This window comes from Pezoporus wallicus, unplaced genomic scaffold (assembly GCF_028554395.1).
Source record: "Pezoporus wallicus isolate ANWC-B61680 ecotype Strahan unplaced genomic scaffold, APGP_CSIRO_Pwel_v1 contig_4161, whole genome shotgun sequence".
Lineage (NCBI taxonomy): Eukaryota > Metazoa > Chordata > Aves > Psittaciformes > Psittacidae > Pezoporus > Pezoporus wallicus.
The window spans coordinates 393,739-515,634 of NW_026639584.1; the positions used below are offsets into that span (position 1 = coordinate 393,739).

Genomic DNA, 121,896 nt, shown 5'->3' on the forward strand with positions numbered 1-121,896 from the left:
CACTGTGCTCCTACAGCTGCATGAAGCCCTGTGCTGATGGGGTGTAGCTGTGGGACTTCATCATCAGGCACTTTGTGCTCGGACTCAACCTTCTGGCACAGATTTGAGCAGCCGTTGCGCCACTGCTGCTTGTAGTTGCAAACACTGCAAACCTTTGCAACCTTCTTGCCATTATACTACTTCTGTTTCTCCTTTTTCCCCCCTTCTGCTACTCTGTGTGTGTAATTGACTGCAACGTTTACAGCTGCTTTGTCCTCACAGCTTAGATATTCAGGAGGGAGGAAGGATTCTTCTTTCTGGCACTCTAGCCAGTTTCCTTAATAAGAGAAACTACTGGGGAAGGCTCCATATCCTAGTTCTGCAAACCCTTTCAAGTTATGGATGGGCCCAAGGCTTCAGACACTGAATTCTCCCCAGCAGTCCTAGTCCTGAAGACTCGAAGCAGCTTCCTCTTTGGTCAGCCGAGGCCACTGAAGTGGACAGAAGGGTATAAGCAGCAACTGATCTGTCAAGTGAGGGAGCTTGGAGCAGTGTGGCCTGGGCATGAAGGTGAGGAAGGAGCCTGGTGCAGCCTCAGGAGCGGGTCAGAGGCAGTGCTGTGGGTGCCCAGCCCGCCCCACACTTGATGCGCATGGAGCACTGGCAGGTTTGGGCAGCAAAACAAAGCATGTTGAGCTGTTACTAAAGGGGAACCGGGCAGCTCCAGCCCCAAATGCTGTGCTTTCAGGAGGAGAGCAGTGTTGGGATCCCAGCTCTGCTGTGGCTGTTCCCAGGGAGGACAGCAGGGCCGGTGCAGGCTGTGGAGCTTTGAGTGGTTGTGCCAATGGAGCTCTTCCTCAAGCAGCCAAGCGATGCAGTTGGGTGTAGCTCTGGGCCCTATTCTGTTGTTTAGTTTGGGGATTTTCCCTTTGTCACAGGCAGGCAGTGGCAGGCCAAGGTACACTTAGATGGTGTGAGGAACACGTTCACATTCACAGCATGTGAACAAACCCTCCTGAGCCTGTCTGTGCCGTCTTGCTGTGCGTGTCTCAGGTGTGGAGCTTCATTCTGTCACAGCATAACCCGGCTCCTGTCCTGCCTGGGGGTTTGGTACAGGCAGGAGCACTCGGCTGTGCATCTCCTGAGAGCACTCTCCTTTGCAAAACTTGATTGCAGGCAACTTCTGTCCTGAATTTCCCTCTGCTGGGCTCTTGTCCAAAGTGATCCCCTGCATAAAACTACAGTCGGAAAAAGAGCAGGAATCCTCCAGCAGCAAGTGACTGGGGTATTCCAGGTGAGGAATATTCCAGGAGAGGAAACAGCCTGAGGTGAAACAGTTTAAAACCCATCCTCTGGGGATGCTTTTCCTGCTACCTCCCTGGCACTGCAGCTGGATGTTCCTGCAGCAGAGCCCGTGCTGCTGCTTCCAGTTGCCTGCCTCTTGGCTTGTAGTGCTGGCAGGGCAAAGGTGATGGATCATCGTCGTAGCCTGCAGGGTCCTGAGGCACTGGCCAGGTTTAATTCTGCAATGAGTTATTTTCCCTGTCCTAGTTTCAATTCGTCCGTCATAGGTGTTCTTTATTCTTTAATGTGCTGGTCTTAGCTCCTCCTTTATAAGCTGAATTACTGAACTGGGGAGGGAGAAGTGAACTCGGGTGATGTGTGTCCTGCTGGGAACAGGTTTGCTGTGAAAAGCTGCCAGGAAGGCAGGAGATGCAGCAATGGGACTATTACCTCTGGTGACAGGTTGGATGGGGCTTGGAGCAAGCTGCTCTAGTGGAAGGAGTCCCTGCCCATGGCAGGGGGTTGGAAATGGATGAGGTCTAAGGTCTCCCAATGCAACCCAGTGTGGGATTCTGTGATCCTATGCGCCCTGTCCCGAGCAGTTAACTGCTGCTGTCCCACCGCTGGGAAGGTGCCTGCCAGCCCTGGGAGAAAGGTGTTTGGGGGTTGTTGCACGCTGTCATTTTCCATGTAGGCCAGTGCTACTCTCAGGAGGCCCACAGCCCCAGCAGTGCTGGGGTCAATGACTGCTCTGTGTAGGATAGCAGCTAAGGAAAGCTTTGCGTGCGTTCTTTGGAGGGGCAAAAGGTGGCTGAGGGCTGCTTGTGCTGCTTCCACCTGCACACACCCCCTCATGGTGACTTCTGCAGGTGGGAGGAGGGCAGGGCAGGGCCCAGCCTCCTCTGAAGGTCATGATAACATCAGTGACACGGGTGGATGGAGGACTGGGATGGCAGACCCCAGGGTCACAGCTCCCACTTGCCTTCAGTAGGGAACAGAAGGCTGAGGTCTCAACCAGGAGCAGCGCATCTCCACCTGCCTCCAGAGGCTTCTTTTCCTTTCCTAACTGCATTTGCTTCCATTGTGCCACGTCTGAGGAGCATGCTGGGGAGTACAGGGACCTGCTGTGGGGCCTGTGCAGCAGGAGATGCTCAGCTTCCCTTGGGATTGCAGTGCTGCATAGGAGCAAAGTGAGGTGGAGTCTCCCCTTCTGCACCAGCCAGCACATTGCAAGGGCACGGCTCCTTTCTCCTTTCAGCAGCGTATTGGAAAAGTTCTCTCTAATTCAGTGGCTCTGCCCCATCGCTGCTCTCTGCTCCTTCCTCCTTCCCATGGAGCTGTGCTGCTGTCAGAGACCAGCGCTGCTCACATCCGTGTCAGCCAGCACCAGGAGAGCTGGGGGAACCCACAGCATCTGTCACATTGGGGATGACGGAGCTGGAAGTGCCAGAGCAAAGTGGGTGCCTTGGGCTGGGGGGCAAGAACAGGGATGGATGCTCAGTGACTGTTCTTTGGACTGGGTTTAAACCATGACAAATGGAAAGGGCAGGATTGTAGGGAAGCGCCTGCCCATCTGCATACACGGTCCCTGTCTTATCAGGCACAGAAACTTGCATCTCAGCAGATCATCTCTAAAGCCAGGCATAATCCACTGTCTTGCTGTTCTGAGGAGGATTATAAAGGGCTATGTAGGACCAGATGCACATGTAAAAGCACCTGAAAGGGTTGGAGTTGATCCTTGCTCAACCCTAAAGAGAAACAGGATTTAAATCCAAGCTGGTAGTTCAGAAATCCACAGCATCTCCCCAGCATGACATTATATTGATATTAAAACCCAGTTTCAGGCTGAGTCCCAGAGCAGTCTCTGCTCAGGTGCCCCACGCCCAGCTCCCTGCAGTGCTGCTTTATTGGGATGGGGAGCAGAGAGGCAGCACAGGAGGAAGAGGAGGCTGCAGCGGGCTGGGGCTATGGCAGCAGTTGGTGTCCTGGAAGCTTGGTCCCCCCACAGCACAGCACAGAGGCCAGGCTGCCCCTGGCAGGGCAGGGGGGGTGGCAAAGGCCAGAGCTGGCACATCCGAGGGAGCAGATGTTGGCTGGAGAGATGCCACAACCCCCCCAGCATCCGGCTGTTGGTGCCTGCTCAGCATCACCAGGAGAGCATCACCGGGGAGGGGGCAGCAGGGAAGGAGCTTCCCTGCTACCACTTCATAAAAGTGCAATTCCCAGCACGAACAGAGGCTGGGGGTAACTGGATGGAGCAGCCGTGTGGAGAAGGACTTGGGGGTGTTGGTGAATGAGAAGCTCCCCATGACCGGGCTTCAGTGTGCGCTTGAGCCCAGAACCCCTCCACGTGCTGGGCTGCACCCCCAGAGCGTGAGCAGCAGTCGAGGGAGGGGATTCTCCCCCTGTACTGTGTTCTGGGGAGACCCCCCCTGCAGTCCTGATCCAGCTCTGGGGCAACAGCACAAGAGGGACGTGGAGCTGTTGGAGAGAGTCCAGAGGAGGCCATGGAGATGCTGCGAGGGCTGGAGCAGCTCTGCTCTGGAGCCAGGCTGAGAGAGCTGGGCTGGGTCAGCCTGGACAAGAGAAGGCTCCTGAAGGGGAGACCTCAGAGCAGCTCCAGTGCCTAAAGGGGCTGCAGGAAACCTGGAGAGGGGCTTTGGACAAGGGCCTGTAGGGACAGGCCAAGGGGAATGGCTTTAACCTGCCAGAGGGGAGACTGAGATGAGCTCTTAGGCAGAAGCTCTTCCCTGTGAGGATGCTGAGGCGCTGACACAGGGTGCCCAGAGAAGCTGTGGCTGCCCCATCCCTGGCAGTGTTCAAGGCCAGGTTGGACACAGCGGCTTGGAGCAAGCTGCTCTAGTGGAAGGTGTCCCTGCCCGTGGCAGGGGTTGGAGCTGGGTGAGCTTTAAGGTCCCTTCCACCCCACCCCATTCTATGTTTCTATAACACCAGGCCGCCCGGTCCTTACCGCCCTGGCGCACCGCAGGGCTGTGGGACCACAATTCCCCCACCAGCCGCCACCCCTCGGCTCTCTGGGCCCTGCCCCAGCCTCTCCTCAGCCCCGCTCCCCTTCCCGGGCAGTCACCGTTTGTTTCACCGGCGCCTCCCAAGCAGCGCCCGGAGCTCAGAGCCCCAGCCCGGCCGCGGTGAGACCGGCGCAGAGGCGGCATTCCCGGGGCCAGGAGAAGCGCGGCACAGCCTCGCGGCTCCCCGTCCTTCCACCGCCCATCTCCCCTGCCGAGCCCGCTGCCCGGCTCCGCTCCCTCCCACCGCGGGTGACCGCGGGCCGGGCCACGGAAGGATAGCCCCGGCCGGTGACGGGGCGGCTGCAGCCCCACGGGAGCAACGCTCGGGTGGCCCCGGGGACATCGTCCGGCCCCGAGGGGGGGGCCTGGTCCCGGGTGAGCGGCGGGGCCTGCGCCGTCTCAGGGGGCGGCCGCTGCCGGGGAGGGGGGCGAGCACCGCGGCGCGGGGCGGTGGGTAAGCGGGGTCGCCCGCCCCAGGGACGGTGCGGGGAGGGTCCCGGCCGGAGCGGGAACAGCAGTGAGGGCTCTGCCGCCCGGCACCGGGCCCGCCGGCGCGGGCTGTGAGGGAGAGGGTGAGGAGCAGCCCCGGCCCGGCGGCCCCTTCCCGGGCCCCGGTGCCCTTTTGTCTGGCCGCGTGGTAGAGCGGCCGGGTCCCTGCGGCCGTGGAGGGCCTTGGGTTTGGAGAGGAGAGCGGGCTGAGAGCGCGGCGAGGAGGGCCGCAGGGGGGGCTGTGTCCCCCGGGACAGCGGGGAGGGCTGAGTCGCAGAAAGGAAGCGTAACCGACTTTCCCGCACGGGAAGCGGGCAGCGCCTGCCCTTGTGCTCCCTGCTGGCCCCCGCCTGGTTTGGGTTCATCAGCTGTCTCCCTTCCACCCTCTGTGGCTGCCTCTGCCGGGTGTTCTGGGTGGCTGTCCCGGCCCTGCCGGGCTGGGAGAGGGGACGCGAGGCCCGCTGCCCAGCTCCACGTAGTGTCCGGCCTCTCCATGGCCCCTGGCTGCCTCGTGCCAGCTGGCACCGGGGACCGGCAGATTCCAGCTGGAGTAGACGGCTCCTCTACCCTGTGCAGGCGTGGGCTCCTCCCAGGGGACCCGCTGGCTCCGGAGGAGGGGGTGTGGGGTTGCAGTTACTGTGTTCCTTCTCTTACCAACACATACTTGATCTCCCCCCCCCGCCCCCCACTTCACCTTCCAGTGAAAGAAGTGCTTAGCTCCATTTCCCTGAAAGCAGGCTCTCCTGAAGTTTGGATAGTGCTAAATTTAAGGGCTCTAATTCCTCTTCTGTCGTCCTTGCACTTTGATTTCTCTTTTTTTCCCCACCAGAAGTAACACTGCTGGATGTTCTGACAGCCTGCCCCATGCCAAAGGTGACATGGTGCCTGCATCTGGTAACTCAGCAGTGGCCTGTTGTATGGGTTGGGAAGCCCCTCGGGCTTGAGTACTTGTAAGAACTGTAGGTTCTGGAGTTGTAAAATAGCAAAGAAAGTGGGTGTCTCAGTATACAGGGCAATAAAATCAAACTGAAGGGTGAGTGCGTGGCTCTGTTTCCATAGGCTCATCTGAACCGGTGTTAATTGGGCTGGGGCATTGCTCTGGGGGTACCCACAAGGCTGGTTGCCTTTGGACAGCTCACATAAGCTGAGCTGCTGTCTTATTCTTCCCTTAGTACTGGTGCTTGTTCTGGTGTGTAGAGTGGGCATGGGGAGTTGTTTAGCTGAAAAGTAACCAAGGAAGTGGGGGAGAACCTAAGCTACAGGTGCCCCATAGTGTTATTTAATATGTTGTATGAGGGATGGGGGTGTGGGAGAAGGGAATGGGGAGCCTGGGCTGTCCTTCTGCAGCAGAGTGGACTTTGACTGCCCAAGTTGACCATTCAGCTGTGCTTTTAAAGTGTTGACAGCATGTGTTGTACCCTTGGGGAGGTCCTAGCAAGCATGGGAGCATGTGAATGACTTTTGACATGAAGTTAAAGGCCTTGGGGAGCTATGGGTGTCCATTGCAGCTTGTGAAAACACCTAGTGGCTCCTGTAACAGCAGTGGGGGAGGCCAGGGTGTGTTTTGGAAGTGTACGGTTAGTATTTTGGCTTTCCCTGATTCAAAATGTGGTGACATAAGTGTGTCTAGCTTCACTGGCAACTCTTGTGGTGTTTGGAATAGGTGAATGTTGCAGAGAACAAGACTACAACCGGTATTGGAGTGATCCAGGGTGAGGTGAGGCAAGGGACTGGCTTGGAGCAGGTGGCTGTTATAGGGGTAGCACCTTCTTGGGGACATAGCCTTGGAGTCTTTCCTCTTCCCTGCTAGTGGCCCCTGGCACATCTCTTCTTCATGTAAAGGTGCTGCAAGCACAAGAAAATGTATGGAGGTTTAGCTGAGCCCTTTGAATCCAACGTATGCCCTAGATGTTGTGATACTGCTGTTCTTTAACGTTTGAGCTAGCTGCTAATCCACCACCTGATGAAGGCTGCTGATGGCAGCAATCTTTGTAGAAGCAAGGTTATGTGTAAATGGGTGTTGTGCTAAAATTATCCTGGTCTGTTTGGGCCCAGTTAAGGGAAGAGATGCTGCAACTTTTGCCACCAGAGGCGTTAGACTCCCCGGCACAAGAGGTGTGAGGTAGTGAAACAGGCTTTTCCGGCCTTTGGGAGAGTCGCTTCCTCTTCCTGTGGAGTAGGAAGACCTGTTCTGGGGTGGGTTAGGGGGCAAAGTCTTTAAATAGGGTGATGTGGAGGGCCAGAGACTCCTTGGTGTCTCCACCTTCCCTTACTCATGTACTCCTAATGGTGACCCAGCAGCAGTGTCCCAGTTTCATGTGCTGGTTGTTCCTGCAGCGGATCAAAGGGACGGGAAATGGAGGAAGCTGGAGCTAGATGTTCAGTTCGTGTGTGGCTGTTGGGGCACCTCTGCTGTTAGCCAGGTATTTGGGTAAAATCTCAATGAAATCTTGCAGAATGTTACCAGAATGTTAAGTGAGCATGAGAGCAAGGAGATGCTTTTATTGTGCCTGGGACACATCAGCTAAGTGGTAGTATTTGGTCAGAAAACCAAGGTGGAAGATTAGAGCTTCAGCATTACCAGAAGCTGATGAGCTTGAGGCCAGCAAGGGTAATGTTAAGGTAATAGTGTAGCAGGAATGTCCTGTGTTATTTCTCCAGGCTGGCTTTCTCACTGATCTCTGGATAGCAAGAATCGGGCAAATCAAAACAAAAGTAGTGTTTAAAAACCCCTAACCCACCTCAAAACCCTCTCTCTGCTTGGCAAGGAGTAGAAGGAGCTTTTGTCTGTATTGTGCTTCCTAAACCAGAACTATCTGTTACTCTCTTCCTAGCTCTTCCAAAGCTGAGTCGCAAGCTGCGATACTTTACACAGTTAATGAGTTGATCTTTCTGATGTGGTGTGAAGGGACGGGGGGTAGCTGGTATCAGCAGAGTGTGTGTGACTGAGAGCAGCTGGGGGGCCTGAGTTCTGTGCTGTAGGCAATTAACCTTTCTAGCCAGAAGAAGATGAGGTTTAAAGGCTGGTGGTGAGTCCTTGTGGGAAGTCTAGCCTTGTCACTCATCTCTGGTGGCTGGGAGTGCTCAGGCTTTCATCGGGCATCTCTGCTTCTCTCCCACAAAGGGATTCTGCTTTCAGTCCCCGCTTAGGTTTTGTAACAAACAGCTTTGGTGGAAGTCTGTGCCCTCCAGAAGGTGCAGCAGTGGCTTTGCATGTGGCTGTTGCAGCAGCTCAAGTAGAAGTGGTATTAGTCCTCTGTTTTTCCCTTATCCTCTGTCTCTGTGATTTTCTGCTGTTGCTTAATGCAGTTTTCCAGTGTCAGTGTTAAACTGACAATCAGTCTTTGTTCCTTTTGGTCTTAGCAGTTCTGAATAGTTCGTGGGGCTATGGTCAGTTTTTTCTGCTAATCTAAGCTGTAAATGCTTGGCAAAATCAAGCATCAGCAGCAACTGGCAGTTTCCTTGCAGGCTTAGGCCTGCAATGGGGCCAGATTTGAATCGCATTTGGAAAACTTCTCAAACTCTTAGGGATAGGGGCTTTCTTGCTGCAAACAGCTCTGCTTGGGAATAGTTTGCTACCACTTCCTCTGGCCAGTTGGACTTCCTGACCCTGAGGGAGAGCATAGCAGGTGCTGGTGCAGGGTGTGGAGCTGCATTATAATGGTAAAACCTTCAGGAACCTGCTCCCTTGAGACACCTCTCCTGCCTTGAGCTTGCTCTGTTCAGAGCAGTAGCCTTTATTAGTTGTTTTACTGAAACAGGGAGAGAGGAGGCAGAGAGAATGGTGTCTTTGAAGGCTCTGTCTGCAGCAACCACTAAGATTGACAAATGTAGTGTGTGGAAGAACTTTTTTCCAAACTATTTTGGAAGGTGGGGAAACAGGTCATATGTAGGCTTCAGCTAACTCTGAACCAGTGACTTACTGTGGTTGTAACTGGAAGAAATGGCTCAAAGCAGGAGAATGGAGAGATGGTAAGAGAAGGGGACATCTTGGTGTTTCCAGAGCCATGGGAAGGCAAAGTGATGCCATTTCTTGCTAGGATTTGGATTCTGCCAAGTTGAGATTTCCATCTGTATATGGGAGAAACCAGAAGTGAGAAAAGTAAGTCACCAGAGAGTAGTGAGGCCTGAAAGTGTATGGGAATTCCTGCAAAGTGAAATGTAGGCTAATTCTGCTTGAGGGTGGAAAAGCTGACCTGTTTTCTCAGCTTGTGTTGCAGAACACATCACTTGCAGCTGGGTTCTCGTGGAGCCCATCTGGAGCCTTGTTGGGCCTGGTGGATGAGCCCAACTTTGGAATTAGTCTGAGGTTGCTGCTGTTTCCCAGCCTTATGTGGCAGGGACGGGAGGAGGCTGCTGGGGTGACGGTGGATGGGAGGCTGCACATCTCTGTACCTACTTCTGAGCTGTCCTGGGGTGGTGCTGCTTTTATGGCCAGGCCAGTTGACAAGGCTGGGTGAGACCTGTTTGGGCAACCTGGTGCTTCTAGAGAACAAGATAGTCTTGTCTGTTCTACTGTTACAATGGTGGGTCTTTCCAAAAGTGACCTGAAAGCCCACCTGCTTGTGAGTTAGTGCTGCAGCAGCACTAGCTGCTGGGATGCATTTAGGGTATATCTATGGTCAGCTGCAAGTATGAGTTTGCCTTGTTCCTGATTCCTTTTGAACAAAGTGCTTGGGACCTGGTGGTGCTGGGATTATGTGGTGGTGTATTTCTCACCTGAATCAGGCAGTGCAATACTTTGTTACTCCTACAGCAGAGCTGCATCTGCAGGTCTTTGTTGTGGATGGCTTGTTCTGCTGATAGCAGGTGCTGTACAACTTCATCGCACTCAAGTTGCAACTCTGCTGGAATACCTGTTGAACAGTTGAGTCTGCTACAATAGTTGCTGCTTAAATTCTTCTACTGCACCATATATGCATATAAGATACAGTATACCATATATAGTGGTGTACTGTATCTTAGGAGTGTAACAACATCACCATGTCTAGGCAAGTACCAGTAAAGCTAAGTCTTTAAATGATGTCATACATCAGGAGGAGGATTTTGTGTGCTGTGGCTGGTTTCTGGCTACACTGCCAGAGGTGTGTCAGTTCAGAGGCTCCCTCCCCTGTTCCCAGGCTGCAGCAGATCTCTTTCCCTACCTTCGTTATTGGGATCTGTTCGTCATTGTGGCTGTGCCTTGGGTCTGGGCTCTGGGAAACAGTTTAACCGTTGATACAGGATCTGTTTCTGCAGAGCTGAAGCTTTCACCTTAGGACGTGGAGTATGGAGACCTTGAACCGGGCCTGGGTGAGCTGGTCGATCCCTGAAGGGCAGTGCTGTGGCAAGGTACTACTTGGCTTTCCAACTTGTGCTGTGTTCATTAGGTTACAGTGCTGATATGTCATGCTAGTGCCTGTTGTGGGGTAGACTTGAGGATCTCTCCACAGCAAGCTCATGTCTCCAGTGGAGGTACCTTTCCTAGAAGTCTTCTGCTTCAGCTGGAATCTAGGTTGGACCAGCCTTGGGAAAGTCCAGCCTTTCAGTCTGTGGAGAACATAAGCCAGATGTGGGGCAGGAACTGCAAGAGGAGTGTCTGTGGGGTGGCACATGGATTTTTTATCTTTACTGATATCTTTCTGCTTTGGCTTTATGAGCTGTCATTGAAGTATGGAGTGTTTAGGGAAGAGGTTATGATTTAAGTTCTTACCTAAGCTGAATTACTTCCTTGAAGTTGTGCTTTCTCAGCCTGCTTGTGTCAAGTGTAGTTTCTGAAGAAGATCATGTTTCTGTTACAGAAGTAAAGGCTGCAGTATTAATACTGTTTTGCTTCTGGTAGTGAGAGGAGATGGAGACATTTGCAGAGAGGTTGAATAGGAATAATCCGGGGCAGAAGTGATAGCTGAGGCCTCTGTGGCAGGTAACCATGTAGGATATACTGCAGCTCTTGAAGCACAGTTTCCCTGCTCTGTTTGAGTCTCTTCAGGCTGCCAGTCTCTGTAGTGTTGGGGTTAGAAGCTGGGTATGGGTTTCTTGTGATCAGAGCTGATGAGGCTCCTTGGGACTAAGGCAGTGTCTCCTAAGAGCTTGTGTTCTGGTGGTGTTGAGGGGGTTGGTCAGAGAAAGCTGCTCTTCCTGTGCCAGATAAGAATGCAGCTGAAACTGGGGAGAATGTCCAAAGGGTTGTTGACATCCTGCTGGTTGCCTGTGCCTAATCGTTGTAAAATGCTTCCTGGGCTTTCTCATCTGCTTGCTCTACCTGTTGCTGTATAATTCAGAAGGAACAATTGGGAAGTGCTGTTGGAGAGTACACACCAGCAAGTGGCAGAAAATGACCTCATCTGGGAGAATGGTTACGTGTGAGACAAGAACTCTAGGAAGTGTTTTATAGCCCTTGGTAGCCTGGTACCCTCCTTTACAACTGTGTGAATCATTAGTGAACAGTGTGATTCATACACACCTCATCATTCACATAGAGCTAATGAATGAGCCCCTGACTGCTGAAGAGAAATGACGTGGCAAGAGATGGGAATGGGCACCTCGAAAGAGGACAGACTTTTTTTGGCTTTGTGGCAGCTCCATTTCTCCCTGCCTTTTATCAGCCCATTCCCATGTAGCTCGGAGGCATTAACATCTTAACAAGCAAATCTGGATCTGTTGCTGCAGTCCCTCGGTGTACATCTTGTACCCAACTGACCCATTAGCATAATGCAACAAGTCTTTCAAACTTGGAGCATGGATAATTGAGGAGAGAGAGCAGGGGAACTGTGGCAAAATCAAGCCTCCCAGTGAGTCACAAATGGCTGAAGTGCAGAAATGTCTGTTCCACTTACCAGTAATTGGGCATCCGGGCTTTCTGCATGAGGTCAGATGCAGCCAATAAGGCCTGTTCAAAACATGCCTATGCAATTAGGTTTTGTGATGTGTTGCCTTTGATCCAAGGATTTCAGAGGGGCATTGATTCACCCTCCCTGTGGGGTGTGCAGTAGCCGCTTATGGTGATTCGGTGCTCTTTGGTAATACGGGATGAAGTCAGGATCTGCTCCTAGAGCTCCAGAACTGAGCTGGGATCTGGGTGCTGGTGGTTGCCTGAGCAGCAGCCACAGTGTCAGAGCTGGCTCCAGTTGGGGACAGGAGAAGGTTTGGAGCATGGAGCTGCTTACATTGACCTGTGTGCAGGTAGTACATAGTAGACCATTGGGCTCACTGTTACCTGTGCAGCCTTCAGACACGTGATACCTGGCCAAATTCTCTGCTATGTGGAGGAATTAGAGGTCTGTGACCTGATTCTTCCACCTCCTTTCTGTCCCTAGGGAGTGATGCATGCTGAGCTCAGGAGGCAGGTCCTGGCAGCAGGCCAGTGACTGCTCATGGGGGGAAGCACTACCTTGCCTGACCCTTGGTGAGACACTAGCCAGTCTTGCCCCTGCTCCTTTGCTGAAGCAGCCATTTGCTGCCTCCCTGTGGGAAGCTTTCCCTTGCTGCTGAAGCAGTGGGTGCACTGAGGAAAGCAGGGTCACTTCTGTTTTCCAGCGTGGCTTGTGGCTTGGTGCTTCTCTCCCTAGCCCGCATTTGATAAGATTGCTTGGCATCTCAGGCCTTTTTCCTCTTTGAGACAGTCAGTGGGTTAGGGTAAGAGGGCACAATACTGTTTCAGGGCAGTCTTAATGTCTGTGTTCAAGCCTTTTCTGGTTACACAAAGTGGTTTTTCTATCTGACCTGCCAGCATTACAGGACAATGATATGCAAGATTCCTGCCTAGGGCTCTGGGACAGCACTCCAATGGGAGAGCTTGGCACTCTGTGAGCCATGGTGGCAATAGCTGCATGGCCTCATGCTGTGCAGCTAAGTGATTCTCCTTTGTCCAGGGTAGAAGAGGCATCCAGAGACTGATGGATTAGCTATCTGGGGTGTTTCTTTGACTTAGGGGAGGGGGGGCTGGCTCTCTCCAATCAATGTTTATGCTGAAAAGTACTCTTGAGGAAAGAATTACTTGCTCTCTTGGCTCTCTGATCCTCCCATCATATCTGCTCTGCCCCCATCTCTGCCCATTGTGCCTTTTCTCTGCTTCTGAGGCAGCACTGGATCCAGAGAGGTCATCTCTGCCCTACTGCTGCTTGTGAACTGGTCTCTTCTGTATCTTCATACTCTTCTTTGGATGACCTGGAAACCTTTGAGGAACAACTTGTACTGATGTCGCCTTTCAGTAGATGACCCAGTGTTCCGGTGTATGCTGCTGTGAAATGCAGAATGCCTCTGATGTGGAGATTGTGAGGTTCCTCCTGAAATGATGCTGCAAAAAGTACTGCCAATGGCATGGCTTTCAGCTCGACTTCACATGAAACTTCTAAGGAGCTAATGGTAGGTCCCACTGTCAGCTACCCGCTGCTGTGTGCTCTGTCTAGGTATCCATGCAGCAGTCTTCAAGCCCAGCGTCTGAACAGGGAGTGGGTTTTCATCTCTTTAGGTTGGAGACATCATACAGATCTCAAGCAGCGATTAGATTGAGGCATGTTGGTTGTGTTTGTTGCAAAGTGTTCAGAAGATGTTCTCACAGGCAATGCAGTCTTCGGGTAAGCTTCCAGATGACCTTGCCTCTGAAGACTGAAGAGATCCCAGACTCCTAAGATTGCCTCTGCTCCGTCCTAGCAGGCTGACAGGATTTCCAGGACAAGTTAATGTAGCTTTTGCATCTTCTGTTGTCTCTCTAGATCTGGCGTCTCAAGTGGACTTGAGCCACTTCCTATTTGACAAAGGCTTTGTCTTATTAAAAGGCATGGTGTCTTTAAAGGGCACAGCTGTGACCTGTGTGTGAACTTCACAGCCATAATTTGTAAGTTGTAAGAGCATATGCACAGAACTTCTCCACAGCAGGGTCAACACTGTTGCATACAGGACTCGTGTGTGAACGGACTGTCTAATGGCCTGCGTTTTGTAAGAGAACCCAAACCAGCAATCTTGTGCTTGCCTGTACCAAAGGACACTTTGTATACACTTCATTCAACATCTCTGCTCAGTCACAGGATCAAAACCCTGTCAAATATTCCTTTACTTACATCACTGCTTGTGTGAACTGTGCTCTTGACTTAGTCCTTCACACTGTGTGCATACTTGTTCGGAAGTAGCTCTCTTGGACCTGTGGGATTCGTCTGGTGAAGTTCTGTCTTGGATTACATAGATAATACTGGCGTCTGTCTTGCATCTGGCTGTGGGTGTGTCAGTGATGGAACTGTCTTGCCATGGTATAACATCAGAAGTCTTGGTGGTCCAGGGAGCTTGGGCTCCTTGGTACATGGGATGCCTGCTCAGTAATCCACAGTTCTCTTGGATGGAGACCAACAGACGTTACCTTGGGAAGGTAACATTGCTTGAAGTGGTATGTGGCAACAGCTGTTTCATAGAAAGCTTCCTAGCTGTGGTATGTGGTTAAGATCTGATTATCTGGAAGCTGTTTTCTCCATGCCTTTGCCAGTCTCTGGCAGTCCCATGTAGGCCTTGTCCTGGGGAAAGCAGGATGCTGATGGAGCTAGTACCCTGTAAAAAAACAAAGCTCCTTCTGAGTCATAGAGAATGACTGACCTTCCTTGCTTGTGTATCACTGCATTACACAGTGTGCTATTAGTGTAAAATGTTTCATTGTGGAACAACTACAGCTCAGCTGCTGTTCGTCAGGTCTCCTCTGATACCACAGGATAGGCCAGTAACTGCTATTTATATAGCATGTCTGTGAAGTTAACGCTCTCCCTTGCCAGCACATATCCCACATTCCAGGAGACAGGTTGAGTGACTGTTTCTCCCCAGCCTTCCGGTTGGGATTGCTCTGGTGCCAACTTGAGGGGAGCTACAGTCAGTGCTTGCTGGTTTTTGTGTGGTATGCATGTAGCCACTTCACTGACGTAACACGGTGTAAGATAGTCAGAGTCTTTTAGGAAGTCACTAGGCCAGTTTCTAGTTTCATCTGAAAGCTGAAGGTCTAAGGGTCTGCTCAGCTGTTCCTCCTGATGGGCGGGAGAGGAGAAACCAAATCCCTGTAGGTGAAGATGGCCACCCACAACAGGCGGCTCAACTGCCAGCTGTAATGAAAACCATCATGGGGTGTATGTGGCAGCTGATTTCCAGCGTGATACACTGCTTGCTTTCTGCACTTGCCTTCTGTTGTGGTGGCTTCCTCATGCTGAACCAGCAAGTGCACAGTGGGCACTGCTCCTGGTGCCAGAGGTGGCTGGGGACTTGGAGCAGCAATCCAGCTGGTGTAAGTGTCTTCAGTGAAATCCGTGCTCTTGTGCTTGGAAGGAACCCAGCAGTTCTCTTAGTCTGCAATGCCACAGCTGTCATAAGGCACTTGAGACGCTGTCTGATGATACCTCTTAGGCAAGTACAGCAAGGTCCTGCAGGGAGAATGGAGCTGCTGGATGCTGTATGTAGGAACACTGGCGAAACATTTACCTTGGGGATTTTGGGGCTAGGTTAGTGATGATTCAGCACCGCACACACTGCCACTCGCTGTGATAACTTGATAACATTTGCTCTTAAGCCTCTCTGTGGCTGGGATAGCTGTTTCTTTTTGTACAGTTGTCTGAAATTCAAGCTGTAGTGACACTGAGGTTTTAATACTAGAACAGGCTGTGTCCTATCCACAAATCTCGGTTTCCTCAAGTACGCTTGGCTTTGCTTCCTCCTTTCCCCCAAACAGGTCCCTGGCAGGTTGTAGGAGTAAAGCTGGAGTCTTGATTATTGTCCTCTATCCTAGAGATAGCTAATATTGGTACCTTTCAGGCCACACTAAATCTGAGCTAATTGCTGCTTACTGGCAGGGCTGGTAGAGTGTGTGTACCCAGCCAGTGGGGTGGTTTTACCTTCCCAGAGGTTGGCACTTACTTGCCCCATTGTTCCTTTATAATGCATGGACAGATGCCCTTAGTGCCTTAAATGGTTTTCTCCTCTGCAGTCCCTTGTTCATTGGCACATGTTGTGCTGTCCTGTGGTTGGGGATGCTGGTTTCTTACAAAAGCAAACGTCTCTTTCTTACAGGGAGCATTCTGGGTCTTGATGTGCATACTTGGATTACAGTAGCAGCTATTTGGCTGCTGTGCAGGCACTCCTTAGACCAGAATAGGGACAGCAACTGTCTCTAGCTGCTTCAAACTTCCTGGCTTGGTTCAGTCTGAAGGCATTAGCTTCCAGCTGATCTCATATAATTTGTCTTGGGTGTACTAAAACTGGAGGGGGGGGGGGCACGGACACACCTCTTAGCAATGCTGCAGTTTGAAGTGGGGATCCTGCTGAGCAGAACATAATCTGGAGTGCTTCAGGTCTGTCCTTCCTGCAGGAGAGCTGGGGGTGATACAAGGAAGAATGCGTGTTCGATCCAGAGCTGCCAGTGTGAGCACTGTCCTTAATCCAGATTGATTATTTAATTGTTCACTGTAACAATTCTGTAATGAAGTTCTGTCTGGCAGTGTGCTCACCAGGGGATTTGTGGTTGCAATGGTCTGCCAGGCAGCAAATGTCCCATGTGCTTCATGCACAGCAGAGCCTGTTGGTTTTACAGGTCTGCTTCTTGGACTGGCCCCTTTTGGCAGGCCGCAGTCAGCATGATTTCCCCTACTTCCTTCTCAGAGTAAATGTGCTCTAGAACTGTGTCTTTGAGCAGCAGCTTTCTTAGAAACTCTTGCCTACGTTTTGTGTCATTATGGTGAATTTAGCAAATGGAACCACAACGGGTTTTTTAGACCCTGCCATCCTGCAGGAAGGTCACATGCAGGTACCAGCTTGCTTTGAGAGGGGAAAACTTCTGTACCAGGTTAACAAGGTCTCAGTGGTGCATGAGGGAGTTCTGCAGCCATCCTGGTCACTGGTGTGCCGGTGTGCTTCAGCTGGTGACTTGCTGCTCTCGGCCTCTTTGGCACATGATCTGATTTAGTGATCAGGTCCTGACAGGGTCCTTGTTTAAGGAAGGGGGAGATGAGCAGGGGGGATGCTGACCGTTACCTTCAGTTAGCTGGCTGCCTAATGAACTGCTTGGTTGGGTGGATTAGCTGTACCCAGCAGGCAGCAGCAGCAGTATACTGGCAGGGGCTGCTTCCCCTGGGCACATGGGTGAGGAGCTGGTGACTCCTTGTGCTCCAGTCTGGGGATGCTGTGAGGTGCTCAAGCTGTGTGCCTGTTGTTCTGTTGGATTTTGTAGGAATCAGTTAGTGCCCGAAATAGCTTTGGCTGAGCAAATAGTGGCAAAAATATGTCAAATCCAAGAAGTGCACTTGATGTTGGTAATGGAAGGTGCTTTTGGATAGAAATCCAGGCTGGAATTTGTGGAAGGGTTGCACCAAGTACTGTGCTCTCTTAAACTAGTTTGAGATTTACATGAGGGAGAATGCATCATCTGAGAGACCCATTTCTTTCCTTTGCAGTAAGGAATCACAAGAGCTTGTGAAGTGCACTGTGTTACCTTGGGTAGGTTGCTTTGGGCAGGGTGTTCCTGAGGAACAGTGATTTGCCTGACCCACGTGACTGCCTTAGAGATAAGAACCTGCGTGTAATATAAATAATCCCCAGTTGCAATGGCCCTGTGAAGGTGTGGGGTTGGTGCAGTCCAGTTCACAACACACTGGCCAGCAGCTCTGGTGTTTCTGGGGCAGTGGAACATAACATGAGGCCAGGGGCTGGGATCTGAGGGGTGGCTTGCGTTTGAAAACTGAAGGTGGGTAGCTTACTGAAGAACTGGCCTTGGGAGGGAGGGCACGCTCCTTGCTGTTACCCTAGCTCACTGCCTGCTCTTTGCCCTCTGTCCTCAATACAGGGAAAACTGCATTAAATCTCTTTCCTATCAGGCAAGCCATGCAGCGCCCAAGGGGCATAACAGTCCCATCTGCCACATCTGGATGCTCTCGGCTTGTGCAGCAAGTTAGGTGTGGTGTGCAGAGCTTTCCAGTCTCTGGGAAGTCAGAGAATCTCCTCTTTCAGAGAAAGAAATGAACTCAAGAGTGTTACTTTCAGAAAAGTCGGGAAGAGTTGCTTTCATTCGGATCAGGCTCTTACTCAAAGGAGCCTGCTGGGAATGATAGGCCATTAGATCTCCCCTAAGGCTTGTACCATTCACTGGGGTAGCAAGCTGCTTTAATTGAGTGGTATATGGAGTATTCTTGGCTGGTGTGACCTGGAAGTCTGAGAGCTGTCAGCGTGGCTCAAAGCTCTTTCTGGGAATAATGCCTGCAAGTGTCTCTTCTTGACTTTCTTGATGAGTGTGTATGGGGATCTTGGATATTAAAACCAATTAGTTGTCTTTAAGGTCAGAGACTTATTTGACCTAGCAGCATCTGTTTCAACTTGGCCTGAATTGAAGATCTTTGGAAGAGGGCTGTACAACTTCTGTAAAGAGGCTAATGAAGTGATGCTTTTTAAAGCACTTCCCTGCTGTCTCTGTAGCCCAAACATTTCAGGCAGGATGCTAGAGCATGACAATCTGAAGCAGCAGCAGGCAGGTTCTCTGTTAGTCTTCTACTGTAAGAAATGTAAAATGGCAAAACCTAGCAAACTCCCCCCCTCCTTTTTCAATGGCTGAAAAGCACTTGGGTTCTCTGACACAGAATCCTGAGTAGAGGTTTTTCCACAGAGCTTAGCTGGTTTGCCCTTGAGAGGGCTAGAGGACACGATGAGATACTTGATTTTTGTGCCATTACTCTAAGGTGAAATATTAGGTCTGGGTTAAATTTGAGACAATGCAGAAGCAGCAACTTCAGACATCTGGGATACTTCAATGGCAAATGGCAGGTACCTGCTGGAAGGCAGATAGGAAATTTCCTGGTTTTTCATGTTGGCCTTGGATGGATTTGAACCACGAGGCTGCTTTGGGGATTAAGTTCTCTGCAGGATCCACCCAAAAGCCATAGGAAAAACGAGTGTCAAACTTACTTTTTCATTTAATTTAAGCCTGTGCTGTGATTTGTGGGGTCTTATCTCCTGACTCTGTGCCTGGGGCTGGTGCTTAAAGCACACTTTATTTAAAGCAGCTGCCAGAGCTGGTCAGGTTCTCTGTAAAGCAAAGTGCTGGTGGGAAGGTAGAAAAGACTAACTGCTACAAAAGGATCCTTCTAGTTTGGTTTTCTCTATTAATCTGAGCAGAGCAAAGTGTTAAATCAGCACTGGGGCTGGCTGGTGCTTCAGCTGTCTGAGAACAAATGGAATGGACTTCAAAACATTCTTTAAGTATGTGGCTGCATTGTTTTAAATAATCTCTGCTGGGGACAGCTTCCATGCCTTTAGCTTGCAGCCCTTAGCCTCAACATCCATGCTTTTTCTTTTCACAGAGTAGTATCCCAGGTTAAATGAGCAGCTTTTGGAGGACTTGCTTGGTAGTGACGAACCTGAACACTTGTTTATGGAGTCAAATCCTTCTGAAGAGCCTGGTTTTGTTTTCTCTCCCGTTACTGTCCATCAGAAGGGGAATGACACGCGTAACAGTGGAGCGAAGCATCCTTGGGGGAGGGAGGCAAGACAACTGCGTGCATGGAATATGGTATGAATACAGTTGTTGCTTGGGCTGGTGGCTGCTCACAACCCCTCTCTTTTCCTTTCTCAGCAATGGTACCAGCATGATATCGTTGATCATTCCCCCCAAAGACCAGATTTCACGAGTGGCTAAAATGTTAGCGGATGAGTTCGGCACCGCCTCCAACATCAAGTCTCGAGTGAATCGCCTTTCAGTACTGGGAGCCATTACATCTGTACAGCAAAGACTGAAACTCTATAACAAAGGTAACTTCTAGCTTGTATGGATGCTGGCAATCTTCCCTTACTTGGAAGCAGCCTTAAATTCCTGCATTGTGCAGTTTTCTGCTAATCAGATCTCTTGGCCTCTGCTGCTCTCTTTGCACTGATAATCCAGGTACGTTGCCCATGGATGGCTATTTCAGGGTGGCCCTTCGAACTGGAATAGGGAGATGGTCCTTGTCTCTAATAAGCAGGCTCATGATTCTGTCCTTAGCAGTTAAACTTGGCCAGCTTTAAGAGCTATTCCACAATAGTTCATTTGCCTTAAACTAGTGGTTTTCCATCAAGCAGAAACTTATGTATGTCTTCTGCATGGCACGTGCAGCTACCACCAGAAACAGACCCAGGCAATCTATAATGATTGCTGGGAAAGTGTTCATTGTCACTGTTTTTACACTTGCAAGTGGCCTTCATTGAGATGTTCTGTCTGTAAATCACTGTATAAGAACTAGGAAAGCTTCACAGGGCTATCCAGCCTTTTCCAGGCTTCCATGAGCTTGCAAGCTCATGGATTTAACAGCCAGGTACATGTTCTTGCAGCTCTGTTGCAAGTCTTTCCCTCAGTGTTACCTTTAGTTTCCTACAGCTCTTCAGCATATGTGCACTGAATTAGTTTGTTTTCCACTGTAGAGATCTGGGAGGGAAAGAGGTGGAGGAAATGGAAAGTAGAGAATTTGGGAGCCTCCATTCCAGCTGTGCCTTAAGTTTTAAGGCCTAGCAGTTTTTGATGGGTGCAGTTTGCAGCATTTCTTAGTGATTGAAAATTGCATTATGTCCTTTGTAGTACCTCCAAATGGTCTGGTTGTTTACTGTGGAACAATTGTGACAGAAGAAGGAAAAGAGAAGAAAGTCAACATTGACTTTGAACCTTTCAAACCAATCAATACGTCGTTGTATTTGTGTGACAACAAATTCCACACAGAGGTAAGAAGTCCCCTGTTACCTGCTGGGTTTGAAGTAGTCAGGCTGCTTTGCTAGACTCACTGGAACACTCCTTGATGTGCAGAATCCACAGCCTGTAGAGCAGCAGGCTTTAGTTAAGGCATCCTTTAGTGTGAGGTGTCCCTGCCCATGGCAGGGGGGTTGGAACTTGATGATCTTAAGGTCCTTTCCAACCCTAACTATTCTATGATTCATCCTGCTGGTGAAGCCACCAGCTCCTGCTACAGCTGACTATGGTCCAGTTAGTAACTGCTGAGTTTGTGTAACCCACAGACATGAGCTTTTCTCTATAACTAGAGGCAGGGTTTTTTTTTCTTAACCTAAGAGGCCATAGATTTTATTCCAAGCCAGGCCTTAAAAGTAATACCAAGATAATATTAGTGTTACCAGTCCTGATACCAGATGTTAACTGAGACCCTTGATGGAGAACTGGCCTGTGCCTCATCTACTTGGGGTAAAGTGGGATTATTTTTATTGAACATCAGCTTATCTTAGTTAAATGAAGGTTTGAGGCATATTTAACGTAATGAGGATTACACTGGTCTTGACTGTGTGAAGACAGTTTGTTGCATCTGTTCTGACTCTGTTGGCAGTTGCAGAGTCTCTATCTGTAGTAGGTGACTGACTGCCTTTCATGTCCATGGGTTCACCATGATAAATGTGTGGACTGAGACTTAACTGCCTGTCATCAAACCTGTATGACATGGACTTGACAGGCCCTTCACTGATGTAGTTCTGCTTGTTTGTTTGGGTTTTTGGAGATCTGATCTGTGACTGGGTTTCAAAGGGTAGAAGTTCAGGAAGGAAAGATGTGCTTGTTGCACAGGTGAGGTACATCCCTATTATTCTGTCTCCCCACCACGGATGAAATCCCAACGCATCTGTGACCTACCAGCAATAACAGAACTGTGCACAGGTAAAGCTTTTGAGTCCTGCCAAGCCCACATGTCCGTAGGCAAGAGGTAAATAAGAGAATTCAGGAGTGAGTCAGAGGTGCAAAGCCAGGAGATGTTTGTCCCTGCAGCGGGTGGACGCTGGTGTGTTGCCTTCTTCCCCATCAGAAAAGGGATTCATTTGATCTTGTCTGCAGCTGCTGCCTCAGGGGCTGTTCACTACCGAAGGAGTAGCTGCTGCCCAGTGGGCTGTTGGTGGGGGCAGCTGTGAACACACTGTTGCTGGTGTGTAGCATTGCTCAGCAAGTGAGTGGCATGAACTTAAGAGGAATTTGTGGTAATTGCTGCTGCTGCGATTGCTAACGCACTTTTCCCCAGGGGCTGTTTGCTCTCCTGTGTTTTCTGTGATTATTTTCATTGGTATTGTCTGTGCTGCAGAATCAAATCTAGGTGCAAAAGCTTACTGTATGCTGTCTTGAGCAGCAAGATGATGTTAGCACTGAAGTCTTGATTTCTCTGTTTCATTTGGTTGTAGAGCTGTGTTTTTAACCTAGTGGTTTCCCCAACATGCAGCTGCGACAGGTGAGGGCATCTGGCTTGGTACGTCAACAGCTTTCCAGTGAAAGTGAGGGCATGTCAAGGAGCAGAAAAAGGAGGTGATCTTCACCTTTAGGCTGAAGCAGCAAAGAGAAACTCAGACTGAAGGAACAGAATAAAAGCTTGTGCTTGATAGGTCAAACTGTGGAATTGCTGCCATAGAACTAATGAAGGGAAAATATAGGGAATCACTGAGCATTGGATACTTTATTAAAATAAGAGGGAATCGAGAACATCAGAGCCATAGGCATCTGCTGCCTGGCAAGAGGATCTGGTAAGATTTCCTCTAGTTATTTTATTGCCTGTGTGAAACCAAAGTAACTTCCCAAGAGGGATATGAGCCCTGATGTGTGTCTGAAGGGTAGGATTTGCAATGACTTATTTTGATACCTTGGCTGCAGCACTCATTCCAGTCACACGATTTGCTTGGCTCTGTCCCAGTTAAATAGATTGCAATGTAATATGCCACTTCCTCCTCTCATTCATCCCACTGCTGAGGAGTTAATACAGAATATTTATTTTGGCCAGTAGATTCCATTAAACTTTAGTGTCTGTTTCTTTTAAGCCTGAAAGCTGTAGATGCGGTTGTGTGGATTTTGGGTAAAGATGACTGAGTTCTGATCCTTTCCATTCAGCCCAGTAATCAAGCTGGCAGGCGTGCAGGTAGTTAAAAGGTCCTCTGCAGTAAACCAACACCATCATGCTTTCAGTATTAAACTGGTGACTTCAAACAGTCTAGAATTTGACAAGTTCTCCATCCTGTTGATGTGGTTTTACCAGCAAGAAAGAGGATTCTGGCTCTTACGTTTATTGGGCATGTGTAAGAGAACAGGAGTGAGCATGCTGAATGTTCCTGCTCACTCAGGCTGCCCTTGAGGGGACAGTAACTGACAGATGCCCTCAAAAAAAGGAGTGTAGAATGTGGGTATCTGGGGATGTCCTGCACCACCAGAACCAAGGCTGGGCAGGACAAAAGTAACTCAAAACCCTTGATACTAAGCAATACATTAATGGTTAGTCAACTTCAATGACCTTACAGAATGAATTTAGCTGCTTTCTTTAAAGGGAAGATAACTTTCATTTTGCAGCAAATGTTCTGGCTGCCTTCTCTATAGCCAGTTATGCAGTTATTGCTGCTGTTACTTAATTCTGCTTTGTAAGGCTGAATTTGTCATAGCCACTATAGATTTCATCATTTTGCCTTTGGGACTTGAAGCCAGCAGGTGCAACAAACCAGTATTGGTTGTTGTCAAGATGAAAGTCTGTATCAGTGCTTTGCAGGATGAAAGCAGCCCATATAGCCTGATCAAGTGAACTAAGCAAGTTCTGTTTTCCTGCCTGGAATGCTAGGAAAATTCTTCTTCCAGTTTTGCCAACCAGAGAGGTGAGGCAGCCTCACTCTATGAGGTGTGATAGTTTCACTTTCCAGAGCTGATCTTTAGGGTCTTGCTATTCCACCTCCTGCAATGTCAGGTGATGAACTGGTAAATGCAGTGAAAATAGTTACCAAGCCTGAGCACTGGTTTCCTTTCTGCTTTTGGCAGCATTGTGTGAGGTAGTAATCTGGGACAGTCCCACCTCCCAAATGTGCTCCTCCTCTAGCTTATTTGTGTATAATAGCAAAGACCACCTACAGAACTGAAATTCATCGAGGTGTACTGTTTCTGGTGGCCTTTCTGAACCAGGGTCATTAATAGACTGGTGCTTACATCCTTTTCTTTTCCAGGCTCTTACAGCGCTGCTTTCTGACGACAGCAAGTTTGGCTTTATTGTAATAGATGGTAGTGGTGCACTCTTTGGAACTCTTCAAGGAAACACAAGAGAAGTCCTGCACAAATTCACTGTGGATCTTCCAAAGAAGCATGGTAATGCTCTAGTCTGTCTAGACTGTTTGCAGCAGAACATCATGGGGTGGGATGGGAGGGTAGTAGCAGGAAACTTGGCCTTCAGGTGTTTAGCTCTACTCAATTCTTTGCTTCCATCAAATCTGACAGCAAAGCCTCTAGTCTGAGCCTTCTGTCAAAATTAATGAATCACTGCAATATGTGATTCATTAGTTGATCTTCTTCAAGTCATGCTTTTTATTTCTTGGAGCATTTGATCAGTTACTTGGTTTTGAGGTAGACTTGCCTAAATATTAATAGCAGAAGTAGTAATATCACCTGGTAGCGTCTTTGAAGTTTGCATCTGATGGTGTTGTAATGCAAACCAGCGTGAAAAGCAAGAAGCTGTTCCTTGCAAGAAGCACAGAAGCCTAATGGTGCAAGCAAAATTGTAGTTCTGCTCTCTGGTGCTGCACTGTAGTAAGCCACTGATGAGTTCAGTCTGTTAGCTACTCCTGGCTTACTGTCCTTTGTAGATTGGGATGGGACAAAATGAATTTGAAACATCTCACCCAGTAAGTTCCTGCAGCAGTCTGCTGGAATGCATTGCATTGGCAAGAAAGGCACGTGAGGCAGTGTAACAAAGGAGATGGCTTTTAGTGAAGGTACAGGACATAGAAAATGTACGCAGATGTTCAATTTCCAAAGAAAGTGTCAAGTCTGTATAAAAAAATCAAAACCACCCACAATGTAATTCCCTCTTTGGCAGAAAAATCCCTTGCTGTGAGTGAACCCTCTATTCACTTACTGTTTCAGTGAGTGCCCCTGGCTCTGCTTGTGGCCAGCTAATTCTGAAGGCTGCATCTGCCCTTGGCTTGAGTTATTCCAAGCCCAGTTGGAACCATGTACTAATAACCTTCCTGAACTGAAATTACTTCCAAATCACGCCTTCACATCTGTTCTCTTGTAAAGGTAGAGGAGGTCAGTCTGCCTTGCGTTTTGCTCGCTTGAGAATGGAGAAACGACACAACTACGTAAGGAAGGTAGCAGAGACAGCCGTGCAACTCTTCATCTCTGGCGACAAGGTGAACGTGGCTGGTCTCGTTTTAGCTGGATCAGCTGACTTCAAAACTGAATTAAGTCAATCTGACATGTTTGATCAGGTGAGTAGCCTTTTCTGAGCAAAGCCCAGATGTTTAAGCTGTCAGTAGTAACGGTGATATTAGTAGTAGCTACTTGGTATGAGATGCATCTAATGAGGAATATAACTTCGGTGTCTTAAGCCATTTGATCAAAACTAAACATCTGATGAGATAGAATACCTGATATCCTAGGAGGATTTCCTAATGCCTCCCACAAGGAGGTAGTATCTCCTTTTCTTAACAACAGTGCTGAAAAGCAATCTGTCCTCCCTGGTTTGGAGCTGCCATTCACATTCTTTCTGTTTCCAAATCTAAAGTAGAAGCTTTATTGGAATTAAACTGTACTAAACCTAATCTCCGTGTCCCTGTTGCCTGAAAACTGTGCTTCAGTATCAAACATGCAGAGGTCCCTCTGACTGAGCTCTGCTTGCAAGTAAAGCAAAACAGATTAATGCTGTGATTCTTGCCAGGTGCTTATTCTTGTGCCATTAGGAAGTAGTCTTATGGCAGTGCTGTGCCACTCTTATTCATGTCTGCTTTTTCTTGTTTAGCGGTTGCAATCCAAAGTGCTCAAACTAGTTGACATTTCATATGGAGGAGAAAATGGATTCAATCAAGCAATTGAGTTGTCAACTGAGGTCCTCTCCAATGTGAAATTCATCCAAGAGAAGAAACTAATAGGTATGTGACCACATGTTCAGCCTTCTGAGCCAAATGTGCTTGACTGACTAGGTTGAGCCTGCTTTAGGCCTCCTGGTGGTGCCTTTGTGTGCTACCTGAGCCCTGGGATGCTTTCTGAGGTGGGCAGAGCATGACTTGTGGTGGTCTTTGTTGCCTGAACACCTTCTTAAATGCTGCAGGACTTAATGAGGCTTTAAGGAGTGCGTGGGGAGGCTTCTTTTGTTTTTCCCACTGGACTTCTCAGATGTTCCCTGTTTATCCTTCCATCAGGGATTGCCTTAGTTTTCAGGCCTTCTGGTGACATTTGGATAGGAGAGGGTAAAAATAGCTCCTCAGATCGCTTGCATCTTCCACAAGATGAGAGTTAAGTTTTTTTGTTTTAAGATGGGAATAGAAAAGATCCTTTGTTTGACTCTCCAAAGATAAACATTGCTAGATGGAAAGCACGGGAGGGTAATAGTAACAGTAGATCCCTTACACTGGGAAGGGTGAAGATAAAAGGATCCTGCTGGTGGGTTAGTCCAGTTGATTGTTTAACAGCAAAGGCAAGCCTTTCGGTGGAGTGAGATTCCTGACAGGGCAGTATTTCAGGGAGTATTTGTTAGATACATGCTCTGACGTGTTACAGTGTCCTTTGCTTCCTTCAACAGCATTACAATCTCCTTTCCCAGCTGCTTCTTGCATGCAAATCAGGCTTGTTTAAAGTTCCATGTGGCATGATCAGTGTTTGTGACAATCTCTTTGTATCCTGACTGCAGGACGATACTTTGACGAAATCAGTCAGGACACGGGGAAGTACTGTTTTGGCGTTGAAGATACACTAAAAGCTTTGGAAATGGGAGCAGTAGAGATACTGATAGTCTATGAAAATCTGGATATCATGAGATACGTTCTGCACTGCCAAGGCACGGAGGGTAGGTAGTGCTTCCGTGAGACTGAAATGTCCATGAAGGTTTAACACTTATGCCAACTCTCTTGGATAGATTATGCTGCAGGAACTCCTTAAGCAGATCTTTAAGGACTTGATCAAGGGGATGTCAGGTCACTAACTTGCAACTTCCTGGCTACTCTGGGGAAAAGTCTGAATGAAACTAGCAAGCGTCCACTGTGGAGAAAATATTGCAGTGCTGTGGTGGTAATTTGTCACAGAGTAGCACAAAACCCGACTTTCGGGTGTGAAAGTATAAATGTGGTACCAGTGCGTTGTAAGAGGGGATGCTGACTTGACTCGTGGCCAGAAACATGATTCTTACTGCCTACAGACAAACCATAACGCCTAGAGCAGGACCTCTGCCGTTTTTGGTGTTGACATGACAGTTACTCTCTACTGGTGTGCTCATTTGGTTTCTTATAGAACTTCACCTAGAAAGGCAGTGTCATAGTATCCTAGAATGGTTTGGGTTGGAAGGGACCTTAAAGCTCATCCAGTTCCAGCCCGCTGCCATGGGCCTGGACGCCTTCCACTAGAGCAGCTTGCTCCAAGCCCCTGTGTCCAACCTGGCCTTGAACACTGCCAGGGATGGGGCAGCCACAGCTTCTCTGGGCACCCTGTGCCTCACCACAGCCTGAGTAAAATAATTGTTCCTAATATCTGTTATTCCTAATGTTTGTTGTAATTGTTGGCTGCTGTCAGGCTCTTGCTGTCTTTAAGTTGCACCTGGTAGTTTATCCAACCTAATTTTTTTCCCCTCCCTTTTCAGAGGAGAAGATTCTGTATTTGACACCAGAGCAAGAGAAGGATAAATCCCACTTCACAGATAAAGAGGTATTTCAGCTTTGGGGCCTGTAGTTTTATTCTCGGTATACTGGTGCAGCATTCCGAGCTTAGTTTGTCATAATCAGGTGAATATGTGCCACCTTTCTGGCACTCAGATGAGTCTTCCAAGATGACAACCTGTGGCTCTTCCTGTTCCCCTTCTATGTAACCCCTCAATTCCACACTTGCTTTACTCCTGTCTTCCCTGCCACCAGTTCCAAGATGGTGTAAATGAAGTGACAGGCAATAAGGGGTCTTTGGTCACCATCAAGCTACCTGCTAGAAGAGTTTGGTAGGCACTGTGCAACCCACAGGCTAAGGTCCCAAACCATAACTCCCTGTTTATTGTGCACTTACGTGGTTACAACCAATCAGATTTTGCTTGTGCAGGTCAAAAAGCCCTGACAGGTTGGGGGGGTCTCTATTAACTTTGCAGAGTAAGCTGGGCAAAGAAGTCTGTCCCTTGCAGAAAGGGTGGTCATCTCTGTCTCATGCATGGACTGCCAGGGTAGCCCTTTTCCTCCTGGTGGGATAATTGCTAATTCCTACTGTGCATGGCAGGTTTCCATTGTATTCTGCAGTGATGTTGTGTTTCTGTGCCAATAATCACCTGACCTCCTGCTTACAAAGCTCTGTACTTGCCTCTGTATTTGCATAGATCAGTATTTCCTAGAGTGAGCAGTGCCTGGTTAGATGAGTGGCAATGGACTGTTTGTGGAGTATAAAGCAAATCTAAAGAAACACTAAAAACTAAGAGTGTAGCATGAGCTGACACTTGAGCAGAATAAATAAGGTGTTTCCTTCCTGCTTCTAAGTTCTGTAGTATGTGGGTGCAAAACAAGGACTGTCAGGATTGGACTTAACACCAGGAGCCTTCTGCTTGTGTCAGCACTTGGCTGATACAGATGTGTCCTAAATGCCTATCAGCTGGACCCTGGCAAGTGTGTTGGCTGCTCCAGCCTGTGAAGCATGAAGCTGGTGTCTCTCTTTAAAAATGAAGACAATAGTGATCTTTAAGCCAAAGACAACTCTTAATACCTAACACACAGTGATGTAACCTTTCTGTTACTGTTTTTTCCACCCCCTCAAATGTCTCTGTAGACTGGCCAGGAACATGAACTGATAGAAAGTATGCCCCTTCTGGAGTGGTTTGCAAACAACTACAAGAAATTTGGAGCAACATTGGAAATTGTTACAGACAAATCACAGGAAGGATCCCAATTTGTGAAAGGATTTGGAGGAATTGGAGGTAAACTGCCAGAGAAAAATGTCATCTTTTTTAATGGTTGATTTGGTAACCTGGTGCCAATACAAGTGGGATTAATCTTATTCCTATTAGTCATGATACCAGTTCAAGAAACTGTCATGTTCATCAGGGATCTGCAGGTGAATTCATCACGATGATGCTGCATGTTGTGCAGCTGCCACTTTCCAACTGCGTTCTGCAGATCCCTTTGTCCTTCAGAGTGCTCAGAAGGTGGACTGTCCTTCTTTCCAGCTGCTGAATTTCAGAAGGGCTATGAACTGCCTCACTCTCTCTACACAGTTATTGTTCTGGGGCAGACCATGCCCTGCTGTGTAGAAGTGGTGTATGACAAACCCCAGCCTAGTTTCTGAAGCAGTTGGATATCTGTTACTCAGCTCTCAGAACTTCCCTGTACTTTGCTCCCTGGTCTTCCCTTTTCAATATAAAAGCATTTTTAGCCCAACTTTATGGAGAAATGAGGCTTCTGAAATCCTGCAGTCTTTCTCCTGAGCTCAGTGACCAGTTTCAGCTGAGTCTGGCAGAGGTGCAGAAAGCTGCTGTGCTTCACTCTGACAAAAAGCATTAGTGGGGTAGAACCAAATCACCTGCTGTGCACCTTGTTCTCCCCAGACTGGGGATCCCAGGGCAAAGCTGCTGCTTTTTGGCTGATAACCTCGCTGTTGCCACTTGCTGTGTTTAGGCTGATGGATGTAGAACAGAGTGTATTGCAAAGAGGAATTTCTAAGGGCCAGAGAGCACTCATCAGAGGGATTCAAGCCTGAATGGTTTGGCTATGTAAGGAGCAACAGGTTTCTAAGTTTCCAGGGTTTGTAATTCCAGGAATCCTTCTTATCCTTTCAGACCCAGTCTGTCTGCATGGTGGACTACTTTCACTACCATGCTCCCTGTAGATTGGAAATACTCCTTGAATACCCTTCAGCTAAGTAAATGTTTCCAGGGATAAAGGCTCCCAGAAACCCAGGCTGGTGTTTGGGGAGGGGAGGGTCAAAGGAGACAGCCACTAAATACTGCTTTTACACTTCAATGCCAGCTGTCTTCTGAATTTAACTGTCTGAGCAGTTAGAGTGGGACAGATGATCTGTCACTGCTGCTTCTTGGAGATACAGTCCTCCTAGAACAGTTTCTGCTTTTCCAGCAGACAGCTGGCCTACGCCAGGCAGGTAGGTAGGTATTCCCTCTGTTTGGCACTGAATTACATGGATGTAGCATTTCCATACTAGCTGGGTGTCTGCTGTAAGTCCTCGGCCTGAGCCGAACTCACAATACAAGTGCTAAGTCAGCTGCTGAGAACTGAATTGAGACTCTCTTGATGTGCAGCTGGGACTCAGGGAATTGTTTAAATGCCTTTCTAGCTCTGTGGATGTTGGAGAAGCTAAAGCCTGTTGTTTTTCCCAGGTATCTTGCGGTACCGAGTGGACTTCCAGGGAATGGAATACCAAGGAGGAGACGATGAATTTTTTGACCTTGATGACTACTAGGTAGTCGACCTGGGTCCGGCAAAACGTGCCTCGCCCCTCCAGCATCCAACCCAAGGAGCAAACTCATGGTGGAAAACACAACAGATCCCTGCCTTAGAATTGGAACATTTCCAGAACTTGATCCACAAACATTGGATTTAAAAAAAGCAAAACCCTACACTTTGATTTGTCATAGTGTCAGTACAGCAGCAAACTACTAAGTTCCTATATGCCACTTTGGACTAATTTAAAAAGAATCCCAATTTTTACTTTTACTCAATGGTGAAATTGGTTGCTCTTGTATTTTATGAAAATGATTTTTTTTAACCTTCATGATACATTAACTGCTGTAAAACCTCTTCCTTCGAAAATTAATAGAAGTAAGATCCTACTGGTTTGTTTCTTTTTACTTTGATTGGAGAGATCAATGGCTGCATTTTGCAGCCCCGTGACCCATTTACATGGCACTCTCAGCTTAGACTACAGAAGAAGAAATGTAATGAAATTGGAGCCGTTCATTCTCTTCTAAAGAATGAGAAGGCCCTTACCTTGAGTGCTAGCTTATGTGTGGCTTGCAAATTCAGATGGGATGGGGAGGCTTACCAGCCAAACGTGCTTTAATCTATTTGCAGAAGCACTGCTCTCACAAACTAGGAAACGCACTTCATTGATTGCAATGAAAATGCTGCTGAAGTCTTGGGCTTAATTTGGATTGGAGCAGTGCAGCCTTCAGGATATATTATTATTATTATTTTTCAGTCTGGACAGAAATAAACTCCTGATTTCAGTGCAGTAAGGTACACTTTGCTTTGTTTTGTTCCTCAGTAAGTTTTTCTTTTTGCTTTAGGACTGCGTAAGGTTTCCTTGAGTATGTGAATTTGAACCCACAGTTCTTCCACGGAAGCGGGTATTTGACAGGAGTAACTAGCAAATGGAGTCCTTGACAGAAACCTTAGTGCTGGTGTGTTTGGAGCATTCCACATGTGTATGCTGAATGTGTATGCTGAATATGCACAGCCCGTGGGACAGCCATCTCCCAGCACTAAGGCAGTCTATGGGATGGGCTCGCAAGTCTCCTGTAACTCTGATGCTGAACACTTAATGTGCCCTTCATGGGTTAGAACTTCTGGTTGCATCAAGACTCAAAGCTTTTTGTCACGCCTGCTATATCAAATGCACTTCAACCTGCTTGAACTGACAAAGGGTTTTTCAGGTGGTGGTGCAGGCAGAGGGTGAAGTGAGCGTTGGCACGAGGTAATGCACAGGTCTTGCTGCTTTTGGGGGGTTACTGGGTTCTCTGACATCGCGGTGCCTGGTAGTTCTGCTCATCACTGGCTCTGTCACTCCTGGTGCATCAGTCAAAAGCAGCTTCTCTTCCAAGCTGCATACCTGCCTACTTTTCCCGTAATCCTGTTTCACTTGAATGAAGGGGGAGCTTGTCTTAAAACTTCTGCCACGCCGTTCTCTGAGGTCCAAAATGACAGTCATTGTGAGCAATACAACTCGTACCCCTGCTTTAGAACCTGGCAGATCAGATGGCTTTGCTGGTGTTCTCACATCAAAGCTGGAATCTCTCACAGAAGGTGGGCCCGGGTCCGCCGCAGATCTGCACAAACCCGGGTTTGAGCACATCTGTGGTCTCCGCAGCGGTATGTTCATGACTTTGCCATTGTAAATGGGTCTAATGTGACATGACAAGACCAGAAAAATTGGATGTAAATTTACATTTTTGAATATACTGCTTGTTGTTTCACATGATACATTAGGGTATGCAGCTCCTTTTTGTAGTTTTTATTTTTACTATTTAAGTTTGGAAATGATGCCAAATTTTTGTATTTCTTTAATCAATGTGTTCTCTTCGGTGATATATATTGCATTATATATTGATGTGTATATCAATATATACTGATATGTATTACACTTACACATACAAACACGTTAAACGGGGGTGAAAAATCCTAGCCTTCGCATACTATATAGCCTCTGCAGAGAGATCCCAAGCAGTGATATCTTGGTGTTGTGATGTACAGAAATGGAGAAGAGTATTAAACCATATTTAAGAATATAGTAATGACTCCTGGTTTATTTTTCTTTAGCCCAGGCAGCACCTGCTCTGCTCGCAGCCCGGGGCCAGCTTCAGATCAGTACTTGAGTTTTGAGGTAGGTCTCTCACAGTTGGGCTTGAGCAGCGTTTCTTCATCAGACCCCTCTTTTAAGCTGTAGCAGAAATCTAACTGCAGAATGGGGGTGGGAAAGCCACCAACCCAAGCTCAAAGGAGGCTGTGCTGTGAGTGTTACCTCAGGTGGTCTTCTGGAGATGAAAAATGCCTGGCAGAGGCAGAAACCTGCCCTTAGTATTCCAGGCACACAACACATGGGTGGATGTTTTTAAGAAGCCTTTTCCACTCTGCCTGTTGGTGCAGGACAAACCTGGATCAGCAGCGTACTCCCCAGCCCCAGTTCCTCCTGTGCCTGGGCTAGACATGTGGATGACCTTCTCCCCCAGCTGGGAAGGTGATGTGTAAGAGACATCATGAACATAAGGGACTTGAACAGATGCTTTAAGTCTTCTGCGACCTGGTCTTGCCTGGCAGTGATTCTCTGGCTGCAGCTGAGCATCCACCAGTTGTAGCAGATGGAAAAGTTCTGGAGATGGGACATTCCTGCTGGGGCAGAATGAAAAGCGATGCACAAACCCACTTTGCTGCACGTAGCTTGTGCTGTCTACAACTGAGGTACAGAAAACCCATCACCGTTGAGCTCATGGTGCAGATAACAGCACTGAGCTGAGATTGGCACAAAATAGCTGAAACAAGGAAAACTAATGCCATCAGTCAGCACGTGTCACAGAAACTGTTGCTTGCAGAGCACTGCCCGTGCAGGCTCAGCACCTGGTGTAATCAGGTATGTGGATGGCTGTTGTTCTCAAACCAATGCAGGAATAGTTAACCTTTCACTTTAATGTTAACCTTTCACTGGCAACAACAGCAAACCTGGCTTCTGCTCTTCAGTTGGGTGCTCCAGGGAGCAGGAGGAGCAGCAAAGCCTGGCTGCTGGGGTGAAGATGCCCCAGAGCTACCTAGGCTGGTGTCACAGATGCTCCATGCCCAGGTATGCTTGGCAGCTGCCATTGCCCCCACACACTGATCTTCTTGGCAGGTTCTAATGCCTCTTCCCCTTCACTTTTCAGTGAGGAAACACAGGAGAGCAGCCACAGGAGCTGTGTGTGGGTCTCCTCCAGTGAGCTGACAGCAGAGGTTATTCCTAGCAGGGGCATCTCAATTACAGACAGGGCCACTGGAGAGAAAGGTAGTGAAACTATTTCCTTCTTTACAGCCACCAAAAGAAGGGGGCTGGCTCCCATTTACCCTTCAGAAAGCAGCTTCTGTTGCCCACTTGCTTTTGTCCAGGTTGCAGGGTTCAGTGATAGCAGTTGGACTGTCATGGATTTGAAAGTGCTGACTTAGTGTCCTAGGTTCACATTGTTTCGCATGGAATATTGCAGAGCATCAGGCAGGTTCTTCCTGGCTTGTGAACTTGAGCATCCCTTTGCAGTGCTCACATCTGGGAGCCTGGACTTGCCCTCTGCAGGCTGCATTACTGCATCACAGAGTTTGAAAAGGGAGGTCGGTGCTGCCGGGTTGGCATGCTTTTCCACACAGGTGACCAGAGGACACAGGTTTGTCTTTGCAAGCAGGGCAGCATGGCTTCCCACCTGCCTGCGGGCTGGAAAATCAGCATTTCCCTGGAGGGGATCCAGTTGTCATGAGCTGGAATCAAGAGAATAAAGTAAGTTTCCAGGATGGCACCTGGAGCTGCTTCTCTGCACCTCTGAGTGGTTTAAAGTGCATCCCTGTGCTGCTCCATCTGTGCCTTTTCACACCTGAACTTGGGAGCTTCACACCTGAATTTGGACGTTTCACACCTGAACTTGGAAGCAGTGTGCCAGGAGACTCGCGTGAGTTTAGCAGATGAGCAGCTTCTACTTGCTGTCTGAATGCCTTGATTTTCTCCCTGTGCCAAAGGGCTTCAACTCCTCTCCATACTTCAACTACACGTGCCTCACACCCTCCGTAATGCCTCCTGTGTACTTAATAGAATCAGAGGATGGTTTGGGTTGGAAGGGAGCTTAGGGCTCATCCAGCTCCAACCTCCTGCCACAGGCAGGGACACCTTCCACTAGAGCAGCTTGCTCCAAGCCCCTGTGTCCACCCTGGCCTTGAACACTGCCAGGGATGGGGCAGCCACAGCTTCCCTGGGCATTTCGTGTTTGGGTAAGCCCATACTGCTCCTGCAGCGCTCCCCAGTTCAGCACGTGTGCTCGGGTGTCCTGGTGATGCTCTTCTCCAACCCTTCTTTTTGTGCAGCTGTAATTAAAGACAGAATTTGCCCTTTATGACTTGTTATTTCGGGAGCTGGAGCCCGGCCTGCGCTGTTGTTGCTCGCCGGCTGCAGATGCCATTGTCCTGGGAAGCTGAGCACAGCCGGTGGCGCTGGAAGGCAGCTCTGGAATTTCACTGGGCTATTTTTAGCCGGTGGTGCAAAAATTGCACTTCCAACACTTCTGAGTCTGTCAGTGCTGAAAGAAAGGAAAGGGCACACCCTGATGTCTCATTGATGGGGAGGTGACCGGGAGCTGCTGCGGAGGCTGCGGCGGCGAGAAGGTGATGTGTGTGAAGGGAAGGGGCTGTGGCAGGACATAGCCACCAGCCTGTCCTGCTTTATTGAGTGATCCATGGCCATTGCCATGCCTGGGTGGCTCCTTGCTCTTTTCCCCATCAGGGCCATCCCCTCTGCACCCCCAGGTCTCCCCGCAGCTCTGCCACAGCTGTGTAGCTCTGTGGCAGTGCTGTGTGTGCAGGTCTGCTCTGCAGAGCCATGGTGGTGGCCGCTCTCGACATGGCAGCTCTTTGGAAGCTGGGACCTGGAGGCAGGAGCTCCTGAAGGATGCTGTAAGTCCAGCTGAATGCCAAGCTGTTGTGTTGGACCATCCCCTTCAACCTCAACCATCTCTGAGGCTGTAAGACAAAACCAGTTCCTAACCCGCAGCTTTTCCTTTCTAACTCCAGGAGTGTTCTCAGAAGCCGGTTTGCCTGCTTGGCCACCAAGCTTCCACACGGGCACAAAAGCCTCCTCCTCGGGCAATGGGCTTCTCACAGCTGAGTTTCTCGCCTTGGTGTTCCCTGCCATGTGTTTGGAGAACCCCAGATGGCTCCTTTCCTGCTTTCTTTCCTTGTGCTCCAACTTCAGAGCTTGGTACGAACGGGGACACCTTCAACTGGGCGTCCTTGAGGCTCCCAGTGACTTCCAGCTCCCTGAGAGCTGCTCTGCATGTGGAGGTAAGAGGGCTTTGAGGGCAGGAGCTGCTGGAATGAGCTGTGCAGTGATCCTGGATTGCCCTGCTCGCTTCAGGGCCAGCAGCTGCTGGAATTGCTGAGCTGGAGGAAATAACTTCAGGTTAGAAACCAGTGTGACTGTTGAGGTCCCTGGTGCTGGGGGATCATTCCGCCTGCTGTGCACCCCAAGAAGAGACAGTTCCCAACTGATACATCTTCATTCTATCCATATTCATCATCACTCCACAAATTGCCCCCCCCAATTCCCATTGCTTATTCTATGTGGTCATTTGGACAGATAAGGCTGCGGTGCAGGCGCTGTGAATTTGAGGGGTGATGTCTGGGGGTTGTCTGGGGAGAAATACCCCCCCTCACTTTATCATTTCATGGAAACCCATCAGTTAAGGACTTTGGAACGTGTTTAGACTTCCCAATTAACTCCATGTTCTTGTTTGGGCTAATTTATGACCCTGAGATCCTCCTCGAGCTGTTTTCTTTCACAGCCATTTCCCTGTCTCAGGCCTTATCAACGGGAGGAACCTTCACTGGTTTGAGAGAAGATATCTGGTTCTCTTGTGGAACTCTTCCTTCTATGTCCCCTATACACAGTGAACTCCTAGTTTAAGAACCCTGGTAGCCCTGTCTGTGTAAGTCTCTATATTCAGTAAAATAGTAATTTAATTTTATATCAATTATCTAGGCAAATACTCATTTAGTTGGGTGTCAGGGTTAGGCACAGCAGGACAGCAGAGGGTGCAGCACAGTAGGGAGACGGTGTTGGGATGCATCTGGGATGGATCCCGGTTGCTGTGCACTTGGGACACTGCAGCTCGCTGCATTGTACCTGCTGTTATCAGTGCTGAGGTCCCCTGCACTCCTCAGCCCACCCTGGGGTGCTCACCCCCTGTCCTTGCCTCCTCCCTCCTCCCCAAACCCACCCTGAGGCACAGGGCCAAGGGGAGATGTCCCAGCCCAGGAAGCCTGAGGCCCTGAACAGGGGTGATGGTTTCTACCTCAGTGGTGGTTTCCATCACGCTGCAGTGTTCACGCAGGTGCTAACTCCTCCTGGCTGCTCCTCTGGGGTGACCTGCCCCTTCTTTGGGATTTGGCTGAGTTTGGATGCTCAGAGGCCTGGGGACATCGGTGGTCATGTTAGAAAAACAGCATTTTACTAAGCAAACATCATCCTGCAGCTCACACACTAAATGGTGCCTCCAGGGATGGGGAGAGCGGTGCTCCCCAGCACTGCTGGAGGCTTCAATGCCTTTCCCAGGACCATTTTGGCCAGGACAGCCCCAGACCCATGGATAAACAGCACCATCAGCCTGACACGCTTCTGGACACTGGCACCTACTGTGAGCTTTTAAATGCTACTCCCTAAGTTTGGAGCTTCTGCAAGCTGGGGCCATGCTCTGCAGCTCTGTCCCTCATCATCACCCCCATCATCAGCACCAATGGGTTGAAGCTGCTTGGGTCAGAAAACAAGAAGGGAAGAGTTTACTTAATTGTAGCTGTTTAAAGCAAAGGGATTTTGCCTGTCTGAATAGGGGTTGCAAGGTTTGCTTAGACCTCAGCTTACACAGAGGTGTTTTGGGGTTGTCTACAGGAGCCCACCATAGGGACAGGCAATGGGGGGGGGGCAGAGGGACTGTCTCATGTTCCTGAGCCAGTTTTCATTAAGGAAAAAGCTTCATTCCTACACTGCTTGCAGGGACTGCCTGCGGAAGCACCTATCAATTCACTGCCTGTGGACTGCAGCACGTAACCAGCCAAAAGGATAGGGTTTATGTCCAAGATGAAGCATGGGGACGTCCCATGTGAAACAGCATCAGAGGTGTATCTGTAAACTGAAGTTGGCTGCCTTCACTTGAGGGCCACTTGGGAGCCAAGAGCATACTTGTGGAGGGTGGGGAGGGAAGGGAGGATGCCCTGAACCCATTTCATGGGTGGCAGTGAGCTGTCAGGACACCGCATAGCTCCATGCTGGGTTGCTGCCATCATCCCTCCTGGTTTGTCACACACACTGAGCTGCTCTTTCCTTTCACCCTCTGCCTTTCCACACAACATATTCATTTTATTAAGCCAGGATGGGTTTTGGCTGCTTCTGCAGCCAAGTGAACCTTAAACGCCTCCCTCCTGTGTCCTCTGCGCATCCTGGGGGCGACCGAGGTCTGAGCAGCTTTCCGAGCACATTTAGGGATGGCAGAGATGGGGGCCTGTCCTCCAGTAGACCCCCCCTTTGCATTTCTGCCTTGAGCTGAGCCTTGCTGGGCCTCAGCCTGGTTTGCTTTAATGCCTGGCCATGCTTGTTCGGGTGTAAGGAGGGCACCGAGGCAGGACGTGTGCTGCATGTGGCTTTGGTGTGAGGAGCACTGGGAGCTGCCCCTGTGCCCTGTGGGATGTTCAGTGTGGGAAGGGCAGATCCCATGGGATTCCAATGGCTCCTTTGTTTTCATGCAACATCTTGTTTATCCCTAGTGTATCAGAGCTTATGCATGGGGAACACAAGGGCTGGGTTGGAAAGAGCGATACATGTGGGAGGTGAGTGGAGGACCAGGACCAGTCCCTCTGCTGTGAGTGTGGCTGATGATCATTTCCATTAAATAACAATTGTTCTCCTGGTCTATTCCTTACTGAGCTGGAGACGCTCTCAGCCATGGGCACAGACGTGGCGTGGGCCGCTCTGATGCACTGTGCTTTGAGAGGTGCCCCTGTGCTGTGTCACCCACCATCTCCTGCAGCACAGGGAAATCCAAGTGCTCCCGTAAATAACTAAAAGCACAGCGGAGATACGGCAAGAACTGCAGGAAACTGCATTTCCTTTGGTGCCAGGGCAGGGTCTGAGGGCACCAAATCCTTCCCAGAGCCTGCACAGCTCAGCTAGGTGCTAAAGAATAACCTGGAAACACATTCTAATTGAGACCAACAAGAGGGCTGGGATTCCCCTCCCACTTGCAAAACCAGTGAGTGGTTTCAGCCCTCACTGCCCAGTGCTGGGAATACAGACCATGCATGTGAATGGCTTTTTGTTCTTACTGACAGGGTAACTGTGCTACTCAGCCCTCGCTGTTTTGCTTAGGTAGGTGGATGTGCCTGAGGGGTGCTGCACTGCAGAGTAAGTCTGTTTGCAGATTTACTGTTGTCTCACGATCAATTATTGGCTTCACGAGGTTGTCTTACAGTTGGCAGGACACCAACTACCCAGATGTCACCTCTGCCCACGCAGGATGAAGAGCCTGCACTGCCAGCACCTACACGTAGCAGCTACTGACCTGCTCTGACAGTCAAAGTCTTGTTCTGGGTGAGCTGTCTGCTTCCAGGCAGACCCTTGTCAGCGATCCCGGCTTCCTGGAGGGATGTACATTAATTAAATACTGAGTCTCTGCTTTGCAGCACATTCACACAATCATAGAATAGAATCCCAGAGTGGCTGGGTTGGAAGGGACCTTAAAGCTCACCCAGCTCCAACCCCTGCCACGGGCAGGGACACCTTCCACTAGAGCAGCTTGCTCCAAGGCCCTGTGTCCAACCTGGCCTTGAACACTGCCAGGGATGGGGCAGCCACAGCTTCTCTGGGCACCCTGTGCCAGCGCCTCAGCACCCTCACAGGGAAGAGCTTCTGCCTAAGAGCTCATCTCAGTCTCCCCTCTGGCAGGTTAAAGCCATTCCCCTTGTCCTGTCCCTACAGGCCCTTGTCCAAAGCCCCTCTCCAGGTTTCCTGGAGCCCCTTTAGCTGCTCTGGAGCTGCTCTAAGGTCTCCCCTTCAGGAGCCTTCTCTTGTCCAGGCTTCTCTTGACCCAGCCCAGCTCTCTCAGCCTGGCTCCAGAGCAGAGCTGCTCCAGCCCTCGCAGCATCTCTATGCCCTTCTCTGGACTCTCTCCAGCAGTTGGGGTTGGGCAGCTCTGAGCCAGCCAGTTCCAAATGTGGTTTATGAACAACTGGAGCTGATGGTTTGGTTTGTTTTGGTTTTTTTCTGTAGTTTTCACAGGACAGACAACTTTATTCTATATTCAAGGCCAAGACCCATCGTACTGGAGGTTATTAAATTACAGCCTTCGCTCGCCTGTGTATGGAAAGAGCAATTATGTGCTGGTTTCTTACCTCTGAGAAACTGTTTCTCTTTTCTGGAGAGAGCTGCAGCATGGTTCAGGTTGTGTGGCCTGGATGAGCAGTGGGCTGTGAGCAGAAGACACGAGGGTCTGTGGAGGAGCGGTGATCCTGCAGGGTGCACCATGCTTTGGAACGGGATCTCCTGGCTCTCTCATCTCTAGGCCCCAAAATGAAACCTTGCTTTATCATGTAGGACGTGTCAAGTGAAGCAGAGCAGCTGAGTGCTGTGTGAAAGCAGCCGCTGGAGCCCGTGAGTTGCAGCCATGAGTCACAAACCCCAGTGCTGCAGCTGCCCACACCTGCTTCACCTCCCCCTGTCTTCATCCCTGCTCTCCAAATCTTTACAGATGGATAAAGCCATGGGAAACAGCAACAGGGGCGATGGATCCCGTGCTTGGGAGGCTCTGTGCTGTCTGTGCACCTCCTGTTTCCCACCACCCCAAAGCAGCAGGGCACCCCTGCCAGGAGCCCCATGTCCTTGGGAGCTGTGGCCACAGGCAAAGCTGCTGGGGGCCCTATCCTATGGACTTGGTCCTATGGAAGGGAGCACCTCCTCCTTCAACCCAGGGTATGGGGGCTTTGCATTGGTTTTATTTCTTTCCCCTTCTTTACAAGTATTGCTATTTTGAGCCCCTCCTTGCTCCTAACATTGCTGGTTTAGGTGGTGTAGAGGAGCTGGATAAGGACCAGCTGCTTCTCTCTGGGTGGCAGCAGAGTTTATGCGTCTGTTATTGGGCAGGGGTAAGAATTGTTGGGAATCTGCTCAGTTTTTTCCAGGTCTTTCTATATCAGGCTGGGTTGGATGAGGCTTGGAGCAAGCTGCTCTACTGGAAGATGCCCTGCCCATGGCAGGGGGTTGGAACTGGATGAGCTTTAAGGTCCCTTCCAACATTTTGTTTCTGTGAAATAATTCAGTTTATTACACAAAAAAGATGTAGAGAGAATAAAATCAAATCATGTTCTCACTGGGGATTTTCTGTACTGTCAGTCCTTATATCCTCCCCCGTGTGCTCTGTGGAGCTGGTCCACAGCAGCATGAGCTGCAGACAGACCTGCCTGTGTGGGAGTAGAGGTTGGAGGGGATTAGTGAGCAAATCCTGCCATGGGGCTGCACAGGCTCCAGGGCCAGTGGCACAGCTCCTTGCTGGGCTCCCCCCACGCAGTCCCTGTCCTGATGCTGTGTGTCCTCTCCACTTGTCTGTGCTGAAAAATACTTGCTGAAGAGGAAATCGGTGCCTCATGCAATGAACATGCAGAAAATGTGGACTTTAAATGATGGCTGAGTTTCAGTGGAGGTCCCAGCCCAGGGGCGATGGTGAGAACGACATCAACCTCAATGAATTCTCATCGTGTTGCACAACATGGAGATATCTCCACTTCTTTGGTGCTGGGACTTTCCCCCGTGCTCTTCCCCTCGTACTCATCCTCGCAGGAAAACTGGCAGAGCGAGTCCTCTTAGGCTGAAACTGCCCCGCCACCCTGCTGTGCTTCCACCTCAACAAGGTCATCATTCATTAGGGCTTAATTACCCACTCCATCCCTGCTCTGCTGATGGGCAGATGTGTGGCAGGGATCCGTCAGCACATGGTGATAGCACTCACATGGAGGAGTTGCCGGTCCAGCAGCGTGTTAACCTGAATTCTGAGCACACACCCAGAGACTGCTCCTCAAATTGTGGTTCACGTAGGCATGGGGCTGCAGTGCTGGGCTTCATCAGAACTCAGTGTCTTTGTATCTCTCAGTAGATTTATCAAAACCCTGGTTTTCATTCGTTTTATTACAGCTTGGACATGTCGCTCAGTCCTCACAAGCTGTTAAGTGATGCGTTGCTTAGAACCAATTGTACTTTCATGTACAGATAGCAGGATCCCCTGTGCTGGCTTTGTTTGGTGTGCTGCACTAAAGCAAAAACCCTTAGATTTTTTTATACAACTTTGGTTAATTATTTTCATCATTCTTCTCTTTCTCTCAGCTCATGGATGTTTTCCACACAATTAAAAGCAGATTACAGGAGCTGAGGTTCCATCGGACAGCATCCATCATTGCAGTGCATTAACCATTCAGCACAAGACCATGGATTTGCTCACTCTTCAAATAAATGGAGGCAATTTTGCATATTTTCTTTTTTCTTCCTCTTTTATGTGGGTTTTACCCCCCTTTTTATGGGCAATCCTTTCCATAATCAGAAAACTGGCCTGGCTGTGCAGCCAGGAGAGAGCCACATAAACAGTGTTGTGCTGATCAGCAAGCCTCTTCCCTGTATATATTTAGACCAAGACATGCTGATTTTTCACTTTGGTGTCACAAACAACTATCTGCTGCTTTGTTTGATCTCCAGAGAGAACGTCTGATTACAGGGAGAGCAAAACCAAGCCGGATTCTGTCCCACCTTGCTCTCGGTGACACCTTTGTGAGCCTGCCGAGGTCGGCGGCGTTACACAACTTAAAGGATGGGGTATAATTTGCCCTGTGAGTCCTTTGTTATAGGTTGTGATGTGAAGGTGGAAGGAATTCAGCTCAGTTGTCAGCCCAGGCACTTAGGCTTGACAGGAAAAGCCTCTGGATGTGCTTTCATGTGGAAATGGAGCATGTTTGGGGAAGGGACCACGGATACTTGACAACCCAAGGTGATGTTAGCACAGGTGTGTGGGTTTGGGCTCTGTAGCTCCAGTTAGAGGGACTGAGGGGTGACAGCATGTCAGGTCTTTGCTTTCTCTGAAAGAACGTAACCAGGGCAGCATTCAGGGCACATCAAAGTTTCACCCCCAGACTCTGAGCAGCAGGAACTGTTTGATGGTACTGGGGAGGTTCAGTCTGGAGAAGAGAAGGCTCAGGGGGGACCTGATCGCTCCCTACAACTGCCTGACAGGAGGATAGAACCAGGAGGGGGCTGGGCTCTGCTCCCAAGGAGCAAGGGATGGGACAAGAGGAAACAGCCTCAAGCTGCACCAGGGGAGGTTTAGACTGGATATTGAGAACAATTCCTTCCCCAGAGGGTGCTCAGGCATTGGAACAGGCTGCATAGGGCAGGGCTGGAGTCACCGTCCCTGCAAGTGGTCACACACCGTGTAGACAAGGCACTTAGTGCCACGGGTTAGTGGTGGACCCATCAGCTTGGGGTAATGGTTGGATGTGATGATATTAAAGGTCTTTTCCATCTTGGTTGATTCTATGGGGAGGGAAACCTGCTGCTCTTGGTTAATTTTGTGAATTCTATGAAGGGTTTAGAGCTCATGGTAAGTACTCTTTTAAGCATTTTGTGATGAATAAGACACATTTCTGCTGACCTAAATATCCTGTAAAGCAGGTGTGTTGTCAATAAGGACGGACTTTGCACCATTTTCATTTGATCACACTCTATTTCTTCACCATTTGGCAGAGATTTAAACAGGTAACGGGGAAAAAAAATGCTTAGCAGGAAGCTACTGAGCCCATTTTCATTGCAAGCACTGAGACACCAGTGCTGTGCTGTTACATTAAATTGCTGCTTATGATATTTCTGCTTCCAATTTCCAATGCCTCCAAATGCATTTGGCCCCCGCTGCCTCATTACATTGCAGCTCATCTGCCCTTGACCACCCAAAGCACCTCAGTTCTCAAGTGTCGCCGGTGCTGCTGTCCCACCTGAGTGGCTCCTACTGCCTGCCAGCAGCTGAAGGGAGCTGGTGGATACTCCTGGCATTGGTGGTAGGGGAAGTGAGCTGCAGTTTGCCAGCAGGATGCAGACCCTAAAGGTTGGGAAGCTGCTTGCTGCCAAGGGTTGTGATGAGCTAGGTGGAAATGCTTCACCTTACCTGCTTCCATGTCTCCTTTTCAAGCTTTTGTGTTCAGCTCTTTCTGTCTCCATCTAACCTAGACTGAGAGTCTCCTCTGGCCAGGACCATCTTCTCTTTACTTTCCAGGTAGATTGAGATGAGCTCTTAGGCAGAAGCTCTTCCCTGTGAGGGTGCTGAGGTGCTGGCACAGGGTGCCCAGAGAAGCTGTGGCTGCCCCATCCCTGGCAGTGTTCAAGGCCAGGTTGGACACAGGGGCTTGGAGCAAGCTGCTCTAGTGGAAGGTGTCCCTGCCCGTGGCAGGGGTTGGAACTGGATGAGCTTTGAGGTCCCTTCCAATACAAACCAGGCTGGGATTCTATGACTTCCCCCCCATATTCCGAGCTTGGTTTCACTCCCTCACTGTCTCATTTTGCATCAAGAGAACACACTCCTCAGGTGTGGCTCAAAGCGAGGGGCCAATTTCCCTGTAAGTGAAGAGGATTTTGGACACACTCCATTGCATGCGCTCATAGCTAATGGAGAGATCCACATAGGGTCTGGCTGATGAGAGGATTCGCTCTACCTTTCCTGGTCTAGGTACAAAAGCAGGAGAACAAATCAAACCAACTCCAGGTCTAACGCTAAGACATTGAACCTGACAGGGTAACAGTGCATGTACCGGGGTCCCAAAGGCGTTTCCAGCACTGTTGATCCAGCAGCATCGTGCCCCGAACCTCACGCTGTTCCGCACCCCTCTTGCGGGGGGGGGGGGCGGAGCTGCCCGCCGCTATGGAGCCCGACTCGGTGATCGAGGACAAGACCATCGAGCTGATGGTGAGTGACCCCCGCCTCCCGCGCAGACCCCTCTTTCCTTTTCCTCCGCTGGCAGGCCCCGCCGCCGCGGCCGGGCCTGCGGGGTCCGGTGCCGCCGCCCTGCCGGGAAGGTGACTGTGGGGAGCCTGCTTTCGACCCAGGTCCTCTCGGCTGGCGGCGCCCCCGGCCCGCGCCCCGCTCCGCCGCCCCGGGGCGGGGGGGGATCCGCTGCGCTCCCTCCTCCCTGCGGCTGCCGCTGGTGCAGGCCGGGGCGCGACGGGCACTTTGGGTTCCGTAAAAAGAGACACATGGAGATAATAAACCCCGGCGGGAAGGCAGAGCCGCTCTGGGAGGCGCCGAACGTCGGTCCCGGTGCGCGGGGGACGCGCGCACGCTGCAAATACCGGGACCGAAATGCCCCTTAGGGGCTGGGTTCGGGCTCCCGCCGCCCCCCGACCCGCAGCGCCTCGGTTCCAGGCGGGGCCTCCTCGCGCTCCCCGGCCGGAGCCCCGCGGGAGCACTTGCGGGAGGCTGCGGAGCCGGGGAGGAGGAAGGAGGGGGGGAATGGTTAAACTTCCCCATGAGCATTTGGGGCTCCTCTTGCCCCCGTGTCGCTCCGGGCTGTGCGGGGGCAGCTCCCATTTGCCCGGGGCAGCACCGGTGCTGGAGCCCCGGTCTGGATCACACGGTATTCTCTAACGAGAGCTAATTGGTGCATTCGTTGTACCCCCTAATTAGCGCTTACGCCGCTAAATTGGGGCTAGTGGCGAGGTGGCCAGATGGAAGCAATAGAAAGAGGAGGTTTGGTTTATTTTTAAATACAAGCAAATCTGAGGTTTCTGTAGCCAAATATAAGGGGGGCCCGAGTTTTACTGCCTTTAGGAATTAACAGTGTTAAGATAGGAGCTAAGAAGGAATAATAGTCATCACTAAATACCTTCTAATTTCTTTGTCATAAGCATCATTTGCTTTCATGTACAGAATTCCATACAGTGCTGCAGAGTTGAGTGGTAAAACACGGACATTTGCTTTTGAGGTACTCTGAAGGCAAACTGGGTTCAGTGGAGACTTTAAATGGTTTTTTTTTAGCCAGTATTGCTTTTGTTAAACTACCTGATCCGCAAAATGTGAACTTACATCGAGCGTTATTTGCTATCAAGGAGCAAAAATTAGAAACCCCCAAATAATAAAGGGGAAACCCCCAAAGCCTTTGTGATCCTCTCTGTTGTTGATTGCTGAGGCCAGTAGCTTAAGAGCTGTTCTCAGGAGCTTCCTTTCCTAGTCCCTATTGATCTGGCAATCTTGCACTTAAGAGTAGCTGATACTGACACTGTTTCCAAGAGGATAAAGCCTGGGGCAGCTGTGTGGGTGTCCCTTACCGGATGAGTTGCCCCCAGAGGTGCTGTCTGCTGCATTTCCGAGGCATAAAGTGAGTTCTATCTCCTACCTGGAGCTGGAGGGTTACTAATGCTCCTCAGCCTGGGGTTACGTGAGACGCTGCAGTAGCGACTGAGGCTGGAAGGTACATTTGCCTCACCAAGATTTCTTGCTTGTCTTTCTGTAACTGCTCACCCCTTTTAGAAGTCTCCTCTATTTGGGGCCACATTGGAAGCAAGTGTAACTTTTGCTGATGGTGGTTGTGCCCTCTATGTCCATTTGGGCCTGGGAAATGTTCTAATCCATGGAAATAGCCATGGCATTATTAAGTTTTTTGTTACCTAGTAGGAGGTTGAGAAAATACATTTTTCTCTTTCCCAAGAAATAACTAACTATAAACATTTGATAAGATGAACAATTCTTTAAGTTTCCAGCAGAAACATGGCTCTCTAAAATGCAGTTGAATTTAATTGCAGGCTTAGTGAAGGCTTGCATAGTAATACTTGTGTTTGAGTGTTAATGTTTCACTAAAATCATTGAAAGTCGTTCCTAAATGAAGATGTGGCTTGGAAGTTTTGCTGCCTCATGTGCTGGAGAAGAAAAGCTTCTCCAGAAGGTATCTTTAAATCCTTTCATGGTTTAACCAGGACAAATACACAAAGCAGAAGCTGTATGAACTGTTTTAAGTCTGGGATTTCAGTCTTATGTGCAAACTCTTGTATCAGTTGTTAATGCTGGTGGCAAACATCCCTAAACCTGGGATCAGCTTAGCAGGGTGCTTTTCTTTCGAAGATTGTTACTGTTTGCTAAAAGCAGGATGGTTTATGCCTCTCTTTGCTATAGGAGGTGGATTTTGATGCGCTTTGAGTACTCATTCACTTCCCTCCAATGCTGAGGAAGAATCTATAGTAAATATAGGAGCAAATGTATGATGCAGAAACTCTAAGGAGCAAATAAGATATAATTCTGAGTAGCTGATAAACAAGAGATAACGTGTCAACATGTTAATTGCATGGAAGTCTCAGAACACGATGTTCTACCCCTCCACTGTGCCTTTGCTGGATAGATCATTTGCATTTATTTAAAGAAAAATCAGTCATGGCAATAATACTGTTCTATTTTTAAAGCTGGAATCTAAGGGAAATATTTTAAGGTTTCAGAATGACAACTTCTAGTTGCCGTAGGAAGTTCTAGCAAGTGTTCTGAAGTCACTGTATTTTTTAGGACAGCTTATGCTTTGCATGTCTTGTTCCAGCTTTGTAAACCATGCCATCCAGCCCTTTTAATGGCCACGAGCGTTTGATTTAGTGGTGACATTCAATGGCTGTCATTTGCAGATGGTGCCCACCTCTGCAGACAAGGCACCCGGTTCCGGTAGAGGTGATTTTAAAGAGGCATGAGGTCTCAAGCTTGTAACTTGGATTGATGGTGGGAGGTCCAGATTTAGGCTGGCAGTGTGTCTGGCGGGCCGGTGTTTAGTTTAGATGCCTTCGTGTTTATGCTGCCTCAGTCAAATGCTTTGCATGAGTGGGCAAACTATTAGAAAATGAGTAGTAAGGAAGTAATCCAGAACAGATGGAGGGGCAGCCAAAACGATTGAAAGGGCTCTTTCTTCCCTCAGTTTCAGTTTTCTCTGTGAAATTAGATAATTGTAACCTTTTTGCTCTTTTAAAGAACCAGACTTTTTTCTTTCTTAAGGTGAAGTGCCGACAGTGCTTTTTGAAACAGGTTTTGGGTTTTATCTGGAGATTCAGAGTTTTGTGTGAAACCTGGACTGCTCAGTAGCATCAGACCTGTTGTATGCATTTGCTGTCAATACCTGTTAAAAGCTTCATGTTTTTTCTCAGGAAGCTTCACTGAACCATACTGCTGTTTTACCAGCACACTTTCCAAGTAGGTGATGATTAGCTTCTTAGTTTGTGTTAATGTGGTTGTAAAAGAACACATAAGTATGGTAAATACGTATTTTTTTTCAATACAGCATGAAAGGTTTTGCATTTATGGGGTGAACTGTGTGCAGCATAAGATATGAATAGCATAAAAAAAGGCAGATCTCTTGCTCCCGGGCTCTTGTACCCACCAGACACCTCTGGGACACAGCTACTGAAGCAGGAAGCCAACTGTGTGTAAATTATTGCACTTACTGAGCTTATTGTCATCTGTCTTTGCACTGTGTCCTTGGTGTGCATGCTGTTCTCCAAATGCAGGTACCACTGCTGCAGAGTTGGCAGTTCAGATTCAAAATAATGCTCCTCCATGATGGTGACATGAAAGGGCTATAGAAAGAACATGCCTAGGGATAAAACTGACAAGAGCTTGCTTAACGCTGTATCATCATTTGTATCTTAAAGGTGGATGTATGGAAAATATTTTTCCTAATATACTACCTTCAGTGGTTAGAATGTGTCTTTGTCTCATAAAAGTGTCCAGTGTTTAAGTGCCTCTGTAAATAATAAATGAAAAACTATAATTGAATATCTTGCCAAAAGTATTTCAATTTCTTCTGGCAGAACCTTCATGTGAGCTGAAGGTCTTCAAGAGGTAACAATCTCTGGATGAAGTCAGCAGCAATTTGTTCTTTAAACCACGCCAGCAGTACCTGAAGTTCCTTGGGTTACTGCAGCTGGAGATGGCTGTGCCCCCAAACTATTGAAAGCTTTACAACACAAAATAAATCTTAGCATTCTGTTTGGAAACTAAAATGTAGCTGCTGTGTATATCTCAGTAGGGCCTTAATATTCTGTCTTTTTTTATTTCCCTGTCTTAATTGTTGCAAGCCAAGCAGCAGTTAATTTTTGTGTGTTTTCCCCACATATTCTTAGAGGAATCCTTCAACAAGTTTAGTTTTATAGCAACAGAGATACAGCTGGACTAGGCCACAATCATCTTTGCATCCAAAACAAAGGAGGTACTTGTTCTAGCTGAAATGTGACTGGTTCTTAATCAAAGCCTGGGAGTAGACAGAGTTAGTAAGATGTTTGTAAACCTATGTAAACTAGCTGTGCTTTCTTCGGTAGGATAACAATTTACTTGCTTTGCAGTCATCTTTTTTTAATTGTCAGTAGCTAAATTAGAGTTGGGAGCTGCATGTCAGACAGTGAAGCATGCAGTCGGTGGCATGCTGGGCAGTTGGGGAGGAAAAAGAAACATCTAGAGCAGATCTCTGAAGAGGTGGTAGTTACATGGCTGTGGGAGGGCACAGATGAGCCTTCAGGGCAGAGGATGGAGGATCTGTGCTAGCAGAATGACAGTCACATTTCAGAGAGTGCCTGTAAAAAGAAGGATACAAATATAAAGAGAATGAATTGCTGTGACTTTGGCAGCGGTGCAGAAAATGGGAAGGAAGAGCTTAAGAAAATGAATTGGAGCAAGGCAAGTGTATTCCGAGCCAGCAGAATGATGATGAAATGAGGGAAGTGGAGAAAGAAGTGTGGAAAGCTGTATCTTTTGGAAAGGGTTAGATGAAACAATAGACTGACTGGAGAAATGAGGTGGCAAAGGAAAGAAGGAGAATACAAAGATGCAGAAGCGAGGCTATAAAGAAAAAGGTTGTCTGAAGTTTGTAGTCATTATGGCAGCAGCTGTTTATAGAGGGGAAGGAAAACTGCAGATGCTCCATTTTGTAGGGAAAATTCTGAAACTAAATTGCTTTTAGCTCTTAATAGAAAGAAGTTAGAATTTCTTGGGGAGACTGAACGCTGGTGTTTCACCAAAGGCTTTTTAAATCTCATTTGAGATTTGGAGAGATTCCTGCTTTTTTATTGCCTCACAGTGCAATTAAATTGTCTAACAAGACTAAATTTCCCAACCTTTGCAACAGTGCTGAGCAAGTGAGCAAACATGCAGCAGAGAAAGTTCCCTTGCTGCCTGAAACACGTGTAAAGCTTCCTGTGTGTGTGAACACGATGTGTTCCCTGCAAGCTCTGGCTTGGAACCGGGAGGTCCTGAACTGTGCTTGTAAATCCAGTGTCCAGGTGGAATGAGATCACATCTCCACAGGCATGCTGGAATGTGCACCAGCTGCCCTCTCTGAAGTGCTATTGGGTTGCTCCTTTAAAACGTTATAAAGACATGTGTGGCATTGCTGCCGTTCAGCCCGTGCTGGCTGCATCCCTCAGGCAGAGCTGTTGAATGTTGCTAAAAATTTGGGTCACTGATGAGTGTTGCAAGCAGCGTCTTGGCAAAACAAACTGCCTTGTTCCAAGCTGAACACTCAGAGGCTTGGGGATGTTCTTTGACGGGTGGATGGACCTTTCCACGTGTTTTGTCTGTAACACCTTTGCTGCTTGTTAAATCAACTCGATGTATGTCTTTTGATGCATTCCGTTTGATTGCTGTGGAGTTTAGAGGTCACTGTTGCTTTGGCGTTTTCAGTTTCATCTTCCTGTGCTGCTTGGAGTGCCTGTGCAGCAGGCTGCAAAGCGAGATTGCTCATGGGTTTAAAATGAAATGCATGCTGCAGCAGACGTGCCAATGCGAGAAGAATGATGTGTGGGAGAGAATAAGAGACCATGGTTATAAGAGGGCTGCTCTGTGACAAGGAATTTGTTTTGTTGCAAGGGAGAAAATGAAGGCAAATGAGAATATTTATGGAGTTGTTTTAATGCTGATTAGTAACAACACTTCATGTTACAGTTTTTTTTTCTCTAGCAATGTCTTTTTTATAACTAATGCCACTGTTTATGTTGCTGTATAATCTGATTTCTCGGTTCGATTTTCATGGTATTGATAGTGCTTCATTATTCACAGAAAATCCACTTTTTCTGGAAAATCCCTTCCTTCCCCAGCTTCTCGGTGTATTTCTGAGCTCAGTGGTGCGACATCTGACAGCCTACTCTGTTTTCCTCTACTACTTCCACACATTTCCCAGTACAAGTAGTCCTCGACCAAGGCCAGATAAGGCAAAAATAATGCAACACCGTTTGTATTTTAACAACAAAAATCTGCTGAATCTTTTGGAAACTTAGTTTGCTTCTCATGCAGGCTGCATTAGCAATGGGGATGATTGGAGGTGTGTTGGTTCTTCATGGCTTTCTTAATCCAGGTCCCCTCAGGACTTGCATCCTTGTGCTTCTATGCCAGGAAATTAACGTTTTTATTGGGGATCACAGACTAGTTCAGCTTCCCAGGCCTGTTATTTGTATGAATACAGACAGAAGTTTGTAGGATACATGTTGGTATCTACTTGCTAGGAATAGGGACTGATGTGCTGTCTGGTAAACTGGTGGAAGAAAAGCTTTTCAGGCCGACTTTTGGCTGTGGCGGTGCTGCAAGATTTTCTTTTCCTCATTGACTTGGTGGAGAATCGCAACTATATATTCAGTGTCATGAGTTGTAGTGCTGCATTCTCAGTTTCATCCTTCTGAGCAGTTCTTGAATATGGAGTTTTGGTGCAGAAGTTGTGACAACTTGTGCTGCTTGCTTGTTTGTGAGGCGTACGTTTGGATTTAAGAGTGGCTTGCGTGATGGTGCCGGGTTCATATCTTCTATCCTTTTCAGTCAAGCCAGTTTAAAGATCTCAGACAAAAATACTACAGCTCTTTGAAAATCTATATTCAGAATCTATTTGCAAAACTTACTAAGTTACAATTACAGCTCTTGTTTGATAGAGAATCTTTTACACCGTTCTATTTGGGCAGCGAAGGACTAGCCCACTTGACACTTGACAGCCCACAGGCTGTCTCCATCACACCAGTACTTCTCGAGGCAAAAGTCAGACCTGTGCTGTAACACTTGCAAATACTTCTGAGGAATGCCTTCATGGTGAAGGGCCTCTCCTTCCAACACCCCACTGGCTCTGTTGTGATTGAGCAAATCGGAACATTTATGTAATTTCAATAGCTGGCTTCTTACTGAGCTATATTGTACTCTTAAAACTGAGTCATAGGCCTTGACATCTCACTACTTTACTTGGCAGCCTTTAAAATCATAAATTGGACATGGTATCAGACTTACAGTGCTGCTTTGTCCTTGAAATGCCACCCTCTTATCAACCATTGCTTTACCAGTGGTAGAAAAGCAGAAAATCCCCTCAGGATGAAGATGCTCTGTTCTTTGGATGGCTCTGGGCAGTCAAGAGACTTGACTGTCCTCATCGAGAGAGTTTCTTGGCACAGCTGTGAGCAGTGGTAGTTTCTCCCACCCTTCTCCGAGCTGCTGGCCCTTTGAAACGTGGGGCACAGTGGAGGCTGAAGAACGCTTGGGTCAGCTATCCACAGGGGTTGGGGAGGCAGCTGTGGCATGTTCTTCTGTGGATGTTGCAGCATTATGTACTAGAAGACATTGCTATTGCTTCTGACTGCTGTTAGGAGAAATTCTGTAGACCTTATCTAACCTTTTTGAAGATCTGACTGGAAGGTACAAATCTGGTGTGTAGGATCTGTGTTCGGTTACACACATAGTTTGAGATTTCTGGAGACTCCATCTTCTCTAAGGTGTTATTGTTAAAGCTGTTTTGAATTAGCCACTTGTACCCTTAAGTGTGCTGCTAACAGTACTGGATGAAGGCCTTTTATCATCTTGCTCAGCAAGAGGCAGCTTTTTCCTGTCTCAGGAGTAGCATGCCTTGAGTTACTCTCTTCTAGTTCTAGATTGTTTTCCAGAGACACAGTGATACTGAAAATTTACTGAAGTCAGTGCTGTCATTCAGATCATGTCTTGAAGACTCCCATCTTTGTGCTGCAGAACCATAAGGCAAGTCACATCATCTTCAGTCTGGAAACAGGGAAATAACGGTTGCAGTAGAATGCTTTAGAGCACGGATATGGCAAAGTCTGAGAACTCTACTGGACTGTGCGTTACTGTTCTGGCAGTTCATGGAGCAGGCTTGTGAGGTGTAAGCTGGTCAAAGCTTTATCATTTGTGTTGTTACTTGCATTGTAGTCTCTTCTCTCATCTTCCTTATCTTTGTGAGCTGTAGTCCCAAGACACTTGTGCATTGGGTGATCCAGGGCAGGGGAAAGAGCACGTTCTTGTCTGTCAGTCTGTGTCTTAGATCCACCAATCCGATGTCCCCACTAACGTAGTTGTTACAGAGTGGTAAGGTGCCCAGGCTACCTTGTCTCTCTAACAGCATTAGGAGTACGTAATTGGGAGTTCGTTCAAGAAAGGAGTAGATACACCAAGCTGAAGATGATTGGCTGCTCTCTTTTAACAGACAAGTCTGAGAAGGAAAACCCATTCGAATCCCCTTTCATTGTGGATTGGTGGATCTGAAGCCCAGAAAGAAAGTTTCAGGTAAGAAGTCACCCTGTACTATATCTTGCTGCTTCTGCTTAGATGAGTTTGTCCGCAAATTCAGTATCTTGCTTTAACTGCTCAATGTCCCTAAAGCGTTAGAAGACCACCACGTTAGCTCCCGAGCTTAGAGAAGGAAAGGGCATATTCAGTAAAAATGCATGCAGCTTGTTAGGAAATTGCGTATCTACTGTGAAAAGCAGACATAGGGCTTTAAGGTAAACTTGCCTTCTGCGGAGCTGGAAAGCAGTATCTACGGGTACAGGGGCATTAAGCAAGTGGCTCACAAATCCTGCTTCTGAAAGGAGAAAGCAGTCCTCCCAGTGACTTCATTGAACTTCTCACTTGAGTTCAGGAAAGTAATAGCCATCTGCTCTGCTTTCTAGCCATGTCCTCTGCCGAGTTCATCAGAAACATAAAGAACTTGTCTAGTTCATAGTACAAATTCCAGTAACTTTTCTGCTGAAATGCCGCTTGAAATTCTGTCACGGGCAGCACTGGAGTCAGCCTTTTCAATCCTCCATGAGGTTTCAACCTAAAGTTCTGTTCCTAGCTGGTATCAAATTATAGCTGAGCCAAGTGTAAGGCACTGTTTGCAAGAGAAGCTTTGATTTCAGAGTAGGGGAGTGTGGTTGTATTTTGGGATGACTGTAAAAGGGTACAACACGTTATCTGAAAGACAAGTTGGGAAAATATTTGTGTGCGATAGGAAGGAAGGCTGGGTTCCTGTCTGATAGGAAAATAAAGTCATGCAAGTTGTATACCTGTTGCGAATGGGAGACCTGCACCTCTCCTAATGCCCAGCTTTATTGTAAGTTAGTGCTTTAAGGAACATGACAACTTATTCTTAAAGATAGTACAAAGCAGGATGCCTCAATCCCTTTTGATATTAATAGCCGTAACACAGCTGCTTGAGTGTTTCTTTTGTAGACAGCTATTAAAGCGAATGTTAAGGCCTCAATATTTAATTTATCATAGCAGATACTCCTATAGGTGCTGTTGATCTCATGTCTTGTTTTAGCTCTGCGTTTGTTTTGCTGGCGTGGTGTTTTGTGAAAAGCTTATACTTGAATGTAATTGAGTACATTTGTAATGAATGAATTGCGCAGAGGGCGATGTTGTATCCTGGTTTGATTCACTGAGTACTTGAATTTTATTTGGTTAGGGTGGAGAAGCCTGGGGCATGCTTTTTTAGTATAACTCTTTAAAAAGAATCTGAGGGAAAATCGAAGGGAAATAGTTATTAACCTCAGTCTGACACATTTCTTGCAGTCCCATCTAGTAAGAAGTTGAAGTTGTTACCCACACCCATGAGACTCATCTTGGAGTTAACACTGCAAAATAACATCTTCCCATGGATTATTTGCTGTTCAGGGTGTGCCTTTTTCTAAACTGGGAGAGTGGGGAGGCAGAAGGGAACTTGGCATTCTTGAATGATGGAAACCGAAAAGAGGAAATAATTTAAAATACACTGGAGGGGGGTGAGGGGGAGAAGAGGCAGCGCAGCATAAATGTGTACTCCTGCTGATTAAGATCCCTGATGTTATGATGTTTAATACTGCTTTTTGAAGTATGAAACAGGCCTATCAAAAGCAGTAGGAAAGAGTAAGTTGAACTCGAGTGCCAGTATATGCAGGTTAGAAGCTTAAGGTTTTGAATCTTTCGTTTCAAAAAGTAAAATGTAAGTTGGCTGTCAAAGGCTACGTAACTATTCCTCTGCAGCATTTGATGCACAGGCCCTGAATGTGCAACTACAGTGTTACAATGTGCTGAGCCAGGCTTCGTGTGCATTTGAACTCGTCAAGTTAAAGTGCACACTGCCTTGTCTAGACTAGACTTTTTTAGATGGGGTTAATATTAGTTTTAGATTGCTAGGCCTCATTCTTAGACTCTTTTCCATATTAAGTTTTCAAGGCAACTTCTAACATCTTAGGCAAGTTTCAGCTACATTTTTTAAAGTGTTTAACTTGTTCACTCAATTTCTGCTATTTCAGTTGGCAATGCTAGGTCTCTTTTCATGTTTCTCTTTTTTCTGCCTCCCCCAGTTATGATGTACCATGAGCAGGTGTGTTGCTGTCTGTAACACCTCTGTTCCCCCTACAGAAGAGCATAGGAAAGCTGTTTTTCTTTTGAAATGGCCTTTTTTCTGTTTGTCACAGGATATGTTAATGCAGAAAGCACTGTCACACTTCTAGAGTTTTGGAACTCTGGGAATTGGGGTGTTTGTACATGAACATAAGCAAGGCTTAGTCTAAATACTGTGTATTTTGGGTAATATAGGTGATTTCAGGAATCATTCAGAGTGACTTATGTAAATGTATGAGGATTTTCTTCCTAGTCTGTTGTATCTTCCTGGAAGCAAGCTGCTGCATCTCATGAGTCTTATCCTGATGAATAAATGATAATGGAGTAAGATTGTTACTATATTCAAAGAAAGCATTTAATCTTTTCTTCACTGAACCCATATTCCTTTTGTAGCATTCGTTTTGTTGTAGCAAGCGCATACTTTGATCTTCAGGAGCAGAGTGGGACTGCATTATCGATCACTCTTCTGTGAATTCCTTGTCCTATCTAGAACAACGGTGTGGTAATGAAGAGAATTTATCTGATAAATTATTTACCCTTTGTCTTGCTTTAAATTTCCTGATTCCTCACTTAGTCTTTTTTTCCCCCAAATGCAAGAAGCTGACGTGCAGATCTTGAATGGCTGTTGGAAGGTTGTAACATTGAGCGATTTTTGAGTGGCAGTCACTTAGCTAAATAGCTTGGGTTTTTCCTAATGGAAGCGTGACTCAGCTATTGGAATAATCAAAAACATTTCACAAGTTAAAATGAGTTTGCTGCTCTGTGGATACTTATTTTTGAGAAATTCACTTTTGCTTTTGTTTTTCATTGAAGGACAGAAATGTAAGAGTAGAGGGATGTAGCTGTTCTTGTGGCAGAGCACTGCAATGCATATGTAAAACTCCATGGATTTTGGAAATACATTGTCTAAATGGTACTTGAACAACCTTCCGAATCAGGCACTCAAGGCTGGATGTGAGGTTGCGTTTTGGATGTGGAAAAGGTAGTGATGTGATGGCACTGATCCCAACAAACTTGTATGGAGCATGCGAATACACTGCACCTCTCAAGGGACAACTTGGTTTTGAAATGAGAATAGGAAGAGTACAAAGTACTACTATTGGTCTGACGTAAATTGTTTCTTTGGTTTTGAGTAACTCAGCAATGATACTCAATGTTGTACCAAAACATGCAGCACAGTGAAGGTGTTACCATGCTAAGCCAGGCTGTCACTTGCAGAACACGTGGGTTTGTGTTACGTGCATGCCCCCACGCAATTTCCGATCTAGTACTCCTGCTTAAGCGTGTACTATGCCACTTTTCCACCTCTTGCAAATAATTCAGACCACTTGTTCCAGTATCTGGTTGGTTCAACACTGTTCTGCCTGTCACTGCTTTGAATAAATCACTGAAGGTAAAAACACCAGGTAAGATCTGGGTGATATCCCAGCTAATGAAAGGGGATGGTGTTCGAGAAGTTGGCAACTCTTCCCTGCTGAGTGTAAAATAATACTGAAGGCCTTTGAACAGTGTCACTGCTTTGTGTTTGGTTTAATGCCTTGTTCTGGTTAATGCTGATTTTTTAGGATCTGAGCTTGATACTGAATTTGGAACACAGACTTGGGAGCATGTGGCTTTCATAAAGGGTTGTACTGGCCTTCAAGTCTAGGTTTGCTTTCCAGAATACCCCTCTTTTCAGCATTAAATCGGAGTCACTGAGCAGTGTGTCTCATTGCCAGCCATAGAGAAGGTTTCAAGTAACAGCAGTTAGCCCATACATTCATCAATACTAAGTGTTAATGGGAAGAAGTATCACATCTGTTGGTTCAGGCCTAAATCAAAGTAAACTAAACAGTAAACTACCAATGTTGAATAAATAGGGTGTGAGTTGCTTACAGCTAAAAACCCGAAGAGAATTCAGAGTGAAGGCTGAAGCAATTTGGTTGTACCTTTTTTTTGCCAGTCCAAATCTTGATTCATAGCCCTTTGGACGTAGAATCATGGAATAAGGATGGAAAGGACCTCAAGATCATCCAGTTCCAACCCTCTGCCATGGGCAGGGACACCTCACACTAAACCGTGTCACCCAAGGCTCTGTCCAACCTGGCCTTGAACACCGCTAGGGATGGAGCATTCACAACTTCCCTGGGCAACCCATTCCAGTGCCTCACCACCCTTACGGTAAAGAACTTCTTCCTTATATCCAATCTAAACTTCCCCTGTTTAAGTTTTAACCCGTTACCCCTTGTCCTGTCACTACAGTCCCTAATGAAGAGTCCCTCCCCAGAATCCTTATAGGCCCCCTTCAGATACTGGAAGGCTGCTCTGAGGTCTCCGCACAGCTTCTCTTCTGGCTTAGCAACTTCATTTGCCAGCTCCTTCAGGACCTGTGGATGGATTTCATCAGGTCCCATGGACTTGTGCACGTTCAGGTTCTTAAGATGGTCTCGAACCTGGTCCTTTCCTGCAGTGGGACCAAGGTCTTCATTTTCACAGTGCCTGCCTCTGCTTTCCAAGACTTGGGTGCTGTGGTCAGAGCCTTTTCCAGTGAAGACTGAGGCAAAGAAGTCATTAAGAACCTCAGCCTTCTCCAAATCATGTGTAGCCAGTTCTGATAGCTTCTGGAGAGGGCTGAGCTAACCCTGCTGAGGAGCTGGTTTGTTGTCACAAGGAAGTTGTGAAATGCATTTCAGGCTTTAGGATTTGTAAACTTGAATGGTTTCTTAGGTTCCTAAGATCTATTTAATTTTGTAATGAACTGCACAAGAAAGTTGTTGCAGGAGGAGTGAGCTAATATGGTTAATAAAATTAGTGATGCTCTTTGGAAAACAAGAGGGGAGTAAATTAGCTCCTTCATTTGTTTTACTGTATTTTTCTTTGGAATTCTAAAATGCCCGCCCTTACCACTCTTTTTTGGAGTAGGCTTAGAAACTGATTTTTCAAAAGCAAGGTTGTGTTTGCCTTGAGAACAGAATGCCCCAAACTGCAAATATAGCAATATAAATCTTGTCTAAGTAAAATGAGTGTGGAGAAAAGGGATAAGGAAGTGCTGTCATTCTTAATTATGGCATTGCAGTATTTCTGTCTCTGGGTATCATGTATTAGCTCTGTCAGAACACAGGAAATAGTCCAGATTAATTTCTTGAGCGATTTAGTGGGTTTTATAGGATGAGTCCTTTTTTTCAGGGGTATATATGAGGACTTCTTTAAGGCATAACTTAATTTCAGAGGCACTGAAATGAAAGGTTTCTGGGCATTTTACGGTGCTTTAACAAAACAGCATTACTGTAAACCCATGGAAAGTCCTAAACTGAACTTTCTTTTGGTGCCTCTATCGTAAAAGTTACCACCTACAAAGTTGATTTATTGGAAGAACACTGCTGTATGCATTTCTGTAAGAAGCTCGCACAGAATCATAGAATGGTTTGGGTTGAAAGGGGCCTTAAAGCTCATTTAGTTCAGTCCCTGCCATGGGTAAGGACACTTTCCACTAGAGCAGGTTGCTGAAAGCCCCGTTCAACCTGATTCTTAGCATCTGGGCTTTAAAGGCATTGGAGCATATCCTTTTTACTGATATTACTAAGAATTTATAGATTTGAGTGTAAATGCAAGCTTTTGCAGAGGTTTCTTAAATTTGAGATTGAAAGTTTAAAACCTAAATCTTGAAGGGTAATTCCTGAGGGTAGACCACCAGAGCAGTTCTTGGTGTATTGAACTAAAATCAGTCATAGAATAATAAAATTAAGGCATTCATCTTTTCAAGTATAAAGCATTTAAAGACCAGAATGAGGTTTCTATGTTTGTCTGTAGACTTTCAGCATCGTTCACTCCCTGCCCTGCTGCTGTGGAGCCCCCTCTTTGACCTGCTCCCTCCTCCTCTGCAGTCAGGGCTTTAGGTGAACATGCAGCTCTCTTAATGGGAGTCTGTTGAAACTAGGTATTACAACTTAACTCTAATTTTAAGGAAAAAACTTTGGCCTTATCTTAACTTGTATGGTTCTGTGGTCTGCTGGTGGGGTTGATACTGGTTTATAAGTGCATTTATTATTATTATGCCCATTGGTCCTTTTCCCTTCCCCAGACTCTATTAAATCGTGCTGTATCTCCCTGGGATCCTGCCTAAAGGCAAGTGGGAAGTGAAGGCATATTTCAGGCCCTTATTATGCCAAAATGAAATCTTTAGTATGCTATTAGGTTTTTATTCATGACAGTTCCAAGCACGCAGGGTCAAGAAGAAACAAGTCAGTGAAACACACAAATACTTGTTCATTCCTGTTTCAGTATGAAGTAGAATGCAGTATTTAATTTCCACTATTGTGCAATATTTTGCTGTAGTGAAGTGTCCAGTGGTTTTTATAAACCCTATTATTCAGGGTTTTGTAATACTGTGGAAAGTGTTCTGTGTGGTTTAAGCTTGTCATAGAAATCTGGCCTTTGTGGCTAATGTATTTTTGAATGAAATTAGAAATTGTTCTTAAGTTACCCATAATTCTCTTAAGTTCCTAAAATTTGGCTTCCTTAACTAAAGTAGAACCTAAAAGAAAACAAGTCCAATAACCTAAACCAGGGATTTTTAGGTTATGGTCTGTGGACTCCTGGAAGCTTAGATTCATTATGTACATTACATGGGTTTGTCCACCTTATATGAGAGTCTTGGGAGAGAAGTTTGTTGTGTTTCTTGATCAATGATTTTTACCAACTGATGCTGATGAGCACAACTGTGTAATCTACCAGGCCTGTATGTTTAAAAAAAAATAAGAAACTATTTGGGCTTTCATATCTGCAGCAATGCCCTGAACTTTGATGGTTCAGTGTTGCAGAAACAGTATTCAGGCATTGTGCCAAATGGGATTAAAAAAATGAAACAGATGAGAAAGGAAGTTTCTTCAAATATAGGCACTTGTTCTGAAGCAGAACTGAAAATGGTCTATATAAGATCCTGCATCCTCAATATTGTGATCAGTGGGTTTGAATAGTACATCCTATATTTCTTTCAAAATGCAAATAACTTCTTTAGTGTCTCATTGAAATGAATTAGGAAATTAGTTTCCCTAATGGCATTGGGAACTAAATGTCAACTGGGTGAGAACGTGTCAAAAGAAACGATTGCAAAGTACTTACAGATGTATTGGATTAATTACTTGATGGCTAATGAAAAATCACATTTCCCTAAACTTTAAATAAGAAACTTCTAATAATAGGCATTTTGATAATGAATAATACAACATATTATAAACATGTTTATTTTTACCTCTGTATGTAAGGTGTATGCACCCACTCTTCACATGACAAGTGCATAGTACAGAACAGCTACATGGAATCACAACCTTCTGGCTGGATGAGAGGGAGAATTCCAGCGTGTTTTGGTGCTCCTAGGGTCCTGGGTGTGCTTTAATTTTTCAGCTTAATGCAGAAATGAAAATATTAGTCTTTCTTTTGTTTTATTCAGAACATGAAATAAAATACATTAAAGGGGCCTGCAGGAAGTCTGTGAAGGGACTTTTTTACAAGGTCATGTAGTAACAGGACCAAGGGGGAATGGTTTTAAACAGAGGGGAGATTGAGATGAGCTCCTAAGCAGAAGCTCTTCCCTGTGAGGGTGCTGAGGCGCTGGCACAGGGTACCCAGAGAAACTGTGGCTGCCCCATCCCTGGCAGTGTTCAAGGCCAAGTTAGACAGGGCTTGGAGCAGTGGATGGTGTCCCTGCCCATGGCAGAGGTTGGAACTGGATGAGCTTTTAGGTCCCTTCCAACACAAACCAGCCTGGGATTGTATGAAAGAAGGTTTATAGGAAATGTTCTTAACCTCTTCAGTTGCTTTGGGCTCCCTCCTTCCCTCACTGCTGGCACAAACCACTTCCACTTAGTCTTCACGTCCAGTTATTCCACTTTCAGTGTTATCTGTGTGGGATTTTTGTATTAAAGATTTGGCTTTTGTTTAATTTACAAATTAAATTGGAAGCCTGTGTGAAAAATATTGACTGCTAAGTCTGTGCCAAATTTTAGAGCTGGGTTTGTGCACTGCTTGGTAGTCGGGAATTGAGTCCTTCTCCCTAACTTTATGTGGTAGTTACGTAGCATATGTGCTATTTTGTCCTTAAAAGGAACTGTAAAATACTGTCATGGAGCTATAAAAGGTTTGGGGAGTCTTCATCATATTTCTTCAGCTTCAGAAAAGGAACAAAAAGGATTTCCAAACTTTTCCTAACTTGTAGTGTCAGCAATGTGGAGTCTGCTAGTTAAGCTTGGTTCTTTGTTGTTTGGGTGGTGTTACAAGTAATTAATGTAGTTAGGGTATAATTTGGCTTTAGGATACCCTCAACTGATAACACAAACCTTTTTCCCTAGTAACTCATTTATTTAATCAGGAGGCCAGGCATTTTGACTAAACAGAACTTGGTCTTGCAGTTTAAACTTAGGTGGTATTCATCTCTAAAAATACTTGCCTCTTTTGGTTGTCAGTGCCCCAGTGCACAGACTGTAACCTCAGAAGGTAATGTTGGCTTTGCTGTCAGAATAAATGACCACAAATTGGTTGAGAAAGTTGAGACAGTGTGGGGTGCCAAACCTTAATGACCGTAGCTCCTTCAGGTTGTATTCTAAAGACATGCCACCCTAATGAAAAGCTCCTGCGCCTCTCTTCCCCGAGGGTGACTGCAAAGGTAAAAACCTCACCAGCAATTATAGCCAGGCCAGTTTGCTGAGGAAGGCGGCTTGGCTTCCCTGGGCAGCAGAAAGTGGTTGTCGGTAGCAATGTGTGGATGCGTTGCTGGACTGATGGACCAAACTGCACCAACTCTGATTCCACTGGTAGTAAGTTAAAATGTTAGCAGGGTGCTGAAGCCAAGTGGCTGCCGGCGAGCTGGTTATCTTTGACAGGACAGAGGGAGGGCTTGTTTTCTGAAAAGGATCTTCAGTTGTTATTTTACTCTGGGCCGCTAACCTTGTGATGAATGTAGAAATAACATAGATAAGTACCCACGTTAACATACTAATGAGTTGCCTGCCTTGAGTGATTTGTTGTGGCATCTAACTGCTTCTTCTCTTCCTTCCTTTTTGTCACCCTGCAGTGTTCTGTGCCAAGGTCTTTGTGGCTAGGCTGCTCCAACCTGGTAGAGAGCATGTGCGCACTGAGATGCCTGCAGAGCATGCCCAGTGTCAGATGTCTCCAGGTGCCTTTCTTCTTTCTTGTTGTAAATGTTATGCGTATGCTGTTGAACATTTGTTAAACTCTCAGGACTCTGTTTAATCAAACTGTTAAGTCTGCTAAATGTTTTTTGTGCATCCTTTTTCTGAACTCTTCTACTTAACTGCATTGTAGGAGTGAATCTTAAGAGGGCTTTCTGTACAGTAGGCTCTTGCGGGGGGTGGTGAGCTGTTGTATTTTATTGCCTGTTTACTGAGTTGTGATAATAAGTAGCATAGTTGTGCATGTTGCCTGCTACGTTTTGCTTTCTCATTTAATTTAAAAGATAACGTAATGAGCTTTTGCCATTTCTCTTAAACTGCAATGAACTGACTAGCCTGTGATATTTGTGTGATTTAATTTAGAAAGGATAAGCTTTTTCTTTTCTCCTCAGTGTGATCCTGGTTATAGCCTTAAGTGACAGTCTTTGCACATGTTTGAATGCAGAGTAGTCAGCATGGAATCTGGAGCTCTTTGGGTTATTCTGTTAACTTCCTAACTTTTAAGAAGTGAAGAACAAGGGATGGGGGGCTTACTCTGCATTGAAGGCCACTAAATGTCAAGTTCTCTGTTTCTCTTCTAATAAGCCTTTGAAGCTGAGCCTGTGTAATTTATAGATGGGGGAATTGCTGCTGTTTCTTCACTGGTTTGGGAGGGATTGAAAGTGATAAAAGGGAGATTGTGGTACCAGTTAACAATTTTGAACTCCTAGGATATTTACCTTGGAAAGAAAATGCAGAACCTGTGTAGTAACTGTGTGGCACTTCCTAAAGTGTTCCTGAATGTACCATTTTTAGCAGAACATAATTATTATTTTAGTGTCTTTTATAATAGTGTTACTCAGTGGTTCAGGTTATGGGTACCAAACAAACACTGCTTTTGTGAATGGAAGCTCAAATAGAATTTTGTTTGCAGTCAGTCTGTTTTTGTTCAGGCACTGAATGTCTTGCCTTAAAGTAACCATTTATTTCACAACCTCTCCTCTTGCCTGCAAAGTTTGGCCACTGGAGTTCCAACAAATTTGAGTTTGAGAATCCAGATTTTCTTCAAAATTTCTGTTAAAATCCAGACTTGCTTTTCTGATTGAATGCTTTGTTTCTAATTTTGAAATACTGTTCAAAGTTGGGGGGAAACAGCACTAAGATGAATGTATAGATGGATAATACAGTGATTATAGTTTGTAGGATGGATGGTGATGTTGGAGTAGGTTGAATGGAGTGTGGTGGCATGGGCCAGTAATAGTTTCAGGGGTCCCTAACGAACCCTGGTGAGGAATGTGAGCAGTGAATGTGATCCAGCTTTGTTGCCATGGGGCTGCTCCTTGGTGTGGATCTGGACTTCTCAAATCCTACACTTTCTTGCTTAACTTTTTTTACTTCCTTTCTCCCTGACTTTTGAATCAGTGAGTTCTGCCCAACTGCATTCAGCAATTTGAGAACTGTTTCAGGGTAGGAGCAGTTTTGGTGTTAATAACTGTCCTTTAAATGGTACGTGTGGATCTTGGCTTCATGGACTTACAAGCCTTGGGGAGGGCTGGCTGTTGGACCCACACACAGTGAACATCAGAAAGACTCACCAGGCTGCGGGGCTTCTTAGCAAGGTTCCCTGCTGCTGGCAAGGTGTGGGTTCCTGCAAATACCTGCTTTGGGAATTGCAAGGATTCCTTATTGATGAATCTTGGAACTTTGACTGCCCCAGATTTCTTGCAAATCAGCTCTTTGGACATTTCTGATCATGACAAATGGGCTGTTTGAGGGTTTGGTTTTTTTTTTCTTCCAAGTGAACTTCTTATTAAAACAATGTTACAGGCAGAAAAATCTGCATACTCAATTGAAGCATTAGTAAACCCATTCATTGTGAACACTTTGTTTTTCCTTTTTATTGCAATATCTATTAGTAGGTACATAGTAGTTAACTGTAAATTAAACAGGAGAAAGCTCAGAGCAGGCTGGGTAGTAGGTTGGTTAATGCAAAATACATTACTATGAAGTATTACAAACTTCTGTTGATAATATTGATTACAAGCTAAAATACAAACCATGAATGTGCTGTGTTGTGGTTTAAGCCCAGCCAGTAACTCAGAACCACACAGCGGCTCACCCACTCCCCCCCTTCTTCCCCCTGATCCCTACGGATGGGGAGGAAAACAGAAAGAATGTAACTCCCATAGGCTGAGATAACAACAGTCCAGTAACTAAGGTATAACACAAACCACTGCTGCTACCACCAATAATAATAATGATAAAAGGAATAAAAGGGAAGAAAAAACAACTGCTCATGAGGATTTGCCACAGGGATGATCAGGGACTGGAGCACCTCCTGTATGAAGACAGGCTGAGAGAGAAAGTTGGGGCTGCTCAGCCTGGAGAAGAGAAGGCTGCGTGGAGACCTCATAGCAGCCTTCCAGTATCTGAAGGGGGCCTATAGGGATGCTGGGGAGGGACTCTTCATTAGGGACTGTAGTGATAGGACAAGGGGTAACGGGTTAAAACTTAAACAGGAGAAGCTTAGTCTGGATCTAAGGAAGAAGTTCTTTACTGTGAGGGTGGTGAGGCACTGGAATGGGTTGCCCAGGGAAGTTGTGAATGCTCCATCCCTGGCGGTGTTCAAGGCCAGGCTGGACAGAGCCTTGGGTGACACGGTTTAGTGTGAGGTGTCCCTGCCCATGGCAGGGGGTTTGGAACTGGATGATCTTGAGGTCCTTTCCAACACTAACTGTTCTATGATTCCCTACCTGTCAACCTGTGCCAGGCCTGACCCGAGCAGTGGTCTAGCCCTTCCGGGTAACTGGCCTCCAGTTTCTATACTGGGCATGAAGTGCTGTGGTATGGAATACCTCTTTGGTTAGTTTGGGTCAGGTGTCCTGCCTCTGCTTCCTCCTGGCTTCCCCTCCTCCCTGGCAAAGCATGAGACTGGGAAGGTCCTTGGTCAGAGTAAACATTACTGAGCAGCCCCTAAAAACATCGGTGTTATCAGTGCTGTTCCCAGGCTGAAAGTCAAAAACACAGCACTGCACCAGGTACTAAGAAGGAGAAAAGTAACTGCTACTGCTGAACCCAGGACATGCTGCTTCATACACAAGATTTTTGGAAACCTGTTATCACACAGCTGTGGGTTCATATATCATTAAACTGAAGCTAATACATGTTATGGGGCTTGGAACAACCTTGTCTAGTGGAAGATGTCCCTGCTCATGGCAGGGGTTTGGAACTGGATGAGCTTTAAGGTCCCTTCCAACCCAAACCCATCTGGGATTCTATGATTGACATGTCAGTTTAAAAAACTTTTCAAACCTGTATTGTTTTCAGGAATTGTTGCAGATCCATCGGCCTCCATAAGAAACACATTTGAAGTACCAGTTAATTTGTGTAGGTTCTGTTCCTCCCTCCTCCTCCCTGTGCCTGGAGGAAATTAACAACCCCAGAACATTTTTAACTATATAATTGTAACAGCTAATAGGGTTAATGTGTTCTAGTAACAAAGTACACTGCTGTGAGGACAGGCCCATTGCTCAAGTGAGGGGCCTGCTTTGATGCTGCAGGGCACTCAGTGTGTGGCAAGAACCCGTTTTGTGTATCCAGCCTGTAGTGCTTGAGGAGTCACTGAGGAGGGGTTTCACCAGGGTGTTGCAGATCTGTGCTTTTTTGCTGACTGCACCCTCCTGATGGGTTCCTTAGAGAATAAATAGGGTAACTGTCCGGAGCAGCTAGATACCTGTGGGACGTGCTGCTTGGTGAGGTGTAGAGAGCTCTTGGTTTAAATTTTGCTCCAAAATAAAGGCTTTTCTGTTTAATCTGATTTTTGTAGAACTGCAACCAGGAGTAAGAGGTTTTGATTTTGAGAAGCACCTGTAGGAGAATTAAAACTAAAACCAGTCCTCTGTTTTCAGGCATGTGACTCAATGATGCCCAAAGGGGAACTTGGAAGTGAGAGTGGCACCAGCTGCTTTTCCCCATGTTTGATTTTTTTGGTACCATGACCTTCACTGTTTCCTGAGCTGTAAGCCCACATGTAACAAGAGGTAGGGCAGATATACCAGGAGGTCTTCCTTCTGTAGCACACCTCACTTAGCATAATGATGATTAATAGGAAGTTTAAGAAGCCCTTTGGTGATTCACAGAAGGTATCTGGGAGTTATCTGTTACCTGTGTGTGTTGTATGTGTAAACAGAGAAGGGACCAGGAATAAGGGCAGGGGTGGGGGTGGAAACCAGTCTTAAATCTGCAGCCTTGTAGAATTTCTTCAGGAAGCTCTTACTGCATTTTTGTGCTTTTTCTATCATTTAGGCTTCAAGAGTAATCTACCGTCAGCGTAAAAGAAGAAAGCAGATTAGCTTTACTCTTGCCTTTCCATAATGTTGTTAGCAATCATAAAACTTAATGAGGCTCTTCCAAAATCAAGCTGTAACATTTAAGCAAATATCCTCCGCTGCCAATGGATGGGAGGGAGTCTTCCAGTTCCCCACAGTTAGTCTGGTTTTTGTATTCTGGGCTTTTTGTCATGCACTAAAATATCTTCCTAATGCATGTAGTTGAGCAGTCTGCATTCTGTGAGCTGCTAGTGAATGGAGAAGAGAAAACTTATTAAAAATACAGTGATGCTTGAAGCTTGCTCTCTCTATCCTGAATTGCAGTGTAATATTGTTTGGAAATCAAGCCCTTGCCAGTTATTATCACTTGTTATTGTTGTATTGGAGATGCCAGTTCATAGTACTTGAAACTACTGTAGATTCAGGCCTTATTTTTAACTACTTAATTATCTTCAATAATGTCTTTGCACCAAGGAGCTTACCATTATGAACATACTTGGATGCAAATAGCTACTGTTTTCATCCTCTTTGATATGGATTGACTGCAAGATTAAAAGGAGGCTGGTCTATTACTTAGGTGTTTAGAGAAGTTGCTACTTGTGTAATGCAAGCATGTGGGTACATCACTTTCCACTGCTTCATCCTTGTGAAGCACAGCAGTGGTTTTGGACATAGTTTGTCACACTGCTTTGGGAAATAGCTTCAACAGCACTGTCACACAAAGAGAAACATCCAGAGCTCTTAGCTCTGTAAGTAAACATCTCCAGTGTGAAGACTAATCATTAAGCAACAGAAGATAAGTACTCAAACGATACTTTGAATTATTGCATAATGTAGGATGTGATGAAATAATGCTTGGGGAATGTATTATTAGATAGCTGTAATCAAATCAACCTAGTAACCAAATACTGCTGAAGCAGCTTTCTTCCTTATAGTCAGTTCCAGTTTCTCTTGACTGTGTTTCTCTGGGGATCATAGTCTCTATCTTCTAAAACTCTTAGTTTTTTCTTGCTTAATTTGACTCACCCCAACATAGTTTTTTTCCTGCACCTTACCATTTATTGTTCTCAACTTTGTCAGCTTTCTTGTATGTAGTGTCATGCTCTTCCTTTCATGTTCACATGTGGGGTATTTAGCTTGGAAGCTTTAGCAGAGCATTGATTCCCTGCAGGAACAACAAACTTCTCGCTTCCAGTGTAAGAAGTTGACTTGATCATCCACAGGCCAGATCTTAGCATTCACAGAGTTTTTTTCAAGCTTGAAGCTGCTCTGACTCCTCTCAGCACCCCAGTGGTCCTTAGGTTTGTGATGGTGTGCTTCACTTTACCTGTCCCTTATACTGGACCTCTGCACAATGTCCAGGCTCTATAGGTTTGCTTTGTTCTGCATTTTCATTCTTACACCACATGGGCTGGTGACGGACAAATAGTGGGAATGTGACATTGACTTGGTTCTTGCCAGTGTTATTCCTGCTTATAGATGGATTGCATTGATTTATTCTTCATAACTAGAAGTTGTCTGCACAAAAACATGGTCTTAAAGGCCTTTTGACTTGGCCAATTCATAATTTATTATGGTTCAGAAGAACCTATTCGCCAGTGGCAAGTGCTGTTGTGGAGCATTAGGGTTTTGATGTTTATTCCTTACAATAGCATTCCCTGCAAAGGAAATTACTTGTTAACAGCAAGGAATTTCAGTGCTCTCATAGCTGAGATGAGACACAAAGAAGTTTGTCTTTGCATTTATCGGTAAGATACAATTTAGCGTTAACGTGCTTAAGTTTCTATTTGTTATTTTTCCCCTAATTTTGAGCTTCTGTTGTTGGATGTTTTGGTTCAGATAGCAGAGGGAAGTACAATGGAAACTGTACTTGGAAAAATTGTATTTGAAAATGAAGAGCTCTGATTTGACACGAAAACTTTATGAACCTTTTTATCACAGTAGAAGTTCAGACACAGACATGATGCACTGTTCTTAAACCAGCGTGAGTGCAGGAGATGCATTCTGCTGACCCCTTTCCCTATAGCGCATGAAATCGCGGATGAGAAAATGATGTCTCTGTGTAGTCAGCCCCCTTTTGAAAGCGTTCTTCTGTGCAGCTGTTAAAATGGGTTGTCATAGCCAGACAACTGCTTTACTGCTTCTGTTAGGTTTGAGGCAATTTACAAATACTTCGACATATTTTCTGGTGTTTTGCCTCAAAATAGTGGGACTGTTACAATTTCTTTTTGGAAACAGTCCAACAGGTCCATTAAAAAGGAATGCATGTTTGAGTCCATTTTCTTTAAAGGAACAGAATGTTCCCTCCGGTATCTGAAATACTGGTGCTTGTCCCTCTATTTTAAACAGACTTCCTTGAGACAGAAAGCTTGTCCATGCAGTAAGCCTGTTGCTGTTCTGCACAGGAGATGGCCTGAATTACCCAGTCTGTAGATGTGATGTAGAGATGTGCAGTTTTCCCTCTGTTAAGCAGCAGCACTTCTTCCAAGTGTTGTTGTTTCTTCTGGCTGAAGCTGGAATCTCCTCTCAAAATTGGTAACAGTTTGGGTTTTTTTTCCAACAGTTTCTCCTAATTTTTATTTTTTTTTGTTAGTATATGTGAGTTGCAGCCTCTGAGGACTGATGTGGCAGCTCAATGTGGTGTTCGTTTCATATATTGCAAGTATTTTGGCAAAAATGCAACGTCACCCTTTGCCTCTTTCATGTTACTTTTTCTCCTCCAGTGCTCGGTCATGCTGGTCTTCTCCAGTATCCCAGTGTTATTCTGGTAATGGAGTGCCCATAACTGGGGCTGGTATCTGGATGTGCCTCGCAAGTGACAGCAGCTTCTTGTGACACTTCCTGCTGGTGTGGCCATGATGTGTTGCTAGGTCAATAGGATAAATCAATGCAAAACACAGGGACTGTTTTCTTCCTAAGCATGATTTATCGTCTGAAGGAAAGTGTCATGATAAGCACTTTTTTCAGTCATTCTTTGTGTATCTGCTGTCACTTTTATGACGTTAATTATTAACTAAGCCTGTTCTTTCTTAGTGGCAAGAGGAGAGACCTTCCCTTTATTGGGTGAATTCATATTGTTTATTTTGAAGTCTTAAGAGGGCAATTACATACTAGATTACTTTAAATCTCGGGCAGTGAGCTAGTATTGAGCTGTGAACCAGAGCTCTTCCTCTTCAGTTTCCTTAGCTGAGGAGCAGAAACATGTTCCCTGGTGTCAGAAGAGTAGCAAATGGAGTAAATACCTGTAAGTTTTGGTTCCTGGTTTTCCCCAGCCATGATGTGGATCAGTCACTTGGAGCTGGCTGGCTTTTGCTGAAGGGCCCCACCTGTGGTCCTGCTCTGGGGTAAGGCTGCAGCAAATGGCGGTGTGGGCAGGGAGGCCAAAGGCAGCCTTTGAAACCACAGCACAGATTGGGGTCCCCTGCAGCAGCCTCCCCAGGGTGTGGGCTGAGCACTGCCAACCACTGACCTCTCTGCTTGCGGGTCAAGGGTTTTGCTGCCATTAACAACTTCATACGTATGGATGCTTTTCTTGGATGTTGTTTCTTTAGCAGTGTTCAGAGAGCAGTGAGGATCATTAACTCCACCCCCAAGCTTCAAGAGAGGGGCAAGTGACTCCTTTCAGGAGCTGGGTTCTGTTTCTAACCAGCTTTTCAAGGTATTTCACCTGTGGCTGTTGGTGGGCAGTTCTCTCATCTTTGTCTTTTCTTCCCAAGTTGCCGGTGCTCAAAAGTTAGTTATTTACTTAATAATATAGAGCTTAGAAGGGATTGGTGATACGACTCCCTCTCAAGAGATACTTTTCTAAGCTGCTGTCTGCTGCAGAAGGCATGTCCAAATGTGGAAAAAGTAATGTGAGCATAGGGATCCTTGTTCCTTTGGGTGACTTGCTAGCCTGCCTCTTGCTCATGTTTCTCTCTTGTACCATTTAAACAATCCCAGTCTACTGTCTCTGACTGGCAAGAATATGTCCCTAAGGAGGCATGTGTGTTTCTTCACAGTGGATTCATGTATTAGCTCATGATACCAGACCTTGCCTTGGTAAATCCAGAGCCTGTTGCTTATAGCTGCAACAGATGAGTGTAATTGCAAACATAGATTTATGTTCCTCAGAAAAGCTAACAGAATCACACTAAGCTTAATATAGTTCACAAGTAGTGGGCAGGAGCTGTTATTCCTGATATCCCTTCTGGTGCATCTACAGAAGATGGCATCTTTTGAGTGGAGAGAAGCTGTTAGCCACTCCTTTGTGCTTATGCTTTCTCAGCCTCGTTTGGAAAAGACGATCGGTATTGCTATCTGATCCTTCATGGTGCAAAGAAGTTTGCTAGGTGAGGTGCCTAGCTCTCTACCTGCCTTCTAGGAATGCCAGGCTTATGCTGGGAGGGAGTGAAATCTTTCTTAGGAAAAGGAAATGCAAGGCAGTCTCTTCCAGGCATAGTTGATAGAGTCCTCTTCCTCGCAGGTGTTTGTTATGTTTCCCATAGAAGAATTTTCAAGGAAACAGGAAAAATATAATCCAATATTTCTCACTGTGGTTGAAATTACATTTATGCAGTGTCTTCATACAGCACTGTCAGACTTATCAGGAATGTCACTGGCAGGAGGACCTGATCCCTTGCTTATGGGGATTTAGGCAGCAGCCTCAATACCAGTGTTAGTCATGGTTTTACTGATACTAACACTTCCACTCTTGAGTCAGCATCACAGGGACATTGATTCTTTCCATGTGAAAAGTTCCTGGGGTGCTCAGCAGGCAGGTCATTCCCAGGTTGCACTATTTGTATCCTGTGAGTTGTTCTGGAGGTCTTCAGTGTTGTGGCAAAGGAGTCTTTGCATATGTGCAGTTTGGGTTGTGTGTCATTTGAAATGGTAGTGGAATCCAGATAAATTGAAGGAGGTGTTGGAATTCAGGATAAGACAGCAAACCGATACCCATCTATCAAGTATGGAAGAAATGGCACAGCAAAGAAAGAAGGAACCATAACCAAAACCTTTTACCACTTTGCATAGTATTTCAGTGGCAAAATAGTCAGGTTTGCAAGGGGAAGGCATTACTTTGTGGCACAGTGTGGTCTCCGGGTGCTTTGGGCAAGTGGATTGTCCAGATGCTTCAGAAGTTTGAGTTGACTTTGTTGCCCTAGAAAAATAATGTAGGTCATCTTCATCCCAGCCTTCTTCTTTACTTTGTGAGTACTGAATTCTGTTCAGGGTCGTTGTGCTGGTGTCTGTAGAAGCTCTCAGCTATTCAAGCTGAACCCTGCCTTTTAATTCTTACTTCTTACATTCCTCAAGTTCACGCACAATTCTTGATGCCCGTATTAAAAGCCAGGCTTTAGGGAGGATCCAGACTACTCTTCTAACCAGTTTCTTTTTGCATCTGTTCTACTCTTTCACATTACTTTGGATAAATAAACTGTTAAATACTTACTATAAAATGTGTGAATGCAAACATCTTTTGGCATGCCTGTGGACACTTCAGTTAGTTTTCTTTGCATGTTGTAACTGGTAAATGTTGAGTGTCATGTACTAAATGCATTAGGTAGGGCCATTAGAATTTAAATTTGATAGAAAATACAGAATGGTTGAAATGGAAGGACAAAAGTTACTGATGAAAGCAGACTTCAAAGTTCTCTGAGTTATTCAGTAGCTAATTGAAAAATCACTTGAAAAATCAGTTGAGGATCAAGTGAGGTTATCTTTAAAGTTGTCTGTATGATTGCAGAATTTGAATGCTCACTTGAACTCTTAACGTCATAGGACATTTGTCTGCTTTGAACTTGGAAATCATTCTTAAACTTGGAAATTATACTTGAACTAGGAAATTATTCAAGGTATAAACTACCAGAAAATATTTACTGTTATGTTAGAGGAATCCCCTGCAGAGCAAACGTGATCTTAAAATTCTCAGGCTTAATAAAAGGATGTGTTCTGGGGAAAATAGTGAGAATTAGGCCAAATGCCTTTGAAAAGATTCAGTACCTGAATAGTAAAAATGCAGGATGCTTGCTGCTGAGTGGCTGTCATCACTCTACTGCAGAGACTTCTATGCTGTCCTGCAGTATCTGTTAAATTCTTTTTGACCCCTGCTAACTTCAAAGTTATCCTTCAGTGCAGTTTGTCAGAAGCAAAAGCCCTTTCAGATTCTGGATCAGGCCACAGAAACCATTGCTGGAACTTTGTATAATGCTGTCCTTTTGTTCAGAAGTAAATGAAACAGCAGTTTTCCTATTGAAGTGACATCAAACCCAGCTGTCTTCAGGAAGTGAGGAGATGTTTGCTGGCATGCTGCGATGGTCACAGCTTTGGTTTCAAGGCTTCATTGCACAAGATGATGGTTTCAGCTGTCCCTTGCCTTTTTGATCCACTGCCTCGTGCAACAACCACCCCCTTTCACTTATGCTACGACAAGAGGCTGTACTGTAATGTGCAGCAAGTCATTGGTGTGACAGAGATTAAAAATAATCTTCCAAAATGAGGAACCTGAGACATTGGGCAACTGTTCCTCCTGTTCTCAAATCCTGTTCTGCAGAGTCTTTATAATGATGTGCTTTTGTATTAATCAACTGTACCTTGAAGTTGTAGGGGGAGAAGTGGTGCTGGCCTTACAGGTCAGGAGCATTTAGACACCCATTATATAAATCATGTGAAATCTAAATTATGCAATTGCACATTCCTTTTAATACCTAGATAAAATCTGCACTTGAATGCAGAGTGTCTGGCTAACCCCAGGCAAGTATTCGATATATGATATACGGTGTATACCATATGAGTGGGTATTTGAAAGATTTGAGGGGTGTTTTTTTACATTTTGTATTACTGAAGCCTTTTTTCTTTAGCTGAAGTTACTCTGCAGCCTTTTTTGAGATACATTTTTCCTCCAGGCTTTTGGTTACTCAGATATCATCGATTACAGAAGCACACTGAGATTGTGTGTAAGCAAAAGATTGTGTTTTGAACAATTAGCGAGTGATTAGGATTTCCTGAATAGTTCTGCTGGATTGATATGGTTTCATGAGTTGCCAAATCTGAAATACTTTGCCATGTATCTTTGGAGGGGAAAAAAGTGGATTTAACAGCATGTCTGTCTTTCTTGGAGTAGCTGACTGCTTTTAGGCTTTAGTTTAGTTAACTGTTGCATTGTGGTGACTACTTTTTCACTGTTTTTGTGTGCAAATACCTTCTATTTTGCAAAAGCCAAATCATTGAGGGTTGCTGCAGTTTTAGTATTTCAGACTCCACAGTGGTTTGGAATAACCTTTTTATAACTTTTACAGAGGAAGTTTGTATAGAAATGTCTTCAAAATCTGGTTGAAGTTCTTCTGATCCTGGGGAAGTGAAAAAAGCAAAGAATAGGGATAAATTCTGATGTAGCTCTGGTGGCTAGGAAAGGCAGGAAGGGGTGTAGAAGTGCCAGCATCTGATCGTGGAGAAAGTGAAGAAAATACATAAGTGTGCTTGGAGGAAAGTATTGACTGTTTAATTGAAGCTTAGAGCACCTTTTGGTTCTCAGTCCTAGTGTATTAGAATTTAATGCCAGTGAATTTGTGGCTGTGGGCTTGTTTTTAAACAAGTTGTGTGCTTTGATACGTCATATTTGTTTGTTGCTCAGATGCTTTTCTCAAGCTGGAAGTACACATCTGCTGTTTCTCTTCCTTGTGTTCCAGTTCATTGTTTTACTTTTACTAGATCTCAGGGGAAGAAAAAGATGATGAGCACCAGTGCCATGTGTTAAGCAACAGTGGATGGGATTAAAAACTTGATCGGGTTAATGATCTGGCCCTTGAACTGGTGCAGTGTCTGTATTTGTGATGCCCATTAATGTTCCATCCTTCATAACCTTTTTAGCCACCCTTGTGTTGAGGGAGCTGCCTGTCTTCTGGCCAGCACATTGAGGTGATGAAACTTGGGCAGAGCTGGCTTCATGTGGAACCAGCAGCAGAGATCTGAACCTAAATTCCCTCTGGGAATCTAGGAATAACCCTTAAAGTGTTTTAACTTTGCACCAGGCAGCTAAGTTGCAAATGTAGTTAATCTTAATTAATTAATTTCTTGATGAATCTGAAGTCATCTCATTACTAACTTGGCCTGAAGTTTGTGTCTGAAATACTGTTCATAGGCTTATTAATTGTGTAGGGCAGAGGGGGGTGGTTTTTGCCTTACCCATGAACATAATGAATAGAAAACTGTACAATTTACAGTCCAGTTCACAGCTTTTGTACACAGTGCTGTGCAGCATGAGGTGCAGTTCGAATTTTTGGAGAGGGGCTTTGGCCAAGGGCCTGTAGGGACAGGCCAAGGGGAATGGCTTTAACCTGCCTGAGGGGAGACTGAGATGAGCTCTTAGGCAGAAGCTCTTCCCTGTGAGGGTGCTGAGGCGCTGGCACAGGGTGCCCGGAGAAGCTGTGGCTGCCCCATCCCTGGCAGTGTTCAAGGCCAGGTTGGACACAGGGGCTTGGAGCAAGCTGCTCTAGTGGGAGGTGTCCCTGCCTGTGGCCAGGGGTTGGGACTGGGTGAGCTTTAAGGTCCCTTCCCACCCAAACCAGTCTGGGATTCTGTGATTAGCAATATTGTTAGTGCAGCAAACAATAACAGTAATTGTAGCTGAGAACTTGAGGCAATGTGTCTTAATTAAAAAAAACAAACCCAAAAGAAAACCTTGCTCCCTGTGTCTGTACCTTTCTGCAGCCAGTTTGTCACAGCCATGCTGCTGTGTAAGCGTTTCGCTGTTAAAATCATTACTTGCAAGTGGAAAGGATTAAACTTTTGGTGTATTTGTACTCTAGAGATGTGAAAGTTAATTCCGGAATGCTTTAGGGAAGTGATTGCAACCATTTGCAGCCACAATTAATGATAAGCCTGATGGCTGTTTTAATATACTTCTAAAGTTTTGAGACTATTTAAGTATTGAGATTTTTCTGCTGCAGGCAAGAATGTGGATTGCTGATGTACTGCCTGCATCCAGCATCTGCCAAGGATGGCTGAGTGACCATATAGTAAAAGGCATGAGCTGGGACAGCTTTAAAACAAGCAACACTTGTAAGCTGGAGGTATAATTAAACCTCCTGTTAGGCTGGAAAAGGGCTGCAGAGTCCAGTTTTCATGTGAAGTAAAACGTGATCAGTAAACCTCAGCATTGCAGTGAGACTTGCTGGCTGCCCTTTGCTGCTGGCTGCTCTTTCACAACCCGAGATGATGATACCATTATATTTATTTATTATTAATGAATTATTATAATTAGTATTATTAATAATAATTATTATTCAATGCTTTCAACAACCAGCTTGAACTGAGCTGGTAGGAACTGTGGAACACATTACAGCAAAGCTTAATGTAGCTCTCAAACATTGTCTAGCTCAATGTAAAACTGCATTGGCCATATTCTTAGTAAGCTGATTCTTCCTAAAACTGGTGTATTCTGTTCAGAAGCAGGTGTGGAGAAAGTGATTAGTGTGTGTGTGTATATATATATATATATATTTGGGACTAAACATACTTATGTTCAGGCAGAGAGTTTGCATGATGTGCAAGTTTTGCAGCCATCATGGATCCGTACTCAGAATGGTGCAGGGATGAGTCATCCAGTTGCCACAATTACACAATTCAGTGCTCATTGTCCTTGTAAATACAACATATTAATCCAGGATGGATACAGGCAGGTTTTGATTACGGTCTCTTTACTCCAGACACTTAGAAAATTTAATGAGAGTTAGGGTGTCTTTGAAACAGTTACGCAAGGAGCGTGGCAGACGTGATCCTGCAGTGCCTGTTGAAGTAAGCCTGCCTTAAGGAGTAATAAGGTATTGCGTATTTACCCCAAAGCCCCGAAAGCCAACTTCAAAAAACCATCACAGATCTCCAAACCTGGCTGATGGATCAAAGGCATCCCCCCATCTAATTTTAGAGCCTTTATGTGCTGCTGAAAACACTGGATATCTCTTGGAATTGCAGGAACTTACATTTTTTTTTCCCCCTAGCGCTATCAGTTTGAGTGGCAGTACAGACGAGCTGGTGACTTGGATGAAAGTAGCACATTTCTTATTACAGCCTAAGCTGGCTGCTAGTTTAATCAGTGAATGATTTATTCTTTTTAAGCCTAATCTTCATAGGAATCTGTATTCCACTATTTCTGAAGTACTAAAAGCCAGCACAGTGATTTTTGCTGTTACTTTCTTACTTCATTAACAGTTGTGCTTTGCAGGTTGTCTGTGAATTAACAAATTCACTGCTTTGCCAGGTGGTTTCAGACTGCACTTCGTGTGGACAACTGCCTGTTAAAAGGACATGCCATCACCAGAAGCTCTGTGGTGGAGTTGGAGCCCTTGCTTAGTGTTAGGTGAAATAGCATTAAAATAGTAGCTGATAAACTGCTGATCATTTTCATTTTCAAAGTGAGTTATGCAGTTTAGTCCTCTCTGGACGCAGGCCACACTGATCTGACTTCAGTGATTATGTTCATGTTAAGTCAGGCCTACTGAATATTAAGTTATTTATTTAGGGAAGTAACTGCAAATTAACTTTGTAATGAGTTTAAGGTAAAGACAGGTACTTTAGAAAGCAAGTTAAAATACTGGTGCTAATTGCCAGTCATCAGAGCATTAGTGATTAAACAGAATAACCTGTTTAGTATCTGCTTGTATTCTTTTGAGGCAGCTCTTGGGTCCCCAAGACAAGAACAGCTTGGGGCTGTTGGGGAGAGTCCAGAGGAGGCCATGGAGATGCTGCTGCAGTCGAGGGAGGGGATTCTACCCCTCTGCTGCACTCAGGGGAGATCCCCCCCTGAAGCCCTGATCCAGCTCCGGCGCAACAGCACAAGAGGGACCAGGAGCTGTTGGATTGAGTCCTGAGCAGGCCACAGAGATGCTGCGAGGGCTGGAGCAGCTCTGCCCTGGAGACTGAGCTCTGTGGCTGCCCCATCCCTGGCAGTGTTCAAGGCCGGGTTGGACACAGGGGCTTGGAGCAAGCTGCCCCAGTGGAAGGTGTCCCTCCCCATGGTAGGGGTTGAAACTGGATGAGATATAAGGTCCCTTCCAACACAAACCACTTTAGGATTCTCCAATTTAGGTGAAGATAGACTTGAGGTTTTCTTTCTCTGAGCAGAGACAGGAACAGGCAGCTGTTGGTTTTGGGGGAATTACTGCTCTGGACAAAATGTTCTAATAAAAACAAAAAAAAACCAACAACCCGGGGGGTATCAATCCAGGGATGTAAAAGCATTGGCTATGTTTTAAAAACATTGCATCTACAGCTTGCGGTCAAACTATGGTGTTGGGTTTTTTTAGCAACCTGAAACACAAATTGGAGAGCTGTCTGCTGGTACTGAATTTACCCAATCTTCCTGCAAGCTTGGTGGTGGTTAGTCAGGGGCCAAATAAAACTGATTTGCAGTGTGAGGCCTTATTTGCAGTGTGAGGCTTTTTTTCTAATTTTGCCTTCAGCTGTTGGGTCTTGGAGACTCTTTTTAGTATTTCAAGTATATTTTTGTTAGAATTTCCAGCAATAACTGCACTAAAATAAAACCTGGCAACTGGGCAGACTAGCTAGGTAAGAAATGAAGTGTATTGAGCTGAATTTGTGCAGGTCCTTAAGCTAAGCTATTTATGTAAGCACTAAGGTGAAACAAGCAGCTACTAATACACATGTCAAATATAGGCATGTCCATGGTCAGTCAGATAGCTTTCAAGTTATAATCATAGAATATCTCAAATTGGAAGGTATCTTTAAGAATCATTGAGTCCAACACCCTGCTCCTTACAGGACTACCTGCAACTAAATCAAGTTTAACTTGATGAACCTTAGAGCTTTGTTTTCAAAGTGCTTTATAGTGATTGTGAACAGGGGGGTTATCTGCCATGTTTTCAAACTCTTTATTTGGACAATCATTTGGTCATGGGCTGTGTTTTCTATTTTTCTCAAGAGATTCCCCCCCTCCATGTTACTTGATTCTCACTAAATTAAGCAAAAATGCGTATTTATCTATTTACATAATTAATGGATAAATATTGGAAGGAATCACTTTCTGTAGTGAGGTTAAACCCGTAGCTGAGCACCTACTTCTGACGTGGCACTTGGAAGCACTGTAGTGTTTTTACATTTCTTTGCAGACTGGTACATACAGATTGTTGAGGGGTGCAGTAAATGAGGGATCTAGAACGCTTTAGTGGTCCTCCAGCCTTGTTTAGTGTTTGTGCTATGTTACGCTTTTATTAAGAGTCTCTCAGTAGTTAAAAGAAGAAAATCCCCTCCTGTCCCTGATCAAGTATCAAGATGTTGCTAATAAACACTGTTTAACAGGCTCCTGGATTAGAAAATAGTGACCATTACATCCTAAGGAGAGGCTTGCATTTATTTGGAAATGCTTTAAACTATTTGGGGTTTTCTGACTATATTAAAAGCAGGAAGGCATGGGGAGCACATGCTCATCGCTTTTAGATGGTAGAGATGGTTACACAGCTTTCTTCCTCACTGATGTGGTCCAGTTGTCACATAGGATGGTGGATTCGTCTCCTCCTCTGGGTGAACGTGTAATTGATACAGCAATCCTGTGCTGCAGAGCTGGTTTCAGAAGGCAAGTTGAGCATACAGAGCTCAAGCTTAATCTGCTGTGCTTGGCTTCATGATGTCCAAATATGTATTAGTTTTTATCATTTCTTGAACTTCTCTGAAGTCAGATGCAGAAGTGATTTACTAAAGCAGATGAAGAGCCTGTTTCATAGAATCATGGAATGGTTTATTTTGGAAGGGACCTTAAAGCTTATCCAATTCCAGCCCCATGCCACAGGCAGGGACACCTTCCGCTAATCCAGGTTGCTCCAAGCCCCATCAACCCTGGCTTTGAACAACTTTAGCTCAAGTGTTTTGATTAGTTTTTTGTGATTTTTAACTGAAATTTCCTGGTATCTCTTCTGTAGAGTGGGAATTTTACAATTACCTTAGCTTGGTCTTTAACTCAGATGAGAGTTACTGGTGTAGTCTCAAGGGTAGTGGGAAATAGAAGTTCTTATTTTCTACTTCTCTTCTTTACGTTATAGCTGAAAATACAGTAATTCAAGACTGCTATTCTTTCTCTTTGTCAAGGTAACGCAGCTGTTGTCTAGTTTTGTCCATCCATCCTTTGTATCCTGTGAATCCGTCTGTCGGTAGGCAAAAGCTTCTCATCAAAGCAGCTTAGCAGTGTTGTCTGCTTTGCTAGGTGCTACTCCTGTGACTTGTATGTCTTGTCCCAGTTCCCAGGATTACTGCTATCGCTTCTGTAATAGCTCTCTCAATACTAGAACTAAAACTGGGTTAAAGAACAAAGCTGCACCATGCTGTTTCTCTTCAAAGCCAATTAAGTGACTAAAAGCACCCTCAAGTCCTGAAGCATGGTTCAGATGCAAGTGTTACCTGCCTGTAGCTAACAGGAAATCTGGTAGGAATTTGGTCCATGCAGGTTTGATAGATTTCTGCCAGAAAGATACAGCCCTTGTTTCATATCTCACGTGAGCAAGATGAGCCTTGCAGGCTGAGTGCCGTTCATCTGCAGGAAAACTTAGATGCTTTTGTACCTAATGTACAGCCATACCTATGTGGAACTGTTATGTTTGAGATGCCAGTTTTAGGTACCTGAAGTTTTACAATACCTACACAGTTTTTGCCTTTGGGGATCACAGAGTGAATCCTAGAAGGGTTTGGGTTGGAAGGGACCTTAAAGCTCATCCAGTTCCAACCACCCTTCCACTAGATCAGGTTGCCTCAAGCCCCCTCCAACCTGGATCATTCATGGCTCTTTATTTTTGGAAGCCTTTCATAACCTCCAGAGGAAATGAGCTTTATGTAGTTACACTTGTACCTCTTTCTCCTCAAGTAACTTTGGAACCTGTTTACCATGTTCATCTGCATCTCGGAAATCCCAGAGCCTTTTGTGCTTTTGTGGAGCAGAAGGACCAAAGAAAGCTTGAAGTTACTGCAGAGCTGGGTGAGGAGTATGGGATAAAAGTCTTTAGGAAACAGGCTTTTAAAATTCTACAGCTTGTAGAGCAATTTGTAAGTTTTACTACCAGTGCTGGGTTTGCTGTTAGTAGAAGTCAAGACAGGCTTTTCTCAGTATAACTTAATTCAGTTGGGTTATAACAACTGTAACGCAACAGAAAGCATCTATGCTTAGAGCTATTGTTATCTGTTGTCACTGCTATTCCCAGTAGGGGATGGGGAGCACTTATTCCAAGCTGACTAATTTAGGAATGACAGCTGCTTGGAAATAATCATTCTACTTTTGCAAGAGCTGTGAGCAAGTGAACAAGAATTTATGGAAAAAATGAACTTATAGATGGGATTAATTGGCAATATTTAGGAGTTATGAAGTTATGCATCTGCTGTGGGAAGCTGCTAGGCTCTGGTGGTAAAAAGCCAAGCCCCTTCTTTCAGAGTCTGCAGGTGTTGGTCCCTGGTATTGCAGGCGCCTGTGGCCTTGCCAGAGGTACTGGAATAAGGGGTCTTGATTGTGTTCAGCATCAGAGCTGCAGGGAGATGGTGTGAAATCCGTGTTAATGCCGCTTTAAAGCTACCTGGGGAACCTGTGGAGGTGGCCAGCAAGGTAGCTTTATGTAGAGGTTGGGTGGGGTGAACAACAAGGTAGAGGTTGGGAGAAGGCAACAGCATGATGAAGGGAAGAGTTGCACTTGTAGATGCTTATCTTGTTGCACAAGAGCTGGAGGCCTTCCTGAGCAAGAACCAGTGACACCAGCTGTTAGGAATTCTGAAATTCTTCTTTTGCCAAGTGCTGTGGATGTACAGGACAGATAAGAGATGTCTAATTGCTTCTTCCAGACAGCAGAACGGGATCCACCCGGTCATCTTTCGGTCTTCAGTTAGTAGGCTTGAGTGCTCCAGAGACACACCAGAGGAAAATTTTTCCCAAGGAGAACAATCAGCCATTGGAATAATCTCCCCAGGGAAATGGATTCCCCAATGCTGGACACTCAAGACTGGGCTGGACAGGGTGCAAGGGCATCTAGCATATGTCATGCTTTGCCTGGAAAGGTTGGACCTGATGGTCCTTGAGGTCTCTTCCAACCTGGGGTTCTATGGTTCTACGACACATTATAGTCTGGGTTAGGTTGTGTGTGATCTGGGGAATGATCCCTAAAATTAAGTGTCAAAGATGGAAGTAGAGCAAATTTATTAAGAAGAGCAGATATAATAGGGAAATTAAGCTATATATTTGGGATCAGAAAGGGAGAGAATGAAGGATTAAACCCATCAAGCTCTAAAATACACCAAGAAATCTGGAGTGAGTTTAGGATGGGGAAAGACCGAAAGCACAATCAAGACTGTAGAAGTAGATACAGCTATCTACTTCTTGCTTCAATGCATAAATGCAGTGTTAAATTCCCAGCCTAAAAACCATTCTGTGTAGACTGCCCTCATGATGTTTGTGAGTGCCTAGATGTTGAAGAAATGGAAATATCCCTCAGCAGCAGTACTGCCTCTGCCAGGTCATCCTGTGTCCATCCAAGACAGTACTTAGCCAAGACTGTGCTCTGATGTTCTGAAGGAAGACTGGTGCAGAAGTGCCGGCCTCCCTTGTGTTAGTGGACATGCCAAGGATGCAACATGTTCCTAAAGCCTGCTACCCAGTTTTCTTTACCTTGGCAGCACCAGAGGCACAGTAGAATTGAGTAGGTGTGCAGCAGATAAAAACCTGCTCTGCAATCTGCCTAGTGTGGAAGTCTAATTTCGGTGAATTTTGTGTTCTTGCACACTTGGTGTTACAGTGTTGCTCTGCTATAGCTTTATTATATGTCCCTAGAATGAAAAGACATGATGTTTAAGAGACAATTCTTAGCCTGCATCCAGGAAAACCTAGCAGTGGTCTCTGATGTTTCCTGGTGAAGGAGCAGAAGAAAGCAATGGCAGTCTTGCCATGAGCTACCAAAGGAAATTTTGACTGGGGCTGACTTGATCTCCTGTGGGATTTCTGCTGAATAAGCTGACCCAAGCCATCCATGTTTGATATTCTAAAGGAGAGTTCCCGTTCCTTGTTCTTAGCTCACAGGATCAATGCACATACTTAGCCTTTAGCTGCAAAACAGGTGAAATATTACTTACTCATTTAAAGACATACTAATTAAAAACATTGTTAACAACATCTAACCACTGTAATGAATATTTCTGCACATTGAAATTTAAAATAAAACAAAATTAGCCCCCCTGCATAATTCTCTGTAGTCCCATTTGCTTTCCAGAATAGCGTAACTGCTGTGGGCTAGTAGGGTACCAGGAAGCCTACAGCTGATTTGTGCTCCCTCTTGTGGCAGCAGGAGGTGGGAGAGCATCCTTCACACATCACCTGCACATCAGTGATCGCGCTGGTTGTGACCAGCGTGTAGTTGTGAATAACCGGAATGGCCATCGGGAGACTGTAAATCTGGAAATGTGGAAAGGGTGGTTTACTCTTCCAGCGTTATTGTTCTGTGTCCAGAAACACTAAAATGTACATACCTGCAGAGTAATGCAGCACCTTTACTGCTTTTGTCTGTTTCTGGATTCCCCACTAGCCATTTTGTGAGGTTCTCTTTGTCATGTGCATCATAACTAGACAGACCCAAGATCTTTTTTCTATCACCCACTGTGCATAATATTTATAATGTGGTCTTTTGTGCATGTTCTTTCATGCCTCCAAGGCAGAGAAGATCCAAGGTAGACTTCAGCCAGAGCAGTGCAGCCAGGTAGTGGAGGAATCCTTGCCTAGAGGGGTGATACTGTTAACTTTCTGAGTTTTCTGATTTTGATGTGGTATATCCCTTATGCAGGAAAGAGGAGATGAAAGAGTGAATGCTTTCGAGATGAAATTGTCTTTTCAGTGGGGGTGGATATAGTTGTTAAGGGGTTAATCCCGAATCTGTGATGGCAAGAATAAAGGAGTTGTGTGACTTATTCCATCATGTGTCTTACTTGAGTGTGTTGTTCCTCTTTCTGCTGAGACAGCTGATAGAGAGGAAGAAGGCTGAAATAAATACAGGCAATGGTTTAAGGCACTCAGTTTTTCATGCCAGTTAGCTGGTATCTCCTGGGCACAAAGGATGGGGAGGACAGGGTTGGTGGGGAGCCAAATAAGCAATAATTGCCTAGGTGTGGGGTACCATTGAGTGGGTAGAAATAGATGGTACTTGTGGTATGGACAGCAATGAGGAGCAGATAATTAAACAAAAAAGGGAAGAAATGAGTAAAAGGTTCTGAAAACCTGAGGTAAGCTTGAAACACTTGCATCTGAATGTCTATAGAAATTACATCCCCTTGAACAAAAGGGGAGGTAGGGAGGAGCAATTACAACATGGGGAGAGCACAGTAATTAAGTCAGGGTGAAGAAAGATGGTGACTGCCAAGGGTTATAGGGCACAGGCTCTGGCACTGAATTACAGAGACGTTCTGCAGAGAATGGTTCCTCCTCCCTGTGGTAAGCTTAGAGCTGGGGAAAAAAATTGTATTCTGTTGCATGTAAGTAGTGAATAGTGATTTTATTTTCTTTCAACTAGATGTATGCAATTTAACTTTGGCAGAAAGTGCTGGTTGATTACTTTGACAGGTTTAATTACTTTGGCTTGAGTAGGATGAAAGTGAATTTATTTCCCAGTGAGAAAAGCGTTGAAAGGCTGCATGAAAACCTGTCAAGGGAAATTGAAGCGGGGTTAGGGAGTTATCTTTACAGTAAATGGAATTGATAAACATGTCAGTTAAAAGGGGAATTTATTTATAATATCCAGGTTCTGTGGCCAGAAATCTTTGACAATTCTGTTCACTGGGAAAATGAATTTTCTCTGTTCAATTGATTTGCTTTTTCATAATGCTTGTAGAGCAAGGAATTGCCATAGAATAAAAAAGTGAAGTCCTAATTCTTCTTTTTTCCCTTTCTTTTCTCCTAGAACACATCAGTAATGGAGGATCAGAATGAAGATGAGTCTCCAAAGAAAAATACCCTGTGGCAGGTAGGATTCACATTTGTGTAGAGAGAGTTGGCATGATTTTGCATGCTCTTGCTTTTGAGAAACTTCCAAATCTTGCATCTGCATAATCATCCTTGTACGTAGTTGACTGTATCACCCTAAAATTAGCTCAGCCTTCAAGTGAAGGATGATACTGATGAATAATACTTTAGAAATTGCTAGATCCTCTCAGATTTTGGAGTTGGTGCTGACCTTGAAAGGACGGTTTTGTGTCAAAGGGTACTTGGGAATACAGTTCAACCTTTCTGAGCATGACTGTCATTCAGAAGGAAAAAATCAACAAGGAGTTGTAACTGATTTGCTTTGAAGAAGTTTGGGAATATTTCAGTGCTGACAGTTGTTCTCAGCATCCCTCTTGGTCTCCAGAAGGGCGCAGAAGAGCCCGGCCATCAATCTTTGGTTCTGTTTACTAATTAGCAGTAAGTCCTGGGGTGTTGTTCTCGTAGCATCCTTTTTGTAGCTGAAGCTCCCAGGATTTTAATGATGTTTTCATGTGCATGTCCCAAATATTGTCATGAGCTGTCTTTCAAAAACAAAGCAGGCTCTTGACATCATGTAATTCTCAGTTTTCATTTATGGACAAGCAGTTCAACACTGACATGAAGCTCTTGAATTCTTGTGTCAATTAGAGTATTAATGCCCACGTTTAGTATGTCTCTAAATGTGTATTATTTTAACTGTTGGAAGTTATCATTTGTAAATCATTTGTGGAGGTAGAGTGCAGTATGCACCAGAGGGAAACTGCAATATGCAACAAAAAACACTGGTTTTATCTGAAGAAGTTTCTTCTGAAATGAATTAAGTTCCCTGCTGTTCACATGGTAGGAGGTGTAAAGAATTCAAGTCTTTCAGTGTAACAAGTAACTTGCACTTATGAGCAAAGTCCTTTCATTGATCTTTATGAAAGGTGAAATTCCTAAGGGATAACCCATAGCTTGAAGACTGTGTTTCAAAACTTAGGTTTGATTATTTCTTCTCACATATTCTTCCTTGAGAGAGTGCTTATAAAGCTGTTCTATTGCTTGTATGTTAATACTGATACTCCTTTTCTAAAACCAGATAAGTAATGGAACTTCATCTGTGATTGTCTCAAGAAAAAGACCATCGGAAGGAAACTACGAAAAGGAAAAAGACTTGTGTATTAAATATTTTGACCAGTGGTCTGAATCAGATCAAGTTGAATTTGTGGAACACCTTATTTCACGAATGTGTCACTATCAGCATGGACATATTAACTCTTACTTGAAGCCCATGTTACAACGGGACTTCATCACTGCATTACCAGGTAAATTAGTATTTATTTTACAAGAGGTGCATTCACAAATATTTCTCCTTTTGTTTAATGCTTGGGCTGCATGCAAGCTTTTTGGAACATCCTCCAGATTTAGATTGTCTTGAATAAAGAAATGGTGCTTCCTAGTCAAAAGAGGGACAGGAGGGCAGCTGGTCATTCACTTCTGTGATTAATTGAATTGGCCACTGGATGCCAGTGTTGTTCCATGTAAAAGCAGTTTGAGTAGCATATCCTGAAGAATAGTTTGTGTTTAAATTGGAAGAGAGTTGTCATTAAAGTTTTATCTCTGCAAGTTCTGGTCTAAATTCCTTTTTCATATGAACCCCATAGGTATAGAAGATACTCCAGAGGTGTGTTCATTTAAGAAGTCCTTTATGACATTTTAGTTTAGTTCTAAGTTTCTCAAGTCTTAAATAAAAAAGTTCCTGCTGAGTGAGTCTAGTTTGTCTGGTCTGGTTATTGACTCCAGAGCAAAAGCAATTGTGGATTTTCATTGTATAGTCCAGCCATGATTCCTTCTTCCAGTTGCTCAGGTCTGCTTCTGCCACCCATCAGTGTAAACCTGGATCAGTAGTTTGAACATGAAATATGTTTTTACAGGTGCTATTCATTTTTTAAAAAGGAGCATTAATAACTATATATAGCATTGTTAGTTTTCAATCTTATGGTCAGTTGTGTATATTTTCCCATTAATTTCTGGAAGGAATTGTATCCCAGGGTTTTTGATGCTTGAGAAGATGATTCATTTCATTCTTTGAAAGGTAAATGTGTAGATACTGTTTCCAGAGTGGGAAATAAGCATGAAATAAGTGGTCACAATGTTCTGCTTGCCACTGCCAGTACAACAGCACAGATTCACGCTACAATGAGTGAGTAGTCTGTGGATGTTATCCCCAAAGTGCCAAGCCACAACAGTGAACACTGAGAGCGGATGATGAGAAAATACAAAGGAATTGGAAAACTGGGAATTTTTTGAGCACAGGAAGCTCTAAAGTTCCTTTAAAGACTGGTCATATTACAAGCTCAGAAGCTTTTGTAAGCTTTGATGTGCTCAGGTGGTCTTGCATGATGGATCCCCTGGTGTCTGGACAGATGCTACTTGATTATTATGGGTTCCTGCTCTCTGGACCGCTGCTATATTTTCACAAAACCTGGAGGAATTCAACTTCTGAGGGTGATGGGGGGATAATTTTGGCTCACCTTTAAAACATGGCTAAAATGAACTTCTGAGTAGTTGGAGAGGAATGAAGAGCATAAGGTAGGACACAGGGAGATGATGTGGAATACCTGCATAAATGTACTCCTTGTCTCAAGTGGAGAGCTGCTTCCTTTAGATAGTGTGGATGTTTCTTCCAACTTGTTTTTAAAATACTAAATGTTGATTTCTCCACAGAATAACTGGGATTCACTAAAAAAGTAATGTGAACAGTCATGGTGATCACAGAATCCTAAAATGGTTTGGGTTGGAAGGGACCTCAAAGCTCATCCAGTTCCAACCCCCTGCCACGGGCAGGGACACCTTCCACTAGAGCAGCTTGCTCCAAGCCCGTGTCCAACCTGGCCTTGAACACTGCCAGGGATGGGGCAGCCACAGAGCTCAGTCTCCAGGGCAGAGCTGCTCCAGCCCTCACAGCATCTCTGTGGCCTGCTCAGGACTCAGTCCAACAGCTCCTGGTCCCTCTTGTGCTGTTGCCGCAGAGCTGGATCAGGGCTTTGAGGTTGGTCTCCCCTGAGTGCAGCAGAGGGCTAGAATCCCCTCCCTCAACTGCTGCTCAAGCTCTGGGGGTGCAGCCCAGCACACGGAGGGCATTCTGGGCTCAAGGGCACACTGAAGCTGGGTCAAGGGGAGCTTAAAAGATAGGTTCACTTGTCTTAAAGAAATAATTTTTTTTTTTAATGAAAAGTTTTTAATGTCCTTTTTGATTTTATACGTGTGAGAATACAGGAAAAATGGGAGAAGTCTGTAGTATCTGGATTCCTTCTGCTTCAGCAGAAAAAGTGATAGTTTTGGTGTGCTTTTCAGTAAGTGGTGGCAGAATGTTTAGTCTACAGGGTCTGTTCTTACAAATGGGGCTGTGGTTGGGCTCTTTTCTGCTAGTTGTCATGGTTAAAGCTAATGCTGTATCAGCTATTGTACGATGAGAGCAACTCAGAAGGTGACCTATACTCGTTGTTTTTTCCACAACTGCCAACAGTGTTTCCCCTAGTGTGTCAAAAGACAGTGGAGTATAATGGACAGCATAACTGCAGGAATAACTTAAGATGCCTCTTTGCTTTTGATTCGCTTAATTATCTTTAAGATGTTAATCATAACATGCCTTGCATGGTCCCATCCAACTTGTGTCTTTTCCTTAAGTGAATTACAACTTTGACCCCTTGAGCACTGCTGTTTCCTAATCACCCTTGATTAGGAAAGAAAGTCCCTTCCATATGTGTTTTGTGTGTTAAAGCTCTGAGAGAGCTCTACACTTAGTCAGGCAAGTAAGGCTCTCTGCCTGGCTGCTTCTGAAATTTGTTTCTAAAGCCATAAATGTGCATTGCCTGATCTGAGTGACTGTTTCATTTGATGCTAATCGGCTTTAGAGAGCTGACATCCCACGGCCGGGTTTCATTTCCATACAAAGTGATATTTACACACTGAGCTTTGAAATCGCTGTGGATTTTAATTGTTCTAATTCATTATTGAAATGGAAGCAAACCTTCATCTGGTACCTATAATCAACAGCTGCTCTTGGTTTTCACCATTTACTACAGAACTGCAGAAACTCTTGTAGAGGCATAAGATTTGGGCATAATTTTTTGCTTTGAAAAGCACACCAGTAAATACTGAATGCATTTTACTAAAGAAAATTGATAGGGTTTAGTACCTACTTCAGAAACTGTTTATGAAACTAAGTACTCGGTGTCAATGTGAAATAGGTACATGCAGCTATTTCAGGCCTTAATGCGTCTTCAGCTTAGTCCTGTGCGTTGTCTGGAATAATGCTAGTGAGTCTATCTTAAGTATCTGTGCTTTGGACCTGTTCCTACTATGTTAATTAGGGTAAATATTTTACTTGATGTCTCTTTTTAATGTGAGCAATTTAAATCTGTGCACTTCTGCAAGCTATAAAAATCGTAAGAATAGACTTGGTGGCAAAGCGTTTGTGTGTTTTTTGCTTGGTATGCAACTTTCAAGGCTCTGTGTATTCATCGGAGATGAGATTGCCATGTTTTAACATCAGAAAACACTTAAGTTTCTGCTTGTTAAAGATCTGGTTTTAACTGTGACCAGTGTTACACAGAATTGTAAAAATTATGCATTTTAATAACGGGCTTCTGCCTAGTAATTCACAGTTGATCCTTAAAACACAATGGGATATTAGCTTCATAAAGACCAGGCTTTATGTGTTAAAAGTGTACAGGCCAGAGAGAATCATAGAATCATCATAGAATGGTTTGTGTTGGAAGGGACCTTAAAGCTCATCCAGTTCCAACCCCTGCCACAGGCAGGGACACCTTCCACTGGAGCAGCTTGCTCCAAGCCCCTGTGTCCAACCTGGCCTTGAACACTGCCAGGGATGGGGCAGCCACAGCTTCTCTGGGCACCCTGTGCCAGCGCCTCAGCACCCTCACAGGGAAGAGCTTCTGCCTAAGAGCTCATCTCAGTCTCCCCTCTGGCAGGTTAAAGCCATTCCCCTTGGCCTGTCCCTACAGGCCCTTGTCCAAAGCCCCTCTCCAGGTTTCCTGCAGCCCCTTTAGGCACTGGAACTGCTCTGAGGTCTCCCCTTCAGGAGCCTTCTCTTGTCCAGGCTGACCCAGCCCAGCTCTCTCAGCCTGGCTCCAGAGCAGAGCTGCTCCAGCCCTCGCAGCATCTCTGTCGTCTCCTCTGCACTCCAGTTGATATGCATATGTGCATTTGCTGTTGTAGAAACGTGTTTGCTGATTGTAGTTAACTTTTATTGCGAACCTTGGTTTAGCTCAATTAAATGTTAATGAATGTTTGGTACTAGAATTACACCACAAGCGAGATTCTGAAAAATCTTTGTGTTAGTGAAGAGAATAAAACCAAGCTGAGCACTTGTCACTTGGGTTTTGTCTCTCTCATGTTTGGCTTTGGTCTGATAGTTCCATAAGGCATCCTCCTGTAGATGGGCAGTCAGGTCTAAATCTGCTTGAGAACATTCCTAACATATATAAGACAAGCCTCACCTTTGGAAGGAGAATTTTCCATCTGAGACTATTTGGAGATGACTCTCCTTAGGAGCTGTGTTCTGGCCCTGTCTCTAAATGCTTTGTATGTGTCATAGTAAACTGATTTTTTTAAACTGGATTTTGAGAAGGACCCAGGACTGAGCTTGATACTTCAGAGTTCTGCACATGCCACAGAAAGGCACCAAAACCATTGTGATACTCAGTCCTACTTGCACTCTGGAGCATAGTCTTTGTGGTGTTGTTCCCCAAACTCATGAGGAGAAGCTTTGTTTTGGGATGCTGCAGTCAGCTGTCTGGTGGTGCTGTGAGTGTTCTAACTCTGTCTGAGTAATGGCATTAATGACTCCTGGTGCCTCAGCAGTTGTTTGCCAACTCCTATCTCTGCTTCACATAGTCTTGTTGACAGCCAGAAATGGCAAGATTGCTCTTTCCAGGAAAGACATAGCTTTTGGATGAATTGATGGTGGTACCTTGGTCATTCAGGTGCCATTTCCAGATTTGAAACGTGAGAGGTGGCTTTGGATCCAGCCTTTCACAACTGGTTTTCAGAGGATTGCTATGGAACAGAGATCAAAGGCAGTTGTGTGAAAAACTGAACAATGGCAAAATATTGTGTCATGTATCATTTTTCTTAATCACTTCTGTGTAACTGCATTTAATCTGTGTAACTCGCTTTTTGGAAAGTAGTAATTCACAAGGAAAAGAAAACTAAAACCAGTTCAACATATGTTGATGAATACACACATGGTATTATTCAGACATTACATTCATATCTAAATAGAAAAGCATAAAACCATGTACTTTGGCAACTGGATGTTTGCCTGGTGCCAGAAGGTGTTAGGATAGAAAACCAGCACTGGTGTGTGCTACCATCTTGATTAACTGTGATCCAAATACTTTTATGGTCTCATAATTGTGATCTGTATCAAATTCTTTTGACACTATTTAACGTTCCTACTCACAAAAAGGATTTAAAATGTAACATGAGTTTCTAGTAATGGAATATGCTATATATGAAACTCCTAAAGTGTTTGTGCTTGATTCAAAAACACTCCCTTGCCATCAAAAGCTAAATGAAGTCCTAACCCGGAGACACAGATCAAGTCCAGCTCCCAAGCTGTCGTCTTCATTACCTTCTGAAAGATAACACAGGTATGTTAGTAGAGGGGCAAAACCCCAGAGCTACCACCACCAGAACCCCACAGAACCATGCACTTGAGTTTAAAGGATGCTTTGCGGTGTAGCCTTTTTACTGGGCTGGTTGTTGGTAACTTCACAGCTTCTCGGAGCACACATCTCTGAGGAGGGTAATCATTCATTCAGTTTGTTGCCAGGAGATGGCAGCAACAGATAAACGTTTAAAATACTGTTTTGTGCATGAATATCCTTTGAGTAACTTTTGTTTGTTGCTTTTTCCCTTGGGAATTGTTCATTGCACACCTGACATGTTCATGATCTTTACACTTCAAAACTCAAAACCCTCAGTGAGGTGTCAGCAATAGATCTGAGTGCCAGCGTGGCTGCTTTGCCTCAGAAACTTGAAGTACATGTTTGAAATAAGGGTAGAGTTAGGTTTGCTTAGTACTCTTCAACTAAAAGCATTTAAGTTTCCCTCCTCTCAGAAGGTAAGTGTATATGTGATGATTGGTTTACTAAATGATGCCAGTTGGGCAGAATTACATTCCTCAACTGTGGAATGAGAAGAGAATTGGATGGATGTGTACCTGTTCAGTGTGGACCCTGTTGCCCCATCTTTACTAGAGATAAATAGTGGTATTTTGTCCACAGTGTGCCCAGGGGCAGCTGTTCCTTCAGCTGTACAGTTTATATGTTGACCTTTGCATTATTCATTTGCTTTTTCACCTGCAATCTTTCAGATTCACCAGTAAAGAGTTTTACTCCTTGAAAGTGCAGACATTGAAAGCTTTGACTGTCATTGGTCTATCTTGTGCTCCTGGCTTTTCTTGGAACGCAGATATAGCTGGAGTGTGTTTTTCTTCTAACAATGGGAAGTTAAAGCTATCAGAAAAGATTTGTTTGTGTGCCTCTGCTCTACAGCCACGCTACCACTAATTCAATATGCCTCTCAGATGGAAGGGACAGGGCAGCATCATTGTGTCTCTGCAAGAGCTGGAAGCTGAAGGCTGGTGCCCTTGTCATTCTGACTCATTTTGCAGAAATTCTGTTGGCATCAGAGTGTTTTCCACCCTTTTTAACTTCTGGGTCTGCTGCTTTACCTGTAACCTACTTTGGTGTTTACTCCTAGTTTCTTCTAACGTCTTCCAAAGTTAGTCATTCACTTATATTTGATGTGTAGCCTTGAAACAGCCTGATGCTGGTGGAACTGAATTACCAATTCTGTCATTTCATAGTGCTGTAGACTCTTTTATTACTTAATGATTTGACTAAATATCCCTATGTGAGGCAAATATTAATACGCCTTTACCCCTGAACTGTGTACACATGTTGGGAGGATTGTGAATGCACTAATTTAGTTCTCTTGAGAAGGAAAGGAGGGTGAGCTAAGTTCAGGTGTTGTATAATGGCTACTGAAAGAAAAATGGTGCAGCGAAGCAGGAGCCTTAAGCACCTCTTATACAGGAACCTCAATGTACAGCTCTACTCATACAGAGTTTGAATTAATCATAAAATCATAAAGTGGTTTTGGGTTGGAAAGGACCTTAAGATCATCCAGTTCCAGCCCCGCTGCCATGGGCAGGGATGCCTCACGCTAGACCATGTTGCCCATGGCTCTCTGCAGCCTGGCCTTGAGCACTGTCTGGGATGGAATTACAGTGGTTAACTGTCATATCCTCTGCATGGTTTGCCTTGGGAACTGCAATGTTTGCTGTAGAACAGTTTTTTTCTAGTCCTCTTCAAAATGCACGTCCTCTGGGCTGGGAGAATATGTAGGGGACTGTGTTGTGTGATTCCAGTGTTACAGATGTAACAGACTGTATGATGTACTTGCTCTGCATGGGCTGATCTTACACTGTCAAACACAACTATTTTGTACTGAAATTTACAGTAACAGTTAGATCTGTTCCTGTTAAAACATGGCCTGTGCCCTGTTCACACTTGCAACCTTCACAATCAGGGGGATGCTTACTCAGCAGACCTGTTTTTCTTACTGTTTTTAGCTAGCTGTGTCCTCTACTTTGCACAGTGAATTAATTTGTCTCCTTGATACCCAGAGATTCATGACTCTTGAAAATGACCTTGCAGTGATTATATTTTATGGAAGAACCTTGAGAACTGCTTCTTTCATCACAGTATGATAAATATATCCTAAATAAACAGTATTTAGAACCTGCAAGTTGTTATTTACTAGAAAGGCTGGGATGCATCTGGCTGGAAGACTGCTTTTATGACTTATTTCAGTGCCCTGGTATTTTCTTCAACTGCTTATGTAGAAAATGGTGCAGCTTAAAGCTGCTCTGAGACATGGTATTGCTATAAGAGAGACTTAACTGCTTTGGAAGTGGTTAGATTTGAGACCCACAGGTTATTTGGACCTCGTTATGCTTCAGGTACTTGAATCTGTTATGACTGATATTGAAAGATTTGTCTAAACCTTATTTAAACCTTTTCTAGTTCTCTAAATTAGAGAAGAAATGAAGAAACACTCTTCATGTATTGTTTTTTTCTTTTGATTGCTGTTCATTTTTACAAAGGGCATGCCAGATTTAGTGTGTAGTGGAGGACTATATGAGCACACTTTGTTAATTCTTAAAATAAGAGTAGTTTCTTTGATTTTTCAGGGCTATTTGAAGCCTAAATTAGGCTGTCATGGGATAAAGTGGAAAATTAAAAAGGTCGTCATCTCTGACTTTGAAAGATGTTTTTCATGCTTGGCCAAATGGCATACATGATTCATGAAGATGGAGTTATTCTAGATCTCTGATCTAGTGGAGTTTTGGGGAAAGCAAAATTGCAGGTCCTTTGAAATAAGTGACAGACTTTCCAGTGATTGTTTTTGTGGGACCAGTGACACTGGGGCTGGAATGTGAGCAAGAAAAGTTGGATGCTATTTTAACTTTAGTGCAAGTAGATTGTCTGAGTGGTTTCTATGTTGGTCCCTCTATTCAACTACAACCACATTTTTGAACCTAGCACCCTCAGCAAAAGACAAGGTCTAGGCAAAGATCAGAGACAAATGCATGCAGCATTCCACCTGGTTATGTCTTGATAGATCCATGGTACCAGCTTACTGTATTCATTATCTTTACTGATGTGCCTATTATTTTTACCATGCTTCAGCCTAAGTATCCAGAGCTGTTGGATAAGTATTAACTGATAATTATGAAGTAATATATTCCAGCACATTGCCTTACATAGATGTGGATCAATGGGCAGGACCCCAATTCTGGTATATTTGAATTTGCTAATGTGTTGAGTGCATTTAATACGTACAATCCAATCCTACCGTGATGGATCACACGGGTTAATTGGCCGCTTCTGGTAGCGAGGATCTTCATGATGAAAGCCAGTGCTTCCCCAGTGCACTAAGAACTATTGCTTGTTGACCAACATAGCTTGTGTTGCAGGTGAAATTAGAGCATGAAATTAGAACCTGGGTGGATAGAATCATAGAATGGTTTGGGTTGGAAGAGATCTTAAAGATCATTTAGTTCCAGCTCCCCTGCCATGGGCAGGGACACCTAGGTGTTCCTGGGATATGTGAGTGCTGCCAAAGGGCTTTTGTTTGGAATAATGTTGTTTTACTTGGGCGTTCTTGTGTGGTGCATTGCTGAACTCATTGTTTGACCCAGTAAAGCTAGTGTCCTCGGATAGCAGTACACACACTCATGCGCACTTCTGTTGCCATTGAAGGCAGCATGCCCTAAGGGTGGGAGAGCAGCAGATGCAAGAAAGGTGCAAAGGTATTATCAGTTCATGTGGCTATTCCAAATATATTGGGAAATCTTTGTGAAGCTAAACTAAATTGACTTTGCACTAGAATTTATGGTGCAGAAGCTTCCCTGTGAGGGTGCTGAGGCGCTGGCACAGGGTGCCCAGAGAAGCTGTGGCTGCCCCATCCCTGGCAGTGTTCAAGGCCAGGTTGGACACAGGGGCTTGGAGCAAGCTGCTCTAGTGGAAGGTGTCCCTGCCCGTGGCAGGGGGTTGGAACTGGATGAGCTTTAAGGTCCCTTCTAATCCAAACCATTCTATGATGATTCTTATTCTGAACTAGAGTTAGGAGTTGACTTGGCACCTGCAGATTACAGAAGGAGCTTAAATAGAAAAGATGTTCTTGCATTTGATGTGAGATGCTTTTTGCAGTTTTTTTGCTTGCACTCTTACTATGTCTGTGTTTGTTCCTGTGCAGTCCTCTCTTCGGAGTTGAAGTATCTATTGTTATGTAAAGAAATAGTAAAAGAATTGACATTTTATTACTGCTGCTTAGTAAACCATCTGCTTGATGATGATAATCTTTTTGGATCACGTCGCACAATGTGTTATGTGCTCAAAAAGTCCAGGATTCTGTGCCCAGAAGAAGCAAAATGCTTTCTGCTGCTTGCACACTGCTGGATGTTGGGTTGTGCCCATTCTTGCTCTGTGGAAATGGGACAGTCCAGCAGGCAGACTGTACTGGAAAAGGAGTGAAGTGTCACAGATTTTGATGTACCTGTGTGGATCAATCTGTAACTGGTGCTTCTGGGTGTGATAATTTAATAGCCATGTTGCTCCAGTGCCTTAAAGCTGTGTTGAATTCTCTTGAATGTATTGCAAAGCTTGTTCTGTGGTTTACTGTGAAGTGATTGACATTTGATTGCCTTTATTTCTTTGTAGAGCAAGGCTTAGATCACATAGCAGAAAACATCCTTTCCTATCTTGATGCCAGATCACTTTGTGCAGCAGAGCTGGTATGTAAGGAATGGCAGAGAGTCATCTCTGAGGGAATGCTATGGAAAAAATTGATTGAAAGAATGGTACGCACAGATCCGCTATGGAAGGGACTGTCAGAACGAAGGGGTTGGTAAGTACTGCGACAGTAACTGAATGCACCTTTTACAGTGTTCTCCTTTACAAATCGCCCTAATCAAGAGCTCTTATAGTGAATTGGTATCACCGAGGTGCTTAAGTCTGCTATGGAGCTATCGGCTCCTGTTCCTGCTTTGGCTGTGTCCCCTCTACTTTTTGCAAATGAGCTATTTCCAGTTCAACTTAATTTTCCCTTAAAATGTAAAATAGCATATTGGGCCGCAGAAACCGTTTATGTTTGTGGCAAAGGAGTTTTTCTATCCTTTTAAGAGTATCCCAAGGGTTGAAGTGTTCTGCTTCAGAAACCTGTTTCTCTGTGCTCTCTAGCGGTGTGCCTAGGAAAATGCAAGGCATATTGTAAAGAGCACGACGACGACACCCTGTCAGCTAAAAGCTTTATGAAAGAGTGAACCCTAATTTGGAAAACCATAAGGAAAGCACTTGTTGCCTTTTTAGTCTTGGACATTTTAAATAAAGCTGTCAAATTGTAACAAGGGTTGGAACAGCAATACTGAAACCTCTCGCAAGTGTTCTGTGTGTGTGTATGTCATCAGGTTTTGTTCTCTGCAGAGTTTGAATAACTTTAAAGTTTGAATTCTTTGTGCTGCATTGAAAATACATTTCTGGTTCTTTCTAGGGATCAGTACCTGTTTAAAAACAGACCAACAGACGGCCCTCCAAATTCATTTTACAGGTCCTTATACCCAAAGATAATACAGGATATAGAGGTATGTTTTCTGATATATAGTATCTGCAGGAGAAATAACATTGCATATTGTTAGTGTTTCAAAGGTGGTGCATGTTGGAGGAATGAAGCCTGTCATACGTATTCATATCACAATGACTTTGTGAGCTCTGGTTAGTCAGGCTATGTAAAAAATAGCCTCAATAATTCACTGCCACAGTATGTGCATTAAGTGTTAACAGCATCCTTTTTGCATTTAAAGGTTTTTGGAACTATGGATTTTAATAAAATAGCTGTTTTAAGACACATTACTCCAAGACAACTCCACGTACTGCTGAATGTTCTTGTACATTGGTTACACTCACTTTGTGATCCGAGGTTTAATATCTTAAACACCAATCATTTAAAACTTTGCTCATTTAGTAACTTATTACTTCTAAAGCATTGCAAATACAGCTTTCTTCACCATATGTTAGTGTGAGGTGTCCCTGCCCATGGCAGGGGGGTTGGAACTAGCTGACCTTAAGGTCCTTTCCAACCCTAACTATTCTATGATTCTATGATATAGGATGTTTTTGCCCTCTCCAATGATTTGATGAGAACAATAATCAGTCCTATAATGCTAAACCCCACGGGGGTGTCAGTGGTAGAAAACTGCAGGAGTGGCTGTTCTTTTCTTCGCTGTAAAATTTTGCTTATCTTGCTGAAGATTGGGTTTGCTCACTCCTTTCAAAGCGTTCCTGATAAATCAAGATCATCTTAGTACTCTGCCTAGCAGCAAAAATCTGTCTTGCTCAGTTTGCTGTGTACCCACCACAAAATAAGTTATACCACAGGCTTGAATGGGTTTATTTCAACAGCGTGATGGATGTGAAATTATTGGTCTGAAATTCATTAGTGGGGAAACTCATGTTTTGATATTTCAGACAGATGTGAACTTAATGGACTCATTCTGCTATGGTAAATGGGAATTTGTGTTGCTTGGCATTCAGTAAACAAAATTATTCAGACCTCTTTGCCTATCTGTGAAAGGTATCTGCTGGAAAACATAATCCCATTTCAAATATTTTCTTTATAACTCTTGCTGCACAGTCTATAAAGTCTCAAAGATAAAGAACTAGGCATGAAATGTAGCCTAAACAAAGTGAGATCAAACTTGATGTTTACTTGTGAGCTGAATGATATACACTTTATTTGGAGGGAGATGGCTTCTCCCTATAAGGAATGACTGCGTGATATTGCAGTGATAAAGAAGCCGGTGGGATTAAGATCTCTTAATGTGGTATTTTCTGGCTTTCTGCAAAACAGAGTTCAGTAAAGAAAATGGGCACAAAGCAGTGTGAAAACCTTTGTGCAGAACAGAGTTCAGCGTCATTGTAATGCATTTTTAAAGTTTCAGAGTAACTTATTTGTTCAGGTGCAGGTGGAATATTTGTGTAGGAATTGTTCTTATTAGAGATGGTCTGAGAACTCTGAGGCCGTTTGAACTGTCACAATCCAGTTTTTAATCCCTTAATTCTTTAGTTGTAGATTTGCTAGTACCATGCACAGAAATGAAGCCCCTCAATTGGAATGTTCTTGCTGGTATAATAAAACCCGAAACCCTTTATGCTTCTCTCATCACCAATACTAAATATAAATAATTTTCAGTCTCTGAATATTGGGGAGTGGGGAAAGGATGTGTCACTAAACATATATTGTAGTAATGAATGTATTAAAAAAACCCTAAATTTCATTAAATTAACAATAAATATATTAAACCCTCAAAATAGGAGAAAAATTTGCACTGCACAGCCTGAAAAGTAAAGGCTGATCTATTAAAAATGAATAGGAAATACACTGGTGTTTGGAGATCAAGAAACACGGCCGTGGTGGGTGGGGGGAGTGGAGATCATGAGGGGAGAGGAGAGGTGGCCATGGGGTGTGAGCGGTGACCATGGGGCGTAAGGAGGGGTGGCCATGAGAAGAGATCTTGAGAGGTGGCCATGTATGGGAAGCAGCTATATAGTGTGGGCTGCTATGAGAGGGCAGACTGGGGGAGGATGGCTGTGAGTGGAGATCATGTGGGGCAGCCATAAGGGGAGATTTGAGGGGAGATCAGTTTGCCCTTAGTGACAAGGTTTAGTGGTGGGCTCGACAGTCCTGGGGTAATGGTTGGACTCGATCTTAAAGGTCTTTTCCAACATAGTGATTCTGTGATAATGCTCTTTAACACCCTTTCTTCCTGCTCATAAGCTTTTCTTTTCCATTTTATAAAGCTCATGTGGATGATGTGATAACCCCTTACTCTGCATGTTCTGCAGTTATCTCCTGACAGGCTTTGAGGTGGAGCTGGCACGGTAGAAAGTGCTGTAAAACATGCTGTGCCACTAGCACTTAAAAATAGTAATGTGAGTAAGGAGTGTGGGAAACCAGTTGTCTTTGCTGCTGTGTACAAGGAGTAAAGCTGTTGCCATGGTTTCTGCCCAATCCATACTTGAGTTTCTGTCTAATGGTGATATCCTCAACTATGTTAAATATTACTGGGGCATGCAGAGAACTCCTGTGTGTCCTACTCAGATGGAGGGAGGTAAGAACAGAGAAGAAGAATTAGGGCTGTTTGGGGGAAATCTCCTGTAGTTCTGTACTTTCCATTCCACGCTTGTGTCTAGAAGTCTGTGAAAAACCTGGTTGATAGCAGTTGTCAATCACTTGAGGTAGAATTTTGAGTACTGCTTGCCTCTGTTTGCCCAAATACAAGAAACACATGTGTCTTTGTCCAGTCTTCTGGAGTGGAGAAGTCTCTCTTGGAAAACTACTGGCTACTTCCAGAATCATCACTGCTCAGTTTCTACAGGCAGTGTTTCCCACTCCTGGTCCTTCGAAACTGCAGAACTGAGGGAGATGGCAGCAGGACAGGGGCATTGTGCCATGTCACATCTTTCCCTCTTTACATATTTTCTTCAAGCCTTCTGAAATACTGCTGTTTTCTAGGTTGCCAACCTGGAGTGGGGCTAGACTTCTGCTAGTAGTCAAGGGGCCAATAATCATTCCACATCCAGAAGTCTATTATAATTTTTCTAATAAATCATCCTTCAAAGCACTTTTCACAGATAGTTTCCCTAAAGGACTGTCAAAAGAAGCTTTTAACAGTGTTTAAAAATGTAGATGGTAAATAACAACATAACTTAGCTATAAGGTTAGGAGCACTTAATGTTTTCCTCCCCTTATGCTGTTCTTAAGCCTGAAGTCATGCTCTCCCTCAGTTTCATACTCTTCCCGTTCCTTCGTTTTTCAAAGCAATGTGCAGAAGCTCTTAAATAAGACTCTCAGCTCTGGTAAAGAACTTTGCATCTCTGAATACCAAAATGTTTTTTCTTCAAATATTTGCCTGGACTTTTATAAGATCTTCCTGTTGCTGTCAAAGGGTCAGCGTTTAGGGAGGTAGTGATGAGCCAGAGGCTACCATATTAGCATTTATATAATTATATATGTGGTTTTATAAGACATTTATTTTGTCTCCAAAGGACTTGATGTTTTAATACAGGAAAATACATTTGACGTACCACAATAATCTTGTCATTCAGTATTTTACCTGTGGAGCCCAAATATGAACCAAATTCTGCTAGACTGCTTCTAATGATAAGATTTATTGGTCATTGCAGCTGGTACTGAATTAGCTTGTCGGTAGAGATAAGCTCAAAGGAACATGTGCTCTGGCCTTTGGACTGACTGACAGAATTTAAAAAGTAATCCAAAACCTGAATTCACCCCTGGAAGGAAAAATGAGGAATGATAAATAGCAAATTTGAATTCTTTCCCTTGGGCTCTGTTTGCATTTTGGGTCAAAAGTCCATGCAGCCACCAAGTGTTGTTAGCTGCAGGTTACAACAGGCAATGACCCGGTTCCCCTGCCTCTCTGAAAATTCTGTTGTGCCAGTATCTATTTATTTGGTGCCAAAGACATTTTAGGAACATAATGTCACTTCTGAAATCACTGGACTTGAAAATAACAGGACATTTAGAGATCTGAAACCAAGTTCTTGGAAAGAGGTAGTTGCTCTCCACCGCTGCTGTGAAGCCAAATATTTAATTAGGTTTCATTTCACGAGAGGTGGTCCAGTGATTTTAAATGTCTCCAAGTCAGATGCCGAATTGCCAAGCTCTTGAGGAGCTTTTTTTAAAGGGAAAACCTGATTTAGGGCTTATCCCAGGAAAAAACTGAACCTGCTTTTGCAAGACCTTGTTTATGGAGATGATGGGGTTGATGTGTGGCATCCTGTGCCCGGGTGCAGTCCCAAAGTGTTGTGGGCAAGGTCAGCTGTTTTAATGGGACTGTGTTAATCGGCACTTTGCCAGGGTAGGAAGTTTAATACTGCTGATTCCAGAACCCCAAGTCCCTGGATTTTTGCCATATTATTTGTGAAGCTTGGCCAACTATTGTGTTTTCCCCTCAGGATCTATTTCTGGTGATGAGTTGAGAAGGCTTCTTTCATAAACGTTCCCCTTATCTTTAGGCACATGGCAAGTGCCCTCATCTTGTTTCCATGGAGACTTGGGTCCACCTAATTGAGATGAGAATCAAAATGTGGTTTTGCTGAAGACTTTAGGAAGACATGGCGCCAGGCCATCAGATAAACACCATGTGTTCTGGTGGAATTTGGAAAAGTTCACATTTTAGGACTGGAACTGAAATTTTAAAACCTTGGGAAAAATTTGCAAAGGGGGAAGAAGTTGGCTCTCATCCTCAGTCCCCGCCAGCAATGAGAGATCTTTGTTTATGAAAGTCAGTGTATGATGTCTGAGGGAAATGGGTTTGTTTAGTACTGTTCTATAATTATGATGCTGGAGAAGTTGCGTGCGTGTAGAATCTGGTCAGCATTATACGCCTAGGACTTTCTTCAGCCAGCCTTTGAAATCTCTACTCCACAGCAGTTTGCAAATGGCATGTCTTAAAAGTGAAAGTGGCCCAAGAAAGAAGAGGCTTTTGAGTGGCAGGGACAACGTTCTTAATGTGCATGGCATAAACTTTGTGTCTCACTTCTGACCAGGGCAGAAGACTCCTTTCGGACATCCCTAGCATGGGATGGATCCCTGGCTGGACTTCTTTCATGGAATAGTTTGAGTTGGAAGGGACCTCAAAGCTCACCCAGTTCCAACCCCTGCCACAGGCAGGGACACCTTCCACTAGAGCAGCTTGCTCCAAGCCCCTGTGTCCAACCTGGCCTTGAACACTGCCAGGGATGGGGCAGCCACAGCTTCTCTGGGCACCCTGTGCCAGCGCCTCAGCACCCTCACAGGGAAGAGCTTCTGCCTAAGAGCTCATCTCAGTCTCCCCTCTGGCAGATTAAAGCCATTCCCCTTGGCCTGTCCCTGCAGGCCCTTGTCCAAAGCCCCTCTCCAGGTTTCCTGGAGCCCCTTCAGGCACTGGAGCTGCTCTGAGGTCTCCCCTTCAGGAGCCTTCTCTTGTCCAGGCTGACCCAGCCCAGCTCTCTCAGCCTGGCTCCAGAGCAGAGCTGCTCCAGCCCTTGCAGCATCTCCATGGCCCTGCTCTGGAGTCAGGCAGGCAGGTCCACATCCCTTTTTTGTCACAAATGGGCAAACTAAGACCACTGTTTTTTTTTTCTGCTCAGTTGAAAGAGGAATTTACTGTTCTTGTTAATGAACTTGGAATGCCTCTGTGCTCTGAGAGGGGCTGATCACTACCTGTTTCGATAGAACTTTGTATTGTTACGGTGTTGTGCATAAAGTTATTGTTTCCAGTGAAACCTAAAAGGTGCAGTTACTTGGTTTTTCAGCAGCATTACTCTTTGTGAGGTGTGGTGTAGAGTCCAGATGTGTGTGCCATTGAAGTGCTTCAGAGGACCCCGCTCTCTTTTCATTGTTGTTGGCTTGTGTTTTTAAGATTTCCTCTCCAGCTCTGGAAGTTACAGCAGTACTTCTCCTCTGTCACTTCGCTGTAAGCAGGACTCCATTCAAAGGCAGTGTATTTTGATGTTGTGCCTGTGCAACTTGAAAGCTTGAAACTTTAGTCTTGTGTGTTTGACCTAGCTGATGGAAGTTTGTGGAAATAGGGATCCTTTAAGAGAAAACCAGTGAGCCCTATGGTGGGTTTTTACTGTGATCATTGCAGCTGCTGGCATGCAAAAGGTTTTCTTCATAAGATACTACCATTGAATCTCCTTTGGGATCTCCGTAAAGACAGACCTTTCAGGGAAGAGCAACTGCTTTGTTCATCCACATCCTTCTGATACAAGCTCTCCTGAGTAGAGTTGAGAGGATTCTTTGCTTCCTCCCTGCGGAAGCAGAAGAGCAGTACCAGTGAGATCAAAGATTGGCTGGCACAGCATCTTGTCTCTTGAGAGCATCCAGTGACAGATGCATGGGGCAGAGCATGGGGATATGGTGCAGCTACGCTTCATTTACATGGCAGTTACAGGTCCCTCATGTCCTGCCTTTGCTGTGTGTTCTGGTCCCTCAAGTCAGGCACTGCCACCATTGCGGGCAGTAAGAGAGTCCTGGGGCTGAATTGTTCTCCCCTAGGTAAGCTTCCATTAATTGTCTTTTTTATCTGCTTTGCTTCAGCTCCCTCTGGTGTAGAATACCATTTTGACACTTGGAGAACATGCTGTCTTCATGCCTCATGAAGTGAGCTGTATCATACAGTCAGCTTTCTCCCAAAGCGACTTCCTATATTCTGTGTCAGTGGCCTTTAATGTAGTTTCTGCAAGTTTTCTCTTCCTCTGTAAGACATTAGCATATTCCACTGTCCAGATTCATCTTGCTCAGCATCATAAGGTCAGTCTGCTCTTTTTAAAAGTGCCTTTAAAAAGGGTTCAGAAAAGCTGCAGCAATACTCAGGAACAGTTTTACTTGGAGGACCTTTGTGCAGCTTTATGCCTATTGGACAAATTGCATTCAGGGACAACACTTCATCAATTTATATTGTTCACATTTGGATCTTATCTAAACAGCTGTAAACATTAGGAACTTAAGTCTCAAATTCTGCCAAGAAATCCTGATTTGATTGTAACACTTGCTAGGAAAAGCTTCACATTCCTTTTCCTCTAGAGTTGTTTAGATTTTTGGACTTCACTGTTTATGCCTTATTCCTGGTCTTAATACTAATACTTTAGTTAATACTAAAAGTGATATTTTACCTCAGACTGATCTGAAAGCCAATGTAGTGTTCAGGCATGGAGTGCCTCAGTAGTACACTCCTGCTTTTTTGGCCTTGCTTTGATTTCAGACTGTTCTTCAAAACCTAGCCTGAGTATCCTGTGACTTTTGGAAATGAAGCCAGAAGCCCACTTTTCACTTCTTGGAAGTGTTTTCCCTTTGTTTTGTTTTCTTGTGGAATTGGGCCTTTCTGCTTGTATGAAACAAATATATGCTGAACTTTAACTAGATCCATGTATATGTGTAAAAAGTCACATGGTATATGTTAGGGGGTCTATCGTCTCTTAGACTGAAATAACGTAAGCACCAAACATCAGTCGATGACTGTTTTGAATTAATGTTTGCTTAGGTTTAAGTCCTTGTGTTTGTTTTCTATATTACTGTTTACTGCTTCTTCCCATGTAACATGACAGCAGTTTTTCCATGCAACTTTTAGTTTTCTTCTGGACTTTCACTTAGCTTTAATCGGGAATAATCTAAAATATGAAGAATTCTTGGTGTAGTGGAAAGCACAGATTCCTTGAATGAGCAGTAGAGTATAAATAATAACTAAAGCACTAAAGAGTTCTCGTACGAGGACACAGTGTCATGCAGCTCCCAGTTGTATACCTGCTGTCTTCTAAGTTTCTCAAAGCATTTTGAGAGTAAAATCCAAATCTAGGCACTGTTCCAAGTGCTCTAGTGTAGCGTGAATCATGGTGGTTCAGCTTTTTTGTGGAATAGGGTAAGAGAGCTAACAGGGAAAGGCAACATTGCTTAATGGGAAAAGCGGGATAATGAATAGCAAGATGCAGTGGTGGATGTTTTGCAGCACTTGGTGTTCTCTTATGTAATATGTTCTCTCTTCTAATATAATGTATGTCCAAGATGTTGGTATGGACATCTGTATGCCCTGCTGCTTGCTTCCAAAGACCTGTTTACTGGCTCAGGTGACAGTAAGTGCAAGCCTTAGTGAATGAGTAATAAGGTATAGAGAATGTGTAATTGGGGATGCTGTGCCTGCAGCCAAGACTCTTCAGGGGTGTAAGCTCTGTAGACTGTAATGACCACATAATTTTCTTGTTCATCACTTCCATTATGCAGCTGGTCTGAGGAGGAGGTGTTTTATGAAGGGAATGTTGGATACAGTGCAAGTACTTTTTCTGCCATACTCTTTGGCAGAGGGATTTTATTACTGTCTGTATAGAATACCCACCCCAGTGCTGATCCAGTTCCTGTGGTCTGTGAGTTTTTAGTTGCCTTTGTTGCTACACACCTACCACTGGTGCTTAGCTCCTTACAAGTGCTTTATAGAAGTGATGACACTCACAAGAAGGGTGGTATGCTCTTTATTCGCAGGGTTTTAATCCCTCTGCAGGAGGCTTTGCTGCTGGCAAGGTTTGCCATCTGTCGCTGTGAGGCAGTCATCCCTCTGTGGTCAAGTATCTCATGGTTTATGCTGTTGTGGTAGTGACAGGACAGCTAGATCTCTGCAAGTTTCCTCTTGAGGACCAGTTCAAGACTTCTAGGTAATAAGCATCACATAGCCTTTCTTCTTCAAGCTGATACAGAGACTGTGAAAGCTCCTCAGCCCTCACTGCTTAACAGCAGCTTAGAGATCCAAAAGTGAATTCTGGACTCAGCCAGGATCTAGAGAATCCTTCTTCAAGAGCTTGATGCTGGTTTTCCCCCTAATGGTTGTAGTATCTTCAGAGTCCAAGAGAGGGAAGACCTCAAAGAAGCAGGGAGCCTGGTGCCATGGCCAACCTGTCATTTTGTTTTTGCTTATCAAACCCTCTTAATTTCATAATGAATGAAATACTAAGCCCTTTCTACACTGCTGACACAAGTTCATATGCTCCTGTTGGGAGGGATTTTTTATTTGAAGAAAGCATGTGAAGAGCAAGGGTTTGGATTTTAACTGCCCCTGGTGTTAATGCCCAGTGCTTCAGGAGAAATCTCTATGTACATAACAAATGTATGTGTTCCTTTTTCTCTTCCCCATCTGTCCTGCAGCAGAATTGTGTATTCAGAAGGAATAAAATCCTTGGTTTATGGGATTAAGATAAACCCACTTACTCTGCAGAAACATCCACAAGGATATGAAAGCAGTTTTTAGCCAAGGGGCTGAACATAGTGTACATTAACAAAGGGGAAAAACCCTGTTCCTAGTAAATTATCCTTAACCTTTCCAATGTATAGTTAATGATCGAGCTGCTAATCCAGATGATTTGCATCTTTTTTTTTTACTGTGCATCTTTGTACATATTCTGGCACGGTCAAGGCTTGGCTATACCTCTACATCTTGGGCTATTTTTTACGTGTACTTTTCTCTCTAAATGCCTTTTTAAAACCCATTTATGCATTTCTTCAGCTGCCAAATGGTTCTCCTGTTGCAGATGCTTTGGCTTTGTGCTTGGTCTTTATCCCTTGTATGTCCAGATTTTGCTGGCTGTGCCGCATTTGTCAGCTACTTGCTGCTATTGCTCAAGTAAGCTTGTAGGAAAGTGCAAGAAACATTTGTGTGTGTGAACTAGGGAGATAGTGTTCTGCACCAGCTTGCTTTTAGTTGTGAAACCCAAGTGTGGAGGCAGTTGCCTTGGAGACTTGGAGGGGTTCTGTGTACAATACAGGTGTTGCATGAGTATTAGGTTTAGTACCATAAATAGGCAAATAAATACTGGGTCTCTTCATTGTCCAGTTCCTGGTGCTTGTAACAGTCCATAAAACATGGTGATTTCTTCCTCACCCCTTGTTACTCCTGTGTCTGTCTACTCTTCATATACACAGTTTGAGTTACCTCCTGGAAGGAGGTTGCAGATGAAGATTTTGACTAACTATGCTAGTCAGTAACAACCAGAAGTTTCCTATAGCAAGAAGCTTTAATGTGGTTGCCAGTATTGTATTAAACATGTTCCTTTTCAGAGGGTCCTCCAGGTTGCCCACCCACTCAGCCGTATTCAGTCATCTACAATAATGTTATTTCTCTATACGTCCACATCTGTTTTCACTCTGTTGCCAATTGAAATGCTGCTGTATTTTCTCTGTGTATCGTGGCTACTTTCCCAGCACATTGAAAATTTACGCAGTGTAAGGGGATTTTACAAGTTCTTGAAAAACATGAAGTATTTTCCCACAGTAGCCACACCGTTTAATGTCTACATGAAATGACATCTATTCCCAGGATTAAAAAGTGCACCTGTATATGACTTACTGCTTCATAGTGCCTTCACAAAGAGATACATCATACTTCAGTTCCTTTTATTTGAAGCCAGCCTTTTCTTACGGAGAGCTTATTAAGTAGCTTCCTATAGGGAACTTCTAAGAGTTAAGGCAGCTAGTGTGCTCAGTGTCTGGTGAGCATGCTTTTCCTGACTGCTGGTGTGTTTGGGAAAGCGCTGCGAGCAAAACTTCTGGTCTGTGGGGTTCTTCGTGTGTTCTATAGCTATTGGTAGTTGCTGTTGCAGGAAGCTGAAGGCTGAAAGAGCTCTGGAGGTGTTTGGGCACTCGGCTGCTGGAGTAATCCAGCATGTGCTACTTACCACTGTTTATTCACTTTTTCACCTTTCCAACGGTGTTGCTTTGGGGAAACTCACCCTTAAGACGTCTTAGTGTTGAATATCTGAATTTATATAGTTTCTGAAACTGTTTAAACTGGCAGACTCAAATCTGCAATGCTTTCTCTCCTGTGTCTTCAGTGTCAGTGTTGCATTTTTAGATATCTTGCCTTCAGATCCATAATTACATCAGTTCATGCTACCAATGTCTTCTACCGATGTCTCTCCTGTTTCTAAGGGTCACCTCTGTAGCAGCTAAGAATTTAATGAGCTACAGTTCTGCCCTCCTAGCACAGATAAATCTTCAGATAGAGCTTGAGAATTGCCTGTCCTTCCTCCTCAAAGCCTCCATCCCATGCAGAGCAAGTAGCAGAATGCGCAGGCTGCTACCTTCGAGGCAGGAGTCCAAGGCTGAGCCAGCGCAGTGTTGGGTTTGAACGTTTTGAGCCCAGTTCCCAGTCTGACAATCAGCAGTGAACTAGCTGGCCAGAAAAGCTGCTCCCAAACTGACAGATGACTTGCTATCTTAATTTCATTAGCTTCCCCACCAAATTGGAAGAGAATGAGAGGGGATGAATAACTTGTCAGCATGTTCCTCTAGAAGCATCTCTTAGTAGTCATGTGTTAGAGAAATTCCTGTGGCACATCAGGTTTGTATTATCCTCTCCAAATTGCATAATGGGAGACAACTGAAGGAGCAAATGCATGGAAAACAAAGCGGTAGGTTAGTTTTCCCTTGGAGCAGACATGTTTTCCTAGAATTGGGACGTCATAGTTGCACTGCGCTTTTGTCTTTAATGAGGGCTTCAGTTGTTTTCCAGCCTTGGCAGAGTTGTAGAAGTGCCTGCAATTGCTTTGAAAGTTAGGATTTGATTATAAACATACTTTTCCAAACAAACTGGCAGTTTATCAGCTCCTCTCCAGGTTTCCATGCAGTACTGGGGGGAAACCCAGGGAAACGGGTAAATAAATGGTCTGTTCTGGTGCCTGTGCTGGAAGACAGAAGGCATCCCAGTCTGTCTGGGTACTGCAGGCCTGGAGTTCTGTGCATGGATTCTCTTATGATTGTTGTTACAAACTTCCTATCCCAAATCCCACATTTCTTTGCAACCAGCAGTAGTTATTTAACAAGAAATAAAGCAGATTAAAACATGGAAATCATCCTGCTTCTGCTATGAAATACTTTGCAGCTTTTTAAGATGTATCAGGTCTCTTCCCTTAAAAATACCTCTTGAAATGAAAATGTTGAGAATTACATTTGCACAGATTTTGGGAGGACAAAAGAAGTAAGTTTGGGTTCTTTGTCATCTGATAGTTCAGGTTTATTTTTGTCAGCCTTTAAGGTGCTCAGAGGAGGCTCTCGTATCTCAAAATCCTTTTCTACAGTGTGTAACAACAGTTACTTGGTGAAACGACCGGGTAAGGGACGGAAAGGTCCAAGAGCTCCTGTAAACCTCCCTGCTGGACTTGGCAATTTTGTAATGTTAGTTACTCAGGTGAGGCTGAACACGGCACTGTATGAGCTCTGGTTTAATCTTTATGTTAGCTGGTTGTGTAAATATGGAGGTGAAACTGAATTCTTATGAAATGTGTATCTCTAATGGCTCCTTTAGAAATTCTCATTAAGATCTGTTGACCACAATTTTCACAGCTAAATACAGCTTTTGCCATGACAAATTATAGAAGTCCTAATTCTAATTCATTGTGGTTTGTGTATCTTTACTGGGGGGAGAAAAGAGGCATTTAAATGTTAAGTACTTTAGGTGTAAGGATGCAGAAGTGGAAAGATTGCTGTCTATGGGTCAGAGCAGTCCTGCTCAAGCGGGCAGCCTCGTGCCTAACTCCTGCTTGTTTCCCCTCCTGTTAGACTATAGAATCTAACTGGCGATGTGGGAGACACAACTTGCAAAGGATTCAGTGCCGCTCTGAGAACAGCAAAGGTGTCTACTGTTTACAGTATGATGATGAAAAGATCATCAGTGGCCTACGAGATAACTCCATCAAGGTAAACGTTTCTTTTCAGTCTTTTTCCTAGGGAGAAGTGGATAATCCTGTCTTGGAAAGATAGCTGCTTGTGTTGATTCTTCATGTCTCTTCATGGGGCAGCATTTATCTATGCAGGGTTTATGGGGATGGGGTATATTCTGTAGCCTATCAAAGTTCTCAACTGTGCTTTCCTCTGGAAACTTTGGGGACTGCCAGCTAGAGATCAGTACCCTTGACCATAAAGAAACACTTGTGAAATCAAAGTTCACATAACATGAATGAAGACTGAGTGTGCCACTTCCCTTACCTGTGTCTTTTGTCACTGCCAGTAGTTCGCTTGCATGTGAGTAGGTTGCTTCTTCTTGCAAAACAGGACTTTATCTTCTCATGATCAGTGTTTATTTCACTTTCTGTCAACAACTTGCATGAAGGCTTCCTTGAGCTATAAGGGAGGACAGGCCTGCTGACTGGACAGGCTGACTGGCCTGGGATTCTTCCTGCTATCTCTCGTTTTCTTCCTTAACAGTTGCAGCAATGATCAAGTCTTGGATCCATGTTCTTGGTCTTGATGAGCCATTTATACATCTTATTTTTAACAGATCTGGGACAAAACAAGCCTGGAATGTTTGAAGGTATTAACAGGACATACTGGCTCGGTTCTTTGTCTGCAGTATGATGAAAGAGTCATTGTAACTGGATCTTCAGATTCTACAGTGAGGTGAGTGTGAAGCTTTTGCACAAAAATCGTGGCTGGGAATGTTTACAATAATTTCTAAATATCAGAAAACATCCCTAATATGAATGGGATACTATTATTCCAAACCCAAGATATTCATACTTGGCAAAGCATCACATTCAATTCTTTTTTTTTCCCAAATCTGTCTCATTTTTTTTTAGTGTTAAGAATTTTAAAGGAAAAGACCTGAGTGATTCAAGGCATATCCTGAAGTTGTAGTATGGCTGAAGGCCAACTATACAGTAATTTAGGGTTTCTGAGTACTGCCTTCTGACATCTCTTCATGATGACTATTAATGAAAGGGTGTTTGCTGTAGATGGAGCACTTCTCTGACTGCAGTTTTGATGATCCTAAGTTTCAATCCTTGTATGAATTCAGTGATCAGCAGATGTCCCATATAAAGACACTCAGGTACAGTTCAGTGGAAGGGCCTTGTCTCCTGGTGTCTCACTGGGATACCAATGTAGGTCTCTAAAACTGCTCAAAAGTTAGGAGCTGATCTTAACATCCTTCAGGTACTAAAAATTCAATGGTGATTTTTCACTTCATGTAGGCTGGTAGGTGGCTTTGGAGGGTGCTTCATCCCAACTGCTCCTGCTGGCCATAAAATGTCAATGAATGGTGTAAAGCTGTAACAAACCACCAACATACTGGATAGCATTTAGGTTGGCCTGTTTCATCAGTTTATGCATCATACAAACTCTAGTCATCCTGGAAGACTTGTACAATTGTTAAGCAGCTCTTTCTTTTAGCAGTGGGCCCAGTTTAGGCATTTTCTGGCCTAACTGTTCACTGCTGATAATTGTTGCTTCTAAGTCTGACACATGAACTAGGATACTTCCCCAGCACGCATCCCCCCCTGCGTTCCCCAAGCTCTAAGAGGTGTTAAACAACCAGAGAGCTCTCCATTAGAGATAGTAGCAGACTTGTGCATTGTTTACACTTTATCCCATGCCTAGCTACTTCATTTGGAATAAAATGCTTTTCTTTTGCAGAGTTTGGGATGTAAATACAGGTGAAGTCCTGAACACGTTGATTCATCACAACGAAGCAGTGCTTCATTTGAGGTTCAGCAATGGCTTAATGGTGACATGCTCAAAGGACAGATCAATTGCTGTTTGGGATATGGCATCACCTACTGATATCACCCTGCGCCGTGTTTTAGTTGGCCATCGTGCTGCTGTTAACGTGGTAGACTTCGATGACAAGTATATTGTGTCAGCATCAGGTGACAGGACCATTAAAGTAAGTTGGCAGAGCTCTCATGGAGGTCTGCAGGCCTATCAGGCCAGAGAAGCTTCTGAGCGTGGCTCCACTGCGAATAGCCGAGGTGCCCATGAGCAGTTCTGTGCCTTTTTTTGTGTTCAGCTTCCTCTCACTAGCTGTTAATGTCTTTATGCACATAACTAGGCTCGTAACATTTTTGTGGCTTCTGTCATACGATTGCAAAGAAGTAAAGCCTACTTGCTGTTTGACCTCTAGTCTCAAGATCAGTTTGTTTGTTAAATGTGGCACATTTTGTGCCTTTTTCCAAGCAGTACTTTTTATTTCAATTGGCAATCCTGTTCCAGACATGAAATTTATCAGCAGTGCCTTTCCTCACCACGCCTTCCCAGCAGCTCCACCAGACTTTGCCATCTTTGAAGAATTAAGAGGCTGTATTTGAAGACTCTTGCATTCCAGAAGATTTGAGTTACCCAGAGTGTATTAATATAACAAAGGCATTTCCACCCATCCCTCTCTAGAACCAGAGCTACCTTAGACTGTGCCAAAAAGCTCTTGGCAGTTTAATGTCCAAATATCTGCCAGAGATCCTGCTGCACTCTGTGTTGGAAAATGAGCCACTGGATACTCTGTTACAACTTCAATTACAGTTCATTAGGACTGGGCAAAGTTGATTTGAATCATTTAAAGTTAAGAAAGAAGCAGCCACCAACCTTTTAGAGGCCATGTGTTTGGTCTTCTCTTACTAGTAGATTGCTACTAATTTCTTTGGCAAAAATCTGGGGGTTTTATTTATGTGATAATTTCCACTTTCAAAAATGATTACTAACATATCAAGAGTAACGTGTAGTCAAGCTCTTGAAATCATCTGGGACAGTCTTTACCACCTGAAAATATCTTATATATGACCCCCTCAACTTCTTACTGACCCAGTGTGCAATAGCAGTCCCTGTGGCTCTTGTCACTGCCATGTCCCCATAGCACTGTTCTGCTAATGCCATGTGCCCACTCTTTGCCCATAAGAATACCATATGAGTTTTCATTCCACTGTCCAGCAAAGGTCAGCCTCAGCCACCTTCTGTTTATGAATTCTCCTTCTACTGAAATTCAAGACCCTTGCCTGGGGGTAGTTCTCAGAGGAGTGTTTCTCTTGTGTTTCACAGGTGTGGAGTACAAGTACGTGTGAGTTTGTTCGTACTCTGAATGGGCACAAGCGTGGCATTGCATGCCTCCAGTACAGGGATCGACTAGTTGTCAGTGGATCTTCAGATAATACTATTAGGTGGGTGCCCACAGGCTGCTATTGGTATGTAATGGTGTCCATTTGCATGTGTGAAACTAGGATTTCCCCTTACCTTTGGTGCTGTTCTGCACTGCTGCATGTGCAGAACATCCTAGGTATGTTTTGATATTGGAGCAGATGATGTATGAATGAAACTTAACTCAGTGTGACAGGAAATATATCACATCCCTGTGAAAAAAGTGGGATGCTGAGGTTTATGTTAAAGGTAAACAAAACTGACCTTCCACTGTAGTTTATTACCTTGTCTTCTGCTTGGAGAGATGAGGAAGATGCTGGCTACTGGTTTTAATCTCTTTCTGAACCTCTAATCATGAATTTATACAGCATAGAAAAAAGTATATTCAAGTTTCCCAAGATAACTTGACATGTATCCAGCCTCTACTTGTATAGAATTTGGAATGAGTAAATGAATTTTGATATACTGCAGCACACACTTGTCTCTGAATTGCACACAGGGAACATCTCATGGCACTCCTGCCTCTTTAAGCAAGTTATGTGGTATCTCCCACAGAAAACCAGAGTGCTTAAATGCCTTAGTGTGAGGCTAAGGGGGACAGTGTTGAACCTGAAGTACTCAAAGACTTTGTTCTCTCTAGGCTATGGGACATTGAATGTGGTGCCTGTTTAAGAGTATTAGAAGGCCATGAAGAACTGGTTCGATGCATCAGGTTCGACAATAAGAGGATTGTTAGTGGAGCCTATGATGGGTATGTGTTTGAAGCATTTCAAGCAATTCTGCCTTTCCTAGCAAAACATCTTCTGAAAGGCATTGAGCCTTGTGTTCTCTTGTGAAGGGACCTCTTCTGATTTCACTAATGGATCAATATTTAACTGAGTGGCTTCTGCTTGAGCATTTCAGTGCAGCAGACTACAGTTTTAAGCAGCCAGGAAGCTGCTTTTCTGGTGCTCTTTAGCATGCTCTGAAATTGTGTTAGCACTGAAGTTTGACCTTCTGTAGAAAGTAAACTTTTGTTTGGCTCAAGTGACATTCCTTTGTTTCTTTCCTCAGGAATTGCTCTTTGCCAGGTCCTGTGTGCTTAGAGTAGTTCAGACTTTCTATTTTTATAAGACAGCAGCACTGAATGTTTACTGTGAGCATAAATATATCTTGAGGGGCTCTCAGATGTCTTTAGTGACCTTTTCTGTTGGGTTGAGGGCAGGAGCCCCACTGTTAGCACTTCTGACTCAATATTTTCAGTGTGTAGTGGATTCACAACACCTTGTATCCATGTCCAAGATCTCCAGTTCTTTCTCTGCTTGATTTATACTTCAAGTGAACAGCAAAGTTACCGAAAACAAGTCTTCAGCTGTTTGTCTCTAGCCTTTTATTTGGGTTTAATATCTCACTGGGCTTGGCAGTCCCAGCTTAATTCCCACTGGAACTTTGCACCTCATCAGTAGTGCTGTGAGTTTTCAAGATCTGCAGTTCCAGAATGGCTTGGGCATGTATAGTCAATTTGTGTTTCATATAACCAACCTGCTTGGTCCATCACAAAAACATCACATGGTGCTGCTATAAAGAAATACAAACCTACCTACGTTTTATGAGATCTAACTTTAGTATTTTAGTGAAGATAGATTCGCTAATGTTTTGCTTGATCCTGATGAAGTAGCCGTAGGGAAAATCTAGCATGCTCTCCATTGCTTTAGATGTTTCTTCTATGCTTATACTTGAAATGATGCTCTCATAATGACCTTCTCATTTTACTTTATAGCAAAATTAAAGTTTGGGACTTGCAAGCTGCTCTTGACCCTCGTGCCCCAGCAAGTACATTATGCTTGCGTACATTAGTGGTATGTAAACCTCATCTATTTGGGGTTATCTGGGATCTTTTATGTATGAGAGGCATGTTACCATGTTATAGTGGGGTAGGTGAGAAACTCAGGATGTTTTATAAAGCCTCAGCTGCTGCTTAATCTAAGAATAAAGAAAAACTTATGTTGTTATATCCTGAATAATTTGGATCTGAGCTTAAAAGAACGATTGTTTTTTTTCTGGTTTCAGATTCTTGGATACTCTTTAAATCAGCATGACACTGTATCAGATCATTCTAGTTCCTGGTGTGTTTCCCTAATATCATTGTAGGGCTGGCTTTAAATTCCCTCCTATTAAAAAGCAGGGAGGAATCTTGTGAGCCTTTCCCAGACCTTTCTTCTAATCTCTCAGTTTGGAAGGAAGAAATGGGAAGAGGGAGGGGAGGTCAAGTCAAAGGGATTACCACAGGAGCTCTAATCACTTCAGAGGACTATCAGATTTAAAGCTGTTGCTCAAGTTATATTTTCCTTTGTAATGGCAATTAAGTCTACTGTTTATGACAGTAGACTTAATAAAAAATAGATTGGGGAAATGAGTTCATTGTTCTTTGCACTGAAACGTGCATGAAATTTTACTTCAGACATCAGTTTGACAGGCTAGTAGCAACCCAAAGTTACTGACCAGTATGTGATGGTAACTGGTTTATTCAGCACGTGCTTGGTCTTTCCAACACCTAAAGAAGTGCTTAGGTGGCTTGAAAAGCTTTTGCCTTTTCTTTCTCTTCAGTAGTCTTTGCACAGAGATAAGATTTAACTATTTTCTTTTCCATATGCATGCAGTGTATTTAGTTTTACTGCCAAAGTTGATTCTGTCCCTTCTGTGGGTGTACTGCAGCTCAGGTTATAGTTTGGAGATCACTGACGGCTTCGGTTAGTTCTCCAGTGAAGGTAGCATACTCATTTTAAATCTGTTAAAAACGGGTGAGCAGGACAAACAGGAGAACCTTTTCTGGGCCTCTTGGTACCATTTTGAGATTCCTTGCAAGAGCTGATGGAGCCTGTACTCCTTCACCTTGGCGGTGTTGAACGCAGTCGTCTTGCCTAGGGAGTGAGCCATAATGCTCCTTTCAGCAGCATACCCTAGCTGAAGCTGGGATGTGGTGCATTATGGCTGCACAAAACTGGAGTGAGCAGCAGCACTGAATGCAGATGTTATGTAGGAGAAGGAGCCCTGGCAGATTGTCAGTGCCAGTCAGTCTTCTACACTGCTGCTTCTTGACTGACAGGCTGCTTTTGTCTGTAATAATCTCAGCCTCTAAGACTGGCTCAGGGTTAACAGGCACTGGATTTGGAAGCCATGTGAAAAAAGCTTACATACAAAATGAGCTTTTCCTAAGAATGAGTTTATAACTAAGGGTTTCTTACCCGTACACCAGCATTTTAATGCACTGCTCTGTGTCCAGATAGGTGTGTGAGCATGAATGTAATGAAACGTCACTCTTCCTTTCCTGCCTTGCTAACTGATTTGTGTCGCTCACAGGAACATTCAGGACGTGTCTTTAGACTCCAGTTTGATGAATTTCAGATCATCAGTAGTTCCCATGATGATACAATTCTGATTTGGGATTTCTTAAATGTGCCACCGAGTGCCCAGAATGAGACCCGCTCTCCGTCTAGAACATACACTTACATCTCCAGATAACAGTCTGCACTTTACTACCCTCAGAAGGTAAGTCTCCCTCTTCTTATTGGATGTGTTATAAAATCTGGTATTATCACTCTGCCTGCAGGTTGGCTTAGTCAGAGCAAGCAGCTGATGCTTTCCTTACGAAAGCAAAGCCTGTTTGTGCCACAAAGACACCGTGTAGTCTTTGTATGGTCATGCTTCAGCTCATAAAACTTGTCATGTTTCCTCACCCCCTACTATAATCCCTCCTGTTCATAATTGGGTGCTTCAGGTATTCTGTGGAATGTTATCCTGTATTCACAAGCATCCTTGGAAATTGAGGAGACTCAGTGTATTGTGCAGGTGTTCCAGCTATCCCATGAACTCAGAGCCTTTTGGAGCTCTTGATGCATCTGCTCTCTGTGTGAAGCTTGGCAGTGAGCACTGTAAGACATCCCCACTAAACTGAATGTGTGTGATCTTTGGGCAAATGCTCACCAGAAATGAGCGGTTCCATGGCAACCACAAACAGTAGGGTTGTGGGGAAAGTAGGGGAAGCTTTCAGAGCTGAAAATTGTATCATGTAAGGTAACCTGACACCTCAGAGCTCTCAGGAACCCAGCACATGAACTTTGCCTCTTTGGTTTCCATTTTTCTGCAAGTCAGCTTCATTTAGTTCTTGAAGCATGGTGGGTAAAAGCTCTGCTGTAGATCTGTTAGGACAGTGGATGCTGTTCCTTATGTCATCTATATTGCAGCCAACAGTTGCCCTTCAAACTATAAATAGCTGTGAAGGTTGGAACTTGGAGACATGGAAATTGCCTTCCCCAGGCAAAGCAGTCGCCCCTTTTTCCAATGCCCTATCTCTGCCAGTGCTGAGACATGCAGCTTCCAAGGAGGTGGAGACACTGCAGCAGTTAGGAGTAGCACTGCCCTCACAGGAAGGATTTATTTTATTTGAAGTGGATAATTAATAGTTTGCTTAAATGTTGTAGGAAAAGCTTTCCCTGTCCTCATGTAAGCCTGGACTTTCATTATCTGTACATGGATGGGCCTTGGAGCAAGCTGCTCTAGTGGAACGTGTCCCTGCCATGGCAGGGGTTGGAACTGGATGAGCTTTAAGGTCCCTTCCAACCCAAACCATTATAGGATCTTCTGATCCCTGCTGTGGCAATGAGATCCTTGGGGTTTTCCCCTCCTTCTGTAGGATCTCTTCTTCTGGCTAGGAAATCTCTCCCTCGTGAAGACACACTCTGCTGCTTTGAGATGCCAGTTCTTAACAATCAGTTCTCTTTTACCTGTGTGCATTCCTCAGGAAAGTGTTGGCTGCCTTTCCTACTCATTGAACTCCTACTCATGCTAAAAAAGGCCAAGATAACATCCTCTCCAGAGATGACACTCGGATCTATTGGCTCATTATGTTTCACAGAGGGTCAGAGCAAAAACTTGGCCATGGCTAGAGTTCCCTGTCTTTCCAAATCTGTAATTACTTAATATAATTAGGCCCATGGATAAGGAAGAAGCCTTATGCTATGATGATGAGCTAGTGTGCAGAATCAGCAGTTAATGGAACTTCCCCTTAAAACCACATTTGAAGAATACTGCTGCCAGGGTAGTTTATTAAAACTCATGGACTTCCTTATCCTGCCTGCAGTAGGGCAAAAGAAATCTGAAAAGGCAAAACTGCTAAAAGTAGTGTTTGTACAGGGGAGTGACTGAAAGGCACAACTTCCTGGGAGGTAAGTCATAGAATCATGGAGTGATTTGGGTTGGAAGGGACCTTAAGATCATGTAGTTCCAACCCCCTGCCATAGGCAGGGATGCCTCACACTATACCAGGTGTGAGCCTAAGGCTCTGTCCAACCTGGTCTTGAAACTAAATCCTGAACCTACTGTAAGAGCCGGGTCCTGCAGTGCTGCTTAGGTGTGACTTCCACTTCAGAACTGTTTTATTTGATCCAGGATGGCATGTTTGTCCTCGTTGTGAGAAGTTTGATGCTGTCACTGATGGTGATGTCCCCAGGGACTTTGTCCTGCTCCTCTTTAGACAAGCTTTGGTGCCACCAGAGTCCATACTGAAGTGAACTAACGCTGTGGCAGCTCCAAGGCCTGTTGAAGTTGAATGGTTTTCTCTCTCTATGGAAAACTTTTTTTCCTCCTTTCTGAGTAATTCCATTTGTTTTATCTTGCCTTTTCAGGCAGATGGAATAGGCTGCGTGAGAAGATGACAGTAGTATTAGGAACACTTTCCATCTATGTTCCCGTTCGCACACCAGCGCTGTCTTCTGTGAAGTTATAGGATAATCTGAGATTGATAAATCCCTTTTTGGGTTTTATGTTATGAAAATCACAGGAGTTTGTTTGGCAGGCTGCTGTGATTAGCTTTGATTCATGGGAAGGCTACACGCAGCTTGTCTTAAAGCACAAAAGAAATGAGGAGTTGAATAAAACTTGTATCGATTCACTTGACCAGCCGTGTGCTGGTGTCTTTCTTTCCTCTCTTGCCTCACGTGGCCCACAAGACCCACTGCCACTGAGGTTTGTGAAATACAAAATGCCTTTGGCACGTGTTGTTCTGTTCAAATTCTGCACACTTGACAGTTTTGCATAGCTTAGGTCCGACTTGTTCCATGATGCCTGACTCAAACCACACAGACCTCCATATCCTGGGAGTTGTTGGTGTTGGTAATGACAGTCCCTTAATAATCACTTCCTCTATAGGAGAGATGCTGTTGATGTCACTTTTTGACAGGTTTGTCTGACTTCAGAATCCAAAGAACATAAATCTACATAAAATGATGGTCAAGCAGCTCATGTTTCATGGTGACGTTTAATGGAAGCTTTACGTGCTTTCAAGCCTTGCCGCTTGCTGAATCTCAAAGCAGCCCTGTACACTTCTTTTGCAAGGCTTTGCAGTGCTCTGCCTCTTGAAAGTGGATCATTTTTGACAGTCCTGGCAGTTGGCTGCCAGAGTTTTATTGCTTTCTGTTGAATTCCTGTTGTTTATTGTAACATGATAAAAATTGTTACCATATGATAGTCTAATATTCTTATATTAAGCACTAGGCCATGGGCTGGGGGAAGGGAAGTCAAGGGGAAGTATAAAAGATGTTTTAACCTTTCATGGGAATTTCATATCAGAGGAGGGTCGTTCTCTGTGGTCCACAGAATCAACTAGGTTGGCCATTAAAGGGTTTTGGGGAGTGGCAGGTAAAAACCCAAGTTCAGATTTAAGCACACTGAGAACTTGCACTGTCTCCAAGCTAATAATGGAGCCACGTGGCTGGAAAAGGTAACCAAAATAAAAAACTGCTGGAGTTTTTTGTCCATTTTCTTAAAAATTCATGTATTAAAGCAACTCAACTTGCATCCTGAGCAAAATCTGCTCCTCGCAGCTCTATGGAGGTCTCTGTTTCAGTGAACAGTGAGACTGGCTGGTGCTTCCCTTGACGGGTTGTGCATCTCGCAGGTATTTTGCCCTTCAAGTTGAGAGCAACGGATGGCGTGGTCTGACCCCCCTTGCAGGTGTCTCCACATGATGCTTTTCGAGTTGTATCTTCTGTCAGTTCAGCTTCTCTTTTGTCTCTTTCAGGGTTTCACAGTCTTGAACTACTGGATTTTTGGCGACTACATGCCTGAAGATGTTGGTTGACAGCTAAAGTCAGAATTGGTTCTAGATGCTGTGTAGATGCAAAGCAGCACAATTCTATATCTAAATTTCTTAATCTTTCCTGCTCTCAGTGGTCATCTCTGAATTTACTACAGATTCACTGACTTGGAGTAGATGAATTTCAGAAGCCTGTCCTTCCCTGCAGTGAGAAATCCAAAGCTTCACATGTAAAGTGTCCGTAGAAACTGAACTCCGATGGCTTGTTTTTCAGAAATAAATCAGAAGTCAAGAAAGGACTTGGCCTAATTTATATTGCTTTGCACTTTTGTCTGACTTTAAAGAATAAGAAACATTCTCCAATGAAATTTGGGTGCCAAACACATACCCAGAATGTACAGAGCTTTGCTTTCAGTCACCATTGTCCTTTAGACTTTACTCTCATGACAGATGCAGAGCCCGTTCTGTTTGCTAGGAGTGTACGTTGGACTCTTAGAACTATTTCTGAATTGCTCAGTAATATTTTTGGATTACGGTTTACTTGTTTCCGCACCAATAATTTCTTTTAAATTAAAGATAACCTAGCCTGAAGTACAGGTAACCTAAACTAGTTGTATAGCACTGTCTTTTCCTTTTAACTGTGCTCTGTACTGCAGCCGTCCTGCGCTTCCTAATGTTTGGTATAGTAAAACCTTCCCGTGTGTGCTTGCCTCATTTCCAATACTGTATAAGCATGTAGATATAATGTACATACCAGTGGAACCTCCGGGTGCTGGGGTCAGGGTTGCCTGACACCACACACTAACACAAGAAGTGGTAGCACTTGGCAGCAGGATGTTCTAACTACTGGCGCTGGAGGCGTTCATCCGAGTCACCGAGAGGTTTCCTCTGCGAAAAGGAGGTTTTCAGTATCCATTAGGGTTGTTTTTCTGCTTTTCTGTTTTCTGTGTTGTTTGGTTTTTTTTTTTTAATGGGAACTCCAGATTTTAAAATGTAATTTCTAAACTTTTTAAAAATTAAACAAACCCAGGTTTAATTTATGTTCTGTATCTCATTTGTGTGCCGCGCTATGTCCAGGTGTCTGTAACAGCAGCAGGTCCTCGCAGCTGCCTGCTCGTGTCCCTCAGCATTAGCTGGGCTGCTCGGTGGAGAAGATGCCATGGGCCAAAGTTCAGTTTATTTATGTGTGACCTGTAACACTTCCTCCTGGTGGAGAGGAGGTTCCCTTCGAGTCAGTGCTGTGCTTGCCATGCTGATTGCTGTGCTAGTAATGACCCTGCTGGTTTTCTCTCCCATAGCCGTTTGCTGTTGCCATGTCCTGGTTGCGGTTCCTCCTCGTTGGCGCTGTTCTGAGGAAGTCTCAGTAGTTTCTTCTTCTGTTGTCATGGTCTCTCCTCATTGATGTGCTCATAGAAATGCTGCTGCGTTTGTCTCATGTCAGAGCAAGACATGGATAAACGCAAACCCGGATATTTTACCTGCTTTACCCATGTGGCTGTGCCTGTCGGTGGCTTTTCCTTCATGCTTCACACGAGCTCAGCGGGGAACCGACCTCTTCTCCCGGGGAAGACGTGTGCCGGCACAGAAATGTGCTCTCATTCCTCTGATCCTTTGTACGTCCTGTGCCTGTCGTCCTCTGGCAGCACCGTCTTGGGTTTGCATTGTCCCCTGTTCTGACCAGGTGCGGGGTGGCCGACGGTGCTCGCAGTGGGACCGCCGTGGTCAGACGCATCGTTTCCGCGTCACCTGAACCCGGAGAACGCGCATGTCAAGGCGTTACCGTTACAGAACTGCAGCTTCAGGTCGTCTCCTGCTCCCCCTTCACACTGAGGGAGCTGTTGGGGTCGGTGCTGGAGTGAAGCTCCCATGTACTTACAGCAATGATCATTTCCCCAAGGTGACTGAATGTGATGAAGCGCGGGAGAGTCAAAACCCACTCCTAAGCGGCTGTAAGGTCACTCTGTGGTAAGCTTGGCAGTAGCCCGTGCAAGTGTCTTACTTTACCCGTCTCATCTGATAGCTTTAATATCAAACCCTTTAAACACAACCGCCCTGTTGCAGCCCTGAAGAAAAAGGTATTTGTTTCCCAAGAGCCGAGTCCTTTTCGTAAATGCATGTGTAAGATTTCAGTTCCTCTTTTTCCTTGGGCGATGGCGGTGTTTGAACACGCAGTCTGACCTTCTTTGTGCTTCGTGTACCACAGCAGTGGACTTTGTGATTGGCACCCAAGGAACTTGACTCCTGGGATTAATGGTAGTGATCCTGGCTGCACTCTGGACTTTGTTTTGCTAACATAACTGAGCAACTGTACATTACTGCTATATTAATGTTTCAAAGCACTGGGATAGTCAAATTCTAACTTGTAATTATGTTTGCCAATTATCTGTTTGGAAAGTTGGTGTATGAACAGCTTCTTGAAACTGTTGAATTGTACAGATCCCGTTCCCGACCTGAGGCTTTGTACTGTGGAATGTGCTTAATAAAAAAAATAAAAACCAAGACCTTTC

At 44.9% G+C, this 121,896-nt stretch overlaps 2 protein-coding genes across 6 annotated transcripts; both read left to right on the forward strand.

Annotated features, from left to right (window-relative positions):
• Window positions 1-17,441: 17,441 nt before the first annotated feature.
• ETF1 (eukaryotic translation termination factor 1) lies at window positions 17,442-30,882 on the forward strand. 2 transcript variants are annotated; one of them, XM_057415089.1, is made up of 10 exons: window positions 17,442-17,463; window positions 19,342-19,517; window positions 20,317-20,456; window positions 23,691-23,829; window positions 24,760-24,950; window positions 25,481-25,610; window positions 26,369-26,524; window positions 27,311-27,375; window positions 28,468-28,615; window positions 30,029-30,882. In XM_057415089.1, exons 2-10 carry the CDS (start codon window positions 19,355-19,357, stop codon window positions 30,109-30,111), a joined length of 1,215 nt encoding a protein of 404 aa, XP_057271072.1. In that variant the 5' UTR covers window positions 17,442-17,463; window positions 19,342-19,354; the 3' UTR covers window positions 30,112-30,882. The 2 variants fall into 2 exon arrangements, with proteins under 2 accessions (XP_057271072.1, XP_057271073.1); XM_057415090.1 differs by lacking the exons at window positions 17,442-17,463; window positions 28,468-28,615.
• Window positions 30,883-44,049: 13,167 nt separating this feature from the next.
• FBXW11 (F-box and WD repeat domain containing 11) lies at window positions 44,050-119,702 on the forward strand. Of its 4 annotated transcripts, XM_057415137.1 has the most exons (15): window positions 44,050-44,125; window positions 52,638-52,717; window positions 61,851-61,952; window positions 84,179-84,241; window positions 85,319-85,544; window positions 95,541-95,727; window positions 96,370-96,460; window positions 108,979-109,116; window positions 109,697-109,815; window positions 110,830-111,079; window positions 112,222-112,340; window positions 112,958-113,068; window positions 114,077-114,155; window positions 115,657-115,845; window positions 119,375-119,702. In XM_057415137.1, exons 3-14 carry the CDS (start codon window positions 61,902-61,904, stop codon window positions 115,816-115,818), a joined length of 1,596 nt encoding a protein of 531 aa, XP_057271120.1. In that variant the 5' UTR covers window positions 44,050-44,125; window positions 52,638-52,717; window positions 61,851-61,901; the 3' UTR covers window positions 115,819-115,845; window positions 119,375-119,702. The 4 variants fall into 4 exon arrangements, with proteins under 4 accessions (XP_057271120.1, XP_057271122.1, XP_057271119.1 ...); XM_057415139.1 differs by lacking the exon at window positions 61,851-61,952; XM_057415136.1 differs by lacking the exon at window positions 52,638-52,717 and having other exon boundaries at window positions 44,056-44,125.
• Window positions 119,703-121,896: the final 2,194 nt, after the last annotated feature.

Excerpts from the sequence above, each read along its gene's own strand:
- ETF1 (XM_057415089.1), top strand. The coding sequence starts at position 19,355 with ATGATATCGTTGATCATTCCCCCCAAAGACCAGATTTCACGAGTGGCT. Across the intron at positions 23,830-24,759 it reads GGATCTTCCAAAGAAGCATG|GTAGAGGAGGTCAGTCTGCC; the intron begins GTAATGCTCTAG and ends TCTCTTGTAAAG. Across the intron at positions 24,951-25,480 it reads AATCTGACATGTTTGATCAG|CGGTTGCAATCCAAAGTGCT; the intron begins GTGAGTAGCCTT and ends TTTCTTGTTTAG.
- FBXW11 (XM_057415136.1), top strand. The coding sequence starts at position 44,081 with ATGGAGCCCGACTCGGTGATCGAGGACAAGACCATCGAGCTGATG. Across the intron at positions 85,545-95,540 it reads CTTCATCACTGCATTACCAG|AGCAAGGCTTAGATCACATA; the intron begins GTAAATTAGTAT and ends ATTTCTTTGTAG. Across the intron at positions 111,080-112,221 it reads CAGGTGACAGGACCATTAAA|GTGTGGAGTACAAGTACGTG; the intron begins GTAAGTTGGCAG and ends TGTGTTTCACAG.